This window comes from Anser anser (genome assembly GCF_964211835.1).
Source record: "Anser anser genome assembly, chromosome: 19".
NCBI classification, from domain to species: Eukaryota; Metazoa; Chordata; class Aves; order Anseriformes; family Anatidae; genus Anser; species Anser anser.
Window position 1 is genome coordinate 13,961,771 of NC_139740.1, and position 135,969 is coordinate 14,097,739.

Consider the following 135,969-nt stretch of genomic DNA (forward strand, 5'->3'; position numbering starts at 1 on the left):
CCCCAACACACTCCTTTTTTTTTTTTTCTTACGGGATTTTTTGCGGTCGGGTTTTTTTCTGAGTCATAAAGCACCAACCGGGGTCGGGAGCTGGGGCTGGGCTGAGCCGGCCGGTCTGCTGCAAAACCCCAGCGAAACACACCCATGGGTGCCTGGATGAGGCACGGCAAAGGTGCCTTTCTTCATCTTTTTCTTCTTATTTCCCTTCCCCATGCTTGCCTTCTGGTTGAGAAGCAGGACCTTTGACAAGCCAAGAATCATCAAAGAAGAAATGAAAAGAAAAGCAGCAGAACAGAGGGAGGAGAAGACAAAGTACGGATTTACTGCATTGAAATAAATCAGTGCAAACTCGGAATTTCCCATTTATTGAAACCAATCACAGTTAAAAGGTCAAAGCCATTGGCAAACAGTAGTTTTGTATCATCCAGAGTGACATACAAATGAAGTACAAATGAAATCCGACCGAAACAACGAACTGAACAAAAACGCATGGCTCTAACCGAGTTTACTCGAGCCTCTTCCCCCGGCTGCCCTCGTGCAGCCTTTCCAGCAGGACCCGCGCTGGCCGGCACCCCCTGTGCCCACAGGTACGGCCGCCGAGGGGCTGAGATGCAAGCAGCAGCCCAGCGATCCAGTTATCCTGCTGAAGAATCTCATTAACCCCTTTTTCCTGAAAAATGAAGCAGCCTTGGCGGAGGGCGAGGCGTGCTTTACACCGCCCCACTCCTGCATTTCGCTCTCTACGTGAGCGTGAAAGGGGTTCATCCGTGGCATGGCACGGGGAGGGGACAGGAGATGCTCCAAAGGAAGACGACGAAGAGGCAGACACTTTCAGTGCGTGTTTCTGGCTCTTCGGGCTGGGTAATTAACTCCTGCTGACGAGCTATCGCATCCCGATGCCGCTCGGGAGGAGGAGAGTTTCTGGCACTCTCGGGTCCTCGGTGAGGTTAACGCAGCACCGAGCTGGGCAGAGGGGGCTGAAGAGCCCCCAGGGTCACCTCTGGGAGCAGCCCGCCCTGACTCCTGCAGGAGATCACTGGGGAGCTACCGACGATTTGAAACAGCAGCCAGAAAGGAGCAGTTGTCAGTAATGCCCCACAGCCGTGGGCCCGCGTGGCGATGCGTCCTGCGGTACAACCACGGAGCACAGCACCGACAACGGGGAACCACACCTTGCCTCCTCACAGAGTGCATGCTAGAAAACACAAACATTCTTCTCTCCTTTTTTCCTTTTTTTTTTTTTTTCCCCCAGAAAACCCTCTGGGTATCGGACAAGCCACAATGCACTGGAACAAAGCCCTGCTTAGGAAATAACTTTAGGAAAAAAACAGTATTTTCCTCTTGCAGAGATACCAAGAAAATTCATTTTTTATTTGCTTGGACTATTTGCATCCATCAAAACAACTAAAGCCCTAAAACACTGCCCAGGACCAGCGGGATATATCAGACCTGCTGTCCCACAGGGTGCTGCACGTGTTATCCTAGCCCTAATTCTTCCACCTGCCTTCCAGAACCAGGGGTGGAAATTGAGTTTACTTCATTCAGATGCCTTGGGACGTAACTGCAGAGCAGCTTAAGCATGCAACAGTGAATTCCTGACCTTCTACAGAACAAGGATGATCAAAACCGACCTGACTCAGAGAAACCACCCCAGAACTGAAGGAAAAGCAAAGCGGGACCTGCAGCCCGGCCGATGCATCTCAGCCCTCTAGGGGAAACAGAAAATCTGGTGGCGAAAGGAAAGCAGGACCCGCACCGAACCACCCGCGTTTGTGCTTTGAAAACCATCGACGTGATGTTGGGGGGAGCAGATAGACCAAATCATAGGGAATTAACACCAAACCAGATCCCAAAAAAAAAAAAATAATCATCATCATGTACAAAAAGAAGTCTAGAGGATAACGCGCGTCCAGTCCCACATGCCACCACGGCCGCTGGTGAGAAGCCTTCCCGCGGGGAGCAGCGAGCTGCCCTACCCGAGGCCGACGTCCAGGGACATCATCACCACGAAGCCGAGCACGGAGGTCCAGGAAGCCAGCTTCCCGTTGCCGCTGCAGGGAGAAAACGAAGGCGTGAGCTCCCGGGAGCTGTGGGGTGCTTGCAGGGTGGGTAAAGCACAGCTCTGACCCTCGTTGGGGAAGGGAAGGGATCTTCCAGAGCCCTCGGTACTTCCCCGTGCCGGCCGGGGGCTCACCTGGTCTGTGCCTCGGGGATGATATCGTCCATGACCACGTAGACCATTGCTCCGGCCGCAAAGCCCAGGGCGTAGGGGAGGAGAGGCTCTGCCACCACCACGGCGAAGGCACCGAAGACGCCAGCCAAGGGCTCCACCATGCCGCTCAGCTGCCCGTACCTGCAAGGCAACGAGCCTGAAAGGCGCCGGGCACCCCGGGAAGCCCCCGCGCAGGCACAGAGGGGCTGCGGCGTGGGGCACGGCGTCCTCCCCGGTGCCACCGGGTCCTGGAGGAGGTCGGACACCAGGCCAAGGTGCAGAGCAGCGCCGCTGCACCGCACAGAACAAGCCACCTGGGTCACTCTCGACAGGTGACGAAGCTGATTTTTCCGGGACGGGAATTAAGACACGATCCGGTTCCTTCCCCCCAAAACATCTCTGTGGGGTTTGGGGATCCAGGTCGCGGGCACGGATGGGTCAGCAAAGGAAATATTTGCAACCAGCACAGCTCAGAGGACACCCGGCCACAGCCTCGCCGCTCTCCCCCCTCGTTTTCTTTCCTTCTGGGGCTGTTTTAACGAACAAAGCTCCCCAAGACCATGGGAGCTCCCTTCCAGCAGCAGCCCTGGTGCAAGTCCCAGCACTGGCTGCGCTGACCGAAATGGAGGTGGGTGGGAGGAAATGAAAACAAAGCTCGGAGGGAGCAGGCTGCAAGCCCCCCCTGCCCTCCCATCCATCACCCGGCCGAGCACACGTGCACGGGCAGGAACGCGGCCCTGCGCCTGCAGAGTTCATGCCCTCGGCTTTTTCACCTCGGGGAAAAGGAGGAAAACAAAGTAGGTTTGAAATGCGGCCCAGAGCGAAGCGAGAGAAAAACCAAACCAAAACAAAACCAAAAAAGAAAAAAGACTTTTCGGGGGCAGGATCTGGGAGCTAACCGCAGGCACTGATCAGCCGGCTGAGCTGGGCTGGAGCAAACCACGGGGGCTGGGGCGAGCTGGGGGCGAGCTGGGGGCTCGGGGCTGAGCTCGGGGGCTCCGGGCAGCACCCCCTGCTCTCCTCCCAGGCTGCTGGCAGGTCTGGAGCACAACATCAGCCCCGGTAAAAACTCTCCACGTCGAGCATCTGCCCCACAAAGACCGTGGGAAGCAGCTCTCGGCCGACACGAGCCCATCCCGAGGGCACCCCCCGGCACCCGCTCAGGGGAGCTGCTGGTGAGGGTGCTGGTTCCTGCGGGCTGGGAGCAGCTCTGCTTACCAGAACGCCTTCCACGTCGAAAATCCCGCGCCGCGTAAAGGCAGGCTGACAGCAAGGCCTTCCGGGAAGTTCTGGATGCCGATCCCAATCGCCAGGTTCCTGCCAAAAAAAAAAAAAAACAAGAGCACGCGTAGGTACCCGCGGCTACGTCGGGTGGAAACGACGGGCTGGGGACTGGAAAAAGAGCGATGCTGTTAAAGACGTGCCTTTTTAATGGAAGCACAGCTGGCCCTGGGGCTACTCGCGCGAATATTTAACGTGAACACAGCAACGCACAGGGCCGACCCTGGCTACGGAGCAGCTCAAGAGGGCGGACCGCTGAAATAAGGTGTGCTCTCCCAGCGATGCTGGAGGGCTTGGGGCCAGCAGAGAGGCACCCCAACGGCAGCCAGACCCAAACACAGCTGGGAGAGGGAGAGGGGAGAGGCCTGTCCGTCCGTAAAGTGATCCAGGCTGCTGCCAGGACCATTTCTCAAGGCACAAAAGATAAAAAGCCCGATAAAGGGGGTTACACAGGAAGGCACGGTAAACTTGAACCGCTCCAATTAGAGCCCCACGTCCCCAGAGGCAGAAAACACGGGTCTTTTAGAGTTGAAAACTCAAGGGCAGCCAGGAGAGGTTTGGATGTTCGAGGGCAGAGAGCTGGGTGAGGTTTCTCCCCGCTCTCCGTCTCCCTGCAGTTCTCAGCCCCTGCGTTCAGCTGTTTGCCGGCAGCCTCCAGCTCCAGAGCACCCTGTGCCACCCCGCAGGGTCCCTTCCAGCTCAGTGCAAGTGTCTGATTTGGGGCGAAAATAAAAGAAATCGAGGTATGGGCTTTCCCTTCGTCGTTCAAGGAACGAAAGCGTGGCAAGCACCAAAACCATCCGGGCTCATCCTTTACAGCAACGTCTCCCCCGGGCTGAGCTAGCGAGGAGCTAAGGAAAACCTTTTCCATGGCTGGGGCGCGTGGCGTGCCGTGGATTTGTCCCTGGTCCCTGGGGACACCGAACTCGACCACCCCGGGGGGCTCGGGCTGGCGGCCTCAAGGAGCCCCCAGCCCCTACCCGGCCCCAGCGGCGCTGTGCGAAGTCGGCGATTCCTTGGCCAGCGGCTGAGAGCTCCCTTTGCTGCCTCAAACACTTGTTTCCTATTAGTAAAATAAGACTGGTGAGAAAAGGCTCTCCGGGTTGTTTAAACTTCTACCACGGTTTACAGAAGAGGGGAGGGGAAGGGGGGAGAGGCTGTGGGTTTCCCTAACCAGGACAGGCTATTACAATCAAAAACATTATTCAAGGCAAAGAGAGAGAGAACGGAGGGGGGAAAAACATCCCTTTTAGAAAACACTGGAGCCGCTGTCTGTGTGCTGGTGGTTTTTTTTTTTTTTTCCTCCCTCCCTCGCCTTCACACAAAGCAGCTATTACTAGCCCCAACCACAACAAATTAATGGGGTGGGAGAGGGAAGTGTGAACGGAGGGGTCTGTACGGGAAGCGGCGGCGAGCTCCCCCCTCGCTGACCCCTTGCCGCGGGGCTGCCCGGGCAGAGAGGCGGCCCCGAGGGGCACGAGGGAGGGAATTTAAGCCAGGGAGAGACCCAGCAGGAGAAACCCAGACGGGTGGGCTTGCCCCTGCCCTCCTCCTCCCCTCTGTCCCACTCACGCCCCTGGCGAACCCATCGGGGCTCCCTAAAAGCAGGGGCCAGCCCCGGCCCACGGCAGCGCCGATGCCCAGGGTATCTGGGGTGTCCTGGGGGAGCAGGCTCAGGGGGCACGGGCTCTCCTGCCCAGGGGAGGTAGAGCTGCCGGCAGGGAGGAAGGCTCGGGGAGAGAGGTGCTGCACCCACGGGGAGCGATGGTCACGCACCACGGGTGCTCCAACCCCAGCAGGGACACGCCAGGGCCAGGCCACCCAATTCCACCACCCCTCGGTGGGAAGCAGCCACGTGTCCCCTGCTCCAGGCGAGGTTTTAACCCGTTTTCCCAAGGAACATGGGTTTTCCCGAGGAACACGGGTGCAAAAACCCAAGCAACACGGGCGCAGGCATCGTGCCACGTGGGTGCCAGCCGTCGGGCGCAGACACAGCTCAAGCGTGCGGCACCGCAGGAGGCAAAGGCCACCGGAGCCCCAGCACCTTGCCTTGGGACACCCACGGGGGAGAGAGGACCTTCTGGGCTCAGCTTCAGGGTGACACTGTCCCCACGTCACCTGAAGGCATCTAGTCCCTCTGAAGGCTCACCCAACCCTCGCTCCCCACGCGCTGCAGCCCCTCGTTCCTCCAGCGCTTCCTACCGCCGCAGCTCTGCCTGAACACTCGGATTTTAGGGCCTCCCGAGCCTTTCCCAGAGACGCTAATCCCATCAGGATGAGAAGGGCTCCGTGACAACACGGGGGCCAGGAACACACAAACCTTCCTATTTGCTTTGCCTCGGTTCGCTGCACCAAGGGCACCTCCGCTCGCCGCTCCGGGGCCACCTCTGTTTGCCCAGCGCGGCGGCGCGGAGATGTCCGGGTGCTCAGGCAAAGAGACCGAGCTCTGATGCCCCAGCCGCGAACAAAAACCATCCCAGGAGACATTCCTCTGGCCCTCGGCCGCCGATCCGCACACACCTCACACCTCGGCAGCTCCCGTGTCGAGCTGCCGGCTACGCGGTTGGGAAGAAAGCAAGCGAGTCGCATAAAGCTGCATTGTGCGCGAGGAAAACAAAGGCGTCCTTATTACGGAAATAGGTGGGGATTCTTGGAAGGCTTCCCCCTGCTGCAAAGAAACACATTGTAAAACAGATGCACAAAGACAGCCTGCAGCAGGCGGGCCGGGGGCCGTGCCCCTGGGTGCCCACGGGCAGCGGGACGCAGAGGAGGTGGCACGGAGACGAGATGCTTCAGCCCAGGGGACAGGCATGAAACGTTTAGAGACGTCAGGGTCCCTAAAGCGAGGAAGGGGGGGAACAACCAGTACTGGGGTGCGTGAAGCTGACCCTGTCCTGTCCAATGGGCCGCCCATGTCCAGCTAAAAGACATCTTGCAGACGGGAGGATAACCTTCAACGTACAAAGTGCATTGACCTGGAGAGAGAGGAAACCACACCGGACCCTGGCGATGCGCGTGCTCCTTCAGCCACCAGCGCCCCGGCCAATGCAGGGAAGTCACTTGGGTGTCTCTGCCACTTAGGGAACAAGGGCCTCAGGTGTCCTTCAAAGGGGCAAGGACCCAGGAGCCAACACACACCGCAAACGCTCCCTTTCCCAGCAGCTCTGCCCCAGGTTCCCCACCTGTGAAACGGGGCGAGCCCAGCGCCGTGCCCCCTGCCCCCTCCACCCGGGAGCAGGCGCACCACCGCTGGTCCCACGCACACCTCACACCTCTGCAGCTGCTGGCAGAGCCCAGTGCCGTCATTTTAAGGAAGAAAAGGTAAAATCTCGGGCACCCGGCCGAGCGCCGCCGAGGCCCAGCTCCTCGTGGCAGGAGGGGAGCACCCGCGCCCCCCGGGGACGTACCCCCGCTCGCTGCCAAGCGCCGCGGCACCACGCTGGGAGGCTCCGAGTTCACTTTCAAAAAAAAAAAAAAAAAAGTTGGCATCTCTGCATATTTGCAAGGTCAAGGCACAGAAAGCCTTCTATAAGCCTAAACCCTTGTTTTCAAGGGCCTATTCTTTTACAAACTGATTATGAAAGCAGGCTACATATTCTTAACAAGCCCCTTTTCACTCCGGCTTTCAATTCCCTCCAGTGTATAATGTGCATGTGTATTCTTGCATGGCAGGCCCTTACATACTGTTTTGATTGTTATCGTCCTGCCATGAAAGGGCCGATTGTTTTGGGTTCCCGAGATTACATCACGGCTTCCCACTCGGGCTGCCCGTGTCGAGGTGTTTGATCAGGGCTCGCAGGTGGGAAGGAGCCCTGCGGTGAGCGCGGGGCCCTGAGCGTTTCCCCATACCTGCCCTACCTGTTAAGCACAGCTGCCTCGGCACGCAAGCTCTGCCTCGGCTTTACTGGCGCCTCTCACGCGAGGCAGGGATGCGGCGCTCAGCCCGTCCGTCCCCGGCCGCGATGCGGCGGGCGAGCCCATCTGACGACGTCGGGAGCCCAGGAGCCCTGAGCCGTCCTCCTGGCCAGCAAGGGGACGGCGGGGCCGGCAGCCGCCGAGGGGTTCGCCTGTTGTGCAGAGATACGGGCAGGTGGGAAATTATACACTGGAGTGAAAGCCACCCCCAAAAAAATAGGTGCCCTGTTGTTATGTTGGAAGTCATCAGCAGAGCTCTCAGCCAGCCTCTGCGAGGAGCCTCCCGAAGGGCACCAAGGACGGGCAGCGAAGCTGAAAGGAAGCAAAGGGAAGGGAGAAGTGGCAGGGAATAATTTGGGGCACAAAGCAGTGCAAGAGGCGCAGAGCTCGAGGCAGGGAAGGGCAGGACGGGCGCACGGATGAACATCTCAAACCGAGACCACAAAAGCACAAGAAAACAGGCCCGATTTTGACAGGTTACAGAGGTTTTGTGCAAGCCACTCTGCCGGCTTGCTGGTGGGAGCAGAAAAGCTCGTTTTGGGTCTCTGCTGGTGCCGTGCTCTGCTCCGACACCCACGGGGCTCCCGGGGCACCACCAGCCCGGAGCGGGGCTGCTCGCAGCCGCCTCTGCACAAACGCGTGCGTGAGCTGATTTCCCTCCCCGGAGGGCCAGGGAAGGGCCTTCACCAGCCCGTGCGTGCACCCAGGGCAGCGACGGGCACAGCCCCGGCCCTGCTGGGCCGTGTCCCCCCCGCCCCGTGCCACTTCTCGCCCCTCCGCCGCCTCTTCCAAACCCTCCGGCCGGGGCTGCGCGCCGCACGGTCTGCGTCCCATCTGCTCGCCTGGCCCCCGGCCAGCCTTCGATACACACGGCTCTGGATCCGCACGCAGTAAACATTTACAATTTTAGGAAATTTTACCCTTAATTTATCCCAAAGGCACGCAAGCGAAGTTCAAAGCCGTATAAAACCCGCTCTCTCGCCTCCGAGCGCGGCAACCAGGACGTGAACTTTAGCTGAAGAGCAAGAAATTGCTCAGCTTCCACGAAGCAAATCCCCACCAGTGTCAGGCAAAAGGGGGAGGCAGGCGAAGGAGCAGGGCTGCAGGGGGGGGACATGGATGCCACCAACATCCCCTCCTGCAAAACGCCGGCTCACAGCAGGCGCGGGGACCCCCATACCCCTTGCACGGCCATATCCGGCAGACACGGGCTGTTGGAGGCCGTGGCGAAGAGTTCAGAGCCAGCCCAAAGCTTTTTGTCAAAAATAACACCGCACCGCGGGCTCGCCGAGCCAGGGCCGCCCAAACACTCCCCAAACAACCTTGCTGCTCGCCCAAGGCAGTGCTTGGAGCGGCGCGGCCACGCGTTGTTTTCCTCCGGTGTTTACCCAGCGCCACGCTTCCAACGCGGGTATTATCTTTAGGTTACAGACTTAGCTAAAACACATAGGGTTTTTTGTTTTTTTTTTTTTTCCCCAGCCCGCTATTGTTCGGGTTTGCTCTGCGTCCCGGTCCCCGCACGGCACTGCCTCCCCTCCTCCTTGAACCCGCTTCAGCCGACCGCAGACACGAAGCTCAGCACCCCCAGAACCTCGCCGCATCCTCCTGCCCCCGGCCAACCTCCGAGCCGTCACCTCTCCGGATAAACTGGCCGAGGGAGACGGGGAAGCCCTCGGAGGCAGCCGGCTGGGAACGCAGGAGCATCCCCCGGGAGGCGCTGAGCGAACGGGGGCCGTCGCTCAGCCAAAAGGTGGTGGCAGTGGGCACCCTCCTGTCCCAGCACCGGACACGTCCCACGGCAAGCGGCTGCCGCGGAGAGCAGCTTCCAACCCTCGACAGTGGAGCAGGAGACAAGCAAAGAAGCGGCCGTCGTGCAAGGCTGGCCGACGGCAACTGCTTTGTTACGGTCGGCTCGCATCGACAGCCCGATCGCACCGGGGGGGGGGTGTCCCGGTGTGTCGGGGCCGTTTATTCCCCCCGGGGGTTGAGAATCTGTGCCCTTATCTGCCCGGTTATTTATGTCCCTGTTTGATTTATGAGTCAGCCTCACGCACGGGGTAAAAGTTCACGTCTCCCCCTACCCGCGGAGCACAAAGCCACATCTCACGGCTCCGCGCCTTCCTGCTCTCCTCTCTCTTTCACTGTGTTTTGACCCCGGCAGGGAAGGCTCAGGGAGGCTCGACCTGCACCCCGCTCCCCTCAGAGCCCCTGTAAACCCCACCTGCTCGCTCAGGATCCGTCCCACAGCACCAAACCTCGCCTGGCTGCGGCCGTGCGGGGCCGGTGCTGGCAAAGCGAGCAGGAGATGGAGCCGGGCTCGTTCCCGGCAGCGACTGCACTAATTCTGCTCAGCCTGATGGTGCGTAACGAAATGCAGGATCCAGAGCAGCCTGCACCACCGACAAATGTCCATTTGCACAGTCAAGGTCTGCCTAGGTAAAAAGTTAAAAGATATTTGTAAGCAGCTCGAAACGTAACTTCCCGTGCCCAACGCCACCGCTGCGCTGCTGGGCGCAGTGTTAGTTCCTTTCACCCAGAAGTGCTCCCATGTGCACGTCACGATGTGTTACAGGTTCAGACAGGGAAATACCTGAAATAACCCAAACTCAGCTCCCTGCTCCAATGTGCTTTGGGAAAAGCAAAATTTGGAACCTTTTACGGTTGCCCTTTCACATGCAGGGTGCGCAGAGCAAAGAAAGAAATGCGTGAGATCACCAAATGCTGACTTCACAGTGAACAATCTGTTCTCAAATACATTCTTTTCCAAAATCTCCCTTCAAGATGGAAGGAAAAGCGTAAAAAAAAAAAGGAAATTCAGCCCCAGGAAGAGTGGAGGGAGGCTCGGGGCAGGCTGGGCTGCCGAGGGCAGCGGCCACCTCGGGGCACCGCAGCTGCCCCGGCCCCCTAAAGCCGCGCACCTTGACACCAGCACCGCGTGGCACCCAGCTCATCGTGTGGCACCCAGCTCATCGTGTGGCACCCAGCTCATCGTGTGGCACCCAGCTCATCACCCCTGCCAACACCCAGGTGCGTCCGTGCGTCTGTTCGGGAAGGGCTGCAAAGCACCAGAGGACGCAGCACCCACGGGAGCACCATCCTGCAGCCTTGCTCGGGGCAGGGACGGTGCCTGCAAGCAGGGGGTGCTCTGGGGGACCGGTGGTGAGGACAGCCTGGGGCAGAGCAGAGCAGGGACGGGGCTCTGGGCATCGTGGCTCAGTTCAAGCTCGTCCCCACCCGGATTAGGGCCCCGCCGCTGGCCCCAGCTGCACCCCGTTAGCAGCCTCACAGAGCCGTTTGGCCCAAACGTTGACATACCATCACCTTGGGGCAGAAATCCACGTTGCTCTTCCCCGTCCCCGTATCCCTGCTGCCACCCTACCAGCCAGCACCCAGCACCCACACGCACCGATCCAGCTAAACAGCACCCTAAGGACGGGAATTCTGCTTGCAGCTGACCCTCAGCTGCACTGCAACGCGAGCCAGGGCCCCTTCCTCCCCTTCGAAATGTTTAGTTTGGGGTTATTTTTAAATACCCTAAGAAGACCCTAACACAAGACCTTGTTAACTCTGTTTCACTCAGCTTAGAGCTGCAGAAATGCCCACCCAAATTTAATTTTTTTTAAATATTCATATAAGTACACACATAAATAGAGTGAATTTAATGATGTGGCTGCACTGATCGCGGGTAGGGCTAGAGCTGGAGGGAGATACAGAACCTTATAAAGGCTATTAAAATATTTTTAAAAATTGAACACGCAGAAGCTGGGTGGTCCGAAAGCAGGGCTGGGATTACGGCCCACCTATAAAAATCCCCAATAATACCTGCCAGTTAACGTTTACAGCTTCATACAAACCCGCCAACCCTCTCCCTTTTGTACGATTCCTTAAACCATCAGCACATTTCACACAGAAAATGTTACACGGCATGGAAATCTCAGCGCAGAGACCAAGCTGGGGTGGCAGAGGAGTTTGGGGGAATCATTTAATTTTTTTCTTTGCTCTGTCCTCCAGTTCCCGTGCACAACAAGCTGGGCAGCCGGCGACACGCACGGCCCCGATCGCTTACAGGGAACAAAAGCCTCGAGGACGGCGAGGGAGGGCGGACAAATTGGGTGAATAAAGACCTAATTCTCCTCTTTTGGGGGCGAGGAGAACCTGAGAGATGCCAAAGCCCAGCTGAGCAGAGGCAGGCACGTAGGTGTGTTTGTATCTCACTCGTCGCCTCCTGGACATCTGAAGCGACGCCGGGACAGAGCTCGGTCCCTGGCTGTGGCTGGGAACAGGCAAAGAGCTGACGGACAGACAGACGGACGGACAGACGGACGGACGAGCTGGGCTGGAGGCAACGGGACCCCAAGGGTGCTGCCACCCGCTGCAGGGGGCTCCTCAGCCACTGGCTGCCCCGGCGGGGCCGCGGGGGGAACGGGTGATGGCCGGGGGATGGATGAGCGCCGGGGGATGGATGAGCGCCGGGGGATGGATGAGCGCCGGGGGATGGATGAGCGCCGTGTGTCTGCACTTGCATGCTGACGAGGATCAGCACCAGAAGCTACGAGCAAAATTAGAAGGAGGAAAACGTTTTCTCCTCTCCCCTCTCCTGCAACGTCACCACTAAAAGGCGCCGGGGGAGAGAGTGGAAAAGCCCCAGCGCGGCTCCTTTATGCAGCCCCAAAACCTGGAACTAAACAATTTACTAACAGATGTAGCCATAAAAGGCCCCATTATCGCATCTTGTACAGTAACAATGTCTTCATTCAAGTCGCTTCCCCTCCTCTGAGGGTTTATTTTTAAACCGTGCTGCTAAAGAGAGGAACGGGCCACTGCGGCGGCAAAGAGCGAGCCTCTCGCTCAAAGTGAGCCTTGTTTGGCATTATCTTGATAAGATAAACAGGGATAATGGCTTTTTCTTCCTCTGCTCTTTTCTTTGCCCTCTTTCGTTTATTTTAACGCGAACAGGAACTGAACCAGCGCGCTTTGCAGATCAAAGCCGGGCAGAGACCTTCGCGGGAAGGGGGCAGGCGAGCACCAGGTTTCCAGGCCTCAGCCCGGGGTGGGGGCAGGAGCAGGGCCCCGACACCCACCCAGGGCCCCCCTGGGAGCGGGCAGCAGCTCCTGGCACGGCCCCAAAGCCGAGCATCCTCCAAGGGGCACCCCCTCGGTCCCAAAGCGGGGCCAGGAGGCGCAGCGGAGCAGGGCGAGGAGCGGGCTGCGAGGCTCCCCGGCGGCGCTGGGGATTCGCTCTGTCGGGAGTCCCTGACTCCTCTCCGGGGCGAATTTTTGGGGGGTGAGTCCAGGCATCAAACGAGCCCTCCAGGCAGAGCTCACGCAAGAGGAGATGACTCAAAGTGGCGGCGTATGAACAGGGCAGGGCCAAAAAGCATCGGGAGGCTGCGGGGAAGAGGAGGAAGGGAGGAAGGTGCCAGGCAAGCGGGCGGATACAAAGGGGGCCCCCGGGTCTCCAGCGATAGCACGGATGATAGCAAAGGACACAAAGGTCCGTGTCGTCCCTCAGGATCCGCTCACGCAGGGCCCACCACGGGAAGGGAGGCAGGCAGCCGTTGCACAGACTTTCCACAGAGCCAGCCGTCTCCGCTGAGCATTACAAATCAGGCAAAAACCCTCCTCGGTCTAGACACTTAAGTAAAGGAGAAGGAGGAAGAAGTGAGGGAGAAGAGGAGGGGAGGCTGTTTATCCAGGCGGCGGTGTAAACGCTAACAGCAGGCGAGGGGCTCGCAGCCAGCAGCCCAGTTCCCAGCCGCGGTTTGGAGACTTCCCCGCTAAGCCTGGAGCCACAAATACCGGCTGCAGAAGGCACCCGGCCCTGCGAGCATCCTTCAATAAATGGGAAGATTTGGCCCCTTCCTCCGATGCGACTTCGCACAGCGCTCGCAGCCGGCTGCCTGGGGAGCTGCAGCTGCTGCTACCTACGGCCATGCACCGAAAACCCACCCCCAGGAGCAGGAGCACCCGGGCTGAGACAGGACTCAGCACCATGAAAACGAAGAGGATCCCGGGCCTCGCTGGGTCCAGACACCTCGTTTGTGCTGGGGAAGTCTCCTCCACAAATCTACGTTCACTCAACCCAGGCTCCAGCAACGCAGCTGCCGTGAGCAAACCCAGCTACCAGGATTTTAAGGACCAGGAAAATGTTTGCGCTTTGCTCCCGATCCAAGGACGGGAAAACAAGGTCTCTGCTCCATCCCTGCACCTCTCCGCACCAGAGACTGAGCAGCAAAGCGCAGTAAGACCCCAGCTTTAACTTCCCGGCACTGCAACAGGCTGGAAAGCAGAAGGAGCGGTGCGGGGAGCAGCTCCAGCAGCCCGAGCTGCGGCTCCCCACTTACCCCAGGCAGGCACCAGCCCTGGACCAGCACCGCCCAGGTCCATCCGCAGGGCTCCTGACCATCCAGGCACTGCAGAGAACAAACGTTTTCCCGGCGTAGAAAACATCTGGTGGCTCTGAAGGCAGCTCAGTGAGAACACCGCAGGCCACAGAGGTTTCCCTCTGCAGGTTTGCGCCCTGAGCGCCCGTGGAGGTTTCCTCCCTGCAGGACCAACCACGCACCGTAACAAGGAGCTGTTCTGAGAGAGGCTGAGCGTGTCGGGGTGCCTGTGAGCATGCTGATTTAATTATTCATGCAGATTTCACTTCCCAGGAACAATTTTTTTTTTGGATACGGGGTTAAGCCAAAACGCCACGGTCCGTCTGGCTTCTGCTTATCACCACGAGACCTCGCTGCGCTGCAAACCGAGCGCCTCGACGCAGTCCTGCAGTGCCTGCTCAGGCTCCAACCAACTTTGGAAACTCAATCCGACATGACAAAAGCTCCTGTGAAAGGCATCGAGAGGAGCAAGCGAAGGGCGAGACACTGCTTGACACGTTTCGCACATATTTGTAAACAGATCACCCGTGGGGAACGCGATTCAAGCCTGCCTCGTCTTGCTTTCCAGCCAGAGCTTGCTTTCCAGCCACCCGCCTCCTTTTTCTCATGACCAAGAAGCGGTTTAATATCTGTTTACAATAAAACGCCGTTTTCTGAAGGGCAGAGAGGCGCGAGGATTTTGCAGGAGGGCATTTCTTTGTCTGCTCCGCTGCTTGGGCAGGTGAGCGTGGGGCGTCTGTCCCGGCACAACCCCGTGAGCAAGGGGAGCGCCCTTTCCGGACACCCGTGCAACCTCGTTTAATTAAGCTGAGATCTGCTTTGCTGCAAAAACCATGCATTTGTGCTCCCAAAGCCTCTCTGCACCTTCACAGAGGCCGGGACATCCTCACCATCAGCACGTCGAGCACCTTCCCGCTGCCACTCACGGCGCGGGGCCGCAGCTCCTGAGCCCTCGCGGTTAATTAGCGGCGATGAGAATTGCAGCCGAGGAGCCACAAGGCACCCGTGCTCGCTCGAGGGACGCAGGAACGGGCGCCCTGTTTAGACTGACGGGCTGCAGCAAACGCTTTGTGGGTCACCGGCACCTTCCAGACGTTCCTCTTCCCCGGAGCGCCAGCAGCGGTGAAAGCTCACCCCGTTGCGTCTCCGTCTTCCCTTTTGGCAAAGGGGAAAACATTCACCAGTCGGAAAAGACCAGCTCCCTCGGGACACCGACCTGGGTAGGTAACCACCGCTTAATAACACACACGTACCTTCGGGACAGGTTAATTAAAAGGTGCTTAATAAGCATCTCGCAACAGTTTTGTTTTGTAACCAGAGGCCCCAACGTGGCGCTTGGGGAAGGTGCAGCATGGCTGGAGAATGAGCGTTTGTCTTGGAGCTCGGGGGCCGCGGAATTCCCCATCCAGCCCCACCTCGCGCTACCAGAGGTGTTTTTTTTTCCCATTAGGTGTTCCCGTGCACATCCTCCATCTGATAAAGAGGCCAGCAGCGAGGAGTCGACCCCACATTTCGATCCCACCCGAGCTTTACGAGCTCCACCGTGGATCTATTCATGAGCAGGAGACGGAGATCGTGCGTGTGCGAACGGCAGAGAAACACCCAGCGTGTCTTCTGCTGCCTCAGCCCACAATGATTTCCATTCATTCAAAGAAAACACAGTATTAAATTTTTTGCCTGGTTTCAATCTCCGTACATTAATCAAGCCTCAGCTTTTTCTCTTTCCCTTTTTTTTTTTTTTCCCAGCCTGAGAGACACAGCGTGGGAGGCACAGGCTGTCCCATGAAATAATATTTTCCAAGCCGCAGTCAAAGTCTGCCCGTCAACCCGAAGCCTCCTTTCTGTCTGTTTTACCAGAGCTGGACAGGAAACAATCTGCGGGCACAAGAGATCGAAACCCGGCCAGCGTTCCCAGCACGACGCTGATGAATGGGAGCCATTGTGCTGCAGGGGAGGAAACATCCCCATCGTCATCGGGGAAAAACTACAGCTGTCTGCATCGCCTGCACACGCACACGGGTGTCCTGCAGCTGCACGGGAGCTCTCGCGGAGCAGACACGGGGCAGCTCGGTGGCACGGCGTGCTTCACCAGCAAAACCAGGCACTTCTCCCTTTCCTTACGGTGCGGACAGCATCTGAGGTTAGAGAGGCTCGGCTCCTTGGCAAAGCAACACCTGCAGCTTGCAGAGGAGCGAGCAACAGAACAAACCCCGTGGGATTTTGCCCGCACCGGTGCTGCCGAAAGAGGGACCGGGACCTTCCCGAGGCGCTTGGGCTCTAACCAAGATGCGCTCCCTGGGTGACGCAGCCACGGGTGCGTCTGTCCCCAGGCAGGTCCCAGCCCCGGCAATGCCCAGGGGACACGAGGAGGGACACCCCGATCCCTGCTCCAGTGCCCAAGCCCGAGAAATGGGGGCTGAGTTTCAGCCGAGCGATGCAAACCCGCGGGAGAAAGCATCTCCCTGGTTCCTGGAGGTACCCGGTCTCATCCTAGGGCAGTTTTGCCCCAAAGCTGCCTACCCAATTTTTAACCTTTAACTTATTTGCATCCCCAGTGCCCTGCTGGGACCTGGTGTCCGCACCACACACGACGTAACACAATATTTCAAACTATTTTTCAGGTTTTTAGTCCTTTACGTACGCACAGGCCGGCAGGAGCTCGGCTGTTACCACCTAGTGTCAGGCAGGAGAGGAGCAGCAGCCCCGCACGGACGGGGATGGCTCGGGCACGGCTCTTCCCTGGGGTCCCACGGGGCGAGCCCCCAGCCCGCGGGGCAAACCCGAGACCTCCTCGCTCTGCCCACGTGGCACCCAGCAGGAACGGGGGCTTCTGAAAAACGCTGCTGTGGTTCAACTTCTCTCCCCCTTTTTTTTTTTAAAAAAAAGAAAAAAAAAAAAAAAAAAAGAATATTTTCTGGCACGAACCGTCCCTTGTGACCGGACTTAGCCCCTGGCCACGACAAAGGCCGCTTTCTTACCGAGTTTAAGGGCTGCAGGGCACCGGGGCCCTGGGGCTCCTGCACTGCATGCAGCCCGTGGAAATGGGAAGCAGCCGCGGTGCTGGGCACTCAGCACCATCCTGCTGCGCGCAGGGGTGCTCGGTCCAAGGCTCCAAGGTGCTCACACATCCTCTGTCCTACACGGGGCAAACTGCAGAGGGCCAAGAGATGGATGTCAAGAGCAGGGAGGGAAGGCACCCAGGCAAGGAGCACAGCGCGCAACGTGTGCCTACAAAGATCCCAGCAAAAAGCTCGCCGCCGTCCCTGCTTCCAGCATTTCCGAGGTTTTCCAGCCTTAATAACAACCTCTCAGCGTATTTTTAAAATTCTACACACCGACGACAATCAAATAGCACTGGGGCTGCAAGATGAAACGCCCAGAAGCTACACGGCACCCACGCAGAACGGGAGGCGCTGAGCGCAGCCGGGGAGGGGGAGCCCCCGGCACCTGCGTTCGAGGTGGGAGCAGCGACACCGCCCGTCGTAGCGCGTGGCATCCCGAGGGATTATCTCCACCGGGGATGGGACGGAGGAAAACCAGCTCCTGGTGCCGATTCCCCAAGGAAGAGCCTCCGAGGAAAGGAGAGGAGAGGTTCCCAAGGACGCCACCTCCCTGTCCTTGCTCGCGTTTCTAGCCAGGGCACGGATTCTGTGCGCATCAGTGGGATTTGGGGAGAAAAACCAAAAAAAAGCGGGGCTATGCCCTTCCTCTGCTGCTGGGGGACTGGGAGCGGGATGGTGAAGGGACATGGTGCAGGCTGTGACAGCAGAGTGGGCACACGTCTTCCTGAGCTCCCCTCCCTGCCAGCTCCAGCCATTTCTGCCTGCAAACCCCCACGGGACTGGGCTGAGGATCCCCCCAGCATCCGTCGGCTTAAAGAAATAAACGATGGCCGCTAAAGCAGGTGGTTTTGTCCTCTAAATGCCGGGGGCTTGGAGTGGGGGGGACCACCCGGGCTGCACCCTGCACCACGGTGCCAGTGGATGGAGACGCCCAGAGTGCGGCCAGCCCCGGGGAGCAGCCCCGGCCCCCTGACCGTGACCGTGACCCTGGCATGGCGCTGCCAGCCGGCACAGCCCCGTGTCCCGCAGTGTGCCCACAGAGACGCGTGGATTTGGCCCGTTTTGCCCTCGGCGGCTCCAGCACCATCTGGTCCCTTTTAAATCAGCCACACGAGGTGGGGAGGTTTGGTCAGTTGTTTTTTTCTTTTCCCCTCCCTGCTTCATGCAAAGAGAAGAGGAGTGGGGGGGGGGGGGGTAACAGAGCTTTTTTAAGCCCCGGCTGCCCTCCTCTCTACCTTCCTGCCTGGAGGGCAGCCAGGAGCAGCTCGCTCCTCCCTGCGCGCATCTGGAGGGGACGGGTCGGGTCCCAGTGCCCAGGGCTCACCGCGCTCCCCGGCCGCCCACGCCGGGCACGGCTCCTCCTGCACGGACCCTGCTTTGTCCCAAGCGGCCGTGTCCAGCCCTGGGACCGTCCACGGCGTGCTTACAACCGCAGGGAACGGGGCAGAGCAGCCCCACCAGCACCGCCTGGGGCTGCTCCGCAGGGCTCAGAGGGACGGGACACGGAGCGACCTGACGCGTGCTGAGGACCAAAACGGGTCCTGGCCCCGCAGCACCTGGAGGCTCCTTCACCCTGCACTTCTGACATCCCCACGCCGGTATCACTGAAAATCTGCCTGGTCCTGGCAGGCCGGCAGCGCTCAGATGTTACTTCAGGCACCTCACACCCTAACAGCAGCGTAACACGCTCTGATAAAAGCCCTCGGCGCGCCGCCCGTGGGGACGCAGCGGGGACAGGCAACCTCCGCCTGACCAAAGGAGCGCAGATTCTCGCACGCTGATGCAAAAAAAGGGGGCTCTGCTGCGGGGATGTCCGGGCTTCCCGCACGCCCCTTGTTCTGCAGCCCCCTTGCAAGCAGCCGAGCCCAACGAGCGGAGCAGGAGCGGGCTGCGCACGCCCGGGGGCAGCAGAGCAGCGCGGAGCCGCGGCACCGGGATGCTCCCGAGCCCCCCGAGGAGCTGCGGGGCGCGCGGGAGCCCCGGGGGCCAGATCCTGCAGGGACCGGGCAGGATCCTGCGGGAGCCTGGTGTGGGATGAGGCGGGCGGCCGAGGCAGGGACCCTGCTGTACCAGCCGCAGCAGCTCCGCGCACGCCGCTGCTCCCGCGCAGATCTTGCTCGAGATGCCCAAGAGCCCGGCGGAGCAGCCCAGCACCTAAAGCCTGGCGTCCTTCCCGCTGTGCTTTGCAGAACAGCTGGCGCTCTCCCCTTTTTCGTAATTCCCTCTCTGCAAACACGCTTCTTAAACGCAAAGCTTACAGCTCTGGAAACAGCCCTTCGGGAGGCCGCGGGGACGTGCGTCCCCCGAGCCCTATGGCGAGCTGGAGGGAAGCCCAGGCTCCCCACGAGGTTTCGCCCCGCTGGGGGAAATGCGATCAGTCAGCATCCACGCGGTGCCGGCAGCGCTTCCCGAAGCCAGCCAGCATCTCTCCATCCAGCAGGGAAAGTCCTCTGGTGGCACGGGAAGCCGCGGCGGGCCCTGGGAACATCCACCCGCCACCGCGTCCCCAGGCGCTTGCGTCCTGGCGGGCTCCGAACGCGTCAGAGCCTTCAAAAACGCTCTCGCACGATCCAAGGTTTGAACTAACAAACCCTCCTGAAAGGCAGCTCACATCAGCCGCGGCTCGGCGCGGCAGTAACGCAGTTACTCAGTCACAGCCGGGGGGAAGAAACGACGGCAGAAGGGAGGAGGGAAACTGAGTCACGCATCCATCTCGGTACGACGCTATTTTTAAAGTAATGGACACGAGGGAGATCGTAGCTGTCACGGCCCCGAAGCGCCGGGGCTGACCTGGGGCAATTTCCTCTTCGTGTCAGAAGATTTCCCTCTGTTTCTCACATTAGAGGTGGAATCGCGTCGGGTCTGAGCTGGTTTTTAAGCCCGTGTAACGCAGCTGGGCCATCTCACCAGGTTTCCAAGCCGCGACCCCACGCGCTTGGTGCTCGCACTGAAGTCCTGGAACAACTCGAGTGCTGGGCAGAGAGGGGCAAACCTGGGCTGGGCCGGGCGATGCAGCCCAGAGCTGCTCTGCTCTCCTGCAGTTTTGGGGCGCTTACGCCCCCGGCACATCTCTCGTGGCCCCAAGGACCCTGGGGCTTTGTCCCCTTTTGTCCCAGGCACCACCGGGACCCCACACTGCTCCCTCCTCCAAGAGCCCGCGACAAGAGAAATCTTTATTCCTGGATATTCGCAAGTGGCTTCCCGGAGGAGAAGCCACACGGAGCGGCTTTTGTTCTGCCCGCAGCTGACAATGACAGACAGATTGATGGCAACCAAGTTATTTTGTCTCCTTTCGCAGCTGACAAAATTCGCGCTGGTATTTTCCTGGTACAGACCCCACCTTTCATCTGACATGATTAATGCCGTTGTAAATACAGAGAAAGAGCCAGCTGCTTCTGCCTTCTGAGCTTTCACCGAGCAGCTGATAAAAAGCGTCCTTTTGTTCGAGCATCTCTGGAGTCTCCGCAGACTTTCTGAGCAGCCTTTTATTGCAAAAAGGTTAGAAGAAACGCCGTCGCTGGGACTGGCGTACCGTGCCTTGCTCAGCGCAGGTCTGGATGCGACCTGCTGCAATCAAAGCGCCAGCCCCTGCCCTCGGTGGGGTCCCCCCATGCGCAGCGGAGGTGCCACGGGCATCACCCACAGGCTCTCTTTGCTCGTGTCCCTTCCAGGCTCTGCCTCTTTGCTCGGTCAATGTGAACGCGGCAGGGGATGGTGGCAGCACGGGGCGGGGTGTGAGGCTCCCCACGCAGCCCTGGGACCCCTCGGATCCCACCTGGCAGCACCGAGGCGGCTGACGCTGGCACGCAACTGTGCTTCCATCCACCTGCCAGAGGGGCTGGGAGGGGTATTGCACAGGCTGAACGCACCGCATCCCCCCCCCCGCTGAATATATTATGATGCGGGTCTAGGAAACAAAGGGCAAGCGTGGAACAAGCCTCAGATATCAAATTCAAAGAGAAAAACAAAAGCATTCGGTAAGAGCGCGCTGAGCGCTGCGCGCACCTCCCTGCCCCTGGACGGCGAGGCCAGCAGCCGCGGGCAGCCCCCCGGGGTGGCACAGGGTGACGCACGCTGCCCCCGCCTCACTCCTCCCAATGAACCGAGCTCAGCAAGAGAAGCGACGCTCTGAAACACCACGGTCCCGTCCCGGGCGTTTCTGTGTCCCCGTGACCGGTCCCGGGCACGAGCCCAGCTCCTGCAGCCCCCAGCACCAGCCCAGGTCCCTGCTGCGGGTGCAGACAGCAGCCCCCAGCCACGGCAGGCGAATGCAGCAGCCCCTCAGCACCCCCAAACTCACGCAGAGGCACCCGCAGGAGGGTGCTGCGTCCGAGCCACGGGGTGCCAGCAGCGGTTCCAGAGCCAAGCAGCTCCGGCGGCTCCGCTTCTCACCAGGCGTCCTCATTTCTCCCTTACCTGCACCACCACCGCTCGTTCTTGCTCGCTACCGCCTTTAAACTCTCGCTGCTGGCCCTACGGCACTTGCCCGGCAAACATTTCACTGCGCCCTTGTGCCGGTTCAGCCCCCAGAACCAGACGGAACGGAGCTGACACAAGCTGCCCCCTTTCCATCCCTTTCCCCAGCACCGTTTATCTGCCCAGCGATGCAGAAACAAAACCGTTTCACAAACCAGGCATCACTGACGGAAGGGCTTTTCCCCATCTGAGACAAGCACAGCAGCTACAAAAATTCAGCTGCAATGGGAACCCTTCCTGCCCCCTCTGCCCACACGCGCACTTCAGTCGATGCACCAGCAGCAGCGTTGGACAGGGGACAACCTCCCGGAGACGAAGACGCGCGCAAAACCCCCGACACACGGAGCAGGAGCAGCGTTGTGCCTTACCTGGCGCTTTGGAAGGTGGCAGACGCTGATTTTCCAACAGCCCCGAATCCAACTCCCACGGCCAGACCCTCTGAAACGGGAAGGAGAAAAACACCGCGGTCAGATCCTGCAGCAGCCCCGAGGCCGTGCCTCCTCCTGCCCTCGAACGGAGCTCAAAGCAGCGCCGCCAGGGGAGCAGAGCCCTGGGGCAGCCCACCACCCCTCTCGTTTTAACCCAAGTTCTTTGCAGATCCTATTTCCGTTCCCATTGCAGCTCACACACCGCAGCGAGGGGTGCCACAGAACCGTGGGCAGGGCAGCACCGCGATGGGAAGCTCTGGGCACGCAGATTTGCTGCCTGTTGGGAAAGCGCTGCCACCGCCACGGGACCTGCACACGCTCCCACTGCGAACCCGACGCAGCGCAGCGGTCTCCTGGGGAGCTAACACACAGGAGAGACCTTTGTACTTACATGGGACGGGAAAAGACCCCAATCCCCAGCAGCTAAAATGGTATTTTGATAAGGGGTGTAGCGGTGCAAAACACCCACGTAGAGATTGAGGCTGGGCAAAGCCCTCCGCAGAGCCACGCACAACGCGGTGCCGTGGTGGAGCTTTGCAGGAGAGAAAGAACTTCTCCTTACAGCCCTGGGGGCCACGCTCGGCTGGGACCAGGCTCCCAGCAAGAGATTTCTGTGTCCTGTGCCACAATTTGGGCACGACGCCTTTACAGACAGTCCCAAAAGCAGGAGGAAACCCAAACTCTGCAAGACATCATGGCCAGCCCGAGAGAAAAGAGCCAGAGGTGGAACCAGGTCACGGGGCAGGGCAAGTCCTCCACGTCCTCCCCGCTCCCTCCCTGCCCTTTCTCCTCACCCTCTCAAACTTTTTCTGGCCCTCCTGCTGCTGGAACAGCTCCCTCGTACCTTCCAGGTACCTTCCACCTCATTTGAAGGAGGCGTCAAACCGCTGCCACTTTTGCCTTTGTTGGCAATTCACGCTTTGTTTCTGCAGCTTTTCTGGCATCGCTCCCCTCCAAGTCAGGCGGGGCGGGGGGGGAACAATTCCAGGACCAAAATCAAAGCTGCTTGCGTGGCTGGATGCTGGAGAGGGTTTGCCAGCCTTCAAGGAGGCGATTGCCCGCTCCGACAGCCACGCAGGGGGCAGTGGGGGCTGCTCAGAGGCACGTTCAGACAGGCTGAAAAGTCCCACGGCGTGTGCCTGTGCGCTCGGGGATGAGGTCTCAGAGGGGCAGGCCCGCGTAACGTTTGTGGTCTTCTGAATTTCCAGTTGCCTTGGAAACACCCCACGAAAGGCAGCGCCAACTCTCGTTATCAGCATTTGCATCCTCTGCTCCAGGCGTAGAAGTCGGAGCACGCCACGAGCCCCCAGAGCCCTGATCCGAGCTCCGTGCCAAGGCTCAGGACGGAGACAGGGAACGCGGCCCCAAGAACCAACCCTGCGCGCGGGTCCCTGACCCCTGAGCGTCCCTAAAACACCGTGGCTGGACGGTAACTCCGCCAGTAAAACAGGGAGAGCAGCCCAGGCACGCGGTGGTGCCAGGGGAGATCGTGTGCTTGTGCAAAGTGCTTGTGCAAAGCGCTCGTGCAAAGCACAGATGCAAAGTGCCAGTGCAAAGCGCTCGTGTTCCCCGACAGCACCCTCCTGGAGGATGCACGAGCAGCCCCAGAGCCACGGGCAGGCTGCGAGTGCCAGGAGCTTTGCACCTGCAGCTGGCGATGGCTTTGCACGCTCGGCGTTCACACAGCGCGCAAGCATTAAGGGAGGGGATAGGGGAAGAGCTTTTTCAAGACATTTAATGGCTGCGGTGAGGACACAATGAAGCGCTGCACAAAGGAGTCTGGCACCGCTCCTCCACAACGTTTCTTTTGAAGTGAGACTTGCCCAGAGAGCAAAATTCAAAGGACGAGAGCGTCAATTTGTGTAAATAACGAGAAGAGCTTAGACGGAGCGGAAAAAACTACAGGGATTTTCCCTGCTGTACGGCGAACCTCACGGAATACGCGGCTCAGCAGCACAATTAATGGAAGTACAAATTACATACATACGGAAACAAATTATGGGCAATGAAAAATCAACAGATGGTGCGTGGGGAGCCGCCTATTCGGAAAGGGAGAAGCGGCAACGGTGGGAGCTGCAGCACGGTCGGGAAAGGTGACAGAGCAGCGTCGGGTCCTGGGCTCGCCCGGCTCCTGCTTTCCAGGAGAGGGGCGAGAGCTGGGGCAGCACAAAAACACCCAGGCATCAGCAAGGGGATGGTGACCCCAGGCCGCCACGAGCCCCAGACACCGTGCCAGCCAGGCTACGGTGACGAAATTAACTGTACCCCGCCAGAGACGTCAAAGCCGGAGCCTTGCGGAGCAGCGAGCCCGCTCACAAACCTAACGGGGGAAGCCGCCGGGAGGCTCGCTGCCAGCCTGCCCCACGCTCGGAGCTCGCAGCAAGCTCAGCCCCCCCCGGCTGCAGCCCCTCTCTCGGGCGTCCTGCACGTACCCAACTCATAAGCAGCCCGAGCGGCTGCCTCGGGGCGGTAAAGGCACAAAAAAGGAGTTGATGCTTCTGCGCCGACCGGCACGTGGTGGTCGTGCGAGCGGCCGGGGGGACATCGGGGCGCTGATGGGGCTGGGAGAGAGCCTCCTCATTACCTGCCGGGGATTCAGACCCGAGCCCTGGTTCGGGGCATCGTCAGGCTTTAAATATTACCTGTCTGACCGCCGAGGCAGAGTTCCCAAAGGAAACAGATCCCAGACGATCCCCAACGACTGAGGGACGTGACGGGCCACTGCTCCCCGCGGGGCGAGGCAGAGGCCCCACGGCGTGGGGTGTCCCAGGGTGGAGGCAGGCGCGCGGAGCCCACAGGGGACCTCTCCGTGCCCCAGAGGGATTTGCAGAGGCTTCCAGGGCCCGAAGCTGTCGTCGCCCCTCTTGCACCCATCAGACGGGGACACGCAGGGGCTGCAGGACCGCGGGGAACAGGCCCCAGGCTGCGGCGCGAGCTCAGCACCGCTTCGTGGGGTCGCAGAAAGCAGGAACAAAATGGTGACCCATCCCAGCCCCCGTCAGGAAAATGCTCCTATTTCAGCTGAACGAGGGGATTTTGCCTCTCTTGGACCCCCTCGGCTTTACAATTCAAGACACTTTAACCTGATAAGGCATTTCTCAGGGATCAGAGACTAATCCTGCGCTAACGGAGGGATCAGCACAAACCTCTCGGTTTGCGGCGCTCATTGCACGAACACGTTTTCATCTCCGCTCGTTACCCTCTGCTCATTCTCCCACAGCCGACCTCCACCCCCCCCCAAAAAAAACCCCTTCAACACCTCCAGCAGCAAAGCCCAAGGCCCTAACTGTGCTGAGGGGCACTACAGGGCCTCCTGCTGCTTCTCCTGCTTGACTTCTGCCCCGGCACCGAGCAGCATCCCTCCCGTGCTCTCCTGCTCTCCAGGGTCAGTTTCCCCCAGGGAAAGAAGCCGCAGCTCTGCCGTGGGTTGTGTGGCCGTGCAGAGCCCCCAGCCCTCATCCTAGGAGGAAAAAGCCACGGCAGCTTTAAAGTTCAAAGGATTAGCTTGAAAGCGGGATGGCTTACTGCATCCGTCAGACCTCTCCCTTATCACCCGCCGCACAAGCCCCGGTGAGCTCATCAAGCTGAAGGAACCGGGTGAAATGAAACCGCCCGCTGTTTTAAATCCCATTCACCGCAGCTTACGAGGCGGGACCGGGATCACGGCTCCCTCCGAGCGGGACCTGGACCTCTCCTCGCTGCTCCCCGGAGCAGCCCCGCAGCGCCACACGAGCGCAGCGCCAACCCAGGGACACCTCGGGAGCTCGCTCAGCTCCTGCCGTTTCCAGCTTCGTTTCCAAGCGCGAAACGAGCTTCGCAGCACCGCGGGAAGCCACGCGTAATGCCCAGGGGAAGGCCTGCTCACAAAGAGCAACCCAAAAGCAAAAGCCCTCCGGATCCCCCAGAAACCCAAACTACCAAATAGCGAGCAGCGCTCACAGAGCCTTCATAAATTACAGTATAGAGCAAATTAACCCCAGTTATTGTTACTCTCACATGCCTTAAAGAGCAGAAAAATGAGCATAGGCTGGAGATAGGGAACAATATCCTATTGCAATGTTAAAAAACAAAAAAACTCCAGCAGACCGAAGGACATTCCTGGTTCAACCTTTGTCTCCCAGAGGGCACTGGCCGAGGGACAGAAGGGGACGGGGCAGGAGATGGTTTGCAGGAAGCTAAACCTGAGCTTTGCGACTGCTCCAGCCCCCAGCCCGCTGCTGCTCGGGATGGGAGCTGCTCCCCTGCGAGGTCTCTGCAGGACCAAGCAAAACGCCCCTGGAAGCGCCGCCCGGGGCGACAAACGCTCCTGAAACACCGAAATTTCCTTCTTGTTCACAAGGAAACACGGAGCACAGGCTGCGGATTAACATCACCGCCTCTTCCACTCGTTGTTTTATTACTAGCACGGCAAACACCTGTTTTCTGCTCCTTCCTCCCCGTGCCTTCCGCTCCCCGAGAGGATGCGCTCGGCACGGCGCCTTCCGAAAAACGCACCTGCAGGAAACTGCCGGGGACGTAGCGCAGAAAACTGCCGGGGACGCAGCACGGCTCCCCCGGGGGAGGGAGCACGCAGGGAGCCGTGAGCGCTCTCAAACCTCTCCTCCTGCCGGGGCCAGCGAAGCAAATCCTCCTGGGTCAGCGCACGAACGCGCATCCTTTGGGAAGGTGCCACGGATGCCGACACGTCGTCAATTATTCATCCCGGCCTTTGAAGAACTGGAAGCTCCTCGTGGAAAATTGATCTTGCTATAACGAGGTTTGTATTTCTAAGAGAGTTTAAGCATGTCCCTGTCTCCGCTACTCAAACTCTCAGTTTTTCTCCCCAAGATCAAATTCCCGTTCCCACTAGAGAACATCTTTTTGCCATTACTGCAAAAGAAAGTGCAGAGATTACCAGATTTCAGTGATTTTTGCATCTCCACACGTTCCCCATCGTAAGAGTAGCGAGCAGGAGGTTAAAGCAGTTTTAGAAAGACTGTCTTCCTTTTTGAACTCGAGCTTGAGAGCAGTAGATTTCCCTTTGCATTTGAGACACAAACCCTGCAGCTGCTCGGAGGCAGCCTTCCCTAGCCCCACGCACGCACGCAGCGCTGCTTCCCACCCCCTTCACTCCTCAGAAGCCGTGTTTTTCCCCCAAAGCCCGGGCTGTCACAGCAGGCACGTCTAGCACAGACCCCAGGCTCCCGACGTGGCTGTCGGAGCGCTCTCGGCCCTGACCTTCTGCTCGATGCAGGCGCCGCAGCCCCGCTCTGCAGCGTGCCCCTCGGGCCGGGTTCTCACCCCCAGGGGCTGCTCGGATCCACCGATGGTTTTGCTGCACCAGGAGTTTGCTCCCGGCTGACAGCAGCCGCAGACGGCGTGGCCGAGCCACCTGCCGACGCTCGTCATGCACTCGAAGGACACCGAGGGAAATGAAGACCAGCTTGCCAACAAATTAAAATAAAGAAACCAGCAAAAACACAGCGCATGGCACAGTGAGTCAGTGGCAAATTACTGAAACCACAGCCAGACGAACCCGTAACCACCTTCAAGTGGAGCAGGAAAATCCATGCATGCAAAACATCCCTCCGTGCCCCGCGAGCACGGTGACGCTAAGGCATCCTGAAAGACCCCAGCGCGGATCTCCAGCAGGAAATCAGAAAATCAGCATTGCAGCAGCCCGACCTGCAGCAGGCCGGGATGCGCGCAGCCACCCTCCAAAGCGGGAATGGACAGGGGAGGGTGAAATAAAAGGGACATAAAAAGGGCGGAGTGGTGCAGAAGGGGATGGAGCCGGTCCTCAGCGGGAGAGCAGGATGGGGACGTGGGGGAGCAGCTACTCAGTACCGACCCAGGAGCTGCTCAGCCTTCTTGGAAAGCTAATTATCCTCTTGCTCCTCTTCTGCTCTCGTTAACACCTTTGTGACACCTCCCGGCTGTGGGAGCAGGGACTACTGGCTTTGGCAAACAGGGAGCCGGACCCCCCAGAAGCGAAGCCCCCCACGTTTTGCGTGAGGTGCAGGCACCGAGCTGCAAGAAGCTGAAACGCGCCCAGAGGGCTCGGTTCCACCGCCTCCATCGCGCGGGACGAAGCCCAGCGGCGCGGCTTTGCCTCCGGGGACCCGCGGAGAGGTCTGATCCGAGCCGCACGTGGCTGGCAAGGAGCAGATGGGCGGCAGGACCGAGCCTCCCATCACCTGGAAAAACAAACAGCCGAAATCCCCGCTGCTCAGGTGCTTAGCGCCAGGACGGACGAGGAAATAAAACCCACTGCTGCGCGCAACGCCACGGAGCCACCCTTCATTAAAGGGGGGTTTAAGCTGCAATCCCATCCCAGCGCCTTATCTGGGGGATGCCAGGCAATTTCACAGGAGCTTTGCGTGAAAAAAGAGAGCAGAATTGGGTCCTGCCGAGTGTAACTGCACCCACCCGCGTAGAACCGCTCAGGCTGAAGTGTTTGGTTTAAAGCAGAGGAACAAGAAGGGACCCACGAGGCTGAGCTTGGAGAAAACCTGGTGGGATGTGACACGGGACACCCAGGGCTGCCTGATGACGACAGATAAGGGAAAAAGCAGCCCGAGAGAATATTAAATAGGGTCATTAAATAGGGCAGAATTTGGGTAGGACGAGGTACTTCCCCTATGCCACCTGCTGAATTACCCCACAGGAGCCAAACCATCCCCATCCCATTTTACTCCTCTTTTCTCCCCGCTTTCCCCAAAGCAGAACAACTCGGAACAAATCCTCCTTGCAAACCATCGGGCAGCAACGGGTAAAAACGTGCTGCACGCAGCCCAGCGCTTACAAATGAGGGACCTCCTTTTAAAGAATTAACTGCCCGACGTCCTAAAGCTCCATCGCAAAAACGTGTCCCTGGATGAACGAACCTCTTTCCGAGCTAATAACCCAGAACTACCCGAAAAGCAGGGACCGACCACACACCCTGCCTGGCACCGCCAACCCGAATCCATCACCGGTATTTAATGTTTCATTTGCTAGCACGCAAACGATTTCTCAGGCCGCTGCTCACAGATATTTAACGCAACAGACCTGAAAGATCTGATGGGGATAAGAAAGAAAAAGAGCTTCCACATGCATATTTCTGCACATTTTCATCCCAGCTGGTGAAAGTACTGTATTTAATTGGCTTTTGTCACCTTTGTGGCTGTTACCTTTCACAAAACGCTGATCGTCAACTGAAAATGATGCCGCAGAGATAAATGTACATTATCATTCTCCGCTGGCTTTCCAGGTGTCTGCCTACAAATGAGTTTTTGAAATATGAGCCGCTGCCAGCGGGGCACCAGAGACCTGCGACTCGCTGCCACCCTGCCCACGCGCCCCCCATCCTGCAGGGCCGCAGCCCCCCTGACCCCCGCGGGGCGACGAGCTGCCTCGCAGGCTGCACATGAAGTCTTACCGACCGTGTCTGCGTAATACGGGGAATTCCAGGGAAGTCGGGCTCGTATCCGCACGCTGCTTCCCCAAGGCACTGTGCTGGTGGCACGGCACCACGCGGGGCGCAGCAGGGCACCCCCGGCACCCTGCAGCCCCGCGCCTCCCCACGCTCCCCCCCCCCTTGCAGAAGCGTAACGGCCCCGAGCAAGTCCTTCCCATTCATCGAGGTGCTTAATCCGTGCCAATGTCAAAGCACGTGCTGACGAAGCTGCAATTACCGGGGGGGTTAATGAAAAGTTCAAGCAACCTTTACCCAAGCGAGCTGTGTGGGATCACAGCTGAGTCACAGCCGCGAAATGCTGTGGGTGCCCCCGGCACGCGGCTCTCCCCGCACCGGGTCCTGCCTCTCCTCTGCTCCCCTGGGCAGAGCTGAGCTCCCCCGAGCTGCTGCGGGCGCAGAGCACACACGAGGTGCCACCCGTGCGCACGGGCACCTTCCCTCGGCCTCCCTTTCACCCCGTTCTCAGGAATTCAAGCTCCGAGCCAATCTCCCCCTTTTCTCCTTTTTCTCGCCGCAAACAGTGCCCCTCAACACAAAACCGAGGTGCTCCAAGAGTCATCATCGAGAGGAACGCGAGCGGCACGAGCGGCACCGGGAGGCGGCCGTTCGGAGGGAAGCGTGCGCAGCGGCTCCCTCCCAGCCTCACGCTCTGCTGAAGCACGGGGAGCGCCGCACGCGCGTGAAATTCAGCAACCGCAACACGTCCTCGGTGCCAACGGACCAAGGAAAAGCCCTAACGCAAAGCGAGCGTTGCAAACTCCGAATATATCTCAGAATTATTCATATAAACAACCGCATTTCCTGTCGGTTTAATAATTGAGCTGCGGTACCACACTCGTTGCCCCAGCCTCCTCTCCAGAGGCTAGGCGCACGGGAGCTCCTGTCCCAGGAGAATGAATTCAATCAGGTTTGTTAATGACAAAGTAACCAGGCTGGAAATCCAATCGTCCCAGGGAACACCCCTCTGACGGCTCAGCACGCAGCCTCTGCACTGCTGCAGCTGCCCACAACCCCCTCTCTCCATACCCTCCTCTTTGGCCAAGGGCTACCTGTTCGCACCCTCGCACCCACCCAACGTCTGCGTGCGCCCCAACAGAAAAACCCGGCGCTGGTTTGGGTCTGACAAGCTCCAGGTGGAGTTTGCTGCCTTGGTTTTAAAAAGCCGCAGCCCCCAGCACCCTACCTGGCACCCTCCCGTGGAGCACGTCGGACCCGGCCACCGCAGGTGAGGCAGCATCTCATGGAGGGGACGCCCGGGATGCGTCACGCCACCCTGGGGGGACACGGGGACAAACCTCACCGTGAAGCTGCCCGTGGCCGTGCTGCCACTAAGCGGGATGACGGCGGCGCTGCCTGTGCTCGGGGACGAAGCTGCCACTCGCGGTGCAAGCGGCACAGCAGGCGCGCAACCACCCAGCAGCCAAGCGCCAGAACTGAAGGACACCGTCTGCTCCTCTTCCCCCAGACGGTCATAAAGCAGGAGACACATAAAAGGACGGGGAAAAACGGCTCAAGCTGTTGGGAAGCCATAAAGAAAAGAAAGCGCCCTGGGTCGAAGCGGGCAGCTCTCGCTCGCAGGGCTCTCCCCAGCCAAACCCCACCCTGCAGAGGGCGGCGGGAGGGTTTGGCACTGGCTGGCCCGCAGGCTGCACCGTTCTCCTTCCCAGGTGAAGCTGCAAACAAGGCCGTTTCAAATCATTTTGACGTTTACCAGGCCTTGGTGCAGACTTCCCTCCTACCCCAGTTTCCTCAGGACAAAAGGAGGCGGCAGCGCTCGCTGCCAGCCCCTGCGCCTTCCTTGGGGACGGGCGATGACGCAGAGCAGAGCTCCAAAGCCGCGTCCTCTCCTCCGCCCTGGCTGCGCCTTCCCTCGGTGCACTGACCTACAAGTTTTGGGGCTAAATCTCCCCTCCTGTGCACGCAGGGAGAGAGGGACCCCAGGAACCACTGCCCGAGGGCTGCTGTCCGTCTGTCCGCAACCCCACGCACAGTCCCAGGTGGGGACCAACCTGGACGCCGTCTCCTGAGGGTGCAAGGAGCCCTCCCCAACCCAGTGCAGCTCCTTTGCAGGCTCATTTGTCCTTCTAGATGTCACCACCTAAAAGTTTTTCCATTTAAAATCTCTCCTCTCTCGCCCGTAGCGATGCCCCGCTGTGCCACTGAAATAATTCCTCCCTCCTCTGCTCAGTGCCTTCACATTTGTTCCATATTTAGCTCCCAGACTTCACTGCTCCTTACACTTCTGGGCTTGCTTTTTTCCTTCCATCAAATAAAAAAAAAAAAAAAAAAAGAAATCCAGCCAGTTAATTGGTTTCTGGTACTGGGAAGTGGAGAAAAACCTTCAGGTGGCTCCACGTGAGGTTTGGGCACCGGGAGGGGACGCTGTCACTGCGGGGGCTGCTCCCGCTGCCGCCTCCAATTTGCTTCCTCGCAGACACCTCCGCTTAACTCTGACACTTGAGGCAGAAACATTGCAGAAGTCGAATTAGGCAGCAAACGCGGAGCGAAGGGACTGCATGCAGAAAAGCAAGATGTTTTAGGGCACAAAGGACAGGGCTGGGGCAAAACCGACTCCTCTGGCTCCGCGCGCAGCTCCTGGGGAGGGACTGGGTCCCACCCCGCACGGTGCCTGCCTGCTGCTCTGGCCCCACAGCATCGCAAAAAAAAGAAAGAAAAAAGAAAGAAAGAAAAGAAAAAAGGAAATTCAGGCTGGGTTTCCTTGGCAACGTCACCCTGGCTGGAAGCATCCCCTTGTGCCTGCCGATGCCCGTTTCCCGAACGTCGGAGCGAAGCAAGGCAGAGCACCGCTGCCCGTTTCCACCGCCCGGCAGAGCAAACGCCTGCCGCTTCCCCTTGCTGCCCACACGTGCCCGCTGCAAACTTTCAGACGCCCGATGGAAAATGCCTCGGGCTGCAGCCGAAGCCACCATGCACCAGAAGCTGAAGCCACCAGGGCCCCGTGCACCAGAGACCCCCGAACAACGTGGCTCCACGCAGCGCCCTGGGTGTGCGGGCGGCTGCAGAACCTGGCTCGGTCCCGTCCATCTCCCCTTCAACGTCAGGGGCAGGCACGTGGGCTCCTGTGGGGTTTCCACGCTGAGGATCACTCCAACCCCACGCACCCAGGACATCCCTTTCTGCATGCCGCCACGGCCAGCTCAGAGCAGAGCTGTAGGAAGCCCAGGGGCAGCGCTGAGCCCCTGCTGTAGGACTGCATTTGCCGGATCCCCACCCAGCTGAGCGCTCAGCGAGTCCTCAGGAATCTGCGGGGCACGCGAAGGATGCATTCCCCTGCAGAGGAGCAAAGTGTGAACACCAGCAGGTGCTTTTCTTAGCACCTGCTCACACAGCAGAGCTTCCTGGGGTCCCCGTGGCGGTGGAGAGCAGAGCACACAACGGGCAGAGCCAGCCGAAACAGCCACCCCAAAAACCTGCCAGCAGCCGCCGTGCCTCTGCGCGGTGCCGAGCAAAGCAGGGAGCCTGCCCCCCGAGCTCCGTCCTGCAGCCTTCCCTCCTCCCTCGACAGTGAGAGCACAGAGAAAAAGAGTTTAAACTCACACCTCGCTAATTGTTATTTGCGATACACCAGTAACATTTCAATTAATTTCGAGTCTTCGGCATAACAACCACCTAAGGTACAAAGATGAACCAGAATAAACAGGGCTTGATTAAATGCATAATTAATGTTCCACTAAAGCTGGCATATATGAATATTAATTAGCAGCAATGTTCTGCAGTTTGGCATCTCTTGTCATTATCAATTTATTCTTTACATCGCCAGCCCCAGCTTTGGAACGGATTAGCAAACCTTTTGCTTGCCTGCAGAACCCAGCAAGTGCAAACGGCGTGCAGGAGGCTGCTCCCGCCATTCAATTACCTCACCTGCACATTAACTGGCTTCTAGCGTGTTTGCCTGAAATGAAAGACAGAGCAGTGCCAAAAGTAAAACGTGTTCATCCCTAACTGGGGCTCAGAGCAAATAAAAACAGCGCTCTGCCGGCGATGGCAAGAGGGAGCGCGCCCGGCACTCAGAGCTCCAGGCTGGGCACCAGCAGGCTGGGGTCTGCTCCCAAGCCCTGCCCGATCCCCCTCCGGCACGCTGCTCACCGCAACAGGCTCCGAAGCCCAGCCCCTGCCCGTGCTGAAGGAGAGCAGCTGATGCCCGAGGCGCAGGTCTCACGTCGTGGGCAAAGCCGTGGCCGCGGTGCTGGTGCTGAGCCGCCTCCGCGCCGTGCCGCAGCGGGCAGCAAAGCGTCCCGGGGCTCCCTGCGGTGCTGGGGAGCAGGGGGAAATGCTGGGGGGGGACCACAACAAATTGCTCAGAGCTTTGGTTTCCCAGTTAAACCCCGCAGCCCGACGCACATCGGTGCTACGAGGAACCACGTGCCTTGCTTATAGCACCCCAGCAAAGCGTTGGTGCCTCCCCAGGGCCAGCCCTTGTCCCTGCGGGAGTTTAAACCACAAACAGGGAGGTGGCAGGGCTCAGGCTCAGGGGTGAAACGCTGCGGGTTACAAGGGAGCAAGCCCCGGGTGACACAGACAGCGCAGGAGAGAAGGGCTCCGCCACGTCCTAGCGCTGCGGTTCCTATTTATGGTCTCTCCTCGCCCCCACAGCTCCCAGCCCCGAGGGGCACCGACCACCTCCCAGCCCGAACGTGGCCGGAGCGGAGCAGAGCTCCTGCAAGGCGAGCGTGGCCGCGAGCAGCCCCTTCCACCTGTGCCCTCCTCACCGCAGCGACCAGACCATCGCTCGCCCCCGGGGGTTTGCTCCGCAAAGAACAGGGAAGAGCAGAAAGCCCTGGGAGCGACGGAGCCCTCAGGGGGGAGTGGGGGGCAGAGGTGGGAGCGTGAGCCTGGCCGGGAGGCACCGAGCATCCCGAATTCTGGGCTTGCACGGAGCAGCTCAGCCCGCGCCCTCCCAGCTCCTCCTCCGGCACAGCCCGACACGTTAAGCACGGTGCCATTACGCCGCGGGAGCCCGCGCTAATTACAGTGTCAGCCTCCCCGCTGCTGAGAACGGTAATTGAGGGAGAGCATTACAGTGTTTCCAAACCCCGCGCCGCAGGCAGAGGCCTCGGCGGAGCCGGGGAGTGCCGCCGGGAGCTGGTGGCACCGGCAGCGCAGAACGGCACCGTGCCGGCAGAGGAAAAGGGCTTTAACGAGGGCCTGGCCCTGTCCCACAGGACCCCGCAGACCACCCAGAGGCCGAGACCAGCACCTGGCGCTTCGTGCAAGGCAGCCCCGCTGCGCCTCGACCCCGCTGCGCCCCCGGCCCCGCCGCGCCGAGCCCCCCGCGGGACGCAGAGCAGCAGCGGGTAAAGGACTCGGCTCAGGACCCGGCGCTCACGCAGCTCCCCCGCACGTTAACTTTTAATGCCGTGACCTTTAAGATGCCAGAAAAATTCTGAGGCTCTGCGAGTGTCCGAGGGTGGCTCTGCGCTCCCGCTGGAGACGAAAGGTCAGAGCGGCGCCGCCGCAGCGGGCGGGGGCACGCTGTCGTTAGCTGGCTGCCGCGGGTGACACTTTTTGTTCGCTCCTCCTCAAAACTTGCTTCTTCCAGTGACAGCGAAAGGAATCCCCAGCCAACACAGCCCGAGGCGGCGCGACACGCTCGCAGCCCGGCTCCTCACCCCGGGCTGCCTGGCACTTCATTTGCAGGATGAAATCCAATTACCGCTCTCTCGGTGCGGGCGCTTCCCCCTTTTCTTGTGTTTGTGTGCGGCTAATTTAAAGCTCCTGAGTTGTCTTCGGCAGGTGCACGGCGGGGCTGTAACTCTGTAAAGAGCCTGGGCAGCATGCGGGCTAAATGCGAGAGGAGCAGGAGCAGCCAGAGGGCTTAGGGACAGGGACACAGCTCAGCACAGGGCTCCTCTGGGTGCTCAGCTCTGCTGCCGAGCCCCCAGCACGCAGCCCAAAGCGGAGGCAGCCCCTTGGTGAGCTCCCCGGGCACCCATCCCATCCCCTCCAGCCTCCCAGCCGGCCCCACAACCTCACCATGCCATGAAAAGGAGCAAGGAGCCGCTCTGCTCTGCTGCTTGCAGCCCTGCTGGGCACGGGAAGGGGTGAGCCCTGCTGTGGGCAGGGGCCGAGAGGCTGCCGCGCGTTCGCAGAAGGCTGAGGTTCTCCTCTGCCGTGCCCCTGCCTCCCCTGGCAATACACGGAGCTGAATTAAGGCAGCTGAGCTATCCACGTGTAATTACAAGAGGTTACACCAAGCCTGGAGGTGTACCCCTGCCCCCAGGGCTGCCCACAGCAATGGCTCTCTCCTCCTCCTCGCGGCACGAGGAGCTCCGGCACCCGCAGGACCAAGTCCCACCGCAGACCACAGCTCTGCCACCACCACGGGCTCGTCTCCCAGCTCCTGGCACCGCTGCCGGCACGGCTGGGCTGCAGCTACTGACAGCTGGGGAAGGGACAAGGTATGGAAAGAGGAAAGCCGCGGTGCTGGTGCCGACAAGACCGGCAGCATTAACACGCAGAGCAGCCCGCGTCGGCGACGCACCGAGATCACCCACAACGTCCCGGCAGCGAAAGCCACGCGGGCAGCAGCACCAGAAGCTCCGGGAAGCGCTCACCGGCTGGAACGAAGCAATTATTGCCAAGAGACCGGCAAGGCACAGCAAGGCTGGAAGGGACGGCGGCTCCTGAATGCTCAAGGAGAACGAACGCCCACGCGTACCCCAGCCCTACGGAGCAGGCAGCCCGCTTCGTCTTTGTTTTGATTCCCTGCCGTCACTCAGAGCTGGGGGTGCCCCTGCAGGGGGGAAACGCAGAGCTGGGACTGCAGAGCGGGAGCCGAGCCTTCCCACCGCGGCTAGAGCAGGGGGAGCTGAGCCGCTGGCAGAATTTAAAGCCGATGCCCTGGCGCTGAGCAAAAGTCACTCTCGAAATCTAAAAGCACACGGCAACAGAAGGCAGCTTCCACCTTCCCTGCGCTGACGAAGAAGCCAGCCCTGTTCCCGAGCAGCTTGCGCTGCTAGCGAGAGCAGCCTCTTGGCCAACAAGCCACGCGGTCACGCCAGCTAGGAAACCACGGCTCTTCGGAAGGCCCTCGCCGTTCTTCCCCGAGTTTGCAGACCCAGGTTACAGGGAAAAGCCTCTTCCTACGCCCCCTTCCCCTTCAGGCTACAACCTGAGAGAGAGCTGAGAAAGGAGAAAGGAAGAAAGAGGGGGAAAAGTGGAAGGAGAGCAGGAGGGATGGGAGACAAACCCAGGAAAGCAAGCATTTGAACAGGCTGCCTCACATTGCTTTCAACATCACCGAGAACTGGAAAGCGGCTGAGTGTTCTCAGCTGTTATAAATTTATCTCATCTTGCATCGCTTTTTGCAGTCTCGAAGCCCAGCAGCCCGAGACTCCTGGCTCTGCAGTTTTCCACCTACTGGCGCGCTCCATCCCTCGAATAAGAAAGCCGCGACTGTGCGGGTTCCCGCAGAGGAGGAGTGCTTTAAAATGCATCTCTTGCTGGTACACAAACCAGAAGAGAAATAACAGACCAGAATTTTATTGTCTTTCGGTGTCATCTTTCTCAATATGCTCTCAGATTTACAATTCCTGCCCACACCAGGCTGGCAGTGGAGAGCGAGGCTGCAGATGTTCGGGACGCACCAGCAAGCCCGCAAATCCTTCCCGAAGCCCCTCCTCGCGCGGGGTTTTGCTGCCAAGGCCCTACATCGCTCCAGCCCTGTGCAAATAGCACAGCTCGATGTGACAGATCTCGGCAAAAGGCACCCGAGGCACCCAGGTGCCATCTGTGAGCAGCGAGGAGGAGGAGGAGGAGGAGGGAGGAAAGCAGGCAGCCCCATGCCATCCTCCCGGGGCGGCACCCGGCTCAGCGCCCTCCCTGGGAAGGGGCTGCAGGGACAGACGGACGGACGGACGGACAGCTGGGCCTCACCTGGGATGTTGTGGATGGTTATAGCGAGGATCATCAGCAGAATCCGCCTCCAGCTGCTGCTGCTGCTGCCCGTCGGGGTGCTGTCCTTGGGCACGGGGAACGGCGGGGGGCCGTCGGGCAGGCTGCTCCCTGCGCCCTTCCTCCTCTGGTACGGCTCCCCGTTCTCACCTTTGTCTGAGGGTACACAAAGACAGAGCTGGGTCAGCTGAGGTGGACGCCTCCTGCCTTCCCACCCGAAAGGAAAAAGCAAAAAGAAGGAAAAAACACCCACCAAAGCAGGGCCGAAGGAGCGCGCAAGGTGTCCCCCCGCTCTGTGTCAGCTTAGGGCAGGGGGTTTGCCCCCGCGCAGACTGCGGAGCCCATGGGCCAGGGGACTTTGAGACGGAGCACAAATTTCTCCTCTTCCTACAGCTCCCCAGCATCGCCCCAAGGGCTCGCACCCACCTGCAAAACCAGCAGCCCCCATCTCACGGGGACAAGGACAATGGGGACGGAGCCGGCGGGCAGCAGCTGGGGGACCTGTGGTCAGACCGTCCCCCTGCCCTGTTGCCCCCAGGCCAGCACCTCCATTTCCTCCACGGACGAAGGAGAGCCCCATCACTTCGTTCTGATTTCACCCTGCCCGTGGAACGGGAGCACCGAGCCGCATCCGGGACTGTTTGTACCGCTACCAAAAGATTTGTCGCTGCTGTTCGCGGACGCGTCACCACGGGCTTCCAGGCTGCCCCAGACCTCTGCTCCCAGCAGGACAATTACTATCAGCTCCGTTTCAACCAGGTATTTAAAATTGCCACTTAAATCCGAGCCCCAGCCAGGGCTGGGAAGGGAGGAAGAAGCCCTGGGCAGCACTGCAATGAAGCTCGCACGGAACGAAACCCTCGCCGCTCACCTTCCGCTTGGAGAGGCAAAGGGAGCCGCAGAACGACGCGCACGAGCTACGGCTACGTATTAAAGAAGATCTGACACTTAGACAATATAATTCCCCCTCTGCGGATTTATGTAATTCCCTTCCCCGAGCGCTCCCCTCCCGTCCCTTGGCTCACCCACCCCAAGCCTCTTTTTGCAGATGCGGTGCAAGGAGCTGCCTGAAAGCGTTTTGACTGAGTGCCCCGCGCCTCTCCGAGGCAGGAGAACGCCCCGCTGCCACGTCGCGCTGTGCACAGCGTGCCTTGCGGTGCCCATTAAAGCCTTAGCGCCAAGCGCTCGTGCAAATCGGCACGCGGGGTCACCTTGGGAGGGCAGGGGGTGGCGGCAGCAATTCACGTCTCGCCATCTGAAACACAGAAGCGGACGCTTGAAGGCGTTCCGAAGCGGTCCTCGAAACGCGGAACACGAAACGGCAAACTTCAACCAAGCGAGGGTTTATCACTTTTTTTGGCACTGAGGAAACGGGGCAAAGGCTGAAAAACCCTGGGTGACGGCAGCAGGAGCTGGCGTGGCTGCGCCGCAGCACAGCAGACCCCCAGCAAGGGGACAAGCAAGGCTAAAGCCACTTACAGACGAAATTTTCTTCTTCTGCCAGGCCACGGATACTCACATAGCTCGGCACACATCCCCCTGGACCCACAGCAGAGCCCCTGGGGTCAAGGACTTTGCAGGGGGGAGGCAGAATGCTTCGGGTGACGTTTGGAGAAGAGCGCTTACCAAAGTGCCACCCTTTGCAGGGTTTTCTCGGCACGGGAAGCAGAGGCAGGAGGAGGCAGCCAGCATAGGTCCGGGTGCCCAGAAGTGCTCCGTGCCCCCAAGCAGCACCCAAAGCCCCGCGCTGGGGCACAGCTGCCCGGTGCTGCTGACACAGCCGTCGAAACTGAGCCCTGCCAGCACACAGGAACGATGTGCGCCATCACTTAAACCCCCGGCGCCTGGAGCTGGTGGTTTATGGGGCTTTCTGCTGCCTTTCCTTATCCCCGGATTTGATGGGTTCACCGCTAAACCGAGCTGTCCCCAAGGGCTCCCGCAGCAAGGCAGAGCGGGGGTACTGCCAGTGTTTAACCACCGCAGCAAAGGCTTTCCAGTTCCCTCTTCCAGGCTTTGATCTCCGCTCCCTGGGTGAATTTGCACTGAGAAAAAAAAAAAAAAAAAAGCAGGTTTTGCTGAACACATGGCCAGGAGCACAACCCGACAGCCAAAAGCACCGAAGAGAAGTCAGCAAGAAAGCCAGAAATCAGCTCTGCTGGGCTTCGGTGGGCCGGGGGCCCCAGCGGCGAGCGCAGGCAGCTTTGTCCCGCACCTCCGGGGGCCACAGGGGACCGAGAGCATCGGGAACACAAAACCCAGGATGCTGCAGCTGTCCCCATGTCCATGGAGGAGCAGGGCAGGGAGCACACGGCCAGCACGTGGCTCCTCGTGTAGCGTCCCCGGGGAGGTTTCAGCTACTCCTGCTCCGTTGACAATTCCCGTCGAGTTTCTCTCTCCCACCATTATCGAGTTGCCAGAGGAGATTTATTTCACGGCTCTCGCTAAGGAAAGCCAAGGCCCGGGCCAGCTCCTTCGCTTACCACGAGCCTGCCGCCTGCTAAGATACTCATTCATTCCCAGCACAGAGCTATTACTTGCATTAGGCTTTTTTCTTCCCCCACGTGGAAGCAGCCTGCGTGATATTATTGAACAAAGGAAAAAAAAAAAAGTTGATGAAAATTAGATTTTATACACGCACATTTGGCGTTAGCTGCAAAATGGGCGAGGACCCCAGCCCCTTCCCTCCAGCCAGCCCCAGGCAGCAGAGAAAGGCTCCGACCAAGCATCCGGCCCCTTCCTCGCACCAAAGTGTGACAAAATCACACCTGCAGAGGGAACGTGGCCCCAAAGGGCTCGGCAGAAGCCGTGGTGCCCAACGGGGGGCAGCAGAAAAAAGGGGAGGTTTACGGGAAATAAACAGAGCAGACCCAGCTTTTGCAGGAGAAGCACAGGGGGCAGTTTGCATTCACCATCTGAGCAGCAAAATGACTTGATGCAAATTATCCGTGCATTAGCCTGGGAAAAGCAGCAACGCCGCAATCAGGGAGACGACCTGAGCACAATTTTCCCTGCTGACGAGTAACAGCAGGACCACAGACTGCATACGGGAGAAACCGCGTTTTATTTCCCATTGCAGCAGGGAAAAAGGGCTAATTACAGAGGGCTGATGCTAAGGGCTCGGTGTCAGCTCCGCGCCCACGGGTCGGGGAGGCAGCGCTGGAGGGGAGGCAAAATACGGCACCCAAAGCGCTGCCAGCTTGAAACGCTGCAGCTTGGGCAGGCTGCGGGGAAGGGGAACAAAACAGTAATCATGGCTAAGCGTGGGCTTGGCTGGAAGTCAGGAAAGCCTCAGCAGCACACTGGAGCAGCGATAAGGGTGGACCGAGGGGGGTTTTTCAAAGAGACACAAAGCTGACACTATCGGATCGGGGTACTCGCAAGGACGGCGCCAAGACAATTATACGGCAAATAATTATCTGTGCCACGTCCATTCTAAATCTTGTTCACAAAAACTCCTCTATATATCCTACTCCATTTATCATTATTGAATTTCTTCGTAAAGCCACAGGGCAAAGATTCTGCCAGAAGTTTAATTACGTATGTGCAGCCTGCTGCATTTTTCATATCCTCTGCAGCCAGCACCGGAGAAAGATAAATGGCTTTGAGTACGGCTTAAACTGCTGGCAAAATACAAAATCCAACTGACTCCTTATCAACATGTGAAACGGATTTTTATTTTTGATTATTCCTTAATGAAAACTGCTCGCATTAGCAGCGAGCTCAGCTTTGTTGCGCTTGCGAGCAGCACACACCCGGCTGAACGCACGATTCGCTCGCCGCACTCAGAAATCTCTTCGCTGCGCTACTTCAGCTCCTGAATTAAAATCAAAGCCTACGGAGGCAACAGATTCCTCTAGCTTTTCACATCTGCTTGGGAGACCTCCCCCTCTTCCTCCTCCCCAATTAGGCCTGGATGTAGCCGTGCTGCTCTCTTACCGCAGCTCTCGAATGCTCTGCGCAAAGTTCAGCGTGCCTGAACGAGGACGGCTGCCCAAAGCCCCCCCCTCTGCCCCGTGAGGTTTCTGTGCAAGGACCCAGCGATGCAACCCGTTTTGGTCTTGATTCAGCTGAAAATGAACCTGGGCCCTGGACGCCTCTGGGCAAGAGGCAGAGGGACCCCGGGGAGCAGCACCCCCGGGTGGCGTGCCAGCGCTGCCTTCCTCCTCCCAGCACGAGCTGATGCGCTGGTGGGAACCCAGAGCGCTCGGAGCCCCCCTTGGCTGCAGATGCCAGAAGCCAGATCGCTCAGAGCACCAAAACCCTCTTCAATCTTTTCCCCATCGATTTCCCCATCAAATTCTTGCAACGAGGCTCTCTGCCTTGCCGGGCAGGGATCTATAGCTGCCAGCGGCCGGAGCGCCGCAGACAAAGGAGGAACGGCTGCGCTTCCACGGCACCGGCGCGTCCCTCGCTGGGGGCTCCAGGGGCTTCTTCCTTCGGATTGAACTTGCATGAGATAAATCAGCACCCTCGGTACAGCTATTTATAAAGATTCCTTAGCTCCCGTCTCAAAACCAGCGGGAGAAAGGAGGGAGAGACGGAGCCAAGCCCAGGAGAACCGCAGACTCATGGAAGCAGTGACCAAGTGCCACTCGCAGGCTGTTCGCACAAGTTGTTTCACGCGAACCTGCGCAGGAACAGGGTGAAGGGAGAAAAGCACCAGAGGAAAGAAACGCTCTCCTTTCAGAAGCCTCCGCCCAGCCACTTCTCCCTTGCCGTTTCATTTACCGCTACGATGCCCACCACAACCACACCTGCACGAGCAGCACACATCAGCCCAGCCCGACGCCCCGCGCCTCTCGGTACTGCCGGCACTTGTTCTGCTGCGTGAGCTGGAAACGTGTACCGCGTGCTAGAGCGGCTCTGTTAAAACCAGGAGAGATGAGCAAGCTTGCTCCGACCCCTCGTCTGGGGGTGGCCTGGGAAAGAGAGAACAATTTGCTAAAGAAAACGGTAACACAAGCAGCTGCCACCCCTTCCCGAGGTGCAGGAAATAACGGCACGTTCAATTCTCCCCCCTAACGGCTGAGATAAATCCAAATTACTTGCAAATTTCTGAGATTCCCAAAGGCCCGGTAGTCAATCCAAGCCCCTTACAGAAACGTTTGCCCGTGGAGCCATTAATATCCCTCGCTCCCCGAAGCCCAAGCGCTCCCCTTTGCACCCTCCGCCCGTCTCCACAAGCCCTGGCTGCTCCATTAACTTTAAGCACTTGCAACGAACGCCTGGCAGCAGCTGTGTTTAATTCCGTGGCATATGGGCTCCATCGATGCTTCCTCCCACGCCGAGCAGGTTCGGCTCCTGGTTTGCTCAGGCACAAACGGGACAAATTCTCGGGGTGCTGGGAGCAGGGGTGCGAAGCACAAGGGCTGTGCCCGTGACCCGCAGCCAGCCGAGGGTCCCTGAGGGTGGCACGCATGGGAGCAGGCTCCCCGTGGCCCTGTGGGCACCCCAGGAAGGCACCCAGGGCTGCTCAGCACCATCGGCTCGCACCCCGCGGGCGAGGACGGGGAGCGCAGAGCCGAGCAGTGCTTCCCGAGGCTGCCCATGAGGTGTCAGCAGCTCGTTAGCAATTAGCAGAAGCAGGTCGGGCTCACCACTTGTGCGAGGCGATGCCGGCCAGCGCAACCCTTCCTTCCCCCGACCACCAGCTCCGGGCGCTGGGAAGCCCTCGGCGGCTGGTTTCAATCTGACATCTCCCTTCGGTCATCGGAGGCCGCTGCCCTGCATGGTGCGGCACGGAGCAGGCAGGAGGGCAGCTGAGACAAGGCGACACACACATATACACACGTACACACGCACATATACACACGTACACACGCACATATACACACGTACACACGCACATATACACACGTACACACGCACATATACACACGTACACACGCACATATACACACGTACGCACCCACCCAAGACCAGGGACCTGGCGCAGGGAGCTCTGCCCCACCACCACACTGCCACCGGGGCAGACCCGTCTCCAACCAGCTTATTTCAGGCACATCAAACTGGGATGGAAAAGAGAACAGGGATGAAACCACTCCGCAAAATCAACCCCGGGCCCCACCTCTTGTGCGACAAAGAGGCATTGAGTGAGGGCCAAAAGCAGCAGGAGCGGCTCTGGGGGGGGTCCCAGCACCGCAGAGACCCGCAGCGGGGGGAGCACCGCAGCACGGGAGGCGGGCGGCACCGCTCCCCAGCACAGCCCTCTGCACCGAGCCGCCGGGTGCCAGCCCCTGCTGCCACCCTCCCGCCCGCCTTCCTGCGATTTCTGACCACGAGGAAGCCCCAGAAGGGAAACCGCATCAGAATTAACAGCCGCAGCCCTCGGGAAGCCGAGCCAGACGCACGCTCAGAGCAGCGCCCACGCATCGCTCGCGGTACAGCAGCGGCACGCTCTGCCTTTCGAGGACACCGCCATCAATCTTTTTTCATCTTTTTTTTTTTTTTTTCATTGTTTCAGGCTCTTTTCGAGGACTGCTGCCAGCACCTGGCTCTCAGTCCAGCTGTTCCCCCCGGCACAGAGCTCCCAGCTGATGGCGAACACCAGCACCCGGAGCCCTCCTCGCTCGCCCCGCACCTCTCCGCTCCCGTCCCCCTCCGGCTCCTTCTGCCGGCACGGCAGGAATTTCAGGGAGCCCCGAAAGGAGCAGATGGGTGTCAGCAAACAGCTGCTCCCCACCGTCGCACTGGCACGCTGCTCTTATCTGGCACCTCCATAAGAGGTTTTAATTAGTGTGAGTAATTAAGCACCGCACCTCTGCAGGGAGGGCTGCTATCCCCCCTCGCCGGCAGGTACGGGGAGGGCACCACGCGCCGCAGGCTCCCGGCGAGGCGGAGGGGAGCGGGCAGGGACCTGAGCCGCGTGTCTGCTCTGATCAGAGCCGCCGGCAGGGATCAGGGGAGCTGGAAATGGAAGTGCAGAGGGAGAGGGCTCGCTTTTAAGGAACGAGTCCCCAAACGCCAGGGAAGCCCAGCTGCCAGCAAGACCGCACGCAGAACAAAGCCGCTGAACGAGGAGCTCCTTGCGGTTGCCTGTGCTCAGAATAAGGGCGATTTTTAAAAATATCGTTAATTTACCGCTAGCAAAAGCGGCAGAGAAGTGCAGGGATCGACCCCACAAAAAGCAGGCAGGGAAGAGGCTACAGGAGTGCGATGCTCCCCGTGCCACCGTGCTTCGGCTCCGAGCAGCCGGGCGGCGAGAAGCAGCCCCACAAAGCGCTCAGAGATGGTAGCACGGGCTCCTCGCCCCACATTCCCCAGCACAAACTGGTGCCATCGGCCACGGCACCGCGCTGGGGACAGAGAGGGCCACCTGTGACACCCATTCGCACGCTGCGGGGACCGCGAGCCCAGGCTGCTGGCAGGATCTCACCCCACCCCCCCACACACATAACAAATTCATTTCCAATGTTTCTGGCAGATAAAAGAGGTCCCTGCATCTGCTCAGGCTTTCAGCATGGAAGATAAATAGAGAGTGTCATGACTCACTGTCTATTAGGAGCCTTCATTTATCCAAGCGTGCACAGGAGCTTTCATAAAAGGTTGTTTAATTCAGCATGACTGACTACCACTTGCTCTCAGACACACGATTATTGCCGGGATCCGTCTCAAGTTTGGAGTCAGGAGGATGCTGGAGCACGCCAGCAGGCCCCGTGCTGGCACCAATCCCCGGTCCCGCACCTCCAAAGGGCGGCAGCTGCCGAGCAAAAGGGGAGCCTGGAGCCCGCACCCACAAAAACAAAAAAAAGCACACAGGGAACAACCTGAAAACAGACCCCAGAGTAATGGGGGAGAAGGGAAGGAAGAGCAGGGGAGCTGCTGGCTGGGTCTGCCCACCCTGCTCCAGCCAATGTCACCCCCACACCTTCCCCGATTCCCTCTCCAGGCCCAAAAGCACAGCGTGCTCCCACTGCTCCCTCGGGACCCACGAGTGGCAACCCACTGCCTGCAGCGCTCGTGGCACGTGGCGCGTGCCCCGGAGCGGCCCTGCTGGCCCTGTGCCCCACTTTACGTGCGCCACCTCCGTCCCCGCAGCCCTGATCCGGGCACAGAAACTTCTCCTCCCCGCAATCCGTCACCGGGGATGGGCGAAACTGGATGAAATTACTGCTCCAGCCCTCCGTGCCATCCTTTATCTAGGGCGGCCCAAGAAGTCAGGTAGGGGCAGCCAGGCGGTACGCGGACCTCCCGTGCTGCCCCCCTTTATGTCCTGCCGCCGGTGATCCTTCAGCCTGCCACACGATGCCTGTGCTGGTCCCAGGGAGCTGCTGCTGCGCACTTGGGCGCGCTTGAGGACGGGAAAATGAATCCATAATGCGGCTCTTAATTCAGACAAAGAGGCACTTGAGAAACGCAATAAAAAAAGGGAAGAAACAGCAGAGCTCGTCCCACACTTGTCCCGGCCAAACCAAGCCTCTGGAAATCTCAACCGCGTGCGTAAAGCCAGCGCCTTGCTCCTCCACAGCTGCAAAAATTCACTCCCACCACCCTCCAACCCCTGTCCATGGGGAAGATGATGCCTCAGCAGCCGCTTCCACGAGGAGGTGCAGGACGACGGAGGTGGCCCGAGTTTGGAGCAGGGTCCCCGGAGCCGGGGGGAGCAGCAGGGAGCGAGCGCCTGGCACGAGAGCAGCCTGGCCCCATCCCTAAAAAACGGCAGGATATCTCACCGGGAGAAGAAGCAGCGACGCGGCAGAACTCATCGCGGTGACCTTGCTGCCACCGGAGCCGTGTCCTGGCGAAGCCCCGAGCCACAGAGGTGACACGGCACCAGGCGCACACGTGGTGGAAACCTGCAGTGAGAATGAGGCCAAGGTGTTGCTCGCCCCTCGGGGTGACACAGCTGACTTCGTGTCAAAACAGAGGAGGAGAAGTGCCAAAAGCCTCGCCGCTTGACGTCGGCGGTGCTTAAAGATTAATTTCGTGGGGAAGAGCAGCAGCACGACGTTAGATGTAATTACATGCACCAGGTCCTTTTAAGCAAACTAATTCATGCTAACTTCCAAGAGCTCTTTAAAGAGTTCCCAGTAGATAGAGCGTATTGCTGAATCATTTTATGCTGAAATTTTACACATTGGAGTTAATTTAATCACTTCATTTCAGAGGGCTGAGCTATGTTCAGATCTCTGATCTCTGGCAGGGAACAGCTTCTGATCTTAGCAGGACAAGACGCGCCGAATTTCTGAAGTAAGAAGGAAAGGAACCCCACTACCTGCTTAAAAGGACACCGGGCTCTTATCAGGAAATGAGACGGGCCCGGCCCGGCCCGCAGCGGGCTCAGACGATGGTCACAGAGCCGTGGAGGCAGCAGCAGGATGGGGCCGAAGCCGACCTCCACCGGCGAGCCCCAGAGGCACGTCTGCAGCCACGGGCTCGCCAGCGGCGCAGCACAACGGCCCTTTCTGGGGGAGCTTTGGCATCGCCCCCCTGCAGCCACCATCACCCCACAGAGAAGCACAGCAGCGGCTCTTGCCACCTGCTTGTCATGAAGCCTTCTCTTTACATCGCTTCCAAGACACCAGACTACAGACCGCCGAGTCGCGCTGCTCAGTTCCTCCCCATTTTTCCCCTTATTCTTCCATTCCCGCGTGCCCCTCATTCAAAGTCATCCGTAATTCTTTCATTGCATCCAAAAAAGGGGCCTCTGCGGCTTCGGCTAGGGAAATTCTCTTTGCAAATTAATTAAATTTGTTGGAAAATAAGAACCCGTGAATCGACGCATGAGGGCCCAGAGGCTTACACCGACACGAGAGCCGCTCTGCCCACGCCGGCAGCGCAGCCGCACACGCAGGGTGCTGCACACAGGAGCGGTGCAAGGTGACGCGTTAGCACCCGTGTAGAGGCAGGAGCTGCCCTGCTCCGAATGCAACGCTCAGCAAAACTGCACCTTTCCAGAATTAGCAGCTTTGTTTAGCACCAAAGCCTCCAGATCTGCCAGTTCCCCTGCCCGGTGGGGCAGCAAGGGGTTGCTGGAGGAAAGGGGCTACGCTCACAGGCTGCAAAGTAAAATTAATACCTGGTTTCTGAGAAAAATAAACGAAGTGCTCTTTGTTCTCGGCAGCTCAGCCCTACAAGGTACAAAATCAATCTGGCTCCCCCCACGGGGACAAGCTGATTGCATTTTTGCCCCCTCTCCATCCAGCAAGACCAACCCATCGGGCTGCTGGTGGGAACGCGGCTGCCCTGGCGCACCGGGATGAATTTCGGAGGGCCACATCACGAGGGGATCGCGCACACAAGCCGGACACCCCCTGGTCCCCAGGAACACCTCCCAGCAGAACAACGACGGTGGGTTTTGCAAATAAAGCAGAACGTGCCTTGTGGGACCCCCTCCCTCCTGCCCCGGGGAAGCCGTTCCTTGCGGGTGGCAATGCCCACGGGGAAGGAAACGCATTAAACTGAGCCTTGTCCAGAGAGCAGGAGACACCTTCCTATGCTAACAAAGGGATCCCAGGCTTTTCCTTCTGCGTGACAGCACCTCCCAGCCCACGGGTAACTTCCTCATGTTCCTATTTTAGGCAGTCCCTAGGAAAAAAAATGAAAAACGAAAAGGAAAGCAAAACCAGGGCTTGACCTGCAGCTCACGTCAGGTGGGCAACGGCAGCAAAACCCTCTCAAAATCTTATATTAAAAATGGCTCTGAACCACCAGCACCATATATTATGGGGATTAGCGAGGCTACTTTTTCTTTTACCCTCGAATCCAAAGCAAATCGACGTGTCCCAGCCTGGGGTGAGGAAGCTGAGGATGACCCAGCCTGCAGACTCACATCGGCCCTCCTTCCTTCCTTCCTTCCTCCTCTGCGGTGCAGGAATGGAGCTGGGAAGCACACACAGGCAAAAAATCCTTATATTTTCCTCTAGTATTTCCAGAAAGGACCCTTTTAAATAGCTTTTATCTGTGTTTCTATAAAAAAACCCTAAGCACTAAGCCCCAGAGCCAACTCCAGTTTCAAGCCGAAGGTATTGCTGACTCCCGCACGGACAGCACTCCATCGCTACTGAAATTTTAAAAGCCAAATTTCTCAGACACCTCGCCACGGTCTTGCAAAGCTGCCGAGGTCCACCCGGAGAATAACGCACAACTTGAAAGAATTTCACCCAACAAACTGCATTCTCCCAGCTCTCTCCTTGCCCGTGGCGGAGCCGAGGCTGGGGCAGCACCGGGGCCACCAGCTCCGGGAGCATAAAACTCAGGATGTGGCACGGGGGACAGTCCCCACGTGCACACAAGAGACACGCCTGGGCAGAAAGAGCACAGAAAGTGCCTCAATGACCGCTTTTAAACCTGAGCTCTGCCCGCAGATGCCACAAAGCGCCGCCTTCTGCTTGCAGGGGAACAACCCCGCCGCGGCGCCCGGCCGGATCCCCTCGCTAACAAAGAGGAGCCACCCGTTGGCAGCAGAATTCAATAAACAAGCAGCACTTTAATTACACGTAATTGCAGATTCAGTGCGATTCCGTAATGGCTTTGAGGCGGTTCGCACCATCTGCTGCGGCAGATCCGTCCCGGGGCTTTGAAGGGGAGCAGCCGCCGCTTTGCTTCGTCGCCGCAGCTGCCCCGGGGCCCGGCGGCACGTGCGGAGGGTGGCGAGGGCGCAACGGGGCCGGGGGCGAGCAGCCCGCTGCCGTGCCGAGGCGCAGATGGCAACCAACAGGCTGCAGCTTCAGGACTCGCAGAGACACACGGTTCGGAAAAAAAAAAAAAAAAAAAGAGAGGCTTCTTTTGAGCTTGTAAGAAACAGCGACGAGAAACCGCCAAGCCTTAAAAAAAAAGGGGGGGGGGAAAAAACGCCGCGCGGGGCAGAGCTCCGCTGCTGAGCAGGCGCTGCACTAAGCCCGGAGAGCTGCGGGGTACTTTCAGCCAGAAGTAAGAATATCAACATTTTTTTAAATCCATTTTGTAGGACAAACACTCAAGCCGTGGGCTTCAGCACCCAAATCGAGATTAAGCAGCAGAGAGGGGAGGAGCTGGGGGCGCGGGGGGCTTGGAGGCAGCAGGAGGGGCCGCATCCTGCCCCTGCCCGAGCAGCGCCGTGCCTCCCGCGCAGACAGGGGCTGCTGCCAGCACGCGGCTTGGCTCCCGCTCGAGGTGCTGGGGCTGTTCCAGCCCCAACAGCCCTCCTGCTTCCGTGGCCCACTGAATAAAAAAAATAATAATAAAGAAATAAAAACGCAAAAGCATCACTTGAGCTCTCTGCTGCAGCTATTTTGCACGGGAACAGAGATGGAGAGATTCAGGGCGCAGTCTCCAAGCGGGGGGCTGCGAGGTGAGGACAGCCCTGCTCCCTCTGCCCTCGCCCTAGCTGGGAGCAGCCTCCTCCAGCACCAAGCAGCAGAGGACACGGAGAAAAACAGCCAGGAGGCCAACAATCACCCGCCCAGCCAGGCTGAACGCCGCTCGCACCCCACACGGGGATGAAATAAAGCCCTCATTTAAAACACACCGCTGAGAAGGACATTAGGCGACGGGCAGGGTGGCTAAGCGGCTAACCCATTAGACAGGCACAGCTTGAAACCAGAAGTCATTTCAGCCCAGCAGAGCCCATTTAAAAAGCAGAAAGACGCTCGCTAATTGGGGTTATTTATTCGGCAGCTCTCCCGGCACAACAGGGAACTCCCGCGCAGACCTGCCCCGGGCTGGGCGAGGATGGGGCCGGGGCCACGGCCACCGGGCCCGAGGTCGCCCGGGTCCCCCGGGCATCACCGAGCGGCTCCGGGATGGGTCAGGAGGTGTCAGAGGGATCCGAGGCAGGGCGGCTGCTTCAGAGCCCTTCTGCTTTTGAAAAGAGGCAAGATGAGAGGGAACCTCTGCCGTCGGGGTCCTCTCCTTGGAAAAGCACCAGCAGGAGCTCGCTCCCTTCAGACACCGGCAAACTCAAACGAAGCAGAGCCAGGGCAGAGGTCCGGGTGCCGACAAAGCCTCAGCCGCAGCACACACCTTCCCAGGCAGCAGGGGCTCGGCGCGGTGCAGGACCCGCAGGAGCACAGCCCCTGCTACCTCTGCCCCTCGCAGAGCTTTTCGAATACTTAAAAATCCCCCCTGTTATCGTGCTGCAGCTCCTGCTCCAGCCCCTCTCCAGCCTGCCCAGCCCAGAGCAGGGTCCCCGGGCTTCCCGGCACCCCTGGGATTGGGGAAACGCAGCCGGGGCGGGCACGCGCCCGGCCGCACCAGGCACTGCTTTCGCAGGGGCAGGGACAAAACAGCTGCAGAACAGCAGCCCAGGATTTTAATGGTAAAACCCACCCTATGCGAAGACCCAAATATCTCCTTCCTGCACGGCTCCACAGCCCAGCACCACCCCAGGGCCGGCGTCCTCCTGCACCCTGTGGCACAGGGGAGCCCCCAGCACGCCGGGGGCCGCTCTGGGCGCAGGTCCCCCGGGAGGAGCGCGGCTCCGCTGCACGGCCCCTTCTGCTGCTTGCGACGTCGCTTCCCAGGGTAGCCCCGCGGAGCCAGCTGTCTCCTCACCAGCCTGTCGGGATGCACAGGCACTAAAAATCACATCGAAAATATTGATAGTGCTGAAGTCACCCTGATGTCACTGAAGACAGGCGTGCGCTAGGTGATGGCTGCGCTGCAGCAGCTCTGGGATTTGCATAGCGTGACTAACATCAGAGCCTTCTTCAAAAAATACTGTTCGAGTGCTCTAATCCTTCAGCTGACACGTATTCGGCTTGTCCCTAAGCATCTTTGTCCAACGAGAGGCTGTGAAAGCCCCCGGTAAATGCTGGCCCACCCCTGCGGTCACCCCGACCCGCTGCCAGGTGGCAGGAAAGCAGAGCCCACGTGGCCGGCCCCAGCAGGGCACAGCAGCTGCCGAAAGTCTTGAAAAATTCTTCCTCGCACCAAATTCTTGAAAGCAGACTCGCCATCGCATCCCACCTGCCTATGAGCTCTGAAAACAGAAAGATACGGACAGAAGCAGGGATGCGCAGGTCAGCGGGCACCGCGCAGGTCGCGTGGCAGGGTTTGCGTGGTACCTGCGCCCAGCAGCAGGGCTGGCCCTCCCCAGGCTCTGCAAGCCCCTAAATGCATCACTGCGGGCAAAAACTGGCTGCTGTCACCTCCACACACCTCCAAAAGCAGCATCCCTACCCCTCTCCTCTTGTCCTGCTCGTCTCCCTGCAGAGGGTGACCTTCCCCCGTTAGGGCGCATGGGGCGGAGGGGTCCCTGCCACCCTCTGCCCCCAGGGCTTGCCAGGGGCACGGGCACAAAACCTGCCCCGAGCACGAAGGGGAGGTCGTGGGGGAAGCACCCCGAAGACGTTCAAGCAGAGGCAGCACAAGGTGAAAGCCGGAGGGAGAGCGGCGCCGAGCTGCTCTGCCTGGAGAAATCCAAAAGCCTCCGAGGAGCTGAGAAGTCTGAAGATCCAACCACGTCTGGCACTGCTCGGTTAAACAGCCAGGGAGGCTTTTTAGTACCAAAAATTATGCTTGTAAAAGCACATTAATAATTAAACCCCCATCTAATATATTCATGCAGTCGTTGCATACCGCAAGTAGTAATTAACATTTAAGTACCAAGTACACGAAAACAGATATGGACAGGTTAAAAATGAAGTTCCATCACAATGGCTCTGGAAGCTATTTTTCCCAGGGCTGCAAGCTAAAAATAAGGAAGCCAGCCAGGTCCGTACGGAGCACACGCTGTGTGTTTGCATGCAGCACACGCTGGACGTTACAGCTATGCAAACGGATGTACCCATAAAAAATGCCAGCAGACATTTGAGATCCCACCGTCTGCCCTGTTTCACCACCAGACCTCTTTGGTCACCTTCACTTCCCAATTCCCATATGCGCCTGCGGTGGCTGCCAAAACGCCCAACCCCAGATTCACAAAAAAAAAAAAAGGAGGAAATTGCAGTAACCGTACAGCACCCCGCACCAGGGCGCACCGACGCTGCGCTCACAGGGTGCACGGCTGTGCCAGGGGATCACAGGCTGCCGCGATGTGCACGAAGGACACCCCTGATCCCCCTCGGGAGCACGGCGGGGCAGGCACCCCGTGCCTTTAGCCCCGTCCCCGCAGCCCCATCCCCAGCACCCGCACGGTGCAGGAGCTGCAGGGTGCCCCACAGAGGACACCGGAGACCCCGGGCAGTGCAGTTGCACCTCTGCACGTGGCCATGGGGTGAGACAACTTGACCTGGGCAAACAAACTTTTTTTTTTTTTTAATTTTTTTTGCACTTTCTTTTGCTGTTTCTTACAAGCTGAGCGCTCCGAGGTGAAGGATGACTTCTCTGCTGCGCCCTCCCCTGCGAGGCTGCAAACAAACCCCGGGGAGCCAACCCCACAAGGTGCTGCGGGGCCAGCAAGCGGAGGTCTGGTTCCACCACCCCGAAGAGCAATTAGGGCATGAGCGTGGTGTTTATCAGAGCAATCAATGCTCGTAGCTGGGAAAGCTTCCTGGGGGGGGGGGAGGAAACAAAACATCGATTTTCAGTGAAAAGGCATGTTCCGTCATCCTGTGCCATATACCACACGGTGAAGGCTGCACGGAGAGAGCCTGGACATAAACAACTGTCTCAGGCCACCGTCACCTGAAATGGAAACGTGCTGGAATTGAAATCAGATAGGGGCGGGGAAAAAATCAGCACCACAATCACACGAGTGCTGCCATGATTAGGGAAACGAACCCGCTGCCCTCAAAAGAAATACAGGTTCCTGACCCTCCGCACCAGAGCCTCTCTGCCTGCTCCACGGCAGGGACACCTCGCTGAGAGCTCCCGGCCGCAGCCCACCAGCTGCAAATCAGAAATAGGGCCAAAGCCTCAATTCCCCATGTTTTAGGGTCACGGGTTCAGCCCCACGAAGGCATCCCAGCACCCAATCCCCAGTCTCAGCCGGCACGCGCGGCGCCTGCCGGACCTCTGGGCATCTCTCGGAGGATCAGGACACGTTTGTGCAGCCTTGCAGAGACAAAAAGCCTTGCACAAGCGCCGCAGGCTTTTGTGCAATAAAAATTCGTTGTGTTCCCCCGTGCCCCTTTGCGCACCCAGAGAATCATCATTCTGATTTTGGAGAGGTTTGCGTTTGCTCAGAGCTGGCTTGAAGCAAAGCGGAGACTGGAAGCGCCCAGCACCCCCGAGCAGCAGGCACAGGGCAACAATTAAAAATCCCAAAGCAGCAGGGGCTCTCCTATAAATAGACCCCGCTGTGGTCACGTTGCAAAGTGCGCAGGTCACCTGGAGGTGTAAGAACCACACAGCAGATCAGCAAACTGCCTATAAATACACACACGGGGGGCTGGGGACCGCTTCAGCTCCTCTCGGGCAGGTTTGGGATTGTCCAAGTTCCCAGCCCCCCAGTTACAGACCCCACCAGATGCACTTTTACTCCCTTGAAGACGCATCATCCCTGATGACACAGCCGTGCTATGTTTTTATACACTGCTACCCTTAAAATCATTAAGTTTTAATGTGGGGAACAACCCATTTCCTGATGTAATTTATTCCATTTCCTTCATACACTTCATGGTACGTGCCCCGGTATTTCTTTCTCCTGCTGCTGCAACACGCAGCGGCTGCTGGAGATCCTGATTTTCATCCCACTCCCCTAAAGCATCCTTAGGGTGAACGAGAATTACGCCAGTCCCCACTCAACTGAAGAATCATATCAAGAAAATAAATGAATTATTGTGCTTATTGAATGAAGGCAAAAAAACATCCACTCCAGAGGCAAGGATGCTGATTGCTGGTTCGGTTCAGTTTAATAAACCTCGAGATTTAAGGGTTTCTTGGAGGCAGCTGCAGGGGAATGGTGCTGCTCTCCCCAGCCTCACTTGTGCCAATCCCCTTCCAGCCCGAACCAGGGCTGAGGGGGGATTCCAGCACTCCAGGCAGCTTCCAAGCCCCGGGACAACCACTCCGGGACAACAAGTGCTGGAGATATTCCTCAAGGGATCTTCTAGTGCCCTGTTACCTCGCTAGGTCAGGAGATTTCTAGCTCGAGGACCGGTTACAGCACCAGGGTCCCCGCCGGCACCGCGCTCACGTGTGTGTGCGCACGCTTGTCCGAGCTGCCAGAGCTGAATCACCAGGCAGAGGACGGAGATGAGGTTGAACAGCCTATTTTATAGGGATGCAGCACTAAAAATCGAGTGAAAAGAGGCAAGGGATTGTCAGGTGTAGCCAGGAAATTAAAGCTCCTCGATAACGTTGCACGGAGGTAACGAGGCTCGATTTGGGAAATGACTCCTGCGGTTACGAGCCCAAAGCACCACCGACAGCGCCTCTGCTCGCTGACAGGGCTGATCTCAGAGCACGGGTCCTAACCGGCACGTCACTCGGCAGGCTTTAATGAGTCTCCTGGATTAACGGATCGCGCTTCAATGGAACAAGAGCGGAGCAGCAAGCACGGAGCAGAGGCTGCGCCGTCCCTGGCACTACCCGAAGCCCGAGCGGGGCTGCGCAGGCTGGGCACGCTGCAGCTCCTGAGAACTCCTCGCTTTCAGGGCTAAGAGACAGCTGGACTGCAGAGCAAACAGGAGAGCAGGAAAGCCACATCCTCGCCCTCTTAAATCTGTGCCTGCGTTGACACAGGCGGGATGAGAGGTTTACAGGAAAAGGCACTTCACCGACAAAAGCCTTTCCGGCCTCAGGTAGCAGCTGGCCCTTTCCACGCCCGTGCGGGCAGCGCGGGACGCACGAGGCATCGCGGCACAGCACGCACGCTGCAGCGGTACCTGCGGGGCACAGACACCGACGGCGCCAGCCCACACCTGATGCCGAGCAAGCTCAATTTGTGCCGTCCTCGTCCACCTGCGCCACCGCTCGAGGGGGCTGAGCGCTCCCCCACGTCTCACCGAGAGGGAGACGACGGAAATATCGCCGTGGCTCTCCTGCGACTCCGGTATCCGAGCAGACCGAAACAGAAGCTGGGAGCGAGGCTGAGCCCTTCTGGACTCGCTTCGCTCGGGAGCACGTTGGCTGCAGCCCAGGAAATGAGGAGGCGCTAAGGAGAAGCCACGAAAGGCGCCACTAGCGCGGAACGGCAGGCAGCGGTGCGAGGTGCCAGGAGCACGTCACACGCAGATGTCCTCTGCGGAGAGGGCCGCTTGCTTCCCCTCGGCACGGCGCTCCTGGCTTTCCAAGCGGCCGTGGAGGCAGCTCGTGCCTCGGCGGGCGGATAAAGCAGCTGCCCGTGCCTGCCAGCAGCTCTCATGCACATCACAGCTCTGTTCAACCCGGAACGAAACAAAGGACACAGCTCCCGAACGCTACCCCAGCCTTACTCGGAGCAGCTGTTCCTCAAGGGCCCAAAACCTTTGACAACCTTCCAGCTCCAGCTGAAGACTTCTCCGCTCCGAAGGGCGGCTGAGCTCTCCGAAGACCCACCAACACCCCAAGAGAACCTAAGAAAAATAAAATAAAAAACCACCCAAGGAATTTGGGAGCCGTTTTGCTGGTGTTGCCGCAGTCTGGTTTTCCTCCTCCTCCTCCCTATTGGTAGCTGATAATAGTAACTGATAACCGATGGGTGAACACAGGCTCTGCTCCTCCATAAAGGAGAGCAAGGTTCTGACCAGGATAACAGGGGCACGAGCCTACGTTTGAAGGAAGCTGTTTATCAGTTCGAGGCACTGTGTGCCCCAAATTTTTATAATTTCGAAGCTCTGGGTGTATAAATCCACATTTAGTCACGACCATAAAAACCAAGCACAGAGCCCAGCCTGACGAGGATGGCCAATAACGGCTCGAAATGCTCCGGAAAGGGGCATTAGGAGGTTTTTAGATCAATACAGACATAGCCAGAGGCGTTCCTCATCAAGGCCGGCTATTAACATGCAAAATGAATTGATGCCCTCGCAGCGCCGCCGTTCTCCGGGCCAAGCACGGTGTGAGCGTGTCAACGTTGCTACAAATGCAGCGGGACCCCCTAAAACCAGCAGCCGTCCCATTTTGCAGAAGGATCCCCGTGTAGGAGAAGTTGTAACGACTTAACGAACCTCTCGGCTGCACAGGCGAGGCTCCGGCTGAATATTACCGCGATGAATCACGACGGGCTCCACGGCCGGGGAGGTTTACGCGGCAGCGCTCCTTCGCGGCCCCTGCTCCTGCTCTGGAAGGAGGGAACAAGGAGGAAAATTACGGGGAATTTACAGCAGCAAACCGCCCCCACAAGGGGCACGGGGGGGCTCCTGGGGAGGAGAGCTGCCCCTCGGTGCCGGGGCTGCTGGCGCAGAGCTGGGGCTGGAGCTGGAGCTCGGTGGGCAGGAGGGCGAGAGCAGAGGGCTCTGTGGGGCTGGGACCCGTTTCCTTCTGGGTTCTGCAAAGCCCCTGCTGCAACGCTATCCCCAAGCCACACCGAGCTGCAGTTTTCTGAAATACCTCGCTATATCCCGAACCAGTAAATGGAGGCTTCCCCACCAGCTGCGCAGCAGAGAACAGCCCCTAAAGGCAGTGGAAATGGCACCAGCTGCTGCTCCCCGAGCAAGCGCTGCGCAAACCTGCCACAATTTCAGAAGGAACGGGGCAAAGCGGGGATTTTCTGCCTGGAGGGACACAATGAGATGACAGAGGCAAGCGATACCCGCACTGCTGCATCGTACAATTCAACAATTCAACTCATGTCCTCTCTTTTTATTGCTCTCTAAGAGGTTTTGGCTCTTCTTTTATCTCAACAGCTCCTTTCCTTCCTTTCATCAGAAGTTTATTACATCATTACGGGATTTTAACTGCCTGTGCCCTGATGAAAGAGACGCTGCATGGACAAGGTCTGCTTCTTCTCTCGTACAGTCGGCGGCAGCAGCCCCGGTACAAAATAATTTCCTTTGTAGTTGAAAAAATGAAACAGAAGTGGACAAAATGACAGCCTCAGAAAGGAGGCAGAAAATTAAGAGCAGAGACTGTGTGATGCTACTGAAACGGGCCCAGAAGTGGGGTCTGGGGGCAGTGCTGGGGCTGGCACTGGCGGTGCCACCAGCACACCCGCCTGTCCTACCCAAGAGCCCCCCCAGCCAAAACATCACGGGAGCCTCGGCCAGAGAGGCCTGCACAGCACTGCAGCTCAAATTTAAGGAAAAAAAAATAGAAATTTTATGTAGCAAGGCCTGTCCGTGACGTCCCCAATCAGCACGGCTCATTAAAGTAAGCCGTTTAATGAAATTTCATTTCTTAACTACACTATTTCCAACACCAGCTTTTTTCCCCGGCTACTGTTCCCATCTGGGTTCGCTTACTGAACATCTGTGCGGGAGCACCACAGTGCCCTTTCCTAAATCTCGCCCTTCCAAAAGTCAGCCAAGCCGCTAAAGCAAACGCTGCTACCCCTGAATATTCGGGACTGAACCGCGTTTGGAGCCAGATGTGCACCACATGGGTGCACCGCCGTGCCCTGGGGCGGGCGATAGCTGAAGGTGCTCCCAGCCCCTCGCTGCCACGAGATTTAGCCTTTTCCTCCAGGCACCTGCCAGCCACTTTGCTGTAACCTCCTCCGCCACAACGCGCCTAGAAAGCATTTCCTTGGACGCAGGAGCGCTCTCACCTGCGGTACAGCAGCAGGAATATTAAAGCAAGAGCGAGGGAGGCTGGTTGGGAACAGCGCTGCCCTCCCACTCGGCTCCGTAAGCTGATTTGGAGCGACGTGAATCACCCCGCACCAGGGCGCCGGGGAAGCGACGCGCCTCGCTGTTCAATATCCAGCTTGTGGAAGCGTGAGTCACGGCTCGGATTGCGAGGCGCGATGCCGTATGTAAATCCTTTCTGAGAACTACCCAAGCACACCGCGCACGTAGCTGCCATTTAAGGGGCCAGACGCAGGCTCCCAGTCCCGCAGAAACGCCAAGAGACCGCAGCCTTCGGCGAACCTGCTCGAAGTTTTTTCCCCCGGTTGAGCGGATCCGAGTGCGCCGAGATGCCTGAGCCCTGGGTGAGGTTGCGGGGCGGGGGCGGCTCGCAGCACCCCGCTGCCGGCGGCACAGCCCCGTCCCCTCTCCGCGCACCAGTCACAAAGCAAACGCGCAAACAAACCCTCCTCACCTTTATCGCAATCTGTTCCAAGGGTGGGAGAAAGGAACACAGATTACGTCCGCTTCCCGGCCAGGTACAGCAAAGACAAGGCTGGATTCACTTAGGTTTGTAGCAACGAAAGCCTAGCGGTGACCCCAGTCCCTAAATACCGAGTCTGGACACACATTTTCACAGCAATTCACGCCAAATCCGCCCATACTCCATTTCGCACCGACACATGCGTTACTCCGTGCACCCAGGAGAAGTCAGCCCCCGGCACCTCCCGTAAAATCCCGTTCGGAGCCACATCGGCGCCTGCAATCGGGTGGGAAGGAGGCCGTGCTCTGCCCCGCCGCAGGACAGCATCCCCGGGGAGCCCCCGGGAACGGGCAGGGCAGGGGGCACGGCAGCAGCCTGCGGGAGGGAACCGGGGGCAGGAGGAGCGGAACTGCCCCGGCCACGCATCCGCAGAGCAGAGGGAGAGAGCAGGAGAGCAGGCGCCCAGCCCGGGCTGGATGGCGCCGTGCCTCCCCGCTCCCCGCAGCCTGCACGCGATGGCAAACCAAGGGATTCAAGTGGTAGGGAGGAACAGAGCCACCCCAGACACGCTGCTGAGAAGAAAAGCAGCATGATTTTATTTTTTTTCCTCCCAAAAGAATGGATATGGGATAGATCTAGCCATGGCATTTCCTCCATCTCCCTTTCTATGGGTCTAAACCAAACCTTCTCGCTTGTTGGTTACCCTCAGCAGCTACACAGGTCCCGCTAACCAGGCACGACCGCAGTCGCTCCTGCTCTCACACAGCCAAGTTCAATACGTCCAAATCTCCAGCAGCAAAGACACGCAGGGCTCTGGGGAGCCGCGTTTTTACGCTTCCTCCCCTCCCTTCAACAGCAGTCCCCCTGCTCCTCTCCTCACCGCCATCCCCAGGCAGTAAAGACAACCGCAAAACAATGCCGCTTTGGGATTTTTTTGTTTTGTTTTGTTTTCGCAGCTTTAGCGATTTTAAAACACGTAAATATGAAGCAAGGGTCAATGATTCAGCAGTGATTAAGTATGAAACATTCCAGTTAGTACCCATTAGGCTTGGAAAATACCCATTATGTTCCCAAAGCATTCCCAAGAGCGCAGCCAAGCAGAGCCCAAGCTGCCTTCTTGGAAGGCCTGATGTATCTTGTGAAAACACCGACTTCATTTCGGTAAGCAAAAGAATAACAAGAGACGATAAAAGAATTAACGTATTGTAGATTCTTAATACCATTTCCCCAGAGAGTGGAAAAACAACTGAGCCTAATGGAAATTTTCTGTTCTCAAAACCATTTGCACTGTTATTGTTTGCAACTGTGAGAGAAGAAGAAAACATAAAACCCAGCAGTTTAACTTTCTGAAAAATCACAGGGCTACCTACTTTTTTCTTGAAGAATAAAATTAAAACGCATCTGGGATGTAAAGTTTCCACCTTACAAAATCACAAATAACCTGCAACAGCCTTACAGGCTGCAGGGCTAGAGCAGCCTTCAAGCGTGAGCTTGTCCCAGGAGCTACGAGACATCACAGACCTGAAGCCCGCTGAGTCTAGCACAGAACTTCCTTTCATCCCTTTGGAAAACTCCAAGCTGATATTTCAGATCCTGCAGAATCCTGAGGATTTGAAACACTTTATGAAACATGCAATTAAGCAATGCGGTTAAATAACAGAGCCTGGTTGCATCATTCTTTGCAAGAAGAAGGATCATTTCTGCGTCTCAATCTGCTCCCAATTATACTCGAGATATTGTAAACTGCTATTTTAGTTTCTCTCCAACCAAGAAAAAGCAGAGGAGCAATAAGATTAATTCACCAAATTACATTTTCTTTGTCTACTGAAAAGCTGCTGTTAGGCAGCAGGCTAAGAACCGTGCTGCCTCCGAGGCAGGCAGCGGGGCGCGACGGGGGCTGCCACCGTCCCCCACGAACACCCCGGAGCTGGGACACCCGACAAGGCGCCACCACCTTGAGCAAGAAGTTCCTTCTTTAAAAGCTATCTGAAGAGGAGATAGCTGCCAACAGGACATTTTATATTCCACGCTTTGGCAGCTAAAATTCTATTAACCTCTAAAAATAAGGAGTGATGGCACGATGGCCGATCCTCATCTATAACTGGGGAGGGCCACCGAAGGTCAGCATCGCGGGGCACCTTCAAGGTGGCATTACTCGGAGAGGGCACGGTTACTGCTCGCTGCACCCACGCTCCAAATAAACTTATTTCAAGATAAGCTGACGATTTCATTTCCCTGGTGAATGAGATATCTAATTATCAATAATTCACAGGCACAGACAGACGTGCAAGTGGTTTTGAGAACCGAAGGAGAAACAGAAGTAATGACTCCAGGAACGAGAGCCAGCACAGAGACAGATCCAGAGAGGGGTGAGGAGGCGCGCTCTGCATGCATGTGTCAAAGCCGATCTAATTTCAATCACATACGTTACAGTCTAGGTGCCAGCTTAACGGGGTATTTTCCCCCGCACACTCTGCGGTTGGTATATGACAGGATGCTTGCCTGGATGGTGCCCAGCTCTACCTATCCGGATGGACAACTCGCTCTCGTAGTCCGGGCGAGAGGCAGGGTCGTGCTCGTATTTCTCTTTCGCCGCTCGTGGGTCGTAGCTCAAGGCAAATGCCGCGTGGGGGGGTCCGCTGAAACCCTGCAATGCAAGAGACAAATTCAGGCTTTCCCCGCATCTTCCCCGCAGCCTTCTCCCAGCCCCATCCTCAGGGAGCACCACGATCAGATGTTATGTGCACAACCACGGTGTTATTTCAGTGGAACCTGGCCAGAGGCGCCTATGAACTTCAGTCTCGTTTGGAATATGTTCCTGTGCCATTCGTAATCCCAAGAAAACGGAGCGGAATGGCCAAAACCAACACTGCCCAGCTACGCGTAACGTCTGCAGGGAACTGGGCAGCAACCTGCAGCGAGAGGCATCCCACGAGCGAGTCCTGCCAGCCTGGACACGGCTCACGAGAACCTGCTGCGACTCAAGGACGTGCCAGAGCCTCCAACTGCATCGGCCAAAGGAAACCTTCAAGACACCAGCTCTGCCCTCCCCAGGGTGCTGGGACACGCAGCAGGAAGATCTGCGGTGCTGGGTGCCCCCAGGCTGCTCAACCCAAATGCAGCCCAAAGTTCCCGACCCCTGGCAGGGCTGGGGCATTTCTACCAGCACCAGGACGGATATCTGGATTGTGCCCGGTGCCACTGGCCAGGAACATGGGCTTAGCTGCTGGGCTGCTGGCAACAGAACAAACGGACGTGCCCCGAACAGCCAGCGGCAGTAACGGGAGACTCGTCGGGTAAGGTCACGTTAAACAAAAATAAAGGTTAAAGATGAATAACTAAACTGTCTATTCTCCCATCATTTGCATAATATCGTCTGACCAGCACTATTAATACTCATGACGGATCTGCTGCCTGCTCTCTCCTGCAGTTTAATCAGGGTGCTTTCACCTCCTTTAACCCAGCACCTGCACGAGGTGCTCGAGGCTGAACCCGCCGGCAGAAGGGAGAGACTGCCCGGGGAGGAACTGCACAGCTCGTCTCAGCAGCTGGAGGAGCTGAAATACAGAAACACGGGCTTTATCCAGCAAAACCTGGATGGCTTGTCACCGAGAAAAAAGATGGGGATTTCAGCATCACGACCCAACTGGGCTCAGACGGGAAGGGACCAAGAATGAAAGCTCATGGGCACGTCCTGCTGCTGGCACCCCTGCAGCTTGGTCTCCTTGTGCTCCTGAGGAAATACCAGGAAATACCAACACCACACCAACCTCAGGAGAAACAAGGACAGGCATCTTATTAAAGAAGCTACAAGCACCGTGACGGCAGCTTTGCACGCTTTGTCGCCACCAGATTCGTGGCTTCCCCCAGCCCAAAGGCCTCTCCCCTGGGTCTTGTCGGCACAGAGGGGCACGGCCAGAGCCTGCAGCACTCTGTGCGGGACAACAACCCAGCGAAGGGGATAAGAAATCTCTCGTACGAGCCCAAGCAGGCTGGCAGCATGCAGAGTGCCCTCTGTTACCATCACACAGCTACAGCTGGAAACAAGCGGGCTCCTCCTGAGGTCGAGACCACTTGCCCCAAAGTTTGCAGCCCTGCAGAAAAGCCGCCCCCAGCTCCGTGCCGCGCTCTCGGCACACCGCGCGGTCACCAACGTGGTCCCCAGGGATGTGCTTCCACGGAGGCAAACCTGAAGACATTTTGGATTTCTGTTGTACGGTTAAGTCACCTCCCCGTTGGCGGGCACAAACACGCGACTCCATCAATTTGGAAAAATATTAGTGACCTTCAGCGAGGCACGCGATTTATTCCAACTGTGATTGCTCTGAGTCATTTCAGTCCGGTCCCTGCATGAGTCCCTTAATTGGAATGTGTCAGTGGGTTAAAAACGCATTAGGAAGAGAAGAGGAAAGTCAACCCACATTAATTAGTTCACGCCACTAATTAGTATTAACTGAAATAACCACGGGGGCTGATTATTTCAGAAAGCCTGATGCAACGAGAGACTTGGACAGGAAGACCTGGAGAGCTTGGAGGAAAACTATTCTGGGACAAGGGAGTCCCCACCGTGCTCCTTTCTGTTTGCAGAGCTACAGCAGGAAGGTCGTTAGGTTTCCATAGCCCTTTTTTAAAAAATAAATAAATAGCTCTTTTTTTTTAAAAAAAAAGCATCCTTGCAGACAGCAAAGAAAACCCCACCCCACGCAGCACTTGTCTAAGTAGGCACAACGTGCTTTTGCTATTGAAAAGCCAGAGCAATCCTGAATTAATTTGTAGGGAGACATGCCCCCCTCCCGTTAGCACCCCGGGTGACACAGCAGTCACCGGGGAACTGATTTCCTCTTCCTCTGGTCAAACACCCCGGAGCTGCCCTTATCGATGGAGCACCACCCGGCACAAGGCGAGCTTTCACGGCCCTGCCCTCTCCTCCCACACTGCCTCCGCCCTGCTCTCGGCGAGCTGTGCCGTGTTAAATACCCAATAAATCAATCGGGGCATCCATTTCCACCTTTGCACATGCCGCCCAGCCGAGGAGGTGCTCGAGGTCCCGCAAGGCAGGAGGCAGCAGGAGGCGGCGCCGTGCCTCGCGAACCGCAAATCCAAACGGTGCCTCATCCTGCTCCACCATGGCACTCACCACCCCAGCCCGGACCCTACCAGTGTACCAGGAATATTTGCTGCCACCCGCACAGACAGGGGGCTTTGACCCCCCTGGGTTTAAATCAGAAGGTGTTTTCCCCTGGGGGAGCAGTCGGTGGGTGCAGGGCCCCCGCGCGAGGCGGAGTTTTGGAGAACAAAGTGGCCGCTGCCCTCGCCATTCCGCAGCCCTACCCCTGCACCCCGCTTTGATCAAAACTGAGCACGTATCTCTACTTATATGGTCAGCAGCGCTAAAAAGGGACGCACTTCAAAGTAGGAGCAAAGCAGCCAGCTGTAAAACTGAGATATTTGGGCAAGCAACTCTCTGAAAGACAAGAAACAGGCGTGTGCGCATCTATCTCTGCTAGGGCCGAGCCGGCACTCCTGCGGGGCTGCACGTAGGTGCTCAGGCCGGAGCAGAGCGAGTCCCAGAGGTGGCGTCAGCAGCAGCGACCTGGGGGAAGCCAGCCCAGGCCTCCAGCTCCTGGCCCCCAGGGCCAAAAAGCCACCCTGGCTGGAGACCTGAGCGCAGGACTCATCCTCCTGGAGGCAGGCTCTTCCCAAAGTGCCCCGTGCCAAGGACGTGCAAACCTCCCTCCCGACCCCTGCTGTATGGGACCGGCTTCTCTCCTTTTTCGTGTTCTGCCTTCCGCAGGGCAAAGGGATAAAACAAAAAGGATGAAGCATCTGCTGGCTTTTAGATGAAGCAAGAAAAGCCCAGCCCTATCGGCCACGTCCTTCCCCAGGGAAGCGGCAGTGCGGAGAGGAGCCCCTCGGCGGGGTCAGGCCCTCCTCGGATTCCGCTCACTGCCAAGCCGGCCTCCTGCACAAGCTGCTGGCTGAGCTGAATTTAAACCGAAAGAGGAATGACAAGCGGGCGACACCTTTCAGAAATAAGCTGCTCTTCCCCACCCGACGAGCGAGAATAAATGAATAAAGAACTCGGGACGACAAGCCCCGATGCTCCGGCTGGGTGCGGGTCGCTGAGCGCCCAACGTGAAGGTGCTGCGGAGGCGCACGGCTCGGGGAAGGTCGGAGACACGGCGCTTCCAAGTCACTCTTGTCCTGGCTTTTCGCCCAGCAAGCATCCTGGCAGCCCTGCAGCAGGCTCCTCCAAGCCCGAGGAGACAAAGACCACAGCCCACCAGCTAACAGCAGAAAGCGTTTCGATGGGGAAAAGGAAACGGAATGAATTGTACCACCTTATTTCGTGAATAAATAACGTTGCGAACTCGTCCAGGAGCTAACACGGAGAGGGAAATAAGAGGCAGCAATAAGCCACGCCGCGATGGTGCCCGGAGGCTCTCATTTCACGCTTATTAAAAGAGAGAAAGTGGTAACAGAGCGGAGGCCAGAAAGCGATAAAAGGAGAAGAACAAAGCAGGGCGGGGAGCCAGGAGAGACGGGGAGAGCTGGCACATCTGCAGCCCCGACGGACACGGGGCGGTCGCATCCTGCCTGCACCTCGCTCAGCTTTGCTGCTCCTGCACAGCACCAGGAGCAGTACAAAGGCTGTGCAGCAGCAGAGCCACACGTCTCCATCCTCTCTCAGGCAGATTAAAGGATGCATAGTGAGAAACGTGAAATAGGGTCAGGTAGAAAGGACAACGGCTCCCTTTGAAAGCGCTCAGTTATCAGAGAGGGAACTTCCAGGGGAGCTCAGCTGGCGGGGCGCAGAATCCCCCCGTCCTGTGCCTGCAGCACCTGCTCACAGCCCACTGAAAGCTAACACGGGGTGAATTGCCAGGGGTGGCTGCGCCCCCAGCCCTCCCTTGGCACCCACCGATGCCCATCTGACGGGACATCGGCCGGTCACACCGCTCCCAAAGTCACCCCGAGGTGTCCCAGGGGTTGTGCCACCACGGGGCGCAGCACCTGCGGCAGTCCTGCTCACCGCCTACACTCTGCAGAGCCCTGCTCGCTTAAAAATGCATTAAAAAATAAATAAGCTGACGGCCACCTGGCTCTATCGATCCCCGTCTCAGCGTCGTGCCAGGACAAACGCGGAGCCAGGGCTCCTTGCAAAGCACGACGCGCCCCCGCGCCGCTCCGCAGGGACCTCAAGTCACCGCTAACCGGGGACGGGCGCTGCCTGCGGCTGGGGATGTGCCTGGGGCTGGGATTTGGTGCTGCCAGGAGCCTGCCTGCCTCCAGGAATGTCCCCAAAATGCAGTCAGACTGCTCCGAGGTCTCCAGCACAGCCTCGGAGCCTGTCGGGCACAGCATCCCAAAACCAACCCAGACGAGCCCCTCCTCGAGGGAGGCAGAGTTATCGCAGCCAGCGTTGACCCGGCACAAGGGGACGGGGCGAGGGGAGCTATCGGCGGGGACACGAGGAGGCCTGGAGCCGCAGCTCCTTCCCAAAGCCAGGGACCGCTGGCAATCCGCCACTCAAAACACTGAAACCGACAACCCGAGCGCAGCCTTAAATACTCCCTGCCACGAGAGAGAGAAAAAAAAAAAGAAAAAAAAGCCTTTCTCAACCCTGAAGTGGGTGCAATCGTATTTATCATTGGCAGCAGCTGACGCGCAGCTTCGGGACATAAGCAAACAGCTCGCCCTCGTCGCCTGGCAGCCCTGGGGAGCGCAGCCCAGCTGCTCGGGGTGGCAGCGGGTTCACCCCACACCCCGCGGGATCTCCTCCCCGGTGCTTGCAGCAGCAGCACCCGAACCCTTTGCGTTACAGACGGCATCCCCCGAGCCACTTTTGGCTGCGGGAGCGGGGCCCGAACAAGCCGGGGGGTACCCGTGGACAGCAAAGCAGGGGCAGCTTGCTGCAGCAGGCAGGGAAACGCACCGTGCCCCCGTGCAGCAAGCGGGGCCACCAGGAGCAGGAGCAAGAGCAGAGCGAGGCCGTCCTCACCAGCTGCCCCCTGCAGCGGGGTAACAGTGCTTAAAGCGAGTCAACGCTGCCGTTCTCTGCCACAAAAGCCCTGCATTATGCCTCAAATTACCAGCTGCTCGCTAAGACACTGAATTTTTCCCCCCCACCACCACCGCCCCTGGAGCAAGGGCTGCAGCTCAGCAGCTCTGAAGCCTCCACCCCGTGCATTTTATGGCGTTTTGTTACCTCCGGGGTCTCGCTGCAGTTTCTCAAGAGGCAGTTCTGGAGCAGCGGGTGCTACCCCAACGCGTGGCCCCACCGCAGGCCCCAGCTCCGCTAGGGACAGGGAGCAGCCCCCGGGGACAGTGGCCAAGCCCCTGAGCCCTGCATCACAGCCTCACTTCATCACAGCCTCACTTCCCCACAGCCTGGGCTTTCCGTAGCCTTCAGCCCCGTCCCCAAGCCCGCTGCCCTGCCCAGCACCCCCCTCCAGGGCACGTCGGAGGAAGGAGTTTAACGAGGGCCAGGGCGTGAAAGAAACCCCCCCAGTAACCCCACATCCACAAAGCCCCGCGCAATGAAGACATCTTCGAGGCAAATTTGTTTCCTTACACGAGATTAAGGGGGCGCCGAGCGTTTCAGGTACGTCTCGTTTCGCATTTTAATTCGGAGACTGCTACCGAGGGACCTGCGATAACGGCGGGACGGACAGGAAGGCATTTCTTAGCCAATTCTTCTCAGGCTTGCTAATGAGAGCCTGGTCAGCGCTGCAAAGCAGTCAGGTGTGGCGAGATTCCTTCCACTTCCCCCCAGAGTTCAACAAAGCCTCGTAAAACCTAAACCAGAGCACATGCAGTCAGGGGCAGGAATCAGAACCGTCCCTGTAAGTCTCGAAGAGATGCCAAATACAGTTTAAAGAGAACATGAGCTGCTCTAGAGAAGATAAACGCAAGGAAAAAAATAATGCGTGGACGACAGGGCACGTGCTCGCGTGCTCCTGGCAGGCACGAGAAGAGCTTGGGGTCTACGAACGCAGCCCAAAGCCCCACTCCCAACAGGCAGCTCCCATCCCAGCGGGGATCGCCTTCCTCGCCTCGCCACCAGGGCTGGGAGGGAACGGCTTCTCCCAGGCCTCGCGCCGCGCTCCTCGGTTAAAGTTGGAGCCCCCGGGAAACCCAGCACCACCAGCTTGTTCTGTTCGGGGCCGAGCCCAAGCAGATCCAGGCTTTCAGCCTCGAATAAAAGAGCTGGACCATGCCCCGAGGGCCTGACCCCGCAGCACGCCGACCCCGCAGCGCTCCCCGGGGCCAATTTGGGAGCTGGGCTGCGGGAGCAGCTCCGACCCCATCCCCGCTGCCTTGTGCCGGGCTCACCAAAACACGTCCCGGAGCCGCAGCAGCCGGCGCGGGGGGAGGCCCGGGGCTCCCTCTTCCCACGCAGAGCATCTTCCATCTGGCTCCTCCGGCACCGCGTCCTCCCACGGCCCAGCAGCCGCGCCTGCCGCAGCCAGCCCGTAGCTATGGCAGCGCTGCTGCGGGAATTGGAAAGGAGAGGTTTGTCCACAGGCGCACACACACACACAAAAAGAAAAAAAAAAATAATCAGCGTTTTCACATCGGGTTTGCTCCGGCAGCGCCTCGTGAGCCGGTAACACCGAGCTGGAAGGCGCTGCCCTTACGGAGCAGCCGGCAGCAGCGCGACACCCAAACTTTCCCCTAATAACTGGGAGCAAGGCAGCCGGGTACCGGTTTATCTCTAACTGACGGAATATCATTGCAAGTACATTTTATTCGCCGCTAATTATCAGCCGCTTTGATAACCCGTAATTCTTCTCAGTTGCAAACAGCAGCTTCAATCACCGGCCTCCGCTGGTGCGCCGCCAGAATCCATCCTCCTCCTCCTCCTGTGGCAGCAGCCGGCGCGTCCCGCGGGGTGGCCCCGCAGCACCGCAGCCAGGTGGGCTGCCAGCAGTAAAAATCAGTAAAACCGATCTCCTTGGCCAAAGCAACGTTCGTATTAAAGCCAAGCGTCCAGATATTTTCCCCGTCAGCGCATCTGGCGCTTCAGGCTTCGCGGGAGGAAGCAGGAACGTTGCTGGCACCCGGCCCGGGAGCGGGGCCGGCCCCGACAGCGCTGGGCTCGGGGCGAGGGCTGCAGCCTGTGCCGGGGAGCGGGGCCGCGCACGCGATTCCCAAGCCGCCGAGGAAACCCGGGAGGTTCATTACGAAACTTCTCGTTTTGTAACGGCGATGTTGGGCACGGCCGAAGGGAGGCGGTTTGGGTAACCTTCACCGTTCCAAAAACGGAGGCGCACAAATATTTTTGCCTTTTCCCCTGCAATCTAGCAGAAAATAGCTTGCTAAACAAGCAAGGCCCACCTCCGTGGCAGGAAAGGAAAGGTTCCAGGTCACCGATCTCCCGTCCACCGAGGAGCTCAGAGAAACCTTGAACCCCCGCTGGTAAATTCACCTAGCAGAGGACCGGCTGCGCGAGCACGCAAGCTTCGGATGCTGTGCGCTCACCTCCTGCCCCAGGACAGTGGAGGGGAGAGCTGGGGTTGGGGATGGCATCCCCCTCTCTCTCCTCCCAAACAGACGCTCGGAACAAAAAAAAAAATAAAAATAAAAATACAACAGGCCGTCCTTAAACTCCTTCGGCTCCAACCAGGGTGAGCGCTGCCCACCAAAACCAGTTGGGACGAGCCCACGTTTCCAGTCGCTTGCTGGGAGGAACCTCGCCGGGCAGAGGCAGCCTCGCAGCCAGCCCGAGCAGGAATCTCCCTCAGGAGCAGGGATATCCCCTCGGGAGCAGGAAGGGAGCAGGAATTTCCCTCGGGAGCAGGAAGGGAGCAGGAATTTCCCTCGGGAGCAGGAAATTCCCCTAGGAGCAGGAATTTCCCCAGGGACAGCTCTGCCCACCAGCACCACGCAGACGTGCCCGGCAGGACGCAGCGAAGAGGTCCGTGGCACCGAGTCAGCGCTACAATATGAGATTTTAATTGTTAGCAATAAACCTTTAAGCCTCCGAGGGGATTAACAAGAGCTTTTTCTCCACATGCTTATTAAAGTCTAATGGAGAGCAGCTTCGCATCTCTTCTCCCTCCCTGCCCCCTCCCCACCTCGGATATCCGTAACGTGGCAACACGGATTTTTACAGCCCTTATTATGCAAGGCTTTTTGCAACAGTAAGAGAAAAAGCAAACAAAACTTCAATTAACAGCTCATTTTTTACACAATATACTTCTCAGGAATGATTTGCTAACAGCGAAGATTGAATTAATGGGGGGAAAGGCGAACAAAGAGGGGGAGAGGCCACTGCTGCTGCTGCTGCTGCGCCTGCGAGGCCAGGAGCCCCCGGAGGGGGGAAGGCAGCGGCCACCAGCTCCGCTCCCCCTGGACCGACACAAACTGCGGGGTGCCAGCCATCAGCCGAGCCCTGCAGGACAGTTCTGCCCACAGAGAGAAACCCACAGGCGAAGAACGAAGGACTTGGGATCCTTCAGGGACCGAGCGGCGACACGTCCACAGCGTGCCAAAGCTGGACGCGCATCAGATGTGGTCGGCAGAGCCCGTGAGAAACGGGGAGGGAGAGCGGCTCGGCTCGCTATCGATCGCCCCTCCGACAGCGAGATGCTGTGCAGCACTGCTCAGCTACACCCCGTTCAAACCCCATTTCCTTAAGGCTCTCAATTACCAGCAGAAATCCCCGGTACAGGGATGGGGAAGCGTCACCCGTCCGACGCGCCCCCTTCTCCCCGCACCATCGCGCCCGAGCCCAGCGGCACCGGCGCAGCCTCCAGGGACCGAGCCCGCGGCAGGCTCATTTCCAAGGCCAGGCTTTCTGCTCTGTTTTTCTTTCCGCGGGTCTCGCGCAGTGCATCAAACAATTACCAGCAGAGCGTGTCTCCTGGGCTTCGCTGCTAACCGCCCCGAGTGCCTGCGGGAGGCCGGGCAGCGCCGGGGGAGCCCGACACCTTCCTGAAGCGCAGCGCAATAAACCCACAGGAGAGGCCCTTCATTCCCTTCAGCTAGTCCAATTAATTTGTTAATTCATTACAGAAGAGAGGCGTAATGAGGGACAAGGCACTTGCTAATTACCACCACCGAGAAGCTAACCAATTTCCCTTCCTCCGGAGCTCAGGAAGGGTCTGGCCCAGCGCTGAGCCCCAGGGCTGGTCCCGTGGGGCACAGCTGAGTTCTGAGCCGGGGAACTCGCCGCTTCCCCTAAAACCTGCCGCCGAGCAGCACTCGTCCTTCGCACTCAAGGGTAAGGCATTCAGGCGTTGGATTCCAACCAAGACAACTTTCAGCCCAGAAATCAAGCTCTGAAGCCAGCCCTCTCCCCTCCAAGGCGCGCAGGCGCTGCTGCCAGCGCGGAGCTAACACAGCGGGGCTGGTGCCCAGCGTTTCTCCCCTCTTTGTGCTCCCTGCTGATAAATCGGGGCAGCATCCACACTAGCAGGAGAGGGGACACCATCCCCATCTTCCCTCCTCTACTTATTCTGCCAAAACCCGCAGGAACCACTCCTGGGGCCACCTCACCCATCCTTGGACCGAGCGAAAAAGAGAAATGCCAGCTCTGCATTTTGAGGAGGGAAACAAACACGGGCACAGCACGACCACGTGAGCCAGGCTTGTTTTTCTAAACCCAATTCCGGGCAAGGACAGACAAAAGTAGCCCAGAGCAGCAGCCAAAACCACGAGGACGCTCTGAACCTGGAAGCTGTTCATCACCCCGGGCCCTGCCAGCCGCCGGTCGCTCCTTCGCCATCCCCGGCACGCGCGGTCCCACGGGGACGATCCGGCACACGTGGGTGCCACGCTGCACCGCTTTTCGAGGCTGAGCCACCTCCTATGCTCGCACCAAAGGCCAGGGGCGGCTTCCAGGAGGGGTGGCACAGGCTGCAGTCCTTGTGCAGGGTCTCACCGAGCCGAGCAGAAGGCGCCACTGCAGCAGAAGTCAGCGCGCTTCCAGCAGGGCGCTCCATCGGCGGCCACACCGGGCTGTAAATCCCTGCAGCGCTGCTCCCCTCCTGGCTGCATCTCGTTCCCTGCAATCTAAACGCTCGTTAAATATCATTTATTTATACGTGCAGTATTTACCTCACCTATAAAGCCGTGACAGGCCATAAAGAAAAGCACGCAGAACGTAAACCAGCAGCAAGATGCCTTCGTGAGCCGGCAAACCAGGAGCGGACTCCTGCTGCCAGTTCTTCAGTTTGCGTTAGCTGTGAGGCCCGAGGACACCAGATTAACATCACGTCACCGTCTTGTTGATAATTAGAGCATGAGAGGAGACAGGCAAGCATCACGCAGATTTCCCCACCCCAACCGTAACATCCCAAGGCACAGGGCGCACGGCCCCAGCAGCCTCACAGCCCTCTGCAGCCCCACACTCCCAGCCTGGAGAGGAGAGGAGAGGCATCCGTGCGCCCAGAGCACCACGATAGGAGCCTCGCGCTGGCTGAACGGAAATAACCAAGCCATTTTTCCCCCCCCCAGGTTCTCCAGCGGCGTGCCCCTTTCCCGTGGAGCCATCAGGCTATTAACAAGGCACGATGCGCCGCCGGATTAGCCGTGGACGCCTGTTTTACAGCGCCGAGCTCCGGGCAGCAGGACGCAGACAGCAGCCACCCCCGCACGGTGGAAGCCAGGAGGTGGTTGCGTGGCTGCACCTCTCTCATCCCGTGGCTGCCAGGCCCCCACCTGAGCCGGATGCGGCCCCGAAGCCAAGCACGCGGGGTCAAACCGAGCCCTTTAAAGAGCTGGGGCCGTGCAGCGGGACGGCGCGAAGGCACATTTCTCAATCCGGCTGCACAAAGGGAAGAGAAATCCCCTCCGCAGCATCTCCGTGCTGCCGGCTCAAAGCAGGAGCACGTCGCAAGGCAGCGGCACGCCGGCACCCGCGGGCATCGCCCTGGTGGCCTCTCGGGGGAGGCACAGGCAGAAGAGGCACCGAACTGACTCTTCGCAGCTCATCTCCGAAGCAGGCAGCACGTCAAGCAAACCCGGGTGAGTCACAGTTTGCTCTGATAGCAAGCTGACACGGTGCTGCATTTATAGACGGATGCATATATATTTTCCGCGAGCTGCGTGAAAGCTGCCTTCCTCTCCCTGACAGTTCGCCACCCAGCCGATTGTAACCTTCTTCTCCTCTTCTCTGTCGTTTTAATGGCAGGTTTGCATTTCACAGCAGAGGCATTAATTTGGGTTCTGCCGGGAGCACATTCAAAGGCAAGATTTGAAGCTCGAGGAACAGCCCGTGGCGCTCACCGTGCCCGCAGATGAACGGGGCCTCCTTCAGGTGCTCGAATCAAGCACATGAAGGTTACAGGAACAAGTCCCGCAGGTGATGGAGACGATGCTTCCCTCCACCACGGTCCCCAGAAAGGGGCACGGAGGGCTCCAGGCGCCCTCCCTGAGCCTTCCAGACCCAGTCTGATGGCAGGCAGGGTGCAGAGGGACAGCCTCGCCACAGCAAGGAAAGGAGCGTGGAATTTCTCCAGCACCCCCACCACCTTTTAGAGCCTGGAAGGCTCCGTCGGCAGCCCCCTAACCCCGCTTTCCGCACAAAGGTTTTGGCTGAACTGCAAACCGCCCAGGCCCAGGAGCTGCAGCGGCGCCCTCTGACACCGGTACCATAAAGCAGCGGCCACAGGACAGTCACAGCACTTCAGTCCCATGCCCCAAAATTTAATAAGCCAGAAAACGCATATACACAGACGAGCACGTCCTTTGGTTAATATTCAAAAGGAAATGCCTCTACCTACTCCAGCAATGAGGATGTGCAGCTAATTAGCTTTCTAGGAGTCGCAAATGAACAGGAAAAGGCGCATTAAGAACGGGAACTTGCGCTGGGCATGTCTCAGAGAAATCAAATTGCATAAGAGGAACTTTTATCCTGATTGTAAATTAGCACCGGCAGCAAGCCCTGGCACATTTTCACCGCCTCCTGAGACAATTAACCCGTTAAATTCGGCCTGGGTAAATCGGAGGGGAGAGCTGTGCTAAAAGCTGGCAGAAGGAAGCAGCCGCTGGGTTCGGGGGTCCCCAGCACCCTCCGATGGACCCCCCCCAGTCCTCACAGCTGCTTCTTTTCCGTGTACGTGCCGCACGTGTACCTACTGGCCCAGGAAAGATGCTTCCCACAGTCCGATCCAGCTGACTCGGAGCCCAAAACGGGGCAATTTTAAGTAACGTGCGTCCACGCCTCGAGCACGCACAGAGGTCTTTGCCTTCCCCCCCCCCGCAGCTCGCCACCGCCCCCCGATTCCCAGCCGCCCCCCCCCGGCTACGTGGCTCGCGCAGACTGGGAGCAGCGCGTCCACCCTCCGGGCACGTCCTGAGCCAAAGCGCAGGCACCGCCGCTATTACACGGGAGAACGTCCCGTGGATATCTGAGCTCTCGAGTCCTTCCCAAGAGCGCTCGCCAAAAATAGCTTAAAATTTCCCTGTGCAAAGTGCCCGACCCCGGTCCGCGCTCCAAAAAAAAACAGCCTGTGAACGTCTCTCCGCTTTGCTGTGTCCGCCCAGGAGGCCGGCGGCACACCCGGACCCCGCCATGGCCTTCAGTAAACACAGGGATGAGGGGGCAGGAGCACAGCACAGCCACGTTTCGAGAGGGTGAGCAGGATCCAGCCCCTCCTGCAACCACGCACCCCCGTCACCTCCTCCACATCAGGCTGCTCAGCCCTCACCACTGTTAAAACCGTGAACGCAGCTGCGAACGAGAGCCTGGAAAGCCCCAGCCCAGGTACAAAACACCGGGCGCTGGGCACGACCCAGCCACGCGGGTCCCCTCCGCGGAGCACCTGCCAGCCCAGGAGAAAGGCTCTGAAAAAGCTCGGGAGATGCTATTTGTTTTAAATCCAAGGAGCGGTGTCGTCCCCCCCCCCTCACCCCATCACGTGCGGCTTTATCGATTTGCTCTGCAGCCAGGAGAAACAAACCCTGCATCTAGCTGACAAGGAAATAAAAAAAAAAAATCGACCGAGACGGCGTTTCCAGGACAGATTTACAGCCCTGGCTCTCCGGACCCCCTTTCTCCGATCATCCTTTGCCCAGGAGGCAGCAGAAGGCTTCCAGACGGGTCCGAGCAGCTGCCCACCGGCCCCTGCTTGGGTCTCCCGTTAGCTCCTGGCCGTCCTGCAGCGCCTGCCCGGACCCCCCTGAGCTGCCCAGACCCCCCCACGGGGCAGGAACCCACCCGCAGCCTGGTCCCAAACCTGGGCAGACGTTTCCAAGCCCGACAAAGCCTTGACGTCGAGGAGATGAAGGCAATTAAGGCTCGTTATCCTATTTAGCGCAACGATCCCAAAGCAGAGAGGACGTCAGGCAGACGGGGACGGAAGGAATAACGTGGTTAATGGGAACGGGTGCGCACAAGGAATAACGCGGTTAATGGGAACGGGTGCGCACCGCTACGGCGAGCTGACGTGCAGCCCACGAGGGTTTCACCCCTGTGGGATTTATCTCCTGCTGGGGCCAGCTCGCTCCTCTCCCCTGCCCATGCCGCCTTCCCTATTCCGCCAGCATCAAGTCTTCGAACCCCTGCTCGCTCCAAGGAGCGTTTAAAGGGCAGCGATCCAGACGAGGCACAAATTAGGGAGTTCCTGCGAGCCACAGTGTTAGCGCAGGCGCTGTGCTGCGCCCAGACCCCCAGCATCCCACCCAAACCCCATCTACCCGGGCACGGGAGCACCACTGGGAACTCAACCTGCCCACAGCAGCTGCCAGAGACCTGCTGCGAGAGGCTGCGCAGGACCAGCAGCCCGAAGACGAAGGCAAAACGCAAGCAGGCGAGAATTACGGGGCAAAAGCAGCCGGGGACTGTGCGAAAAATCAAAGGCAGGGCTGGATGCAGCCCTCCGGACTCTCGTCGTATTCCTCGGGGAAAAGGGAGGCCTGAGCAAGAAACCCGTGGTGGAAGCACAATAAAACCCCACAACACAACACAGTCAGCAGAGCTGCGAGACAGCTTTGAAGGATGAGAATAATACTTCTTAATTCCAGCCTTCTCACGCACTGCTGCAGACCGAAGGCAGCCACTCAGCCATCAGGGACCTATTGTGCCGGGTGCTGTGCAAACAGTGCTATTTTCAAGCAGGTTCTCCTTCAAAGGCTTTGATTATTAGCACCGGAGACCCTCAGGCCCAGAGCTTTTTGAGTAGAGGCAGTAGCTTCTCGCTTGCAGCCCCCCACCGGCTGCCCTTCTCCATCCAGAATCCTCCTGGAAATACCAAAATTTAGCCGTATCGCTGAAAACCAGCTCAGGAAGGAGAACCACGCTGCAGCATCACCAGGGCCAGGGGAGAGAAGAGGCAGAGAGGTCGTCTGTTAGTGGTTCGTTAGTGGTTTAACGTGTTCCCCGAGACCACAGCAACATCCTGCAGCAGACCCAGACCTGCCCCCACCTCCCAAACCACCGAATCCAGCACGGCTGGTAAAAGCAGCTTGGCTGAACAGAACGGAGACGGTTAGCAAAAGGAAGGAGACACCCACTTTTAAAGCTCCTGACGCCTATTTCTTGCTCCCCAAGCACACCCAAATGCCCGACTCCTTTTTCTTTTTAGCCTGGGGCCGAGGACAGTTTTAGCATTTAGGCAGGGGACAGGCGAACTGCCCTCCGCCAGCAGAGCCGAGGACGTCTCACACTCTATAAACTCAGCTAAAGGATGAACAAACACGCTAAAGGCTTCCAGCAGGGAAGCCGCGAAAAGATAAAGATGTAATAGATTAAATCTGTCTTTTGTAAGGAATTTAATGACTACAGCTGTTCAGCATCATTAACCACTTTGTCTTGGAGGTTTAACCCTCCCACCGGCCCCGCTCTGCCGTTGAGCAAACATTTGGGTACCAGCAGAGCCGCTCGGCTCCTGCCCCTGCTGCCGTGGGAGCAGGGGAGCAAAGCTTTGCTCCAGCCCCGGGAGCAGCCCCGGGGAGATAAGGGCTCATTAAAAGCTTTTACTACCTGTTGCCATATAGCAAAACAATTACGGAGGAGTGCCAGGCACGGGGAGCAAGAGCAGCCTATGGAGAACAGACCCCCCCCCACCCCGTTCCTGCCCGCCCGGCGTGCTCTGGGGTCTCACCAGCATCCCTCCACCACCTGATTTTAAGCGGAGGAAGAAAAATAAAGATACGAAAACATGAGATTTTAACTGATGTAGAAAGAAGCGAGGCTTGCTGGAAGCGAACTACAACGGCTTAATCCTCCAACTCCAAGAGCCATCGCTGCCGCACTGGGCTGGGGGCGCAGGGTCCCCCCGCTCTGACCAAGGACACGCCACCAGCCTGCCACGAGGTACCTGGGGCAGGACCCGTGCAGCTGCTTTGCATTTGCACCAACGCTTTCAGAGCAGCTCCTGCCCAGCTGGGGGACACCAGCCCCAGCACAGGGCCGGCCCCCTCACCGCCTGCCGGCTTCCGAGCAGATGTAGGAAGCGTTCCTAACGCGCAGGCATTAGGCACAGGGCGTAAATCCTCTCGGAGCTCAGCATCAGCACCCGCAGCAGCTATCAAAGTCCTGCGGGAACAGCGCAGGGCCCACGTGCTCCCCTGCGCAGCACCAAGAAGGCAAAGCAGGGGAGGCAGCAGCTCCTCTCCCGGTGGTGTTTGTGCTCCAGCGCTGGGGACGGCTGCGAGACCCCCGCGTTTCCATCACCCCTGCAGCTGCCGCCGTGCACCCCGGCCATTCCCTCCCCTGCCGCCCCTCGTTCGCTCCGTCCCGCTCTTTGCAACCCAAGAATTTCACTCCCCAGCGCTCTTTCCCACCCCGCACAATTTCAAAACGTGCCAGCGAGCAGCGTCAGGCACCAGGAAGAAGCGGGCTCCGTGGTGCAACTGTTTGTCCATTCTGTTGGGAAACGGCAGCCCCGGGCAGCTGATCAAACACACGGCCCCATCCAGCGCCTCGGAACGAGGACAAGCCAGCGCCAGCAGGAGACCTCGGGCTGCGGGGAGCGGGCACAAAAAGGCAGGGCTTGGCTGCGAGCGTCCCCAGGTGCTGCAGCTGCCCCCCGGCCAGGGGACAGCAGCGCCGCTGCAAAAAGCTGCTGCTGAGAGGTGCTGAGCCCCACAGCCCAGCAAAAGGTTTGGGAGCCCTGAGAAGAGCCAGGGAGCCACCAGCAGCCCGCGGAGGGGGCCCAGGCTTTTAGCAGCCTGACACCGGCGGCGTTTCATTTATTTGTTCTTTGCTTTAATGCATCCATTTACACCGGCACTGACACACGGTAATATCAGGCCATTTTCTCCCTAACTGAGGACACGTTCGGCTACGCCGCTTAGGAGAGGCTCAAAAAGGCAGGGAGCAGGGAAAATTAACACAGCGGCTCCCCTGGGAACGGGGGTCACCAGCCCCTGCTGCTCCTCAGACAAAACGCCTCAGCCCCCTTGCTCGTAATCCCACCTGCCACTAAAATAAATCAGAAATTTTTAAGAAGTTCTTTGGAAGTTTTTGAAAACATCCCTACAGACCAAGCCATTCTTACGCTCCCAGCCGTGGCAGTCCAACAGCTTCTGACTTTTATTTTTTAATAATACTCTTAGACGGTGGGATGGTTCATTCAATCCTGAGATGCTTAAAGGGCTGGCAGCTCCGCAAATTAAACCTCGGGGCTGAAACAGAAGGTCACACCTGAACTGTTTGCAAAGTGTTGCCAGCGAAAAGAACAAAAGCAGAAGCGTGAAGAGAAAAAAAACAGCGCAGAGCCTGAAGCTGCCTTCGGCACAGGCAGAGCCACGGGGTCTTGGGGGAGAAAACAGTTTCATTAAAGCTCTGATAGAAACCGAGCTGTATCTGGCTCCTGTCGCGGCAGAAGCCGAAGGAAGCGGAGAAGATGCAGCTTTGCAGAGAGAGCCCAGGCGAGGTTTGGCTGCTCGGGGCCACCAGCAGGGACATCGGCGCCCAGGAGCCAGCAGAGCAGCACTGGGTCCGGCACCAATGCCCTGCGCCTCCCCACCGCCCGCAGCCAGGGCGGCATCACCCCGAAGGGTCCTGGGAACGTCCCGAGCTCCCCAAATCCCACCCCTGCAGGAAAACGAGGACATTTTATGGGGTGGGTCACCTCCACCGGGCACAAAGCAGGCAGAGACCCGCGCGCACTTACCAGCACCGGGATGAGCAGGTCGGCCCCGTACACAAAAGCTGCTCCCAGAACAAAGCCCACGGCCACGGGGAGGAAAGCAAAGGCTCCAAAGGCGCCGGACTCCTCAGCCATCTCGATAGCCGGGGCCAGGAGGGACCAGTAGGAAGCGGCCAGCATGACCTAGGAGACAGAAGGCGAGCGGTGAGAGCCTGGGGACCGCAGCCGCCGGGGGGGTGCCGAAATCCCCGCGCTCACCGGCGCGCTGCCTGCCCGGCCTCTGCCACCCAGCAGGGCCACTCGCAGCAGCTTCCCGACCAAAGGAGTCGCTGAAGGATGGAGAAGCGAGGTTTTCCCATCGGCTTGCACCAAGAGCGTTTCTCTTGGCTCAAGCCTGAAGGAGCTGGCAGACCACACGGGCTCGGGAGGGTAAATTTCTGCGGAATTAGCACAGCCACAACCGTCCTTCCAAAGGACGGCAGGAAAACCTCCCTCACCCTGTTTTGGTTTGGTTTGTTTTTTTTTTTTTCAGTGGTTGGTTGGGTTTTTTTGGTTCTCCCCCCACCCTCAGCTGCAAGACCAGATCCGTGACCCCTACCTGTTGGGGGTGAAGCAAATCCTCCCACCCTGTGCCCAGCTCCGGGCTTCAGAGCAGGCTGGGGAGGAGGAACACATGCAGGCTTGAGCTCACAAAATTAAAAAAAACATGTATTGGATAACGTGCAGAGCCAAAGAGCCATTTCCAAGTTAGATGAGGCCAGGCCGGGGCTTTGCTGTGAAGATCTCAGCCCGCTGCAGTTCAGCTGCCAGCGTCCCCCGCCCCGCTACCCAAAAATCGAGGCAACCACAGCAGAGGGGGCGCTGCAAATCCTCCGCCCCTGCACAGCACCGGGGCACATCCAGCGCCCGGGCACTGCCTGCTGCGGTCACAGCAACCCGGCCAGAGCTCCGGAGAGCCAGAGCGAGCCTTGCGCATCGCTTACTGCTCAGCTGCGGCTGGGAGGGAGAAGGAAGCACCCAAAAGACCACTGGAGGAAGAACGTGGGATTTGTGGGGCTCGGAGCAGGGCAGGTTTCACTGCAGCCAGGTGTCCTGGGCGGCCCCAGCTCGGAGAACAGCAAGCCGGGCAAGGCACCGGTTCCGCAGCCTTACACCGAGGAACAGAAGGTGCATTTTATCGCCTTATCTCTTCCCCTCCTCTGCTGTGTGACACACGGGGCTGGGCTAATTAAAAAGCCACCAGCCCGGCCCCGGCGCCTCTCCCTGCGGCTGTGGGAGCTCACCGGGACCAGCTCCAGGATCAGCCCCATCGGTCCCAACGTCAGACGAGTTCCTATCAAAAAGCCAAAGCTTCGATCCGGAGGGAGGGCAGGGGAGGGAAAGAGAAGGAAGGGGAGAGCTGGAGGGCTGCAGGCACCTCTCCCACAGCCGCCTGCCCCGAGGGATGGACGAGGCGATGCTCAGCCCTTCCCGAGTCAGGCAGCAAGCCGGGGAAAGCTTGGGGTGCACAGGGGGTGCGTGACCTGATGTGGGGGGAGCGATCCTGGAGCTGGCAGCGGGAGGGGTGCTGAGGGATGCTGCTCTGCACCCCACGGTGCCCGCAGGAGATCCTGCTCAGCTCACGCGCGTCCGCCCGCAGAGGAGAGGTGCGTAACGAACCTCCTCGCTTCCAACCGTCGTTAAAGGAGCGAGATGCCGATTGCTGCAGACACCAGTCCCTGAGGGACTGCGTAACTCTCAGCTCGCTGTGAGTAAGAAGAAAGCAGGCTGTCAAGTTAAACTTAACCACAGCTGTCAAACTCCGTATTTCAAATGCCACCTCCTCTAAAAAAACAACCACACACCCCAACGTGGAAACACGAGCAACGGGGAGAGGCTCTGCGGGATTATATTGTCATCTCACGTTAAGCTATCGCTTCCCCACGGAAAACAGAGGCCTGGCACCACGCAGCCTCCAGCTCCCGCTGCCACTAAGTCAGCGGCAAAGCCCCCACCAGCTCCACCGCTCACAGCCCCCAGAGGATGACACAGCTTCGGGCCCCCCCCGGAGCCTCGCCAGCTGAAGGAGCAGGCTGTCGGGTCGCACCAAGCAGCCTGACTTGCTGGGGAAGGAGAAATGTATTCCTGCACACCTTAGTGAGGGAGGGAGCGTCCTGACCCCGCTGTCCCGGGGCTCCTGCCCCGCAGCAGAGCCAGCACCGTCACCCCCCTGGTCCGGCAGCATCCCTCAGCAGACGACGTTCCCGACGTACCCAGAGGGCTGGGATTTCTGCCAGCGAGCCGACCGAGTGACAGAACCACACTCAATTACGACAACTTCATTTGTGCTGAGCTTTGCCACAGCTCCTGGCCCCGGTGCGGTTGTTCCACGCGTGCCGGGAGGGCACGGGGCACCTACAGCCACCCCGGGGACGGCAGGGACAGGTTTTTTTGGTGCAAGGGACGTGCAGGTGACCCTCTCAGCCTGCTGCCCCCCATGGTCACCAAACCTCTGCCTCCAGGACAGCCCCGCGCGGGTCGGTCACAGCTGCGCCGGGTCCAGGCTCTCCGCCTTTACGCACCCAGAGGCAGGACCGAGCCCACCGGCACCACGGGGCAAGCTGGTGCCGCAAGCAGAAATAAGAGCTCGATCTCCCCTTTCTCACTCGAGAGGAAGCCCGCCTGGGTCCTCCCCGGATCGATAAGACACGAAGCCCTTTCGGCAGAGGACACGATTTCCTGCACAAATTGCGGCTGAGGAGGGGGAGGAGGAGGAGGCAGCGGTGGATCGAAAGCACCCCTGGGCTGCAGGGAGCCCAAACCCTTCCCTGCGACACAGCAGCAAAACCAGAGGCAGCGGCTTCTCGCAGCCAGCAGCAAGCAGCCCGCGGACAGGGAGAGGATTTGTTTTAATTTCCTTGCTCCATAACTCAATCGCAACGGTGCTGCAGGCGCACACGGGGCTGCCCTAGCTGAGATTCATGAGGCTGAGTGCGGAGAAGCGCGGGCTCACGTGGGCTCAAAACCTGGCCGCCTCGTGCCAGCACAGCCTTGCACCACGAAAAACCCAGGTCTGTGTCCTCACACCGATGGGGAGCCTGAGGGGGAGCCCTCCAAGAAGCACCAGGCAGCAGCGCCTGCAGCCACAGCACACCCCGGCAGCACCGCCCCGGGTCTCCATCCGGCGTCCCCGCGCACCAGCGTCTCCTTCCAGGCGAGGACTCAGTGCGGACAGGAATGAAAAGAGGAAGATGAGAGACCGGCAGGCCGCTTCCCCTGCCCAACTTCTTAGCCTGACTTCATTAAGCCTCCACCAACGAGAGCCAGCCTCAGCAGACCCCTGTAAATTACCGATGCTGTTTTAAGCGGCGCTGAAAGGGAATATTCAAGGCAGACCTGCGTGGCGCGGCGCAAAGAGCGTGTCTTTATGATTTTCTGCTTCACCTGGGACAGAAGAAGAAATCAAAGCGTGACCCAGTAAAAGGAACAGCCAAGCAACGCGGCAGGGAAGGAGGACTGCCAGCGGTCACACAGGCTCCGGCCCCTGGATGTTGGAGGGGGGCACAGCAGCCCCAGGACGATGCAGAGCTAACAGGGAACATTTATAAAAAAAAAAAGACTCATTTAAGAATATCAAGATTTAAGAGAAAAAAAAAAACAGAATTTGCACATCAGATGCCCAAGGAAAGGCTCGTCTCCATGGAAACATCACCTCGGAGGCTCCCGCGTGCCAAACCCGCTGGTATCCGCGACTTCCAGGGAGGGAACCGAGGCAGAGAGGGCTCGGCGCTCGCACGCCCGGGCGGAGTTACAGGGGGAAAGGAGCTGAGCATCCCCTCCGCCGGAGGAACCGCCTGTTCCACCAGCTGCAGCCGGCCGTGCCGAGGAGAATTAAAGGAAAGTGCTGCTGCACCCCAGCTCGCTGCAATTCGAGCGTGGTTCCGAGTGCGCAGCGGCTCACCCAGACCTGTTGGCGCGCCCGCAGGGCTGAGCTGTGGCTCCCCAAACCCCCCCGGCACGCTGGGTGTCCCCGTCCCTGCCCTCCTCCGGGCTCAGCGGCGGCAGGCAAGTTTTTAGTTCAAGTTTTCAGCTCGTTCGGGCGTTCTCTTGCTGTGAAAGCTCCCAAGGTACAAGCAGGGAATCGTTACCAGCAGTACAGGGAACTGCTATAACCCGGTTCCACAAGGGAACCTGACCTAGGAGAGCATCACGGACCCGTGGAACCAGGGGCTCGCGGGGACCCCGCGCTGAGCAGCGGCACAGCACCGCGCGGAGAGACCGCGGGTCCCCACCGTGCCCGGAGGTTTTCTGGCTCCAGGGGAAGTTTCTAGAGAAACTCCGCAGGCCAGATTTTGGAGATCCCGTATCACAGATAAAGAGCAGGTTCAGTTCTATCCCCCCTACCCCAGCGCTCGGAGAAGCAGCCCGCATTTATGTGCAAGAGACCCGCATCAAAGATACTTTAACAGAAGCGTCAGCGTTTAACAGAAATTCCTTACAGCAGGAGAAGCAGCCCGTGATCACAGCAGTACCACTGGCTTTTTACAAGACAGAAAAGAGAGAAAACGGTACAAAGAGCTTTCAAAAGCGGCTGCTCCACATCCTGCTCCCCTCCACGCAGCCAGCCCACCAGAGCACCCTGGGTGCCCGTAGCCCCCCGGCTCCTACTGCTCCCCGCCGGGGCTTCGGCATCCAGCACGGCCCCTCTGGGCTTCGCTCGGTTGGGGAAGGCTCCAGCTCCTCCACGGGGCTCTTTGCAAAGGCACCAAACACGCCAGAGGCAGGAAAACACTTGTTATTAAACCTTTCGGGGCAAGGACAAGCCGGAGACGCGGAGCGCAGCAGCACCAGGGGGCAGTTTAACGGCGCGGGGACGAGCGCAGCCTTTGGGACCTCAGCCCCTTATCAGACAGAAGGCAGAGCGCCACGGGCACATCTGGAACAAATCTAGCTTTAAAAAAAAAAAAAAAAAAGGAAGACAATTCTTTTTGTTCCACCCTCCAGCGCTTTTGCCACGTCACTGCTGCCCGAGCGCTCAGCCCCCGGGTGCGGAGCCGCTCCCAGCCCGGTGCCCCAGGGGCTGCGGCACGGCCACCTTCCTCTGCGAGGGCTGGTCCTGGCGTCCAAGAGGGGCTGCACGGCCCGTGCTGGGCACAGGCAGCTCCCCTTGACCAGCTCCAGCAGCTCAGGGCTGCGAACGTGACCTAGGAACGGCCACAAGTCACAGCCCGCGGCAGCACCTTCTGCCGGCAGGACGCTGCCGCCCGTAGAGGTCCTGGCCGACGTTTTCCCCTCCGGACGCCGCAGCGATCCCACAAAGCTTTCCCTTTCCTTCCCCAGCATGGCAAATACAAGGAAGGAAAGCAAATAAATGTTTGTAGGACAGCTGCTGCGCCGGGCGGGCCACACCTCTGCCACGCGGGGATGACTCAGGGTCCCCGTGGGGCTGCAGGAAGGCGACGGCCCCACAGCGCGGGGCGGTTGGTGCACAGCAGCACCCACCCAGCCCTCGGCCACAGCAGCACCCACCGGGGTCCAGCACCCCCCACCCATGGGGACAGCGATGCCACAGCCTGGGGAAGGGGACAGAGGAAGCACCCAGCTCGCGCTGTCCTTGTCAGCACCTCCCTGACCTCGCAGCAGTGGCTCTGACCTGCTCGCAGGGATGAGGGGGCCTCTGGAAGACAGCTCGGAAATTAAACTGTTAAGCTCCGGAACAGGCAATTCCTAACACAAGTGATGAATTTACCAGAGGTGACCCGAGGAACTGCTACAGCAGCCTGACTGAATTATTCACGTCTTCAGCAGGTCACGGCCGTGCTCCAGGAGAGCTCGCTAGGAAGCTAACTGAGTTCTGCATTGTCTCACCTCACCCGCCGGGGCATTCGGGTCAGCCTCACCTGACCCCGGCGCAGCCGGGTTTGCTTCAGAGACTGGCAACAGCAGAAAACCTGCGGGCTCCGGGGCTGCAAGCAGTTCAACCCCACGTGGATCAGTGAGGTTTTGGTGTTTGGGAACACGCAGCAAGGAGCCCGGCTCCGCGCACAGCCCTGGTGCGAGCGGTTAGGGCGCTGCAGGACAGACGGCCCTGCTGCCAGACAAACGGGCTCTCGGTCAGCCCGGAACCCGGCCGAGTTCCCCCTGCTCCAGGTGCCGCCGGTTGCAGAGCCAGGACCCCGCAGAGCCCTTCGCCTTGTGGCCAGGGGCACTGGGAAGGTGTGGGTCAGAGGGAGGAGATGCAGGGCTGGAAAACAAACCTGGAGCTGCCTCCGACCTCTGCTCGGGCAGGGGAGGATTTCACGGCACGCAGGAGGGGGCTGGCACGCAGGGAAGTCCGGAGAGCCGGAGCCCAGGCGCTCCAGAAACCATCGTTGGGGCCAGCTCCCCCACGAAGCCTCCTGCAGCACGTCACAGCCCGGCAGCCTCCATGTGCCAGTGCACGAGGCCAAAAGCTTTCCTCGGGGCCTCCTACCAGGGGCTGCGCGCCCTCTGAAAGCCTGCTCAGGCTGGGGACAGCTATCTCAGCAGGTCACCCAGACGCAACCGGCACCGCCAGCAGAAATCTCACCTTCCACCGCGTGCCGGCAGCCGGAGAACATCCCCAGCTGCCGGCTCCCCGACGCAGAAAACGAACGGGATTTACCGGGGCTGAGCCTCCCCCTGCACACAAAAAGCCCAGGGCCCGGGCAGCAGCAGCTCCGCGTTCACAAGCCCCGGCACGACTTCAAACCACGGCTGCCGCCAGAGCTTCGGCTCTCCCTCCAGGAGGCAGCAGGCGCTCCGTTTGCCCACCGCATTCGCCGCGTGCCCTTGGTTTTTTACCGCGTGCCCTTGGTTTAGGGTTCGTTGCCTTTCCTCCCCTCTTCCCAAGAGCTTCGGCACCCAAACTTTGCAGGAGATCAAGAAGCACGAAGCAAGCTGCGCACGTTTGCCTCCAGGACAGACTCTCCGGGCTCTCCGGCCCGGCCGAATCGCACCAGGACAAAGGATCCAGGAGGTGACAAGAGTTTAACTCCGGAGCCAAACCTCGGGCAGCTCAGCACCTTCATGCCTTTGTCTCTCTCCACCTCCACCCTCGGCAGAGAGGCACCAAGACGTGGCCAGCACCGTGCCCCTCCGCCGCCTCACGCCTCATGTCGTTACCCACGAAACGCCACCGCGAGCGGGGAACCCAAGGGAGCCCAGAGGAGGGGGAGAAGGCAGGCGGGGGCGCTGGGCAGGAGGGGCGCTGTACTCACCCCCGCAGCAAAGCCCAGGCTCCCGTCTAGGATCCGCCTCTGAAAGAAGAAGGAACAACAGAGCACAGCGCTCAGTGACGGGCACGACGGGCAGGGGCACCCCCAGGGCCGCGCTGGGGTCCCACCAAGGGCCGTTTCCCTGTTCCTGCCACCCACCAAGCGATCGCCCCGAGGACGTGGCCGGGCTTCGACGCCCGCAGCCGCGTCGCTGCCCCCCTCCAGCGTCACCTGCAGGGCGTCCCGGCTGCACCCTAACACGCTGACCCCCCAACATTGCCCCTGCTCGCCCCAAAACGCCCCGAGGGTGCTGAGACCCCCGGCCACCTGCACCCCACGGCCGTGCATTTCCCCCCCACCATGAGGATTTCGCCTCCTCCAAGCCCGGGCTGCTCCAGCGGCGTTTCGGGAGCCCGGCACGCAGCCCACCCGCCTCGCCCCCATCGCTTCTATCGCTTTAGCGCACCGCCCTCCCTCCCCCAGGAAGAAAACCCGCGTGCTGCCGCACGAGGAGCCTCGCTCTGCAGCGAGCTCCTGAATAAATCATCACAAGGCGGCCATAAATAAGAAACCCAGCGGGGCGAGCCTGAGCACAGCAGCGAGGGGCGGGGGGGGGGCTCTAAATTCGGAACGGGAGAGAAGTTAAAGATCAGCTCTCTGCTGCTGCTCGGCGCGGGCTGAGCTGGGAGTTGGATTTCCTCCTGCCTCGTGCTGGAGGGGAGCAGGCCGGGTTCTTTGCTCTCCCTGCCCCGGGGCTTCTCGGAGGCCAAAAACCAAAGCCCCCCCGGAGGCCAAAAACCAAAGCCCCTCACGCCCAGCACCCGGCTCCCAAAGCCGCAGGCGCCCACCTGCCCGCTGGAGAAGACGAAGACGAGCGCCGAGCCGGCTGCCGTCAGCCCCCAGGTGAGGAGGGTTCCCAGCACCGCCTGCAGCACCGGGCCCTGCCCCGGGAGCATGCTGACCGCAGCGGGACCGGCCGCCTAGGAGAGAAGAGGCGCATCACCAGGAGCCCCCCCCCCCCCTTAAATTTGGGGGGATTTAGTCCCAGCTCAGCGCAGGAGGGACCGCGGGCAGCCCCCTCTGAGGATGCCGGGCTCGGAGCCCAGGATTTTCGGTGAGAAGCAGGAGTGGGGGGGGGGGGCACCTCCTGGGACCGTGCAGCCCAAAATCTGCAGCCCGGGGGGGCTGCTGGTAGCCAGGGGGGGGTCCCACAGCAGGGACAGCTGAGGGGTGGCACCGCTTGGTGACGGGCTTGCTGGGAGCACAACCCCCCCCCCCCCAGGGCTCACACAGCCTCCTGCCCACCCAAAGGGGCCTGGGGGGGGGCTCTGAGCCCCCAGCCCCATGCAGACCCCTCAGTGCTTGGCCCAGCCCCCCTGTCAGCTGGGTCAGTGCCCCCCCAGGCCCCAAACCGGGGCCCCAGCCCCCCAAACCGGCCTCCCTCAGCCCCCTCAAACAACCCCCAGCCCCCCCAGACAAGGTCCCCAGCTCCCCAAACTCAGCCCCCCCCAACCCCCCAAACTGAGCCCCCCCACAGCCCCCCCAAACAGCCCCCAGCCCCCCAAATTGTGTCCCCCAAGCCCCCCAAATTGGGTCCCCAAACCAGGGCCTCCCGGCCCCCCCAAACAGCCCCCAGGCCCCAAACTGGGTCCCTCAGCCCCCCCAGACAGGACCCCAACCCCCCCAAACAGCCCCCGGCCCCCGAACTGGGTCCCCCAGCCCCCCAAACAGGTCCCCAGCCCCCCCAAACTGCCCCCAGACCCCAAACTGGGTCTCCCGGCCCCCCCCAAACAGGCCCCAGACCCCAAACTGGGTCCCCCAGCCCCCCCCAAACAGGCCCCAGACCCCAAACTGGGTCCCCCAGCCCCCCCAAACAGGCCCCAGACCCCAAACTGGGTCCCCCAGCCCCCCCCAAACAGGCCCCAGACCCCAAACTGGGTCCCCCAGCCCCCCCAAACAGGCCCCCAGCCCCCCCCAAACAGCCCCCAGACCCCAAATTGAGTCCCCCAACCCCCCCCAAACAGGCCCTCAGACCCCAAATTGGGGCCCCCAGACCCCCAAACCCGGCCCCCCAGCGCCACCTCCCCGCACTCACAGGCCCGGAGCCCCCCGGGCCCGGCCCCCCCCGCACCTGGTCCCGGCCGCCCCGGCCCCGCCGCCACTTCCTGGTGCCGCCACACGTGGCGCCGCCGCCGCCCCGCCCACCCCGGCGGCCGCAGCCAATGGGAGCGCGTCGGGGGCGGGCCGCCCCGCGGCTCTGCGGTTCGGGAGGCGGCGGCGGGGCGGGAGCGGCGCGGGCGGGCGGAAAAGGGCGGAAAGGGGCGGGCGGGCGCGGCAAAGGCGGGGATGCCAAAATTAAGGCCACGAAAAAAATAAAAATAAAAATAAGAAAAATAAAAATAAAAATAAAAATAAAAATAAAAATAAAAATAAAAATAAAAATAAAAATAAAAATAAAAATAAAAATAAAAATAAAAATAAAAGGTGTCCCCTCGTGTCCCCTGCACAGAGGTCCTTCCATCCTGCTTATTAATGACCCGCTTATTAACAGCCTGAATATTAGTGACCCACCTATTAAAAGTCTGCTTATTAACATATTGCATATTAATTATCTGCTTATTAACGTTCTGTATATTAATGACCCCTGTATTAACATATTGCAGATCAATGACCCTGTTATTAATAGTGTGCTTATTAATTACCAGCTTATTATCATATTGCTTATTAATGACCCGCTTATTAACATCCTGCATATTAATGACCCGACTATTAACAGTCTGCTTATTAACAGCCTGCATATTAATGATCCTTTTATTAATATTCTGCATGTTGAGGACCCGTTTATTAACATATTGCATAGTAATTACCCAGTTATTAGCAGTCTGCTTATTAATGACCCACTTATTACCATCCTGCTTATTAATGACCCGCTCATTAACATCCTGCTTGCATTAGCACGATCTATATTAATTGTTTATTAATGAACAGCTTATTGTTATCCTGCATGTTAATTATCTGCTTATGAACAGCCTGCTTATTAATGACCAGCCAATTATTATTCTTATTAACGACCCACTTATTAACATCACGCACATTAATGGTCTGCTTATTAACATCCTGCTTATTAACATCGTGTGCGTGTTAACGACCCGGTTACTAACATATTGCATATCAATGACCCGGTTATTAATAGCCTGCTTATTAATTACCAGCTTATTAACATCCTGCTTATTAACGACCTGCACGGGAGCCGCCCCTTAACGAGCAGCACCCCCGGCCTGCTGCAGGACCCGAACGGGAGCAAACCCCAGCGGGACCCCCAGGGTCACATCCTGCCCCCAGCACCCGCGGGGCCGCAGGGGGACGATTCCCCCCCCCCAGTTAAGGGTTCGGGGCTCACACCGAAGGTGCTGGGGCAGAGGGGAACCGGGGAACCGGGGAACCGGGGAACCGGGGACCCCCCCCCCCCCCCCAGCGGGGTCTCCCCGGTGCCTCCTGCGCGCACCGCACCACGAGGACACCTCCGGCTCCTCTCCTCCTCCATCAGCGTTCGGCTTTTATCTGCCTCCGATCCGCCTCCCCTGCTGCAGCTGGGAGAGGTCAAGGCCGTCCGAAACCTCCCTGCTTTAGGATTTAATCAATTTGCCCCCCCCAGTAATTGCCTGCATCCTTCGTTAGCTCCCGTAACGAGCCAGATGATGCGGCGCGAGGTGGCAGCTGGGCAGGACGCGGGGACGGAGCCAACGAAGCTCCTGCCCGCGGCCCTGGGGTCCCCAGGGAGCCGTGGCGGGGGCGCCGGCAGGGCTGGGGACAGCCGGGGACAGGCGGGGAGCTGGCAGGGGACAGGCGGGGAGCTGGCAGGGGACACCGCTGGCACCGGAGCCACCGCCCGGGGGGCGGCTGGCGGGGACATCCCTGCGTGGGGACGGGTGGGCAGCCCCTGGGCAGAAACGTCAACGAAATCGGCTCGGGCGGTGTTTCTGCCTGCACAGACGCCACCGCGGTCCCTTCCCGAAGGGTGACCCACAGCAGCCGCCCCCCCTGCCCTGCCTGCCCTTTGCAGCCTGGCCCTGTCCGGGGACAGGGACGGGGATGGGGCAGGGACAGGCACCGCTCCCGCGGTGCCCACGCGTGGCGTGGGGCTGCTGCCTGCAGTGACACCGGGGGTGAGACCTGTCGGTCACCCCAGTCACCGTGCGTTACCTGGAGAGCCTAAAGCCCACTTTATGGCAGCGGAAGGGGCGCCAACCCCGTGCAACGCCCCCGGTAAGGCGCGTGAAGTGCTGCCGGGGGCACGGTTCTGGCTCCGGGGAGCGCCGGGGCCGCCAGCGAGGCAGGGCCCGAATCCCTTCGGTGCGTTGGGATAAAGCAGCCCCGCGGTGATCCCGGCGGGTTGGGGTGGCTGTGGCAGGCAGGAGGCGTGGGGGCAGCACCCCCAAGGGCAGCTGCAGGCTGGGGGACATCCGCAGAGCCCCCGGCGCGCTCGGTGCCGGGCGAGGCGAGCGGGGCCCCTCCGTGCCCACCCCCCCAGGACACCGCGTCCCCTCTGTCCCCGTGGCCTAGCAGTTTCACAGCGCAAACCCAACAGCGTCAGGCCAGCCTGGATCCGCCCCAACGCGGCCGCCAAGCCAAGGGGACGAGGACGTCCAGAGGAGCCAGCCCCTCTCCCCGGGGACGGGGGCGCGGGGCTCCGGGCGCTGCCAGCCAAGCAGGACCAGACAGGGACCCGCCGCCTCCATCGCATCAGCCAGAGCTAACGTCACCTCTTAGTCACAGGGCGCCAAGCGACAGCTTTATGCTTCTCCGCCGGCTTTAGGGTGGCTTCGAGAGGCATAAAGCACCCGGAGAGAGGCCGGGGGAGCACGCTGGGGAGCGGGAGGCCGAGCTGGTCCCAGCAGCTCAGCTGGAACAAGCTGGTGGAACAACCCCTGGCAAGCTGCTGCGAGCAGCCCCATCGCCGACCCTATCGTCAGGACCCGATTTAACGCACCCGGCCCTCCGAAAAGCCGGCCGCAGCGGGGAGAGACGCCAGCGAGAGGAGAGGTCTCAGCCCCCGGCTGCCAAAGGCTCGTTAGCATCAGGGGTTCCTCGTTAGGATTCACGGCAAACGCGCCGTGCGGCGTCTTTCTTTCGCCGCAGCCCGGTCCCGGTACCCTCGGCGGCGATCGATAAACTAATTACGGAGGCAAATAATGGCAGTGGGAGAGGAGGGAGGCGAGGAGCCGGCTGCGGGGAGCTCTGGCAGGAGCCGGAGGCAGCGGGAGAGGAGGAGGAGGAGGAGGAGGAGGAGAGCCGGCCGTGGGGCTCAGCCCCTCTGCTCCCCAGGGCAGGATGCGACCCGCTGGGGCTTGCAGAGGCGGGCGCACGCCGGGGGCTGGGGGTGCAGCCAGAGCCTCTCCCCCCATCCGTCACGGCCGCAGCCGATCAGATCGCGTCTTCCAGCAGGAGTAAGCCTGCTTCTGCCCTGCCTCGGGGGCGCGGGGAAGGTGGCCCAAGCCTGTTTGTTTGGCTGATTAGCAGAAAGCAAAGCCTCCCCCACCGCAGGCGTGGGTGCAAGGAAGCCAGACAGCCTGCGGCCAGGCGTCAGCAGAGCCACCGAAGCAGCTCGGGGCTGGAGACGAGCACAGACAGGGCAGTGCCACGCAGGCACGGGGAGACAGAGCTGCTCGGGGCCGTGCAGAGGGGAGATGCTCCCGGCAGCGCCTCGGCCCCTGGGGCAGGCTCGGGGTCTGCAAAGGGAACGAGCACCGGGGGCTCCAGGCTCGGGGTCTGCAAAGGGAACGAGCACCGGGGGCTCCAGGCTCGGGGTCTGCAAAGGGAACGAGCACCGGGGGCTCCTCGGCAGACGCTGCGCTCTGGGGGTGAGGGCAGCGAGGCTGCATGGCACCACCACGCGCCCTACAAACGCTCTCGGTTTCGGGTGCGCGAGCAGGGTCCTTCCCACCACAGCACGGGACGTGCCAGCTGGGCACCCCCGCGGAGGAGAAGGATGAGGTTTTCACCCCCCGGGGACCCGTCCCCCAGGGCAAAGAGGGTTTGGCGGGATGAGCCGGCCTTTTTGCCATCGATTAACAAGAAAAACAGGAGAGACCCACAGGAGGGCTCTGGGCGGGGGCACGCCAACTGCTGGCACCGCGGCTGCCTCCCATCCCAGCGGCCCGGCACAGCCTCTGCCCCCCTGCCCCGTGCCCCGGGGGGGGGTCCCGCTGCCCTCCCTGCGGATCGGGGCGAGAGGTCGCTTCGCCCTCTCCCTCCGTTGGCAACCGAAGCCCCGGCGCCTTTCCACGCTCGTTTCCAGGACAGGGGTCGAGAGCGCTGGGTTTTTTTATGGGAGCCTCGCAGAACAGCTGGGAACGGATGGCAGGAGGCTCGGGGGGGCTTTAAAAGCCGCTTTGCGGTCGCGTAATCCCCGTGGCCCTCTCCCATGGCATTCGGGGTGGTGCGGGAAGGGGCTGTGTGTCCCTCCCAAACCCACCCCTGCCAGTAAATGGCTTTTCAGCAGAGTGGAGGCTTCCCAAACTGAAGGACAAAGAGGAGTTTATCTGCCAGCACCGAACCAGCTGCTGGGGTAAGGCAGCGTCTCTCCAAACCGGGGACCACCCAGAGGTACAGATCAGACCCTACGCGAGGCTAAAACTCGGTGCTAAATCTAGGCAGATTCAAAAAAAAAAAAAAAATACCTTCAGCAGACCCGAGCACAGCTTCCTGATTCAGTTAGCTGCTGCCGCACTCCTCGATAGACAGATACCAGCTCCGAGCAGCTCCTCGGTGCAGACTGGCCCTTCACTTCATTAGTTGGTGGGGTTTGGTTTTTGTTTTGCCTTTTTTTTTTTTTTCTTAATGATCGGGTCTGGTTTTAGCCGAGTGGGCTGGCTGGCTTAATTCACACAGCTGCCCGGCTCCTGCCTCCAGCACCAGAGCAGAGGGGCTGGGCAGCAGAGAGGAGCCGCGGAGACATAGGGCAGGGGTGCTGAGGCCGTGGTGCTCGGAGGGACCCCCAGGACAGCCACGCTCGGGGGCAGCCCCAGAATTTCCCCCCTCGCTCAGCCCCAGCCTCCCAGCCCTCCCACCTGCCGGGCAGGAGGGATCAGGAGCATCAGGAGGCTGACGCTCGGTGATGCTCAGCACCACGACGGGACGGCACGAGGTGAGGGCAGTGGGGACAACCCTCCTGGAGCGCCCTGCCTTCCGAACAGCAGACCTGGAGCTGGGAGGAGGTGGGGAGAAATGGGGGGGGGGGGGGGAAGCGCTCCGGGCTCTGGGAGAAACGCTGCAAGGCCAGGCGTGAGCGTGCGGGGCGGTGGGGCTGCGGCACGACCCGCCGCCGGCAAGGATCTGCTGAGGGACCCCGGGGACAGACGTGGCAACATCACCCATGCGGGGGAGAAATTCAAGGAGGCAGCGCTGGAAAAACAGGCGCAGTGGAGGCCGCGGTGTACGGAAACCCTGCAGCTCTGCCGGGGAAGGGCACGGACAGGACATCCCTCCCGGGCACGCAAACCGGCGGGGAGAAAACAACTGTGAAAAGGTCACGAGGCATCAAAGCCCGCTCCTGTGCCACGCCGGGGCTCTGCACTCCCTGCTCCCGGGTGCCGGGGAACATCTCTGCTCTGCCTCCACCTCTCCTGGGGAAGAGCACGGCTGGGGGCACGCACGGGCACTCATCGGGGGGCAGCGGGGGGCTGGCAACCCCCAGGGAGCTGCCCTCGGTGACACAACGGGACCCCAAACCCCAGAGGGCAGCACCCCACGGAGACCCCGCCACCCATCGCCCCCGCCGGGCCGTCCTCTCCACGTCCTCTTTCCTTACATGCTTTCACTGGGACATGAATTTCCACATTATTTATTCTAGTGGAAGCTTTTTTCCAGCCTCCGAAAGATTTATGAGGCTGATAATGATTCTGGCTCTTGCTCCAAGACCCCGTGTCTTCAGATCCACCTTTGGAAGTGGATGGCTAAGTGCAAATGAGAACCTCCCAGCCCTTCGTGCTGCAATCAGCAGCCTTGCTCCTGGCTCTTTGTTTCAAGTCACTCTTAATTTCCTGCTTTCTATTTTCTCTTTGATAAATGATGGAAAGATGGGGGGGGGGGGGGGGGGGGAAGGGATCGCTATTATTTAATTGCTTTCAAATCTCAAACAAACCAGAGCAGGGGTTATCTCACCCCGAGCTCTCTTGTCGGCCTTCCTCCTCCAGCCGTCGTTACCGGGTAACTGCAGTGGGACAGGCTGTGGCAGTCACCACCTGTGTTGCACGAGTCCCACCTTCCGTGCGGAGCCCCCAGAGCTGTGGCCGATCCTTGCCTCCAGCTGCCCACCTCTCCCAGGACCTGCCTTCCCTTCCCTTCGGCCGCAAGGTGTAAAATCCTGGGGCAGAGACCCTCCTGGCACCCCGAGAAACACGGGGACTTCGCGCACCTCTTGGCGCAGCGAGCTCCAGCGAGGTGACAGCGTGGCCGTCACCCTGCCCCGTCCCTTCCTCCTGGTGTCCCCGGAGAGGCCAGAAGGCGCCGAGCCCTCTGCACCGCCACCAGACCCAAACGTTGGGAACCTTTGGGCACCCTTCAGCACGCCAGCAGCGATCAGCGGAGCAAAGCCCAGCACGGCCCGGCGGGAGGTACTCTAGGAGGGGGCTGCAGCACCCAGAAAGCTGCGGTGGCATCGTGGTGCTGGTAGGGCAGGGTGGGTGCAGCAGGGTGGGTGCAGCATGGGTTGGCAGCACCGGGCAGCACCGAGCAGCACCGGGCATCATCAAGCAGCACCGGGCAGCACCGAGAAGCGTGGGCAGGGAGAGCAGCACCGGGCAGCACCGAGAAGCGTGGGCAGGGAGAACAGCACCGGGTAGCACCAAACAGCACCGGGCAGCACCGAGCATCATCGAGCATCACCAGGCAGCACCGAGGAGCACCGGGCAGCACCGAGAAGCGTGGGCAGGGAGAGCAGCACCGGGCAGCACCGAGAAGCGTGGGCAGGGAGAACAGCACCGGGTAGCACCAAACAGCACCGGGCAGCACCGAGCATCATCGAGCATCACCAGGCAGCACCGAGGAGCACCGGGCAGCACCGAGAAGCGTGGGCAGGGAGAGCAGCACCGGGCAGCACCGAGCATAACCGGACATCATCGAGCAGCACCGGGCAGCACCGAGGAGCACCGGGCATCATCGAGCATCACCGGGCAGCACCGGGCAGCACCGAGCAGCACCGGGCAGGGCTGTCCCCGCCCCGGCCCCACGGAGCCGCCCCACGCGGGGCGGGGCGCAGCCGGTGCGCTGGGTCCGGCGGCGGAGCCGCGCCGGGAAAGGCTGCGCGGAGCCGAGCGGTGCGGAGCGGAGCCCAGCGGGGCGCGGTGCGGAGCTGCGGGCGCTGCCGGCGCCTCCCCGGTGCCCGCCGGGCCGGGGCAGGGCTGCGGGGAGCAGGTGAGCGGAGCGGGGCCAGCCCCCCCCCCCCCCCCGGGTGCCCCCTGCACGGTACCGGGAAGGCGGCCGCCCCCCGGCTCAGCGCCCCAAGGCTCAGCACCCCCCTCGGGCTCAGCACCAGCGGCGGGGAGCCGGCGGGCGATGCGCGGTGCCGCGGCTGGGAGCGGAGGGAGCGCGGTGCGGGGCTGGGGCATCCCCGCACCCCGAGCGCAGCCTCCTCGGGGGCTGCCGGGGCTCGGCTTCCCCCTCCCCGGGTTGCGGCGGGGCTGGATCCTCCTCGGCTCCTGCCCAAGGGGAAGGTTTTTCCCTCCCCCCCCCCCCCCCGCATTGGGCATCAGCCCCACGCCCCCGGGGCGCAGCAGCCGCATTTTGGGGGTCCCGAGGAGTGCGGAGCCGCTGGGGTCAGGAGGAGCCGCGGTGTGCCCCGGGCAGACCCCTCGGTGCCGCACGGCTCCGGGGGGAGGAGAGGTGGGGGAGCCGGGCTGGGGAAACCTGCTCCGGGGAGCGTCTCTCCCTCAGAGCTCGGCAGCGGGATGGGCACATCCTCCCCAGGAATCCCTTCATTTCCACTTATTCCCTCATTTCTAGAATCTTCTCCTTAATCCCCAAAGGGAGGGGAGATGACATCTCGGCTCCTCTGAACCACCTGTGACCGGCAGAGCCATGGATCTGGAATTCGAGCTGCCCAACGCCACCGCCTTCTGGTTCTCCCCGGCTTCCCCGTTCGACAACTTCTCGGTGGAGGCGCCCACCAACGCGTCGCAGAACGCCACCGGCCAGCACTTCGACCTAACCAGCAACGCCATCCTCACCTTCATCTACTTCGTGGTCTGCATCGTCGGGCTGTGCGGCAACACGCTGGTGATATACGTCATCCTCCGCTACGCCAAGATGAAGACCATCACCAACATCTACATCCTGAACCTGGCCATCGCGGACGAGCTCTTCATGCTCGGGCTGCCCTTCCTGGCCATGCAGGTCGCCCTGGTGCACTGGCCCTTTGGCAAAGCCATCTGCAGGGTGGTCATGACGGTGGACGGGATCAACCAGTTCACCAGTATCTTCTGCTTGACGGTTATGAGCGTCGACCGGTACCTGGCTGTTGTCCATCCCATTAAATCTGCCAAGTGGAGGCGGCCCAGGACAGCCAAAATGATCAACGTGGCCGTCTGGGGTGTCTCCCTGCTGGTGATCATGCCCATCATGATTTATGCCGGGGTGCAGCATAACCACGGCAGGAGCAGCTGCACCATCATCTGGCCGGGGGAGTCGGGCGCGTGGTACACGGGCTTCATCATCTACGCCTTCATCCTGGGCTTCCTGGTGCCTCTCACCATCATCTGCCTTTGCTACTTGTTCATCATTATCAAAGTCAAGTCCTCAGGCATCAGAGTGGGCTCCTCCAAGAGGAAAAAGTCCGAGAAGAAAGTCACCAGGATGGTCTCCATTGTGGTCGCTGTCTTCATCTTCTGCTGGCTCCCCTTCTACATCTTCAACGTCTCCTCCGTCTCCGTCCTGATCGTGCCCACGCCCGTCCTCAAGGGCATGTTCGACTTCGTCGTGGTCCTCAGCTATGCCAACAGCTGCGCCAACCCCATCCTTTACGCCTTCTTGTCCGACAACTTCAAGAAGAGCTTTCAGAACGTCCTCTGCCTGGTGAAGGTCGGCGGCATGGACGACGCGGACCGGAGCGACAGCAAGCAGGACAAGTCCAGGCTCAACGAGACCACGGAAACCCAAAGGACCCTGCTCAACGGTGACCTGCAGACGAGCATCTGAGGGGTCGGCGGCGTTGTCCTCCGCTCGCTCTCCTCTCCCCACTTGCTCCCAGCTGCAGCGGGGCAGCGGCACGCAGGGAGTCAGGGGATGGCAGCGCGCACGCCGGAGGGCCGGGTGTCCTCAGCTGGGCTGGCTCCCGAGCTGCTGGCGGGCTGGCTTGTTGGCGCTGGGAAGGATACGGTTCCGAGGAGCTGCCTCGCCAGGAGCACAAAGACAACTTGTAGAAAATCCCCACGTGGCAGTGCGCATTTAAACACCAAAGTGCCACCGTGGGCCGCAGCCATCGCAGGGGCAGCGCCGCTGGCTCCTCTGGCGTTACCCTCGGGGCTGAAGCCAGCTCTGGGTGCTCTGCCCCAGAATGGGTGCTTGCACGTGGACAGACACCGTGGAGCCTGGCCGGGCTGGGCCCTGCATGCACCGGGGGCGACCCAAGGAGGTGCCACCGCCTGTGCCACCGTGTGGATGCGCTGAGAGCCGGCAGGAGCTCCCTGGGCGTGTTCCGCTCCTGCAGTCCCCGAGGAGACGAGGACGTTTGGGGTTGTGCTTTGCCCGGCTTATAACTCGCTCAACCACGTTCCCCCGAAGCCTCCCTACTGCTGTTTGACTGCGTCCTTTGCAGAAGGGGTCCTGCCGCGGAGGAGGCACAGCAGGACGGAGGCGGCCGCCCCGAGGGACGCAGCCCTCTCCTGTGCCCCCCGCTGCAGGAGAGCCCCTGCCCTCCTGCCTGCCGTGACGTCACCTTCCCGCAGGTTTTCTCCTCGGATGGAGGATTTCCCCCTTTTCCCTCCTGTAGCCGCTGCCCCTCCTGCCGCCCAGATCCGTTCGCATCAGCCTCTGGCTGCGCCACCGGCCCGAAACCGCCGCTGTCCCCGGCGAGCCCTGCTCAGGCTGGCTGGGCAGCCACGGCACGGTCTGGTAGGAAATCCTCGGCAGAACACCGGGGGGGTTGGAGTGCCCTGGTGCAGGCTGCTCTTCGTCCTGCTGCTGCTGCTGGCTTCCGTGGCTGGGTGAGACTCGGGGTGGTCTTGCCGCTGCGGTGGCTCCGGGATCGTCCCCACGGCGAGCGAGCAGCACCCGGCGGCTGGGGGCTGGGGACACCGCCCCTGCTCCTCCCAGGCACATCACGAAGGAGGAGGGGGTGACGGAGAAGACGGGCGACGGCAGCAGGTCAGGGGACGCTGGGGGACTCGGCTCAGACCTTCATCCCAACCAAAGGGACCGGCAGAGCAAGCGACACGGAGCTGAAGGAGCCCCTGTGAAAGCCCTGGAGCAGAGTCCCCAGCCTGCCTGCCCCCCCCCGCGGGACGGCTGCGGCTGCTCCTGTCCCCGTGCCCCAGGGCTGACGGCGAGGCTGCGACCGCTGCGAGCCACCCACGTCGCTGCCGGGGTGCACGTCCCGCAGGTAACTGCACGGGGGGGGCAGCAGCTTCCCCAGGGGCTTCCAGCACAAAGCCGCGCGGAGGAGCAGGGCTGCGCGCATCCAGCCCCTCGTCCCTCTCCCACACCACGGCGCGGGTAAGGGGGGGGCCCTGGGGTGCGGGTGGGAGCGTGAGGGGGCGGTGGGTCTGGTCTGGATGCTTGGGGCAGAGCCAACCTCAGCCCACCACGTGTGCCCCCACGGCAGGGGGACCTGGGACCCAAAACGCTCCGGTCAGACACCAAAACAGCAATTAGAGCCCAGCCCCAGCGGCGCCCAGCGCCTGCTGAGTTTAGCTGCTCAGGAATGTCCTGGAGCAGTGGCTCTGCCCCTGCCCACGCCTGGGGTCAGCACAAAAACCCTGCAGAGCCCGAGCAGGAGGGAAGGTGCTGGGATACCGAGGTACCTGGGAACGCAGCGATTTAGATGGAAGGGACCGTCCAGTCCCGCACCCCCTCCCCTGCCCGTGGGACCCACGTGTCCCCGCACGAGCCCCCGCACTAGCAGGCGCTGAGCCTTCACCTCGCGCTACAAACGAGAAGGGCAGGGGGGCAGGGGGCAAGGAGGAGCATTCCCACCAGGCGCTGCCTGTTTTGGGGTGCCACCCTGCTCGGTGCACACCCCCAGGCCATGCTCCAGGACCGCCAGCTCCAAGTTTTCCTGTGGCTTTGCCCCAGCAGCGAGTCCCCCCCCTGCCCAGAGCATCACCCCCGTCCTGCTGGGCCACCCCACCGCTCCTCACCAGCCCCCAAAACCCCACGGGAGCTCCGTGCTGGGCTCGGTGCCTGCTCCCTGCCACATCCCCACAGACACCAGCCCCGGCGCAGCAGCAGAGGGACGCCCCACGGGGCACAAAGCAGCGCCTGGTCAGCATTTATTTGCTTTTAAAGCATTTATTTGCTTTTAACCCTTTACCTCCTGCCCCGAGGGACGCGTGGCCGAGCATGCAGAGGCGCTGCGTGGGCTCGGTGCTGAGCAGGCGCCGGCGCTGGGCTGCTGGCAGCCGCTCGCGTCCCTGCGATGGCTCCGTTAGGGCGTGTGGAAACCCACAGCGAGAGCCGGTGACGGCAGCACGCAGGCCGCCTGTGGATGCCGCAGGAATTAAAACGAGCAGCGTGTCATACTAAAAATACGGGATCGGGATCGCCGGGCCACGCGCAGCCGCTGTCAGGATGAGGCTTTAGTGCCAGAGCGGCGGCGACGCGTCCGCTGGGCTCGGGGTGATTGGTGTCTGGTGGGCGATGAAGGAGTTGGGTGCGTGGCAGGAGCGTGGGGCAGGCCAGGAGGCGGGGAGGGAGGGGGGTTAAAGCCCCTGGTGCTTGCAGCCCCCAGCACACGCCTGCAGCGCTGCTGGCAGCACCCTGGTCCTGCCCACGCAGCCCCTGCCACCAGCACCACGACCCACAGCAGGGCTCCTGGCCAGCAGGAGCCCCCCCATCTCCTCTGTGTGCTGCAAATACAGCAAGCACGGCTTCCTAGCGCAGGAGAGTCCTCGGGAGCCTTGGAAAGGACACGTGCCCCCAGGTGGGACGTGGAGAGGATGCTTTGTGCCCAGGTCAGCTCTGCCCTGGCGCACACACACCCCAGCGGCAGCTCAGAGCTGTGGGAACGGGGCTCGAGCTGCTGCTTGTGTCAGGTCTGCCCTGCACGAGGGGGCTGGGAGCTGAAATTCCCCACTTCCCTCCTTGGCACCCAGGGGCCCTCGTGGGATGGGGATAACGGGGCAGCGGGCGAGGAGCACGGGACACAGGGAGCTGCCGTGGGCTCCCCAAAGGCCACCCCAGGTGGGCTGCGTGGGGCAGAGCACAAGGAACCTCCTGGCCACTGCTGGGGCCCTGAGGCACCTCCCGGCCACTGCTGGGGCCCCAGGGCTCAAGCAGGGGAAAAGGCAGAGCAAAACAAGCCCGTCTTGGCAGGGAGAGCAGGAGAGGGAGCCACAGGCGCTGCCCAGCACTCGCAGTAAAAGCAGGTGAATAAAAGGTGCCGCTGGGCCGTCACCAGCTAATAAACAGCAGCACCACTGCTGCCGCGAGTAACAAAGTTTTCCTTCTCAGCCACTTGAATTTAGTGGGAACTTGACCTCATATCGGATCTGTTCAGAACAGCCTCGGCAGGGCTGCCAGCGGCGCAATGAGAAATCTCCCCCGGTTCGTTTCAGAGCAGAGAGGTTGATCCTGCGAGTGCCGGAGCAGCCCTGCTGCCCCTTCACGTGCAGACCGTCCCCAGGCAAGCGAGATTAATTACAGCTCCAGACTTTATCCCAAACTGGAGGTGATGGGAGTCCCCTGTAGTGCCTCTGTGTGTCCTGTGTCCTAGTGTCCTGTAGTGCACCCAGGGGACCAGGGCGCAAAGCCCGGTGCTGTGGCTGTGCTCAGCATCGGCCAGGGCCAAGGCGTGCTTGCTGGGACAGATCCTGGCTCCCAGCACCGTGATGGTCGGCTCTGCCCGGTGCTCACCAGCCAGCGCCTGCTCTGACAGGCAGGGAGAGGCTGCCTTCAGACCTGGAGCCTTCCTTCTGCATCGCTACAGCTCCTGACACCAGCACCAAAGCTGCCTTGGACTTCTTTGCTGGGAACACCGGCAGCACTTGCTCCCCAGACTTGTGCCGGAAAGATTCAGGGTTCAACGCAAGAGACGGTCCTTAGCCCCTGGGGCTGCGGGAGGGGGGCACTGGGGGTCCCCGCAGCGCTGATGGCCCCGGCACTGGGGCGCACGGCCTGAGAGACAGCTTGTGCTTTGCTCCCGAGGTTGTTTGAGCTCTTGCTGTGAACAAGCTGACTTCACACTGCTCAGGGGGAGCCTGCATCCTACCCCCTGACCGCACGCCCTGCCCCGGGCTGCGCACAGGGAGATCACCGGCAAGGCCAGAGCAAAGGGCGCAGCAGACCCCAACCGTGACCCACCCCCATCCCTAGGTCTGAAAAGCCAGCTGCTGCTTGTGGCCCTGAGACACCTCTGCCCTCCTCTGCCCGCCTGCGATCCCCAGCTCGTACCTCCTGCTGGATTTCACCCTGCTCCCTCCAGGACTGCAAAAAGCAAGAGCACGAGGACACGGCTCCAGCTGGGATCAGGGGAACCTGCCTCTGTCTGACCACAAGGAGACAAGGGATGCAAGGGCAAGGGATGCCTGGGCACCCAGCAGTCCCAGCCCACGCTGCGCGGTCGGGAGGGAAGGGACGGGTGACTGTACATATGTATATATACCAGACACGCCAGCAAAGGGTTTTGTTATCGCTGATGCCGTAGAGACACTCTGCACCCCTGTCCCGCTGTGCGTGCCACAATCAGCATTCAGGAGAGAATCGGACCGAGCCCTTTGGGGTTCCCTGGCTCCCCCGCGGGGCTGGCTGCAGAGGCAGAAGGGCCCACGGAAGCCGCTGCCGTGCTGGGAGGTGACACCAGCAGGAGAAGAGCTTCAGCCCTTGCTAAATGCGGAGCCCTTCCCTGCCAAGCTGGGGCTCCAGCGCCGGGGAGCGGTCCCCCCGCAGCGCCGCGCTGCCCACGTCCTGTACATACACCCCCCCGTATCTATATCCGTGCTCTGTGTGGTGTGCGTGGGTCTGGTGTAAGACATTGTGACTGGAACATGATGGAGAGCGTTTCTGCTTTAAGCCTTTCTCTTCCGAGCAATATGCTGTCTCTCAAAGCCTGGATGTGGAGCTGAGCCTTCGCGCTGCCAGTCTCACAGGGAAGGAAATGCTGAGGGGGGGTGGGAGGGAAGTAAAGGTTTTCCTACGGTTTCTGAATTTCTGTGCATGTGTCAGAGCTGGGCAGGAGCAGCGTAGGTATAGGGGGGCTTGGAATCCTCCCTGGAGGACCAAAGGCACCAGACCTGGAGTCTCACCGAGGGACGGTGCACATGCAATCCCCTCCAGCGGCCCCCCACACCCGTTACGCTCTAACACCCCCAGCAGGAGAGCTGGGTTTGCCCCAAAAGCTCAGGATCACGCCAGGTCAGCACAAACTCAGAGCACCCGAGGTACAGACATGTCTGTCTGTACCGAACACTAAACTCGATGTGCCAGCACCAAACACTAAACCCGATGGGTCACAGGTGAAGAATGACGACAAATAACCGCGAGGGCAGGGGGTGGCAGCAACTCGCTGCGAACAGCTGAAAGGCAGAAACTGGTCTTCAAGGTGGCAGCAGCCCTGTGCTGCTTCTGGAGAGATCAGAGAGCAAATCGCCACCACCAGAGATTTAATCTGCTGGAGAAAACAGCACTGGGAGGGGGGTGCGAACGCATTAGCGTGTGTGCTTGGAGACAAGGTGTATTACCAGGGAAACACAGATCTTTACTGCAGACGTATAGAAATTGGCTCCATGATAAACTGAAAAGTCCAACTCGCTGCAGCCAGCAGCGCTGACTGGCTGCACAAGCCAGCTTTGCTATCAACATTTTCCATGAAAATAACCCCCTTCAAAACAAGCATGATTTACACACACACCCCATTTGCAGCACAAACACGGTTTCACAGGATTTGGGTAAAAACTAAGCAGAACTATCTGCACCAACAGCCTCTCTGCCAAGACCATGCACTCGCACTCCAGGACACGAGCAGCACCCGTGCACTGGGTGCTCTTCTGACGAGCCCGGTGTGGGCAATCGGCACCGTGCTGCTGCCCTGCCCCTCGAGATCTGTTCCTTGCAGATAGCTGGGACAGGATTTTCCTCCATGGACAAGGATTTCTAAGAAAGCTCTTGCTGTGCCTTCTGCATTAGAGCTGACTGAGTCAGTGTTAGGCGCCAAATGTTGGCTGCAGGGGGCTTTTCTGGTCAGATTTATGTATAACTATAGATATGCACGCAGAAGGACGTGCACAGAGATGTATCTAGGTTACCGTCAGAAAACATTAAATCTTTACATGAGTGCTGGTACAAGAAAGCCAACGACTGCCCTGGGAAGATTTCGCAACCCGCCCAAAAAAATAAAAATAAAATAAAGCGTGTGCTGATTTCATTCTGCCTCCACAGGCTGAAAACGTGAGATGATACCAAGTGCGTGTGCTTCAGGTCGGAGCTACGTAAAGAAGAGAGGCAGGGGGAGGAAAAAAGTTCTGATCAGAGGGGCCCTTCTGCTTCCAACGGGTACATTCCAGCTGAGCCACCTCCACACACACACACACAGTTTGACGCAGCGTGATTTTGCCAGACCTATAAGCGACATTTATTAAAACACATTTATTTATTAAAACACATTTATTTGAAACTCCAGGCGTGCCGAGCTGGGCCTCAGACCCCCCCCCAGCAAGCAGCCTTGCCCTCCTGCTCCCTGGCAGCAGCCCCGGGGCTAAACCCAGGCTGGGCCGTGCCGCTGGCTCCACCTAGCGCTGCTCGGGAGCCCCGAGCTCGGGGCTGGGGCCGAGCCCGGTTCTGTGCCCGGGCCTGCCCCGGAGCGCTGCGGGGCCGCCCCGCGCCGGGGCCCGGCCTGCCCGTGAGCCCCCCGGGGCGGCGGGGCCAGGCCCGTACCGCACCCCCGGGCTGAGGGAGCCGGGCCCAAACCCGAGTTCGAGGTTTGCGGAGCGGGACTGACACCCCCAGGCTGCGGAGCCGAGCTCGTTTCATGCGAAAAACGGAAAAAAAACGGACAAAACGCTGCGGTTCTACTACTCCCCCCCGGGGCTAGGCCGCGTTGCTATGGCAACCCGTGCCCTGCACAAACATGGCGGCGGCGGCCGCCGACGGAAGCGGGCCCTGCCCGACGCCAAGATGGCGGCGGCCGCGTCACTGCCGCCGGGAGGCGGGGGGAAGGGGGGACGGTGATGGCGGCCATGGCGGCGCGGGCGGCGGAGGCCGAGGCGCTGTTCGAGGCCCACACGGCGGCGGAGCTGCGGGCGGCGGAGCGGCGGCTGCGGGCCGGTATCGAGCAGAAGCGCGAGGAGCTGCGGCAGATGGTGGGCGAGCGCTACCGCGACCTCATCGAGGCGGCCGACACCATCGCCGAGATGCGGCTGAGCGCCGAGCGCCTGCTGGGAGCCGTCAGGGGGCTGCAGCGGGGCGGCGCGGCACGGCCCGGCCCTGCTCCGCCGGTGAGGGCACGGGGGGGACCGGGAGGGGGCGGCGGGGAGCGGGGGAGCCGAGCCCGGTCCTCCCCCCCCCCCAGCCCCCCTTTCTCCCCCTTCTCAGCCCCCCATCCTTCCCATCCTCAGCCCCCCGGTCATCCTTCCCCCAGCCCCCTGTCCTCCCCATCCAGCCCCCCTTCTCCCCCCCTGTCCTCCCCCCTCTTCTCCCCCCCCAGCCCCCCGTCCTTCCCCGCTCCCCAGCCCCCCTTCTTCCCCCTCTTCACCCTCCCCAGCCCCCCCGGTCTCCCCCTCAGCCCCCCTTCCTCCCTCCCCCCCCTCCTCAGCCCCTGTCCTCCTCCTCCTCCTCCTCAGCCCCCCCGGTTCTCCCCCTCCAGGCTCCGCCGCGGGTGCCGGAGAAGCTGTACCGAGCTGCGGCGCAGCTGAAGCTGCTGCTGGACATCCCCGAGCGGGCTTGGGGCGCCATGGAGGCCGGCCGCTACCTGCCCGCCGCCCGCCTCTACCTGCTGTGCCGCCACCTCCACGGCCTGCTGCAGCTTGACGCCCCCCGCGCCCGCTACAGCCCCGTCCTCGCCCGCTTCCCCATCCTGCTGCGGCAGGTGGCCGCCGCCAGCCACTTCAGGTGGGCATCGCCCTCGGGAAGGTTTCCCGACGCCTCGGTGGGATGCAGGAGATGCTCCCCGGCTGTCACTGCCCTTGTCACAAAGCCTGTCAAGCCTGCCAGGCAGGAGCTCCTCAGCTGGCTGTGTAGCAGCTGGAGAGCCCTCCTCTGAAATGGAGAGCCATCAGTGTCCTCAGGGGCTTGTGGTGGGTTACAAAGGACCAGCAGGTGTTTGCTGTGAGCACCGTGTGCTCTTTCTGCTCAGGATCACTTAACCAAGCCCAAACATATCTGTCAAACACTGAACCGCCTCCCTCCAGCCCTTGGTTACTGCCTGGTTCCTTTCCTTGCCAGATCCACCATCCTGCAGGAGAGCAAGTCCCTGCTCAAGTGTCAGACCGTGTCGGACCAGGCGGTGGCAGAAGCCTTGTGTGCCATCATGCTCCTGGAGGACAGCTCTCCGCGCCAGGCCCTCGCAGACTTCCTCCTGGCCAGGAAGCTGGCGATCCAGCAGCTCCTCAACCAGCCGCACCACGGTCGGTACAACGGGGCTGCCTCCTTTTTGAGGTCAAAAAAGGAACTTCCTCTCCCTCTTGCCCTGCGGTACCCAAGTACCAGAGTGGGTGGCTTAGTCCTGTAGAGCTCGTGATGCTGGGGATGTGCATTTTGCCACAGCGCTGAATTAACAGCTCTCAGGAGCTAAAGTCAAGCTCACCTTTAACCAGGAAGCAGGTGATACATGGGGCTGAGCCCTGTGCCCTCCAGCCCATCCCTGGGGGGTTTCACCAGACCCGCAGGCCTTGAAACACAGGGGACTGGTCACACTTGTGTTGAAGGGGCTACCTCCACTGAAAGGCTTTTTTTTTTTTGCAGGTGCAGGAATAAAAGCTCAGGTGTGTTCACTGATGGAGCTGCTAACCACCACTCTGTACCAGGCTTATGCACTCTTCTACATGATGCCAGAAGGGATGCCACCAGATCCAGCCCTGCCCTGCGGCTTGCTCTTCTCCACCCTGGAGAGCACCACGGGCCAGCACGCAGCAGGTGAGCACCCGGCCAGCAACAGCTCTGTTTGCAGGCAGGAGGCCCCCCCCTGTGCTGGGCTGACTCCCCCATCCCTTGTGCTTCCAGGGAAAGGCGGGGTCCTGGAGGACGAGGTGAAGCTGAGCAGCTGGTTCAGGTACCTCCCAGAGTCTGTGGTGGAGTTCCAGCCAACCCTGCGGACCCTGGCCCACCCCATCAGCCAGGACTACCTCAGAGACACGCTGCAGAAGTGGATTGCCATGTGAGTGTTACACTGTTCCCCCTGCGCAGGGCTCTCCCAGATATCACAAGGTCTCATTGTCAAGGCAGCAGCACAAAGCAAAGCCAAGCTCACCGACAAAGCAGAACTAACTCCTGGTAGGCTGCATTTTCTGCTGGCTCCTTGCTCAGCACTCCCTCTCCCTTGCAATTAAATGGCCAGAAGCAGCACAGCACAGGCTTAATAATCAGGCTGTAGCACTTGGATACAGTACGGCACACAGGCTAACTCAGGACTGCACAGCAATATTTGTCTAGAGCTACTTTACGCTGCCATAACCACCAGCAAAAAAGCGTCAGGAGTAAATGAGAAGGAAATCCCTTACCTGTCTCCTGGGGCTCTTGGTCCAGCACGTCCTTCCTTCTTGCTGTCCTTGCCCAGGGTGTGTGGGTGCAACCAGATCCCCCTTTATAGAGTTCTCAGCTCCACCCCCTCCCACCCTGAGGGTGCAGACAGCCCGTGCAGCCCCTCAGCAGCCTCGTTACTCGTGCATTGGTATCAGTCCCACCTCGTTACCCCGTGGAGCTGCTGCTGGGCTGGCCAGCTGGTCCCTGCCATCAGCTGCAGCCCCCCCACGGGGAGCACGCTGGCCATGGGATATTTCTCCAGCAACCTTTCCCAGAGCCTCTGCCTGCCAGGGCTGGCTTGCAGTGAGGGGCAATTAGCATGGCCGGGGTGTTCCTGGGGTGCTCCTGGCTTTGACACCCGCTGCAGCCCTTGATTCCCAGTGCAGGGCACGTGGCTTCCCTGCTGGGATGCAGGGTGTGGCTGCCTGGCTGAGAATTAGAAATACACTTGGCCCTGCAAGTGCTTCTGCAGGTCAAGCCTCCTACTGACAGATCAACGATTCCCCCACCTCGACGTAGCACATTTTCTCCTGGGTTCTGTGGGGCTGTGTCCGAGCAAGTCTGAAGCACAACGTTGCCTGCAGGTGCAGCGATGATATCAGGGCTGGGGTCAGCAACCTGCTGGTCTACGTGAAGAGCTTGAAAGGCCTCGCGGGGATCCGCGATGCGGTCTGGGAGCTGCTCACGAGCGAGTCCGTGAGCCAGAACTGGGACGTGGTGTGCCGTCGCCTTTTGGACAAGCCTGCGTCCTTTTGGGAGGACCTGCTGCGGCAGCTCTTCCTGGACAGGCTGGAGGTGAGTGCTTTGCTGCAGCAATTCACGAGCAGCCTTGCTCTGTTCCCTCTCTTGTTGTCTCAGACAGGCCACTGGTGCTGTTAGCACTAAGTGCTCTGTGACAGGAGGCACGTGGAAAAGCTGTTTTTTTTCCTTATTTTCCAGACGCTGACCAAAGAGGGCTTTGAATCCATCTCGAGCAGCTCCAAACAGCTTCTCGTCTTAGCCCTGCAGGAACTCGAAGTCAAATCCACCGCCTCTGCCCTGAGCAAGCACGTCCAGTTTGAGCACAACGTGGCCTTGTTCCTGTGGTCGGAGAGCTCCAGCGATCTGCCCGCGGACGCCGCCTGGGTCAACGTGGCAAACCGCAGCCAGTTTGCCAAGAGCGGGCTGTCCATGAAGGCCCAGGCGCTCACCCCGTGCGTGCAGAGCTTCTGCTCGGCTCTGGACTTGAAGCTGAAAGCCAGGCTGGACGACCTCCTCTCTTACCTTCCCGCGGAGCCCTCGGCCACCAAGGAGGCTGCTCCCGCCTCGCAGCCTCGCTCAGCCTTTGACCGCTACGCTGACACCGGGCTGGTGGAGGGCTTGCTGCGCGACCGCTGCGTCGCCTGCATCCACCACGTACTGGGCTGCGTGCGAGAAGAGCTCCAGAGCGCCCAGAGCCTGCTGGAGGGACAGGCAGGTGCTCCCAGCGATAGCAGGCTCAATGCTGTCCTCTTCATGGCCAGGCTCTGCCAGTCCCTGAGCGAGCTTTGCCCTCACCTCAAGCAATGTATCCTGGGCCAGTCGGGCGGCGCGGAGACGGCGCTGAAGGAAACCCGCTCCGCCAAGAAGCTGGGGAAGGGGAAAGCCCAAGAAGTGAACCCAGTGCAGGCCAAGTGGCAGGAGGTGAAGGCAGAACTCCTGCAGCAGAGCCTGGTTGCTTACCAGATCTGGAGCTCCGCTGTCACCAAAGTAAGGAGCTGCTGCTCATCACAACCACTTTCTGCGGGGGGTTTCGCTCGCTCAGCTCCCTGTGGCTGGCTGCTGAGCTCGCTCTGGGCTCCGTGGTGCTCAGTCAGCCTGTGGGAGATGAGGTGGCGGCAGCTCAGAGGTGGCATCCAGTGGGAAACGTTCACCTGGGAGGCTTGGGGGGGCTGTGGGGGGTTGGCCTCTCTGCAGGCAGGAGTGGGCTGCCCGTCCCTCGGTACTGCCACTAGAGCTGTCCTGTGACTGGGTGCTTTTGTGTTTTGCGCTGTAGGCTCTGGTTCAGTGCTTTACCCACACGTTGCTGCTAGATACAGCTGGCTCTGTCTTGGCTACAGCCACCAACTGGGATGAGACTGAAATTCAGGAGGAGACCGAGTCTGGAAACAGCGTAACATCAAAGATCCGGCTGCCTATGCAGGTATGAGGAACATCCTCTTGGTAAATGCAGAGAAATGATCTGTTGGGAGGAAAAAAGTGCTGTTTTCCAAACCCACTGCTTTGTCAAATGGTGCTGATCTGCCCCGAAGTTTTCCTGGTGCTCTGAGCACGGGGCAATCACCCTCTGGTGCTGTTGTTTGCTCTGCAATACTCATCTAAGGACAGAGGTCAGAGGAAGGAAATTCGGTAGTTGCTGCTGCGTGTTGAAATGATTAAGATTGGCCCAGATCTTATAAAGCTGAGTGAAAGGAGGAGTTATGCCTGGTTTACACATAGGGGCCCACAAGAGAGAGACTCCATGGAAATTGGTTGCACTGAAGGATGGGACTGCAACAGGGGGGCTGCAAAGCCTGAGGGCTCAGATCAAAACCTCTGGAAAAAGTAGTTGGGAGGCTTTCAGGACTGCGATAACCAAAAGCCTGACGTGGCAGTAGGTTTAAAACCCATGAAAGTTTAAATCCCACTACAGGGGCAGGTCGCTGTCAGTGGCAGAGCTCTGTGGTTGCTGAGGAAGTAGGAAGCTCCTAAGAACTGAAATGGCATTGTGCTGCCGATAGAGCTAACGACGCTTACAGCCCCTGTGACCAATAACGCTGTTTTGTTAAATAGCCGTCCTGGTACGTCCAGGGCCTCCTCTTCAGCCTGTGCCAAGAGGTGAACCGGGTCGGGGGCCACACTCTGCCGAAAGTCACTTTGCAGGAGCTGCTGAAGACCTGCATGGCAGAAGTGCTTGCTGCTTATGAAAAGCTCGTGGAGGAGAAGCAGGAGAAGGTACGTGAGTAGGATCAGTCCTTGCTCCAGCTGGCGTGGGATGCGAGGGTCGTTGGGCAGTTGGCAATATGTGCGCTCCCGTCCCTTGGAAAAGGAAACACACACCTGGGAGAACTAGGAGTGGTGACTGTGCTCTTCCCTTGCCTCCCCAAAAATGAGGCAAAAAGGGATCTGACAGCAGAGCGTGCTCAGAGCGGTTCAGTTGTGCTGGTTGTTTCTTGGGGCTGATGATTTGAAACGTTTACCCCGACGCAGTCCTTTGTCAGCCGTGTTGCAGTGCGAGCGAAGAGCCCTTTTCCTATTTGCAGAGAGCAGGCGCCTTCCCCATGACCCAGAACAGAGCTCTGCAGTTGCTCTACGATCTGCGGTACCTGAATATCATCTTGACAGCGAAGAGTGAGGAAGCAAAGACCAGCAGGATCAAGCATGACTCCAGGTGCAGCGTAATTCTGGGGCTCAGCTATTAGCAGTCGGTTGACCACCCCATTGATGCTGGCAGCCATCCTTGTGTCCCAGCCCTCGCTAAGATGTGAGCACTGACAGATCTCCTCTGCTTGTAGGATCGAGAAGGTGACCGACTTCCTGGAGGGGCACATCGACCCGTTTGACTTGGACGTTTTTACTCCGCACTTAAACGGCAACCTCAATCGCCTGGTTCAGCGAACATCTGTAAGTGCAGGAAAAGGAACGCACACCCCAGGAAGCAGCGCTGCAAAACACACTCTGAAGGGCAGCTGTGGTGGCGCTGTAAACTGCTTAACGTCCAAAGATAACCACTGGCACTTGCTCAGGAAGGGGAAGGGTATTTAATGCCAGCCGGCGATAAGAGGAGCTCGCTGAGCTGGCTGAGCAGCACGTAATCATGCGTGGAGTTGGCTGAAGTTTATCTCACAGGATTCACTGGAGCCTGTGCAATGCTAATTGGGTTAAGCAGTGCTGAAACAGGCCTAGAGCTCAACTAGGGTAACAGCGAGCAGTGCCAATTAAAAGCAGGGGCTATAAGGGGGAAGGGGAGACGCTTTGTAGTGAAACTTAAACCAAGCACAAGTGTTGTGCAGCACCAGCAGACTCAGCAGCCGTGTACTGTTGTGTGGTCAGCTCTGCGGATGCCCCCAAATGCCAACAGCTCCTTCATGCCTTCTAGGTTCTCTTCGGCTTGCTGACCGGGACAGAGAACCAGTACACGAGCAGAAGCAGCGCTCTCAGCTCCCAGGAGCTCCACAATATCTTGCCCTTAGCATCCAGCCAGATAAGGTAAGTCGCTCGGCTCTCTTCTGTGCGTTCCCCCATCTCTTCAGGAAGCAAGTCCAGAACTGCTGCTTCCCTGTGACCGACTGCATTTCTTACTTCCGTCTCTTTTAAGATTTGGACTTCTGCCGCTGAGTATGTCAAGCTCGCGAAAGGCCAAGTCTGGGACCAGGAACACAGAAAGAGTTCAGGTTGGTAGAACAGAGCCGCGTTAACTTTTTGCCAGTGCACCAACACTAGGGCTTGCAGAGAAAGAAGAAAGTAACCAGAGAGTTAATATTTAACCTGATTTTTATTTTGTGTAAAATGAGGACCATTACGGCAACACAGCATGAGACGGTTTGGATTTCCCCTTGACCCTCAAAAAAAAAAAACAAACCCTGATGGCCCCTGGATACTTTGGGGGCTTGCTGCTCTGCGGTAAAACATAGGCAATAACTACCATGAAAATGCAGTGAAGACTTGCACAGATGAGTCATTTTGAGATCAATTCTTAAACAACTTAATTTATTTAAGGATAGCTGCAAGAAACGTTGAAGGATACTATCTAATTATTTGAACTCCCTTCCAGTGCGATGCTGACCTTTAACTCCTGACGAAGCCTGGCTTGGGTATTTAAGCCTGTGTGAACAGAGTGGCTTGCTTCTCTTGCAAAGGCTCTGCATTGTCTTGCTTCCGAGTTTTATTAGTAGACAACCACGATGTTGCTACGTTTCCTCCAGTTTAAAGCATTTGCTTAGCTGGAACTCTCTGTGCTGAGGATTGAGAGCCAAGGAATACCTCACTGCTACAGGAAGCAGGAATTGGTGACTTTTCCGTTAGCCACAAACAATCCAATAATCCATCAACGATAACATGTCTTCAACTGGGATGGAAGAGTAAAGACGTTTTTATCAGAGCAGAGTGTTACTTGAAATGCTAGCCTTTACTCTGCAACACTCACTCTCCATTATTCAGAAGAATTAAGAACCAGACATAGTAGCAGAGTTGTTTAAAAGCCCAAAGCTTCACAGTAAGGGTATTCTTTACCTCTTACACCTCAGCTGTAGTAGCGTGCAGAGCGTGCAGTGACGTTTGTCTCGCTTCTACCACTCCCCTGCTGTGGCAGCAGCATTGGCTGTGGTGGCACGTGTATATTTGCATTAGCCCCACTTCACAGAATTGCTTGTTCCTTTTATGATAAAGCAGAGGTTGAAGTCCAGTTACTCAAGAACAACTCCGCACAGGCAACAGCTGTGCTTTTATCATTATTACCCCCTTGCTCTAAGAGCAGCAGCCCTCTCTTTGCTGCACAGAATGATCATCTTGGAGCACTGGATGACATCTGAAAAGTTAGCTTGCTAACAGCAGCAAAAAGCTGTGCATCTGCCACTCAGACCTGCCTCTGCTTGTCACTAACCACCAGGAGTGGAAACAGTTACGTTGTGGTTCAGGCTCAAGTTGTCTGGGAACAGCTGTTCCGGTGTAGTCTGCGCCTCCTTGCAGCTACTGTAGACGAGGGTAGGGAATAAGTCGAAGGTGTGCTGTAATAGTTTCTGACTCTGGTTTTTAAAACAAACAGGTTCCGCCTCCTGCACTCACAAGAGCAGAAGACGAGGCATCGCGCCCTGGCTCCTTGTTCAGGCAGCTTGTAACCGAGGAGGAAGACACAGCTGCGCCTTCTCTCTTCAAGCTGGGATGGCTTTCTGGCATGACCAAGTGATTCAATAAAAAAAAAAAATCAGAAGTTTGTCTGTATATTCATCTTCACTGAGAAGGCTCTGCCCTCAGCAGGGGCTGGTGACACCTCCGCTGGTGCTGCCAGAAGAGAAGAACTTTGCCGTTCTTAGCCAGATGATAGCAATGCCGCGTGAACCAGGCACAGGTCAGGAAAGTCCTTGTACTTTGCATGCTGGAACGGCGCTCTAGCTACTCCTGCGCTTTCTATTCCTTAGGAGTTAAATTAAAGAAATAAAACTACACAGTATAACAAAAAAAAAACACAAACATTTCACAGCTAGAAATTGGTATCAAAGCAATGTAAGTTTGCTCTTTCCTCCAAAAGCTCCTCCCCAGGCTATTCTCAGCAGATACCTCTCTACAAACCCAGCAGGCACCTGGTATTTTGGCTACAGCTGCCTAAGCTTTCCTGGTTCTAGTTTCACAATTTCTTTTCAATACTGCAACAGTAAAGATCAAGCAAAATAGAGCTCGTCATACACCAAACCGGGCTGAGAGCTTACAGCTGGATCAGTCTTAATGGATTCCAGTGACAGCACCTATTACTGTTCTGTTACTTCTAAATGCTCAAAAAATATTTTTGCCAAATATTTTTTTACTAGTTTATTGAAATTAAAAAAAGACTTATAAAACTGAAGATGAATGTTCGAAAGAATTTTACATAAAGCAACAAACTGCTAACAAACAGATTAGGCAGTCAATGGAATTGGACATTATGCAATCCTATAACACAGATGTGGATTCCTCGGTCTCCTCTGGACATGTACTTTATAACCACCCCAAAAAGAATCCTATAAAAATTGCTTCAAAGCCCCTTTTGCATTGCAATAGTGCAGCAAACCACAAGTAAACAATTTCCTGTTAACCTGTTATTTCAAATATAGACTGAAAAGGCAACAGGCATTTTGTGCAATTCCATTTTAACAAACTTGAAGTTGAAATATCAAATCTACACAGTGCTGTCCCTTCACAGAAGGCAAGGAACTGCTGGTTCATCATGTAGGAGGGCGTCCCCGGCTCTGTAAGCTGTGAAAGTGTGCCTCCTTCAGGATCTGGTTGATGTGGAAGTAAGGACCTTGACTTAGTGCAGACTGCTCATGGAAGGACTGAGAGGAGACAGGACTGGATCCTGCAATTATCGGGTTTAGGCTGGTTTCTGGACCGCTTGCTCTGTCAGGGCTGTTGATGCTACTGCTACTACAGCTGCTGCTGCTGCTGCTGCCGCTATCGCTGCTGGAGGACTGAGACAAAGAGAACATTAACAGCAAAACAACATTTTTCTCTCCTGTCCACGACGAAATACCTTAGTCAAGCAAACACTCTTTGCAGTAAGCCCCTCCCTTCCAGATTTCCGGGCTTGTATTCAGCCCGATGGCCAAAAGAAAACCCACCAAGTGCTTTCTCGGCATTCAGAGCTGCGGTTATTGCCCACGCACGGAAAGCGTCCCAGAGCTGAAGGGATGAGCGAGCTTTCACCCGGAGGTTCGCTGACCTCCAGCACGCCGGATTGCGAACTTTCCATTTCAGGCCCATCAGCTCTGCCCCCATGACCCACGTTTTAGCAATAGTGAAGTTTGCCAAACTCATCCGAGAACTGGAAAATAAAGAATATTCCTACTGAGCCGCACGGGTCAGTAAAGGCAGGCAGGGCGTAAGGAAAAAAAAGCTGTACCACCTTCACATCTGTCACTTCTGGTTTAGCAGATGTTTTAGGTAAGCACCATGCAAAGCATTTTTCTACAGGTCAGTTTTTCTAAGAAGTGATCTGAAGCATCCAAAGCAACAGGCTGTTAAGGACATACGCAACACGATTCCCGTTTTAGGTCTTTGAACACTTCCACATGCACACATACTCTTCTCCCAGTTAAGTACTGGGACTGCAATGTCAGCCGTTAGCTTTCCGTAACAATTTACTTGACACAACAGTGGAAAAATGATGGCCATTAAATACTTCCACACAGAGAAGAGAACTTTAGCTGCCATAGAGGACAGGGCTCATTTGTTAGCATTAGGATAAGCACGCTTTATGGTAATGACTGAAGAGCATTAGCCATCATTTTCAGTGTTTCAAAGACATAAAACTGTTTTATACCATTTTAAGGGCTGATAATGAAAGGTTTCTGTTAGTTACAGCTGAAATATTTTAATAGTGTGTGATAGGCTGCTCGGGGGAAAAAAATGCAAAGATTCAGGTGCTCAAGAGTCAGAGAACGACTACTTTGCCATCCCGTGAGATGTAAAATCAAACAAGCAGCCAGCATCAGTGACAGCAGCTAGGAAAGCCCACTTTTTAAAGCAGTGAGTTAAAACCACAGAAGCCAAAGCTTGGTGGCCACAGCAGAGGAAGGCAAATTTAAAGAAGTCAAGAGCAATTTAACAGTCAGCACCACATCCAGGAGGCCTCGCTTTGGAGGAGATGTAAAGAACGGTGCAAGCTGCACCTGAGCGAGGCCCGGGAAGCCACTGCACAAATGTTTGAAGCGGACCACAACGCCACCCGGAAGCCCCGTGGCACTGACTCCGCAGCTGGTCGTTACAGTTCAACCGCGTTGAGTTTGTTTTGCTAAGCACCGAAAATGCTTCGGTTCTGGTGCAGTACAGCAAGCGAGGCACCAGCACTGAGGCTGCACCCGTGCTGGCGTGTTAGGTTCTAGCAAGGAGAAAACAACAACAAAAAAAAACAACAAAAAACACGTGAAGTCATTCTTAAGGAAGCAGCAGATGTAACTACGCGAGCAACGAGCTCCTCTGTCTACTGCTGCTAACGCCGGAGAGGGAGAGGACACCAGAAGGACAGAGAGGAGCTGCGAAATGGTGCTTGCTAGCCCACCTCATTTCGCACAGAAGCACAGAGAACTGAAATGCAATGCTGTTACGCTTAACCAGTCACAGCAGCCTTGGAGAGAAACCCACCGCACAGGACACTTTGTTTCCTTTTAGTCTGTGTTCCTTACTGTTTTTCGTTACAGCCACCTTCTGAAAATCAAGGTAAAGATCAAAATGAGAAGCTAGTATTTGTTACTTACTACTGAAGCATCACATCTTAACAGAACAAACATTTTAGAGCTGTTAGTAATGATTATTTTATGCATGTCTGATTTTATTTTGATTTTTTAAGCAGAGACTGTGTCCTGGGACGTGCTTCCTACATCTAAGGCTGTTGGTAGATCCGTCAGACCCTCTTTATTTCCATTTCTCTAATGCAAAAATTCACTAGCACGTGAAGCCCGTTATTGCCCAAACCATGTCATGGACCTACCATTTCCCCAGGCTGTGGTGCACATTCTGTTACGCATTTGGACTACAATTAGACAAAAAAAGAAGCCTTAAAGTCATCATGTCAGCAACGACAAGCATCTACACAATGAAACAAAGCAAAAGGGCTAAAGAAAGCGGCCCTACGCAAGTTTACGAGCGCCATAAGTAACAAAAGGGCACCTCATGGTTTACCTGACTCGCCAGCCCCTCTTAGCATTGTAGGTACAGAATTTTAACCTGGACATTTGTGGGAAAACTATTTAACTGCATTCACCTGCTGATCTGTGAGGTAGCGTCTCGATCACTAATGACAGGAGCTTAAGAAAGAGCTCAGGTCCTGCTGCTCTCGAGATGAGTTTAACAAAGAAATAACCGGGGTTCAGTTAGGATTTAGACCAGCCCTTCCTCACCGGGGTAACGTCCGTAGAGGGGCGTAGCTGCAGTGCTACACAAAAACTCTGATCCGAGAGAAGCGGCCGCTACCCCGCCTCAGCAGCCTCCACCGAGGGAAGAGCGGCGCTTCTAGGCTCTGCAGAATCCTGCCATCAGGCAGCCTAACAAAGAGGAATCGCAAGAAATGAGGTTTTGCAGAGGAAAGTTATCCGGGAAGGAAAAGAGATAGCCAGAACACCTCAGACTCCCTTCCCTCCCAGAAAAAAGCAGAGCAAAGAGCTTTCCACTGGTGGTTTCCCCAGGCTGCGGCGCCTCCGAGGACCCCCGGCTCTGCCCACCTTACGGGCAGGCTGGCAGATGTCAGGAGCAGGAAGAGCTTTTGCTAAATTTACAGGCGAGTATCCGCGGGGACCAGAAAGCCACCCTCCTGGTAAGTGGAGAAGACGGAGGAGAGGCTGACAGGGAACGAAACGCGGCGGCAGGCGCTCTGCTTGGCTAATGTTTAACATCCACTGCCGTCGCGCGTAAGTCCACGGGCCGAACTGCGAAGCAGAGGTTTCCCGTGGCTGTCACCTAGGAGCGGTTTGTTCCAGGAACTGCAGGAATTGCACGTCGTCGTAACAATTTCCCAAGAAGCAGGGCTGATGGGTATCAGAGAGAATCTCAGCTCCCCTCCTGCAGAAGTCAGCTGAAGTCAAAGAGGCTGCCTGCCCTGGACGAAGGACAATAAGGTGGGAGAAAACTGCAAATCCTTTTCCATCAGGCCTATCTCACACGCACAGCACGACTGGAAGTGAGGGACTGAGGGGCAACCTGCACACGAACTGCCACTAAAACAAAAAATTCCCTTCGCCTTACACATTGCTGCCAGCTATGAAGAGTAAGACAGAAAACGGAAAGAGACCCTGCCATAAGCCGAGGTCGGTTTCAGTGGTGTCTGCCTGATTTTCATACTGAGGTTACGTTCCCAAGCCAACCACGCTCTGTAAGAAGAAAACCGTCACCTTTCGGCTGAAGGGAGGCAAAATGTTTAACAAAATGTAGGTTTAACAAAATGCAGGTGCACCTGTGCCCTCAGAGTAAAAGCAATTCTCCCTGCACATATCCTTTGGAGTTACAAATTGCTCTCCCCCAATACTCACTTTCTCTCCTAGTTTCTCTCCTACAGCTCGCTGGGATTTTTAACGGGCAAGAGCTCCCTTTGTAGGCTGCAAAGTAATAGGAAACTGCGTACAAGTATTACAAATGGCCAACAGCCTCAAAGTGCCATCATTCAAAGGCACTTGTGTACTATAAGCACAAGAATCTCTCCGCTCGGCCCAGGAAGTCCTCAAAGAAATGTTGGAATAATACCAGTTTGATCCCGCAGCTTCAATTTCTGGACATGCTCCGCTCAGGGACTCAACATCGCAAGAAAACGAGCAAAATACAAAAAAAGTTCTGTCCACCAGTAGGTGACACTGCGAATGTTGTTCCCTCGAGGAAGGGAACGCTGATTTTGGTAACGCTGCCCAGCAGGCGCATTCCTCCACTGCAGCAGCGACAGCACGGAGTTCTCCCTGCCTGCACGTCGGGGTTTAATGTGTTAAAACACACTTTCACAGCGCGAGGGCATGCGTGAAGCAGCAGTCCTCATGTTAGCTCCAGCAGTTTAACTCCGCTCTTGTCGGTGGCAGGGCAGGCAGCTCACACCATGCTGTTGGCTTGCAGCACCCCAAACGAAACGGGAGATAAGGCCAGAGCCAAGGTCCCCCGCTCTCGCGGGGCCACCACGAGGCTATTCCCATTTCGGCGTTTTAACAGCTTTGCCCAGTCAAACATCCAAAGCGTTCACATGACAAGCGAAGGCGCTTCTGCCACTCACCATCGCGGGTTCTCCTGATAGTCTTAATTTCACTCCTCCCACTTCAATCCCTCGTTCCACACTACATTCTTCCTCCTCCCGCCACAAAGCTCGTTTAGCCATTAACTACTCTACACCGAGGAGGTGTTTAACCTGTTGGACAAGCGATTCAGCGTCAGGCGGCGAGCAGCTACTCATGGCCCTACCCGTTATACCCAAGGAGCAGAAAGAACCTCATCCCAGCGAGCCTCACTGCCGGAAAAACAGCCGCGCAGGTAACAGGGACGTCTTTGGTCACGGCGACTTTCTTTGGGACAATCACCCCAGCGTGGTGGAGCGTTCCCACACGACGTCACCGTCACGTCACCGCTTGTAAAAAAAACTGCGCTGGGTAAAAGCCTCCCTCACAAAAGGAACGGGAGGGGGGTGCAGAGCCTCGTATCCTTTTAAAGTGCACATTTGAAGGCGTTCCCGTATGATAACAGATACGTTGCTCAGTTACACAACACGTTTTGTGCAGTCAAAGCACGGTTCGCGGCTCAACACGACAGCAGTGCCGTGGGATTACTCACCGCAGCCCGTCTCTGGAGTGAGAGGGCTGCACGAAAAACAAGGCTGTTTTAAAAAAAAATAAATTAATTAAATCTCGTTAACTTCCAGAGACACAAACGAGGAGGCAGCCCCCGCACTTCATGCGGGCCCTTCTCCGTGAAGGTTTTGCAACAGAACTACATCGCTAGCTAGAAACGCGCACAGTGAGCGTTCGGATGATTAATACAGGCAACAATTCAGGAAATCTGGTGGCAGTTTGGAAATCAGCTTTTTTTTTTTAAAAAAAAAAATCTCAGATGCTAGCGAATCACACGATCCTCGAACACCTGCCACGTGAGCCATGAGATAACAGGAGGCAGTTTATCGCACACCCAGAAAGAAATCAAAGCAAATACAAGTGGAAACAGAGAGTCGGAGGTCAAGCGTTTCAGCTGCAAATGAGCAAGTCAACTGCCAGGCTCTTCCAGAGCATTTTTTTTTTTTAAATCACGGAAGCGCTGCTGCTTGCAAGGGGCACTTTGTGCATCACACACGTTGAAATGCTTTTTGCCTTTCCACCACAAATAAACGCGTTACTAAAAAATGCAAAGTTGGAAGGGCGGGCAGCCAGGCAAAGTGACCGCAGGCACCTGTAACCCACCCCAAGTCATCTGCTTGGTTCTGGATACGCTGCACCTCATTTCAGACAGCAAACGTGGGGTTTTTTTTTGGTATCTTCATTTGGGATTTAGGCATCGGTATTTGAAATACCTCAACAGAAACTTTCTGGTGTAGTTTCGGTGGAAAACGTGCCAGTTTCCAAACCACGTTTTACAGATTTCAGTCTCTAAACGCCTAACAGAGCTGGCCTCGTACACAAAGCAAAAAAAAAATGGGTTTTCATTAACTACTCTCTCTGAAAACAATTTCAAAGAATACTCCAACCATTATGTAAATTCAGCATGAAAGGAAACCAAACCTGCCCGAGAAGGCTCTCACCTCGGTGTCCCACGAGTCCTGAAGGACGGTGTTCCTGGTGTTACGCTTCGTCTGGGGAACGTGGCTGTCATCTTCATTGCCGTTGCGCCTCCTCTTCCTGAGGAAAGATCAGGGAGAAAGAAGAAAAACACATTAGCAGTCGACCGATCTACCGCATATTTTGCCCTCTAAGGGTGATTCTACATAAAAGCAAGAAAACTTGGTAAATTCGTAAGGATCGCGTTTCAATCTCTGGCCTGCTGTGAACTCATATCCCCTTTGTAACTGTTGTGTACGGAGAAGAGAGGAAATTATCGCCCCTCTCACGAAGTAGCCAGGCTGATGCTTTCGCACCAGCTTCTGGGACAGGGACCTGCCGTTAAGACCTTTCTAGATCTTTCTTTCTAAATCTGTCTTTCTAAACAAACACTTGACAGTTCTCAGCCTTGCAGCGCTCCCGGGCTTCCTACAAATCTAAAAATAAGCTGGGGGCTGCGAACACCACCTGACGGGCCGGGGAGAGTGGTGGGGAGGGCGCGGCAGCGACCGCGTTTCCCATAAATACCCGGTTACGCTCATCTTCTTTATTTTCGTCTACAATTAACGCTTCTGACGATTTTCTTCAGCATCTCGGTTTGACACCGCTTGAACCCAGGCCCTAGCGGTGTTATTTCCAATGCCAGGAGCAAATTTTGCTCCCAAGCTGCCGCAGAACCCCCCCGGGAGGCAACTCCCCCCCCCCCCCCCCCGGCCTTGTGACATCAGCCCCGCCTCACAGCGCAGAAGCCTGGAACCCCCCCGGGCCGCCGTCCCCCAGCGGCAGCACACGGTTTTTTTTATTATTTTTATTATTATTATTATTATTATTATTATTCGTTGTTTTTCTTTGTTTGTTTCCCCCCCCCCCGTACCAACCCCACAGCTCCGTCAGGCCCTCAGCGCGCACAGCACCGGGGCTCCCGGTGGCGAACCCAAACGGCCCCGGGGCCGGGCACAACCGGGCCGGTCCCGGCTGGGCCCTGCACCACCGGGCTCAGCCTTCAGCCCCCGGCCTCCTCCCCCTCCTCCTCTCCCTCCCCGGGGCCGGCCGCCCCCTCCCCCTCCGCCTCTCACCCCCCGCGGCCTGCACCGAGCTCAACCCCCGGCCGCCCACAACCAGGCCCCAGCGCCCAGCCCGGCCGCACCGAGCCCCGGAACCACCCCCCCCGGGCCTTACCGGCCCCCCCCCCGGCCCACCTCTGCCTCGCCCCGCGCTCGCTGGGCAGCGGCTGCCGGCAGCTCATGGCGGGCAGCGCCCGGTGCCTGCCCCGCAGCCCGGCCCCGCTCTCCGCTTCCGGCCTCCCCGCCCCGCTGCGCATGCGCGCCGCCCGCACCGCCCCCGCCCTTGCCCCCCCTCCCTCCCCTTCCTCCGCCGCGCAACGTCACTGCGCAGGCGCGCCGCGCGCCGCTGAGGTCCCCAAGCGGCCCCGGTGCTCCGCCGGTAGGGGTGGCCGCGGAGGTGCCTGACGGGAAAGCGGCCCGGTGCCGGGAATGGCGGAGGGGTCGGGAGGGCCGCAGCGGTGCCCGTACTGTCAGAGGAACTTCCGGAGGCTCCGCGCGCACCTCCCGCACTGCAAGGCCGCGCCGGGCCTGCGGGGGGAAGCGGCGGCCGGGACCGGGACCGGGAACGGGACCGAGGCGGAGGTGGCCCGGAGCCTCGATCTCCGCCCCGAGGAGGCCGCGGCTGCCGCCGCGAAGCTGCGCCGAGGGCCGAAAGTCGCCATCGAGAAGCACCGCGCCGTGGTGCTCCGGGAGCGGCCCGGTCCCGGTCCCGGTCCCGGTCCCGGGGCAAGGCCCAGCCCCGGCCCGCAGGGAGCCGCTCCCGGAGCCGCTGGCCCGGAGGCTGCCGGGCGCGGAGCTCCCGGCCCCGGTGGCTGCAGCGCGGGTGAAGCACGCGGAGCCGGCCGCAGACCGAGCCCCGGTGAGCTCCTCCCGCAGCGGGGAGCGGCGAGGACCGGGCCAGGAGAGGGGCAGAGGCACGGGGAAGGCGCCGCGGGGCACGGAGCCCCCCGGTCGGCTTCGCACAGCGAGAGCCTCCGTCTGTCAGCGGAGCAGCCCGGAGGTCGCGTGGAAGGGACGGCCAAAAATGAGCTAACCGGAGCACCGGAGCCCGGTGGCAGCGAGCGGCAGATGGCCGGCGTTACCGGGCCCCTCCTGAACGCGCGGCGGGATGCCCCGTTCCTGCCCCGCGCCTCCCAGCGCCAGCCCATCTGCCTCTCCCGGGGCTCTGGCAGGAGCGCGCGGGCAGGTGCCGTGGGTTTGGAGTGGTTTCCGGAGCTGCGGCCTAATTATCAGGCTCTGAGCGCGTTTGCGGAGAGGCCTTTCCAGGGAGAGCCGGGGGTCGCGACGAAGACGCCGGAGGGCAATTTCTCCGAAGGGCAGCGAGGTAACGTAAGAAACGCACGGCGCTGCTGCTGCTGTGCTGTCAGGCTAAACTGTCAGACGTAAACGGGAATAGGAAGCGCTGAGCTGCTGGGTTCGGACCTGAAAGAGTCCAAGGATGTTACCTGTGCAACCTTCCCAGCCTGGAAAACCAGCAGTTTAAGATGGGCTCGTGCGTGTTTGGGCTGGTGGAGCCAGCTGGCTTTGTGGGGGAGAGAATCGCTCTTCTTTTCTGAGCACTCTCAAAGTCAGCTCACCAGGAACAGCGCTGTACAGCAGCTCAGCACTCACCGCCCGGTCCAGCGAACACGGTCACATCATGCGTTGGCCTCGTTTCCCTCCCTTTGACCGCTCTGACCTCTCGTTTCACAGGGCCCCTCGCAGAAAGGCGCCTGATGGATGTCAGGCTGGGGGAGCTGCCCACGTGGCTGGCCACCCGTGACTTCTCTCCCCGGGGGCTGCTTGGAGGAGTGCAGAAAGGTGAGGCTAAATTGCCAGCTCGTGGGGCAGAATTGTCCCACTTACCCGATTTATCTGCTAACGTGCTGCTGCAGCCTGGTCCAGGGGGCCAGTCTATAAAGAAATAAATCAGTCGATCCAACCATCTGGCTTTGGGGAGCGACGTGGAAACCAATGAAATTTGTGTGACCGGTATGTGGTTTGACCCCTGCGTTTTTATTCCAACAGCATGGAACAGTTACTGCAACAAATACATCAACGTGAAGAAGGGTGGAGCAGCTGGGGTCTCCATGCTCCTGGCTGGATACTGCATCCTCAGCTACGGCTGGAGCTATCAGCATATCAGTAAGACGTCCTTCTTGATGTCTTAGTTACTTATTGATGTCTTATTTCACTAGTTCCCCCTTTTGCAGCAGTTGGTAAGCCTGATACTCATGTTGTTTCAAGCTCTGAAGTCATTTAAATATGTCACAGTTAAAACTAGTACCAGAGCTCAGGGAACAGTGTTCTGATTTGGCTTAGGTAGGCAGAGGAATGTAGTTAATGAAGGTGCTGGTAACAGTTACTGATTTACAGCTTCTCCCTGGAGAGAGCCAGAAACAGTTGGGAGCGCTCTTTAAATCTGCACGGAGCAGAGGGAGATGTTCCAGCGCTGGACACAACCCGTTCCCTGGATTTCCTCAGAAATGACACAAGGGATTTAAGTGGTGGTTAGGTAGTTTCCCCACCAGGGCTTGCTCCCATAAACAGAGACAGCTGTAGTCAGACTCCTGCTCACCCCTGCTGGGCAGCGTACTATGTCACGCGGTCCCTGAGCATAGTAGCATCGTGCTAACACTTTTTTTTCTCTTCCCTCCCCCCTCTGTTTTGCTAGAGTGTAATCGCTGGCGTAAGTACCACTGAAGAAGCTGGAACAGCAACCAGGGAACAATCACAACCATTTGACGGAGTCAGCACAAGCTCTCTGGACCAGCGTCCCAACAGGGATTGAACCCAGCAGAGGCCCCCTTCCTGTCAGAGACAGCTCGTAAATCCTTGCTGCTGAGGGGGTGCTTTTCAGCTACCCTCCGGCAGGCAGAGGGGTGATGCTGACAGCCTGCAGTCACTGCTCTGCGGGTCAGGCAGCGTTCAGTACTGAAGGACAAAGCGTTAGGGCGGCTCCTCAGGGGTCTGCAGGAGAGCTCCTGTACTTTGCTTTGCAGCAGCTTGGGTCTCTTGCTGGATAGGTCAGGGACAGGACAGTTCCCTGACATAGGCGGTTAGCATAGATTGCTCTACACATGTTACAGTGTTTTGGCAATAAATTATATGATTGATTGTGGCAGAGGGGGATAATCATTCCCTTAAGTTAGCAGAGCTGTGCCCAGCACTGCCCATCTTTTACTTACCCCTCTCCACAACAAGATTGTTTGCTTTGTTACCAGCCCCAGGAGAAGGGTGGTCCCCGCAGAGCTGTTCCACAAAGGGGTCCCAGCCCCTGCTTCACCACCAGCACAGCACCCCTGGGACTGCCTGGGCACCAAAACAGCCACAGGAAGGATCTCTGCGAAGGCTTTAAAGCAGCAGCACTGAGAACGCGGTGCCCTATTTCTGGCGGAAGAAAATCCATTGGATTAGCTGTTGTGCCCAAAGGGCAAACTGACATCAGACAAACGAGGACAGTTATGAGAGTGCTAGTTGTAGCCTGCCGTCACCGAACATGTCTGGAAAAGCAGCATTGGTCATGTTACAGGCATGAAGGGTAAAAAAAAAGGCAACAAAAATACGAACTCTTTATTCCAAGTGAGGTGCAGAAGTATTGTGTCAGAGGCATTTCACCAAGAACTCCCCTTACCAGCAATAAAAGCCGTTGTGCATTTTCCTTTCCTGCTCAGCCCTGTGTGTTCTCAACCGTGGTGTTTCTCGCCCCCCTTCACAGGGGATCAGCACACCCACACCCTCCTCTGCCCAGGACTCTGGCAGAAGCTGTTCCCACACCCCTCAAACCTGTGGGTTGGTAATTTCCTCATGCCCCCTCCCCGCTGCCCCCATCCAAACGCAGCTGCACAGGAGGGAGCAGGCAGTGACCACCGGGGGAATGGAGAAGTGCAATTCCAGCTGCATTAAGGACGCTGTGATTCCTCCTTTGCTCCTTGTGCAGAGCTGTGAGCGAGTGCTGAGCAAAACCGACTGGCTTTTCTAGTCCAGCAGCTGTCCTAGTGGGAGTCTCTCTGGCTCCGTCGTGCTGTGTATCGCCCTGTGGCCTCCCCCTCTCCTTGCAGGAGCACTCAAGTCATTTTCCCAGCAGGATTTCCAGCTGATTCTTCCTACACTTGCCAGCGTAGTGACCTTTCTGTCCGCACTGGGGAGGGAACAAGGAGATACAGCCGTCAAGCTTGTGCTAGATCAACTCTGGGCTGTTTTATCACGTGCTTTTGTCCCAGCATTTCCAAGGAGCCTCAGCTGGCACAGCTCTTGCCTACAAGCAGCAGCCCAAGACCTCTCACTGTAACAAACCCCTGCCCCACAGAGACAAGGGGTCTCTGCTCTCCAGGGCTACTCTGCTGCGTGCCAAGCACTTAAAGAAGTTTCTTCACCCCAGCATCACTTGGGGTTTGATTATTCCAGCCCTCCTTCCCAGCCAGGTGCTACCCCAGCTGCCTGGGATTGCTGTCAGCCACCTTAGACAAGGGGATCCCCTGTCTGGGGACAGGCTCACAGGCCAAAAAGCCCAGCCCAGGGAGAGAACACACCCTGATTCAACACACCCTGATTCAAAAAGCCACTTTCAGAGCCCCCGCACCTCATGCTGCCGCCCACCGTAGCGCTTCACCATCCCACAAAGGTGGGATCACTGCACCCAGGGCTCCCAGCCCCAAAACCACCCACCTTGAAGCAGGTGCCTGGTTCTAGCAGCCACTGCAGGCTGGGGGGGACGCTGCTGGTGGCCCCGGGCTGCGCAGCGCCAGCGGCCGGCAGCGGGGGTTCCGCAGGTGGCGCATCCTCAGGGCTGCTCTCCCTGCCAGCAGCGGGTGCCGGCCACGCCAGCTCCCGAGGACACTCGGCTCCCTGGGGGGACACGAGGCAGTCGGACACCGCAGTCCCCTGGCTCCTACAAGAGCACTGGAGCAGGGACACAGACGAGAGGGCTTCAGCTCGAGGGGGATCCGCACGGGACCCTCCCTGCGTCACCTTGGCTGGATCTGCGCTGCGGGTCGTCAGCCCGGCCTTGAGGCTGGAGGGGAGCACAAGGACAGGCAGTTACCCCCAGGACGTGGCAAGTGGCAGCCCCTGGCCCCCCCATGCCTCCCACAGCCTCCCAGTGCTGTCCCAGGGGCCCAAACCGATGGGTGCAGGTGTCCCCACAGGGACTTGGGGCTGTCACCAGCTCAGGTCGGAAGTAAGGAGAGACTAGAGGGGTTCATTTAGATGCAGCCTCAATGCATCCTCATCCTTGATCCAGATACCACAAGGGCCACAGCCTTGGGGGCAGGGACCGTCCCCTGGCTGTCCCCGAGCCGTCCCAGGCCGGCCATACGCTGAGCTCCCCGCCATCCCACGCCGTACGTACTGCGTGAATCTGCATTTGGGTCCTTCTGGGCAGAAGCCGACGAGGTAGTTGGCACACATCACCCTCCGCCTGTGTTTGTACTTGCACAAGGGTCCTGCCGCACACGGGAGAGCCTCCCGTCAGCAGGGACACGGCACCGCGCCCAAACCTCTGCTGGGCACCCCCAGCCCACCCACCCACCCACCCACCCCAGTTCACCCAGCTCCGGCTCCATCCCTTCGGGGGAGGCAGGGCCAGCAGCAGGGTGCAGGTTCCTACCCCCAGTGGTGGGGAACACGGGCAGCCCCCGCTCACCCCAGCGCATGTCCCATTTCTCAGGGCCTCACCGTGCCTGCAGAAGCCTCGGTCGTACCAGGGACAGGCCCCGTTGTCCGCTGCGGCGTCGACGTGCAGGAAGGGACAGTCCTTGTTGCTGCACTCCCCTGTGGGAGCAAAGGGGGGAGAAGGTGGGACAAGGCTCCCCCAAGCCAAACGGGGGGAAAAAAAAGCACAAAAAGACGGCGGGCTGGGACAAACCCAGGTGCCGTGGGGTGCACAGGCTTGGCCTGGGGGCTTGCGTCCCCATGCCAAGTGGCAGTGGCGCTTCTCCCCGCAGACAGGAGGTGGCATCAGGCGACAGCTCGAGGCCAGGCCCGAAGGACGCGGGGTGGGCTGGGGGCCACAACCCCAGGACCCCCAGTCCGGCACTTACCGAACTTGGAGTGGAAGTAGCACTCGGGCATCTTGGTCACGTCGTAGGCGTGCAGGAAGCCGCAGCCGTCGCCCTTCTTGCACAGCCCGCGCAGCCAGTGCTTGCACACCACCGCCCGCTCCACGCCCGCGTGCCGGAACGGGCACTGCGTGCCTGCGGCCCCCGGACACCGACGGGGGGTCACCGACGGGCCTGTCCCAGGCACCGGGCACCCAGACCCTCCCCAGCCCTCCCCTGGGTGCAGCGGGGCTGGCAGCGCTGCTCCGAAGGGTTTTGGTGGTGGGCTCTGAGCAGAGTTCGGCCTTCGTGCCCCGAACTGCCCGCCTGGTGGGTATAGGGCCATGGAGAAGGCTACGGGGGAGGTGACAGAGCAGAGGGGGGCACAATCTCCCTAATGTCCCCAAAATCTTGCAAATTGGCACTGGTCCCATCCCCAGCCCTTCCCGACGCTCACCCCTGGTGCACAGCCCCCGGGTGAAGAGCTCGCAGACAGCCCCCCCAGCTCTGCGGGGAAAGCAGGGCAGAGAGAGCCTCACCCGCAGGCCCCAGCACCGGGACCCCCGTGTTATCGGGGGGAGGAGGGCACCCCAGCTCCCTCGCAGGGCTGGGCCGGAGGCATCCCCAGGGGAGCAGTGCTTGGGGCCACCCGAGGGGGACCCAGGCACTGCGGTGGGTGCAGCAGAGCAGGGAGCTCCAGCTGGGGCTCCCCTTACCCCTCCTGCAGCCCTGCCGCCCCCCCAGGGCTGCCCCAGGACCCCGTCCCCCGACTTACTGGACATACCCGAGAAGGGCAGGAGCTGGGCTCCCCTCTGCTGCTCCACATCAGTCTCCAAGTCAAACCTGAGCCTCTCCACACCCGCCACCAGCTCCTGCATGGCCCCAGCTCCAGCCAGAGGCACCCCCAGCCCAGCCTCCCAAAGGAGCACGGTCACAGCGCCCAGCCTGGGCCCCAGCAGCGCTCAGAAACCTCCCTTCCTCCTCCTCCTTCCTCCTCCTCCCCAACGCAGAGCAAACCCAGCCCAGGCAGGAGCCCGGCGCCCTCCATTTAGAGGGAGAAGCCGCCCGCATCTGCTCTCAATTTGCAGCCGGGATTGCCTGGTGCCGCAGCCCAGCTGCGGGGAGCTCAGCCCCAGGCCCCAGCCGCTCGCAGCCCGTGATTGCCTCGGTGCTGACATCTGCTTCTTCTCCGCCCGGATCTGCGCCCAGAGCAGCTGGCCGGCGGCCCCCGACCCTCAGTGGGGTCCGCTGGGGCCGACCATGGGGGCTAACCCCTCACCCCGGGGGCTAACCCCTCACCCTGGGCTTTCTGCTCAGCAGCGAGCCCCAAACCAGAGCTGAAGGTGGCCTGCACGCTGTCATCGAGAGCAAGGGATGGATCCTGCGGGTTTTTTGTTGCACCCCGAGTGCTCTGAGCGTTGCTGGGTGATGCAGAGCAGCACCGGCCCCCGTCCCGCTTTGCAGTGCCCGCAGGACACAGCCACGTCCCCAGGCTCCCAGTGGGGACACCCAGCTCACACCTCGCACCCCCAGGGGAACCCCTTCAGCCCCCCCTTACCCCCCGGGGGCCAGGCTGCAGCAGCACGTGTGGGACACGGCCCCGTTGCAGGGCCACATCCTGGGGGGGCACCCCGAGCAGCACCCCCCGGTGCCAGGCGTCACCCCACACCCCGGCCCTCCTCCTCCATCACGCACGTCCCCATCATGCGCCCGGAGCGACAGGGCCTGACACATCGGGGACGGAGACCTGCTCCCATTCTGTCACCAGCGATAAACGCACTGGACCAGTGCCGCCCGCCTGCCGAGCGCCGCCGGCGGGGCCGCGGCCTCGCACCATGCACATCCCCCCCCCAGCACCGCTGGTTGTGCCGGCCGCGTCCCCACCGGCCGGACGCTTGCTGGCATGGCCGAGGTGCCGGTGTTACTCCCCGCTAGCCCTAGCCCCGTGGTGCTGGCCCTGCACCGGGGCTGCTGCCCCGTCCCAGTGAGCGGGGCCGTGTCCCGCGGTGCGGCGCCCGCTTTCTGCCCCGTCGGCTCGTGGCAGCGCGGCGCTGCCGAGCGGGAGGCTGGAGCCGACAGGCGTCACGGCGATGGCGATGGCTGCGTGATGGCGGCACGGCCGCCCCGCGGCTCCCCCTCTGCACAGCACCCTCCGGGAAGGGGCGCAGACCCCAGAGACCTTCCCGCTCGCTGCTTCACGTCGGAGCATCGGTAAGGGACAGCAGGAGCCGGCTTCCCCCGGACCTCCCAGCAGGCAGGGATCAGCACCCATCGGCTCAGGAGGGATGCTCAGGGCAGGGTGCAGGCACCCCAGCACCGCAGAGCAGGATGAGGGGATCACACAGGTGCCGGAGCGGGGCAGAGGCACCCCGGTGAGCTCAGAGCAGCCGCTGGCCGGGCAGCCAGCTGCAGCTGCTGTTGTTCTCCCCAGCCCGGACAATAGCCCAATGTCCCACGCCGCGGGGCATTGTATCGGCCCTGGCTCACGCACAGGACCCCATTGTGTCCCCGCTGCAGCACAGTGCCTGCTCCCACCAGCGGCACCCGCCTGTCCCCACAGGGCGATCCCTTGGGCAGGTCCCGGGGAGCCCAAGTGCTCCGGGGCTGCTGACCCCATCCGTACCAGCGGGACCGGGCAGGGAAGGCAGCCCTCGTGCTGGCAGAGCCCTGCTCACGCACAGAAATCCTGCCGTGGGACGGGGACACCCCCTGAGCTGGATTCAGCGCCTCCATCCACCCACACAAGGGCTGGCAGGGGCCGCGGCAGCTCTGCAGGGCTCAGAGCAGGGAAGTTTCCTCACCACCACCTTTCCTCCCTCCCTGGCTCGAATCGGGCAGGCTGCAGGAGGAGAGAGGCGGCTTGGCACTGCCGCCCCTTGGCAGGAGCCGGCCTGGCCGGAGGGGCACAGCCCGGAGCCAGATCCGGCCGGCAGGAGCTCGCCGCTTCCCCCGCTGCGATGGGCAGATAAAGCACGGCCACGGGCACCGAGAGGAGGCCGGGCTGGCGCAGCTCCCGCGGGGCCAGGGCTGCAGCGAGGACGGAGGAGGCAGGACAGGGTCCGGGGGTGGCAGCGGCACGGAGAAACCCCATCCCTGCAGCAAACCTCGTGCAGAACGCAACCCCACCACCCCCCTCCAGGAACTCAGGCCACTGCTGTCACTACAATTTCCTTTTATTCTTTGCATTTTTACATACAAGGTATAAAACCCTCCTCTTCCACCCGCCTGCACCAGCCAGACCGGCCCCAGGGCTGCGGCCACCAGCACGAGGGCTCAGCCCGACCCGGGGGTCCTGGGCACCCCTCCTGTGGGGACAGGCCCCCGCTGGTGTCCCCAGCACAACTGGGAGCACCTGGGGCTGCGCGTGGAGGGTGGCTGGCCACAGAAACGCTGGGATGGATCCATCCATCGGACAGATGGGGAGCGAGCCCCCACCGCAGCACGAGGCCAGAGGCTCTCAGACTGCACAAAGTCCCGAAGAAACCCGGGAGCTGGAGCTGCCTGCGGGCCTGGAGCCCTCCGCATGGTGCAGAGCTCCGAGCTCCAGAGCCAAGTCCTTCCTCGTAGGAAATCTCCCCTCCGTTAAAAAAAGAACAAAAGCAGGAGTAAAGAAAGTTAGGTACAAATCAGAGAGCAGTAAAAACTGTACGGCAGGAAAAAAAAATATACATACATTACTAGAGGGGCTACAACTTCGAAGCCTCATCTTGTTTGATCCTATTGCTTTACATAGGCAGGGGGGGGTGGGGAAAAAAAAGCGCTAGCATCCAAAGTCCAACAGAAAGAACCAAGATCGAGTCCGCTTCCCTCTCCCGGGCCGTGCTGGAGTTTTCCTGGGGGCGGAGAGCCAGCGGGGAGCCCCGGGAGCGAGCGCTGTCCTGCCGCTGCACATCCACCCCGGGACGGGCACCGGGACGGGCACCGGCCCGCCGGGAGGGGAGAGGGAAGGGGCGAGGAGTGAAGTCTTCCCCAGTGCTGTCGATTCCAGCATCGGGTTCTCCGGCCCCGTGTCCAAGCAACCGCAAATGAGAACCAGACCCCTTGGCTCGGCCGCCCGCCTTATACCCTGATCTCGTCGTCGTCTTCGTCGGCGAACGAGAACTCCTTGTCGGGGCGCTTCGGGGGGCCCCTCTGGCTCTGTGCCCCCGGGAGGGGGCTGCGCTCCTCCGGCCCCGAGGCGCAGCTGGATGCCGAACTGCTGTCCCTGGGGCCGTGGCCACCGGCGCTGCGGGACGGGCTCTGGCTCTGCGAGGCCACCGGGGAGCCGGGCAGGGCGGCTCCCACCTCCTCGCGGCTCTCCTCCGCGTCGGGGTCTTCGTCCGGCTCCCACTGCTCCTTATCCATGATGCTCAGGACGTCCCCGAGCATGGAGGGCCCCAGGTCGATGTGGAAGGACATGATGGACTCGGCGTGCTTCATGCCCGCCCCGCTCTTGGCCACCACGACGGGCAGCTCCGTGATGTCCCCGAAGTCGCGCTCGTCCAAGCTGGGGCTCAGCGGCCCGGCGGCCGCCCCGTTGAGGCGCTGCTGCTCTTCGGGGCTCATCTCCTCCGGCATCTTCTTGACGGGGCTGGAGGAGAGGCTCTTGGGCAGCTGCCCCGCGCTCCTGTCCACCTCCTTCTCGTTGAGCTGGGGCAGGGACACGGCGTTCTTCACGAAGAGCGCCGAGTCCCGCAGCGAGCCCAGCATGTCCCGCCGGTCACCCCGCGTCACCGACTGCGAGCGCTTGCTGCTGCGGAAGCGGCGGGACAGGAGGCTGGGTTTGGAGGCTCCCGGCTCCTCGCCGGCCTCCGGCCCGGGCTCCCCGGCCTTGCTGGTGAGGAAGGAGGTGTCCCCGAAGGCGTCCCCGGCCCGGCCCACGTGCATGGTGTGCCGAAAGTCCCCCAGCGGCGCGCTGATCATCTCGGCCGTCAGGTCGGCCCGCGAGCGCCGCTTGGAGTGGGCCGAGTTGGAGACGAGCTGCTTGAGGATGGGCATGGTCCCGGCGGGGTGGCCGAGGGGATGTCACACGCCCCGCAGGCCCGGCCGGTGCTCACGTCTGCTGCTCCGTGTCTGGGCTCCCCGCCGGCGTCACGGACGGGTCACTCCTAGGGGACAAGAGAGGGACACAGTCAGGCCTCGAGGACACCGATGGGCGCAGATCTGCTGACACCAGCCCTCACCCTGCCAGGCTGCAAAACACAGCCCCGTGCTCGCAAATGGCTCTGGTACCCTGGGGAAAAGCACCTGCCGCTCCACACAGGGCGGTGCCACACGGGGGACAGGTCCCCAGGCCCCCCACATCCCGCTCTGTCCCCACGGCGGTGCCAGTCCCCAGCCACAGAGCAGATGCAGAAGGGCTGCAGGAGAAAGACGGGGGCACAGGGATGCAGCAGGACGGTCCCCGAGCCACGCGAGCACGACGCCGCGGCCCCACAGCATCCCCTCGCCCTGTCCCACGGTGACCCACGAGTGGGGACACCCGGTGCTGCGGCCCACTCGCGCCCAGGTCTCCCTTCCCCTCCCGGGCCGAACAAAAGTGCTTTGTGGCTGCTTTGGAGACAGAGCCGGGACAGCAAACGTGGCCCGGCCACAGGGACCCTCCACAGCTCTGCGTCGCAGCAGGGATGGGGACAGCAGCGCCACATCCCACCCTGCAACCCCCCACAGCCCTCCTACTCTCCCTGCTCCCCCGAAAAGCACGAGCTGACTCTCACAGGAGCCGGATCCGCAGCGGCACACCGAGCGATCCCGCTGCGCCTCGGGGACAGACACAAAGAGGGGCACCGAGGGCACCCGCTGCCCCCTCCCCGCGCAGCCCCAGCCCCCCGGAGAGGGGCACGGCAGTGCTCGAGCCTCTGGGAGCCGCGCGCCGAGAAGATGCCTGGGACTTTTTTTTTTTTTTTTTTAATTGAAAGAAAGCAGGGAGGAGCAGCCGCCAGGAGGAATTGGAAACAGACGGCAGGAAGTGTGTGAGGAGGGCGTAGAGCCCCCGGGAGGCACCGCCGGGCCAGCGGCGTGCCGAGGGGAGCAGCACGGGGAGCAGGGATGACTCCCGCATCCTCACGCACCTGGCAGCACGGGGACATGGGGACACAGCCTCGGTGCTGCCCCCGAGCACCCCAAAGCCCCCCGCGCCGCTCCTCGCTGCCCCCCCCGGCGCTGAGCCCACACGCGTGCCAGGTTCCTGTGCCCACCCTCGCTGCCCCGTCCCATGCACGGCCACCTCATCGTCACCGCTGTGACTCAGGGGTGACAACTCAGAGCAGAGATGACAAAGGGCCTCTCCGTTCCTCTTTCCCACAGCCCGGCAGCAGGACGGCCACCTCCGTCCCCGGTGCCGCCAGCCGCCCCATCCAGCCCAGCCCCGGTGGCCCCCGCAGGAGGGGGGGACAAGGACAGCGACCACGTCACCGCGTCCCGGCTTCCCGTGGCGTCAGGCAGCCCCAGGTGGTCCGGGGAGGGGCTGCCGGGGAGGAAGAGCTCGGGGAGGAAGAGCTCGCAGCCGCCTGCTTCCTCCCCTCGGGCATCGCCGGCGACACCACGGCCCCGTGACGCTCACGGGGAAGGGGACGACGTCTGGAAGCGTGGCCCCCTGCACGACCCAGCTACGTACCCGCTCGGCCAGGCGCCCCCACGGCCGCAGCACCTGCCCCCCAGCACGTCCCAGGGCTGCCCCCGCGACGCCCGGTTTTCCCCTGCCACGCAGCCCAGCCGGTCCCGTGTGGGCAGGACGGACTCTGACCCCACGCGGGTGCAAAGTCCCAGCGCCCAGCCCCTTTCTCGCCCAGCCCCACTGCGCCCAGCCCCTGCGCGGGGCCACCACGCTCCACAGCGGCTCCTGAGGCCACGATGGCGCCGGGGGGGGGGCTTGAAGGGGACACCCCCGGAGCACGGCAGGGTGCAAGCAGGGCGCAGCAGCCGCTCTGCCGCATCCCATCGCCTTCTTGCCCGGCGCAACCACCTCAAACCAAGCGCTGGCAGGCTCCTTCCTCCCCTTCCCTCCCCGCATTTGTACGCGGAGGCAGCTCGCTGGGCTGCCAGCGTCTCGCACAGGCCGAGCGCGCGTGTGCGTGGCACAGACGTTTCCCCTCGGCAAGGGTCTCCTTTCAGGCCAGCATTCCTGCAGCCTTTGGTTTTACATAAAACAAACACTCCCGGCAAGCTCCCCAGCTGGGCCAGGCAACTGTGCTGCTGATTTAGGCCATCTGGGGACTGTCCCTCCCTTGTATTTAGATTTCGGGGCCAAGTTCAGCATTTGCGAGATACTTTGCAAGCCTCGGTGAAGGGGCCACCGGGAGGTTCGAGCGTTACCGGCGCGGCCTCCCCGGCCAGAAGCTCTCCATCACCGTCAGCCTCCGAACAAGCTGTGTCCTCCCTCGAGGCTCCTGCCCACGAACCCTTTTCGTGGCAGCCGAGGTCTCCCTCGGTGCTTCGCCCCCAGCCTCTCCAAAGGGTGACGGGGGAGCAGACGCCTCCGCCGGCCCCGTCCTGCCCGGGGGGAGCGGGACACAGAGCCCTTTTCTCCTGCTCCCGCTCAGGGCGAGGAGCAGATCCTGTGACATCCACACTGCAGACGCTTTCACAAAGGAAACCGGAGCAGCTTTGCCCGGCTACCTCGGGGGAAGGCTGCTGCACGACCCGAGAGGATGCGCGGCGGGGCAGGCAGCGCTGCCCACTTCTGGGCACTGTGGACGGCCGCGAGTCCTAGCAGGGCGTTGGGGAGGGGGGATAGTTTGAAGGTTTTCCCTTCAAACCTGCAAAGTTTGAAGGGAAAAGGGATAAAGCAAAGTGGTAGGTTGTGCCCTGCTTCATATCCCTGCCTTCTCACCCTTTTGCAACCATGAGGTCCAAAGGGCGAGAGCCTCAGGTCCCCGATTTTCCCTGCAAACGGGCGGCTTCCAGCAGCACCCCCACCCCGTCTCACCCCGTCTCACCATCACCTCCTGGGGACTGTGGGGGGCACGAAAGAGGACGGTGTGCGGGCATACACTGGGGAAACACCGCTCCAGCCCTGCTCCCACGCAGCCTGCCTCCGGCTCAGCCCGCTCACGAGCTGGGAGAGCCCTCCCGGCCGGCCCGGCCGGCTCCAAACCAGCCTTGGCTGCGCCGACGCCACGGGCAGCACCCTGCAGCCCAGAGATCAGAGGATGCTCCCCGGCCCGCCGGGAGCTGGGGCAGCCCCAGACCGGTCCGGGCCCCCCCGCACAGCCCCGGGGCAGGGAGGAAATGCTCAGCCCAGCTCCCCGGGGCTCTGGCCCCCCGCCCCAGGCGGCCGTCTTGCGCAGCCCTTTGATGTCGCTGCCTGGCAGGCGGCTGCCAGAGACGCTTCGCAGCTCACGCCCTGCCACCTCCGGTCCCGGGGGGGGGGACCAGCCCGCTGTCACACCCTGGCGTCGGGCTCCCCGTCGAGCCTCACCAGGGTCTGGGGGCAGACGGTCTTGCTGGCGCGGGACGAGGAGGCGCCCGGTGACTGCTTCTGCTCCGGCGGGGGTGACAGGTCTGGTCCTGTCCGCCGGCACCGCCACGGTTTGGCCGTGGGATGCACGGAGGAGGCCCCAGCGCCACTGGAAGCGGAAAGGTGGCCGGCAGCAAGAGTCAGAGCCCGGGCCAGCTCGCCGGGCTGGGAGGAGAAGCTCGGCTCTGGCCAGAGCTATCTGCACGCAGATCAGAGCTGACCCGGGGAAGGCGCTGCCCCAGCGCCGGCACGCCGGTGCCAAAAGCGGAGCAGCGATTCCCCCGGGGAGCGCTGACGACCGAGAGCTATCCAGAGTTCAGCGAGTAACTATTGGCAGGACGCGCCAGAACACGCCGAGCACCATAAATACTCCTGCCGTGGGGCCGCGAACCAGCCCGCGGCTGCGGAGGGGACGTTTCCGGGGGGAGAGGTTATCTCCTCGCTGGCCTCGCTCCGTCTCTCGCAGCGGGGGCTGGCGGGGGTCCGACAGGATACCGGGGCTGAGCAGACCTCCCGGCCTCCTCCAGGCTCCGAATTCCTGCGGTTTCGCTGGGCTGGACGGGAAGTAAACAGGCAGGGCTTCCCACGGCTCGCCCCGGCACCCTACCTGCTGGCAGGCACCCCGCAGCCGGCCAGCTCGGGGCCCCACGGCTGCTGCCTGCGCTCGAACAAAAAACCCAGGGAACAAAGGGAGAGACGGCCGCGGTCAGCACAACGCTGCCGGCACCCGGGCTGCTCGGCGGTGCCACGGCGGGGGGGGGGGCCCCGCCACCGTCGCCTCGTGCCGCGGCACAGAGGTGTGACGGCTGCCCCGTGCTCGGGGGGTTAGGGCCAGCCTCGCTCTCCCCACCCGGCAGCACCCGAAGTCACTGAACTCGTGCTCAGCCTCAGCTGGATTCGCTCCACGGTCTCCGAGGGAGCGGCGGCCAAAACAGCTCTGTTTACCGGGCGTCCCGCTGGGGAGCGAGCCCTGGCTCAGGGTGCAGAGACCCGCGCACCGCCGGCTCGCTCCCTGCCTCGGTCGCTCTCCCCACCAGCTGGCGATCCCGGCCCCCCACCCCCCCCCCTTTAACAGCCTCCCCGATCTATAGGTTTGGCGCTCGGAAACATCCGTAGGGCGTGCTGCGACTGCTGGGGTCACGCCAGGGCGGCGCGGGCTGTGCCCAGCTCCCGGCGAGCAGCTCCCCCCAACCTGCCCGGCTCCGGTGGCACCGGTGCCACGCCGTGGCGGGCTCACGAGCCCCATG

At 59.6% G+C, this 135,969-nt stretch overlaps 7 protein-coding genes across 30 annotated transcripts; 3 read left to right on the forward strand and 4 right to left on the reverse strand.

The window, feature by feature from the left end:
* Nucleotides 1–349: 349 nt before the first annotated feature.
* On the reverse strand, nt 350–88,565 carry SLC39A11 (solute carrier family 39 member 11). Of its 10 annotated transcripts, XM_083805052.1 has the most exons (12): nt 87,494–87,647; nt 86,211–86,342; nt 85,366–85,404; nt 79,808–79,893; nt 78,173–78,331; nt 60,606–60,750; nt 45,782–45,904; nt 37,092–37,265; nt 21,698–21,767; nt 3,431–3,529; nt 2,195–2,353; nt 350–2,051 (listed from the first exon to the last, which is right to left on the reverse strand). In XM_083805052.1, the coding sequence occupies exons 5-12, from the start codon at nt 78,326–78,328 to the stop codon at nt 1,973–1,975; spliced, it is 1,005 nt and encodes a 334-aa protein (XP_083661178.1). In that variant the 5' UTR covers nt 78,329–78,331; nt 79,808–79,893; nt 85,366–85,404; nt 86,211–86,342; nt 87,494–87,647; the 3' UTR covers nt 350–1,972. The 10 variants fall into 10 exon arrangements, 7 of the variants coding, with proteins under 7 accessions (XP_083661178.1, XP_083661177.1, XP_083661176.1 ...); XM_083805051.1 differs by lacking the exons at nt 45,782–45,904; nt 79,808–79,893 and having other exon boundaries at nt 60,627–60,750; XM_083805050.1 differs by lacking the exons at nt 45,782–45,904; nt 79,808–79,893.
* Nucleotides 88,566–91,774: 3,209 nt separating this feature from the next.
* SSTR2 (somatostatin receptor 2) lies at nt 91,775–101,583 on the forward strand. Of its 7 annotated transcripts, none has more exons than XM_083805059.1 (3): nt 91,775–91,930; nt 95,365–98,070; nt 100,027–101,583. In XM_083805059.1, the coding sequence occupies exon 2, from the start codon at nt 95,440–95,442 to the stop codon at nt 96,553–96,555; it is 1,116 nt and encodes a 371-aa protein (XP_083661185.1). In that variant the 5' UTR covers nt 91,775–91,930; nt 95,365–95,439; the 3' UTR covers nt 96,556–98,070; nt 100,027–101,583. The 7 variants fall into 7 exon arrangements, with proteins under 7 accessions (XP_083661185.1, XP_083661186.1, XP_083661187.1 ...); XM_083805060.1 differs by lacking the exon at nt 91,775–91,930 and adding an exon at nt 92,053–92,579; XM_083805061.1 differs by lacking the exon at nt 91,775–91,930 and adding an exon at nt 92,053–92,509.
* Nucleotides 101,584–103,063: 1,480 nt separating this feature from the next.
* COG1 (component of oligomeric golgi complex 1) lies at nt 103,064–112,171 on the forward strand. Of its 4 annotated transcripts, XM_083805042.1 has the most exons (15): nt 103,080–104,003; nt 104,372–104,616; nt 104,950–105,131; nt 105,469–105,639; nt 105,727–105,880; nt 106,830–107,040; nt 107,185–107,973; nt 108,260–108,406; nt 109,036–109,197; nt 109,506–109,633; nt 109,758–109,866; nt 110,342–110,451; nt 110,561–110,636; nt 111,017–111,056; nt 112,007–112,171. In XM_083805042.1, the coding sequence occupies exons 1-14, from the start codon at nt 103,737–103,739 to the stop codon at nt 111,032–111,034; spliced, it is 2,769 nt and encodes a 922-aa protein (XP_083661168.1). In that variant the 5' UTR covers nt 103,080–103,736; the 3' UTR covers nt 111,035–111,056; nt 112,007–112,171. The 4 variants fall into 4 exon arrangements, with proteins under 4 accessions (XP_083661169.1, XP_083661168.1, XP_083661167.1 ...); XM_083805041.1 differs by having other exon boundaries at nt 103,081–104,003; nt 111,017–112,171; XM_083805040.1 differs by lacking the exon at nt 111,017–111,056 and having other exon boundaries at nt 103,363–104,003.
* Nucleotides 110,719–120,558, reverse strand: VCF1 (VCP nuclear cofactor family member 1). 4 transcript variants are annotated; one of them, XM_083805074.1, is made up of 5 exons: nt 120,404–120,558; nt 119,189–119,285; nt 115,424–115,465; nt 115,078–115,140; nt 110,719–113,405 (listed from the first exon to the last, which is right to left on the reverse strand). In XM_083805074.1, exons 1-5 carry the CDS (start codon nt 120,523–120,525, stop codon nt 113,160–113,162), a joined length of 570 nt encoding a protein of 189 aa, XP_083661200.1. In that variant the 5' UTR covers nt 120,526–120,558; the 3' UTR covers nt 110,719–113,159. The 4 variants fall into 4 exon arrangements, with proteins under 4 accessions (XP_083661200.1, XP_083661197.1, XP_083661198.1 ...); XM_083805071.1 differs by lacking the exon at nt 115,424–115,465; XM_083805072.1 differs by lacking the exon at nt 115,078–115,140.
* Nucleotides 120,559–120,579: 21 nt separating this feature from the next.
* MTNAP1 (mitochondrial nucleoid associated protein 1) lies at nt 120,580–123,920 on the forward strand. The gene is made up of 4 exons (XM_083805057.1): nt 120,580–121,592; nt 121,961–122,068; nt 122,276–122,392; nt 122,922–123,920. Exons 1-4 carry the CDS (start codon nt 120,698–120,700, stop codon nt 122,948–122,950), a joined length of 1,149 nt encoding a protein of 382 aa, XP_083661183.1. The 5' UTR covers nt 120,580–120,697; the 3' UTR covers nt 122,951–123,920.
* CPSF4L (cleavage and polyadenylation specific factor 4 like) lies at nt 123,797–128,672 on the reverse strand. 3 transcript variants are annotated; one of them, XM_083805068.1, is made up of 7 exons: nt 127,061–128,174; nt 126,289–126,441; nt 125,924–126,019; nt 125,598–125,691; nt 125,219–125,261; nt 124,916–125,095; nt 123,797–124,388 (listed from the first exon to the last, which is right to left on the reverse strand). In XM_083805068.1, exons 1-7 carry the CDS (start codon nt 127,161–127,163, stop codon nt 124,320–124,322), a joined length of 738 nt encoding a protein of 245 aa, XP_083661194.1. In that variant the 5' UTR covers nt 127,164–128,174; the 3' UTR covers nt 123,797–124,319. The 3 variants fall into 3 exon arrangements, with proteins under 3 accessions (XP_083661194.1, XP_083661192.1, XP_083661193.1); XM_083805066.1 differs by having other exon boundaries at nt 124,916–125,261; nt 127,061–128,672; XM_083805067.1 differs by having other exon boundaries at nt 124,916–125,261; nt 127,070–128,159.
* Nucleotides 128,673–129,440: 768 nt separating this feature from the next.
* On the reverse strand, nt 129,441–131,262 carry CDC42EP4 (CDC42 effector protein 4; the record flags this gene model as incomplete). The annotated part of the gene is made up of 1 exon (XM_083805065.1): nt 129,441–131,262. One exon carries the CDS (start codon nt 131,260–131,262, stop codon nt 130,345–130,347), a length of 918 nt encoding a protein of 305 aa, XP_083661191.1. The 3' UTR covers nt 129,441–130,344.
* Nucleotides 131,263–135,969: the final 4,707 nt, after the last annotated feature.

Bases quoted from the DNA above. Each gene is read 5' to 3' on its own strand.
- SLC39A11 (XM_083805050.1), bottom strand. From the start codon at position 86,318: ATGCTCCCGGGGCAGGGCCCGGTGCTGCAGGCGGTGCTGGGAACCCTC. The intron at 3,530-21,697 runs GTAAGGCACAAC...TTTTTTTGGCAG, and splicing joins GCCACCTTCCAAAGCGCCAG to GAACCTGGCGATTGGGATCG. The intron at 2,052-2,194 runs GTGAGCCCCCGG...TTCTCCCTGCAG, and splicing joins ATCCCCGAGGCACAGACCAG to CGGCAACGGGAAGCTGGCTT.
- SSTR2 (XM_083805059.1), top strand. From the start codon at position 95,440: ATGGATCTGGAATTCGAGCTGCCCAACGCCACCGCCTTCTGGTTCTCC.
- COG1 (XM_083805040.1), top strand. From the start codon at position 103,737: ATGGCGGCCATGGCGGCGCGGGCGGCGGAGGCCGAGGCGCTGTTCGAG. The intron at 107,041-107,184 runs GTGAGTGCTTTG...CTTATTTTCCAG, and splicing joins TCTTCCTGGACAGGCTGGAG to ACGCTGACCAAAGAGGGCTT. The intron at 110,452-110,560 runs GTAAGTCGCTCG...GTCTCTTTTAAG, and splicing joins TTAGCATCCAGCCAGATAAG to ATTTGGACTTCTGCCGCTGA.
- VCF1 (XM_083805074.1), bottom strand. From the start codon at position 120,525: ATGCGCAGCGGGGCGGGGAGGCCGGAAGCGGAGAGCGGGGCCGGGCTG. The intron at 119,286-120,403 runs GTGGGCCGGGGG...ATCTTTCCTCAG, and splicing joins GAGCGCGGGGCGAGGCAGAG to GAAGAGGAGGCGCAACGGCA. The intron at 115,141-115,423 runs GTAGGTCCATGA...CTTGATTTTCAG, and splicing joins CACCACAGCCTGGGGAAATG to AAGGTGGCTGTAACGAAAAA.
- MTNAP1 (XM_083805057.1), top strand. From the start codon at position 120,698: ATGGCGGAGGGGTCGGGAGGGCCGCAGCGGTGCCCGTACTGTCAGAGG. The intron at 122,069-122,275 runs GTGAGGCTAAAT...TTATTCCAACAG, and splicing joins GCTTGGAGGAGTGCAGAAAG to CATGGAACAGTTACTGCAAC. The intron at 122,393-122,921 runs GTAAGACGTCCT...CTGTTTTGCTAG, and splicing joins CTGGAGCTATCAGCATATCA to AGTGTAATCGCTGGCGTAAG.
- CPSF4L (XM_083805066.1), bottom strand. From the start codon at position 127,163: ATGCAGGAGCTGGTGGCGGGTGTGGAGAGGCTCAGGTTTGACTTGGAG. The intron at 126,020-126,288 runs GTAAGTGCCGGA...TTGCTCCCACAG, and splicing joins CTACTTCCACTCCAAGTTCG to GGGAGTGCAGCAACAAGGAC. The intron at 125,692-125,923 runs GTGAGGCCCTGA...CGTGTGCGGCAG, and splicing joins CCGAGGCTTCTGCAGGCACG to GACCCTTGTGCAAGTACAAA.